The sequence below is a fragment of the Arachis hypogaea genome, chromosome 20 (assembly GCF_003086295.3).
Source record: "Arachis hypogaea cultivar Tifrunner chromosome 20, arahy.Tifrunner.gnm2.J5K5, whole genome shotgun sequence".
In the NCBI taxonomy this organism is placed as follows: domain Eukaryota; kingdom Viridiplantae; phylum Streptophyta; class Magnoliopsida; order Fabales; family Fabaceae; genus Arachis; species Arachis hypogaea.
The window spans coordinates 4409659-4553837 of NC_092055.1; the positions used below are offsets into that span (position 1 = coordinate 4409659).

At 34.0% G+C, this 144179-nt stretch overlaps 16 protein-coding genes across 21 annotated transcripts; 3 read left to right on the forward strand and 13 right to left on the reverse strand.

The window, feature by feature from the left end:
- Positions 1-21870: 21870 nt before the first annotated feature.
- LOC112784617 (uncharacterized) lies at positions 21871-22878 on the reverse strand. Its single transcript, XM_025827886.3, has 2 exons — positions 22636-22878; positions 21871-22533 (listed from the first exon to the last, which is right to left on the reverse strand). The coding sequence occupies exons 1-2, from the start codon at positions 22795-22797 to the stop codon at positions 22033-22035; spliced, it is 663 nt and encodes a 220-aa protein (XP_025683671.1). The 5' UTR covers positions 22798-22878; the 3' UTR covers positions 21871-22032.
- Positions 22879-24216: 1338 nt separating this feature from the next.
- LOC112783500 (small ribosomal subunit protein eS6) lies at positions 24217-26873 on the reverse strand. Its single transcript, XM_025826471.3, has 6 exons — positions 25984-26873; positions 25837-25901; positions 25613-25670; positions 25406-25514; positions 24870-25142; positions 24217-24632 (listed from the first exon to the last, which is right to left on the reverse strand). Exons 1-6 carry the CDS (start codon positions 25987-25989, stop codon positions 24391-24393), a joined length of 753 nt encoding a protein of 250 aa, XP_025682256.1. The 5' UTR covers positions 25990-26873; the 3' UTR covers positions 24217-24390.
- A 52-nt stretch (positions 26874-26925) lies between these two features.
- On the forward strand, positions 26926-28343 carry LOC112782788 (small ribosomal subunit protein uS5c). The gene is made up of 2 exons (XM_025825381.3): positions 26926-27745; positions 27821-28343. Exons 1-2 carry the CDS (start codon positions 27078-27080, stop codon positions 28068-28070), a joined length of 918 nt encoding a protein of 305 aa, XP_025681166.1. The 5' UTR covers positions 26926-27077; the 3' UTR covers positions 28071-28343.
- Positions 28344-28345: 2 nt separating this feature from the next.
- Positions 28346-33692, reverse strand: LOC112782787 (transcriptional corepressor LEUNIG_HOMOLOG). Of its 2 annotated transcripts, none has more exons than XM_025825379.3 (17): positions 33413-33692; positions 33217-33314; positions 32511-32626; positions 32193-32422; positions 32055-32103; positions 31898-31970; positions 31744-31793; positions 31401-31607; positions 31024-31080; positions 30858-30932; positions 30575-30722; positions 30215-30324; positions 29958-30107; positions 29682-29837; positions 29227-29346; positions 28925-29122; positions 28346-28761 (listed from the first exon to the last, which is right to left on the reverse strand). In XM_025825379.3, the coding sequence occupies exons 1-17, from the start codon at positions 33439-33441 to the stop codon at positions 28615-28617; spliced, it is 2013 nt and encodes a 670-aa protein (XP_025681164.1). In that variant the 5' UTR covers positions 33442-33692; the 3' UTR covers positions 28346-28614. The 2 variants fall into 2 exon arrangements, with proteins under 2 accessions (XP_025681164.1, XP_025681165.1); XM_025825380.3 differs by having other exon boundaries at positions 30858-30911; positions 33413-33667.
- A 2845-nt stretch (positions 33693-36537) lies between these two features.
- Positions 36538-37059, reverse strand: LOC112785307 (uncharacterized). Its single transcript, XM_025828767.1, has one exon. It carries the CDS (start codon positions 37057-37059, stop codon positions 36538-36540), a length of 522 nt encoding a protein of 173 aa, XP_025684552.1.
- A 2809-nt stretch (positions 37060-39868) lies between these two features.
- Positions 39869-45142, reverse strand: LOC112782258 (uncharacterized). Of its 2 annotated transcripts, XM_072229280.1 has the most exons (6): positions 44903-45124; positions 44779-44821; positions 42495-43603; positions 41473-42214; positions 41301-41388; positions 39869-41203 (listed from the first exon to the last, which is right to left on the reverse strand). In XM_072229280.1, the coding sequence occupies exon 6, from the start codon at positions 40725-40727 to the stop codon at positions 40065-40067; it is 663 nt and encodes a 220-aa protein (XP_072085381.1). In that variant the 5' UTR covers positions 40728-41203; positions 41301-41388; positions 41473-42214; positions 42495-43603; positions 44779-44821; positions 44903-45124; the 3' UTR covers positions 39869-40064. The 2 variants fall into 2 exon arrangements, with proteins under 2 accessions (XP_072085381.1, XP_025680387.1); XM_025824602.3 differs by lacking the exons at positions 39869-41203; positions 41301-41388; positions 41473-42214 and having other exon boundaries at positions 43174-43603; positions 44664-44821; positions 44903-45142.
- Positions 45143-45734: 592 nt separating this feature from the next.
- Positions 45735-50486, reverse strand: LOC112782257 (nonsense-mediated mRNA decay factor SMG7-like). Of its 2 annotated transcripts, none has more exons than XM_025824599.2 (6): positions 50229-50486; positions 49610-49721; positions 48921-49511; positions 48709-48831; positions 48383-48591; positions 45735-48120 (listed from the first exon to the last, which is right to left on the reverse strand). In XM_025824599.2, exons 2-6 carry the CDS (start codon positions 49667-49669, stop codon positions 46050-46052), a joined length of 3054 nt encoding a protein of 1017 aa, XP_025680384.1. In that variant the 5' UTR covers positions 49670-49721; positions 50229-50486; the 3' UTR covers positions 45735-46049. The 2 variants fall into 2 exon arrangements, with proteins under 2 accessions (XP_025680384.1, XP_025680385.1); XM_025824600.3 differs by having other exon boundaries at positions 49610-49729; positions 50229-50474.
- A 6682-nt stretch (positions 50487-57168) lies between these two features.
- LOC112785308 (protein RALF-like 19) lies at positions 57169-57501 on the forward strand. The gene has a single exon (XM_025828768.1). The coding sequence runs from the start codon at positions 57169-57171 to the stop codon at positions 57499-57501; it is 333 nt and encodes a 110-aa protein (XP_025684553.1).
- A 1466-nt stretch (positions 57502-58967) lies between these two features.
- On the reverse strand, positions 58968-61982 carry LOC112783132 (VQ motif-containing protein 4). Of its 3 annotated transcripts, none has more exons than XR_003193300.3 (3): positions 60820-61982; positions 59483-59556; positions 58968-59281 (listed from the first exon to the last, which is right to left on the reverse strand). XR_003193300.3 is itself a non-coding variant. In XM_025825914.3 (2 exons), exons 1-2 carry the CDS (start codon positions 61514-61516, stop codon positions 59265-59267), a joined length of 714 nt encoding a protein of 237 aa, XP_025681699.1. In that variant the 5' UTR covers positions 61517-61982; the 3' UTR covers positions 58968-59264. The 3 variants fall into 3 exon arrangements, 1 of the variants encoding a protein (XP_025681699.1); XR_011879113.1 differs by having other exon boundaries at positions 59483-59719; XM_025825914.3 differs by lacking the exon at positions 59483-59556.
- A 7239-nt stretch (positions 61983-69221) lies between these two features.
- LOC112783912 (uncharacterized) lies at positions 69222-71846 on the reverse strand. Its single transcript, XM_025826993.3, has 4 exons — positions 71271-71846; positions 71100-71172; positions 70729-70794; positions 69222-70217 (listed from the first exon to the last, which is right to left on the reverse strand). Exons 1-4 carry the CDS (start codon positions 71315-71317, stop codon positions 70071-70073), a joined length of 333 nt encoding a protein of 110 aa, XP_025682778.1. The 5' UTR covers positions 71318-71846; the 3' UTR covers positions 69222-70070.
- A 645-nt stretch (positions 71847-72491) lies between these two features.
- Positions 72492-75971, reverse strand: LOC112783911 (eukaryotic translation initiation factor 3 subunit D). Its single transcript, XM_025826992.2, has 2 exons — positions 73701-75971; positions 72492-72736 (listed from the first exon to the last, which is right to left on the reverse strand). The coding sequence occupies exon 1, from the start codon at positions 75405-75407 to the stop codon at positions 73704-73706; it is 1704 nt and encodes a 567-aa protein (XP_025682777.1). The 5' UTR covers positions 75408-75971; the 3' UTR covers positions 72492-72736; positions 73701-73703.
- A 1112-nt stretch (positions 75972-77083) lies between these two features.
- On the reverse strand, positions 77084-78613 carry LOC112786873 (transcription factor bHLH162). Its single transcript, XM_025830243.2, has 3 exons — positions 78381-78613; positions 77755-78126; positions 77084-77345 (listed from the first exon to the last, which is right to left on the reverse strand). The coding sequence occupies exons 1-3, from the start codon at positions 78513-78515 to the stop codon at positions 77259-77261; spliced, it is 594 nt and encodes a 197-aa protein (XP_025686028.1). The 5' UTR covers positions 78516-78613; the 3' UTR covers positions 77084-77258.
- Positions 78614-92807: 14194 nt separating this feature from the next.
- On the reverse strand, positions 92808-96245 carry LOC112782339 (serine/threonine/tyrosine-protein kinase HT1). Its single transcript, XM_025824694.3, has 4 exons — positions 95862-96245; positions 94655-95698; positions 93821-94276; positions 92808-93367 (listed from the first exon to the last, which is right to left on the reverse strand). Exons 2-4 carry the CDS (start codon positions 95318-95320, stop codon positions 93098-93100), a joined length of 1392 nt encoding a protein of 463 aa, XP_025680479.1. The 5' UTR covers positions 95321-95698; positions 95862-96245; the 3' UTR covers positions 92808-93097.
- Positions 96246-100309: 4064 nt separating this feature from the next.
- Positions 100310-103155, reverse strand: LOC112782340 (uncharacterized). The gene is made up of 3 exons (XM_025824695.3): positions 102792-103155; positions 102396-102627; positions 100310-100949 (listed from the first exon to the last, which is right to left on the reverse strand). Exons 1-3 carry the CDS (start codon positions 103086-103088, stop codon positions 100489-100491), a joined length of 990 nt encoding a protein of 329 aa, XP_025680480.1. The 5' UTR covers positions 103089-103155; the 3' UTR covers positions 100310-100488.
- A 25685-nt stretch (positions 103156-128840) lies between these two features.
- Positions 128841-131996, forward strand: LOC112782345 (3-ketoacyl-CoA synthase 15). The gene is made up of 3 exons (XM_025824699.3): positions 128841-129314; positions 130671-131255; positions 131345-131996. The coding sequence occupies exons 1-3, from the start codon at positions 128934-128936 to the stop codon at positions 131891-131893; spliced, it is 1515 nt and encodes a 504-aa protein (XP_025680484.1). The 5' UTR covers positions 128841-128933; the 3' UTR covers positions 131894-131996.
- A 1162-nt stretch (positions 131997-133158) lies between these two features.
- On the reverse strand, positions 133159-135793 carry LOC112784347 (L-type lectin-domain containing receptor kinase VII.1). The gene has a single exon (XM_025827514.3). The coding sequence runs from the start codon at positions 135421-135423 to the stop codon at positions 133351-133353; it is 2073 nt and encodes a 690-aa protein (XP_025683299.1). The 5' UTR covers positions 135424-135793; the 3' UTR covers positions 133159-133350.
- Between the last annotated feature and the right edge of the window lie 8386 nt (positions 135794-144179).

The window sequence follows — 144179 nt, forward strand, 5'->3', positions numbered from 1 at the left end:
ATATGTTAGAATATAAATATACATTGAAAATAAATTAAACTACACATGTATTTATACACAAATATATTAGTGACTAATTTTAGTGGCTGATTTTAGTATACAAATAGCATTTCTCATATATTTTTTAACGTTTATTTCTATTAGATAATACAATTATTTTTATAGTCATTAATAATGATATGTTGACATAGAATATTAATTAGCACTATAACTATTAAGTATTTATATGTATAAGTTGAACAAATCAGTTCTTAAAATAAAATATAAATAAAACAATCTTCAAAGAATAAAAAAAAATCTCAAAACAATTATTGACAAATTTTAAAATAGTCCCATCAAATTATTTGTATATAATTATTTTTAAATTAATAAATTTTAATTTTTAAAATTTTGATATATTTAATTCAAATTTTATTATTTATACAAAAGTTTTTTATGTTTTTTCAAAATAAATTATAAATTAATCTTAAAAAATATTTTTTTAAATTATTAAATAATTTAAAATAATTAAATTCATATTTATTTTTTACCATACAAGATATTAATTTATAGGTACTACATTTCATGATCATTCTTTAATGATGAAGAAGAGAAATGATATTTGAAAAGATGAAAAAACTTTCATTTAACAAAATTTTTCATACGAATAATTGCGAATATTTATGTAAATGCTTAAGAAAGTAACACTTTGAAATTTGCATGTAATATGAGTCAAGACATATTTAAAAGTCAAATTTACAAATTTTGGTCAACCACAATATCAATATGGATTATTTATAAAGTTGAAATGTGAAGCTTTTAATATATTACAACACTTGGAAAAAATATTTTTACAAATTCAAGTGTTTTATTTATGTTTCTTAAAAATTTTTAAAATTTACTAATTGTAATGTTACACAAATAAGTTTGCAGTTGAAATTGTTTGTGCTGCTACTATTAACAATTATGCTAAATAAATAAATTTTTTAATTTAAAAATATTTTTTAAGTTTATTTTAAAAATAAACTAAAATTATTCCAATGAATTATTTTAAAATTGTTTATAAACTGTTTTAAAATATTTTAAACCTTTTAAGAATTATTTTATACTTTATTTTAAGATTAATTTGTCCAACTCGAATATATAGACATTTATCAGCCATATATAGGAACTAATGTTTCACATCGCTATTATTGTTAATGACCTATTAGAGAGGGATTATATTTTCGAACGAAAATAAAAATGGTAGATTATTTTAATTAAATCTAGATGACTCATCAAGTGTCTAATTTAAAAAATATGAGAAATTAATTTTATTAATTACTCTATTCTTTTATAAAAAAATAGCAAAAAGTATTAATTTCACATCTCTAAATAAAAATAAAATAAAATAATTTAAAATAGAAGATTAAAATTTTAATTGAAAATTCATTTTACTACATGCATAGATTTCACCCCCGGGGCAACTAATCAAATAAATTTGACATGTACTAGAATCAATTTGGAAGCATTTGTTTTGAATAACTCGACATAGTTCGACCAAATTTTTTGAAGAGGAGTTTATATTTTTAAAAATATAATCTTTTTAGGTTATATTTAGTAAATTAAAAAGATCGTATATTTATATTTGTAATTTTTAAAAAATAAAAATATTTTTAAAAATATTTAGATTATGATTTGGTAAAATTTTTATTTTTTAAAAGTAATTTATTAAAATAGCTTTTTATTTAATAAAATTAAATTAAAAATGATTTTTAATAAATACAAATACTACAATTGTATTTAGTAAAATAGTTTAAAATTAAAAAGGACCTTAATATACATAAATATAAAAGTTAAATTTAGAAATTAATTAATATACGAGGTTATATTATGATTTTTATTTTTGATAAGTACAAACTAACTTTAAGAAATTCTACTTTAGATATTTTTAAAAGTATTTATGTCTTCTAAAAGCTACAAGTATAAATATATATTCTTTTCGATTTACTAAACACAAAATAAAGAGTTTATACTTTTAAAAAGTATATGCATATTTTTAAAAGATTTTACTATACTAAACTTTAAGGTAGAATTTTTTAAAGATAGCTTGTACTTATTAAAATTAAAAATTTTAATAGAATTTCGTATTTTAATTATATCCAAATTTAATTCTTACATTAATGTTTATTATAATATTTTTAAAATTTTAAAAGTTATTTTACTCAACATATTTATTGTTACTTGTGCTTATCAAAATTTATTTTTAATTGAATTTTCTAAACGTAAATGTTACAATTTTTTAAAATTATCTTTTAAAAATAATTTTTATAAATTTAAAAAAAAATAAAAATTTTACTAAACCAAATCTAAATTTACTAATGATAGCAATTTCTTTTGTGTTTTTTCCTTTTTATTTGCTGAATTTCCAGCAATGTGGTAACCTGTGAATTTGTAACTAGAAATGAGTCATGCAGCTCATCGCAGATTCTAAAAACAGTGAGGGCCTCATGCATTCTCTTCTCCTCTCAAATAAATTTGCGGTGTGATGTATAGAAACAAGAAAAGAGTGAAAATTTATACTATTTTTTGTGTACACTTTTTTAAATATATTTTATAATATAAAATATACATTTTATAAATTGCTTTTAATAGTTTTGATAATTCACTTAATTATTTTTCGTGTACACCAAAAAACAAAAAATCAAATTAGTTATTTGTATAAATATATATTAAAATACAAAAATACATGCTAAAAATAAATTAAATAATATATATATTTATATATTATAATGCTAGGAGTCAGCAGAATTTGTAATGTATAGCCATCAATTAGCTATTATCAATATTTTTAATGGTTTGAGATGACATCTAATGATATAGGATTACTCAATTTTTTTTAATGGTTAAATGCTGATTAAACTTCAATAAAAATGCTGGTCCTTAGATTTTTTTCTAAATAATAATTAATTTTGTGATTATTTTTTAAGGTACATGTAATATTTTTTGTAATTCGCACTTTCACATACCAAATATTTGCTTTAGGCTCAAATTTATGGATATGGAAGGCTTGGTGTGATATGCCCATATATGGCGTACAAAACAAAAATGTGGGACAGTTTTTTCTGAGTCAAAGGAAGAATAACTCGGATCATGCGAGTTCTTTGATCATGAAATTTTGCTTCACAAATCGCATGGTCCGATTTGCAGCCGATGAAATTTGAAATTTGAAACGTGGAATTCGGACATTCCTTTTTTCTTGTTCTGGGTAACTTTTTTTTACGTTTTGAGAGACACAACTCGTAGGGTCCGAGTTCTACTTCTTCTGATCCCACAACGAGGTGAAGCACCCCTCTTCTCCATACGCGAACAGCTTCCATATTCAAATTAAAAAGCGTTTGCTTACCCTCCAAAATCACCATCCCATCACCCCATTAAAGTCTAAAGCACCTGCCACCATTTCCTACATTTTAATTTCGTCATTTCAACACTAACCCACCTTTAATTTACCACTAAACACCAATATATTTAAGCTTACATGTACCTTGGTCATGATGCAATATATATTTACATTATGCGTTCGCAATAATCAAACTGATTCATTAATGTATATATATAGAGTATAATTGTATAATTTGTGTATTTCGGTAAGCTTCCTCCTTTATATAAAGCTCACCAGTCTAGTCTAGGCTGTCTAGTCATACATGCACGAACCGTTTATTTGAATTATGAATGTCTCGTTCAAAAAGAAATTAATTAAAAGGTAGAAAACAACTGAAACCAAACTCATACGCAAGAATATCAGAAGAGTGGGTTAGTTAGTTTTTGATGATCACATTCACATAGATAATTAGAGGGAACACGTCATGCACGTATATATGCGCCTTTCTCATGATATATATAACTGTGTTTGTTTACAAACACAAGAGATTAAGACAGGAATATAAAGATGTAAAATTGTGTTTAAAAAGAAATGTTATATTCAAAAATATTAAATTAATATATTTTATATCTATTTTAATAAAAAAGCATAGAGATAATAATAAAAGAATATAATTTTTTTAATTTTTATTAAATTTTTATAATTATATATATTTTTTAAATTTTTTAAATAAAAAAATAAGAATAAATTATATTTTTATGATTTATTATTTTAATTTATTACTAAATAAAATATAAAAATAATAATTTTTGTGTCTTTGTTTTTTGTATTTTATTTTATTCTATTTTTAAAATTGAGTACAACCTAGCTATGTGATTGACAATTGCAGTAGTAATGAGTACTCGAAATAACAAAAAATAATAACACACTAATGTTAGAAAGATAATGATTTTAAATTATTTTATTTAATGTTTATAATTATATACTTATAATATTTAAAATTATATATTTATTATATTTAATATGATATATTTATTTTTAAAATAATTAATAAATATAAAATAAGACAATTTTAAATTAATTTAGACTAATTAATTTTGATTATCTCTCCCACATTTCTTTAGTAATAATAAGTAACATACAACACTTGCATGCATGAGTTAACTCACAGTATTAATTAACTATGATGGAATCTACTTATTCATCAATTTCATTATTATTATTATTCATATATAGTAGTAGCGGAAGTAACTAGCCAGTGAATGATGAAATCTATTATGATATATATAAAAAGAGTCCAAAATAGTATTATAATATGTGAATGATACATAAAACTTTAAGTTTTATATAAAATTATCATGTCATTTTTATAATAATATAGAAATAATAAGTATCTATATTAGAACTATACTTATACTATTATAAAAAAATAACATTTATATAATTAATTTCACTTTAATTTCATAATTTTAGTCATCAAATTATCTAATTCTATAAAAAAATTTATAGCATAAAGAATGTTAATTAATATTAATGATCGAAATTTTAATATTGTATCTCCTATTTGTAGAATAAATTTATATGAAAATTTATTTATTTATTTATCAATTTATTTATAAGGTATAAAAATAAAAATCAAGTAATGATACAATGAATTTTTGATATATTAGGTAGTTTCTAATATTGCTATATAAATATTTTATTTAAATTATTATTTTAATTAGTTTTTCTATTCTCGTCACATCACTTTTTTTTATTTTTCTATGTAGTATTTAACGTTTTTAAATTTTTTTGCTCTTTTTTTTATATAAGTTATTTTATATTTTTAATAGTAATTAATATTATTTTTTAATAAATATAAAAATTAATAAAATATAAATAATTCTCTTTTTTTTTTTTACTTCTATTCATGTTTACTCTATCAATCGATCAAAATTCATTTCATACATCTTCTCTATATCTTCTTACATTATTTTATGTCTCTTATTCTTTTGCCTCTATTTTTATTAATATTTTATATAATTTTTAAAAATTTTATTTGATAGCCACCGTTTATTATTTTTAGTTTGCTAAATAATTATTTTTTATATACTAGGTGTGATAAACTCCTAAAACACTTAATACATTTATATATTAATATTATTATTAATATTTTTTTATATGAATAGTTATAGCTGATAATATTCATCTAACTAATTATAATTTTCTTTTAAAAAGACGTTTACTCTTGTAATTAGTAGATATATTACAAAAACTCAATAGCATAAATAGTTACTTTTAACTTACAAATATAAACAATTAATTTATATAAGCAATGCTAATTAAATATAATTTTTTTAAATAACTTAATAAAAATTGATTTAATATTAATTTTTAAAGCTTTTTTGTTAAATAATTTCATATATATATATATAATATTCATTTTACTTTCTCCCAACGGCACATATCTAATTCTAGTTTTATATTAAATCGCAACCAAAACAAAACATAACAGTGTTGCGTGCAAATAAAAACAAAATATAATACATGGGACTTAATGCAAGCTATAATAAGAGAGGTAGCATACTATATAATTTAGATCTTGAATGACCCACATGCAACCACATTATTCAACAACCATTCCATCATCATCTTTTTCTTTTTAACACATAATTTACTTGTTAGCTTTATGCGTTCAATTAGTCCAAAATAAGTTTAATTTATTCAATGATCCTGTTACTTATTATTTCAATTCCACTTTACTTTCTTAACAAATCAAAACATAGTGCTGCATAATTATTGCAATAACAAAAATCTTACTAACTAAGAAAGAAAAAACTTCATTCATCCCATAAAATTTATGACAATAAGAAAATGCTATGTAAATTAAAGCAGTTCTTCAACACCCTAGCTAACCCAAACCAGATCACAATATATATCTCTATGCACCTCTTTTTTTTCACCTTTCTTTCTAATCTATGAAACAATATCCAAGCAGTCCATAACATATATACTATAGGCACATGTTTTTCATATTACTTTATTGATATATTATTAATATAAGTGTACATCTTTTTTATTGGTATAAAAGATAAATCTTATCTTTTATTTGATTTTATTTTTCTTTTTCACCTATGGATCAAAAAGTTGAAGATGTACACTTAATAGCATTGTTTCAGCTAAAAACGGTTAAAACCGAAATTAAGCAAGAAACAAATGAAGCTGCAGGAGAAAGCATGATTGATCATGGAGACAGAGCTCAAAAAGATGATGGATCCGGGGGAGGAGGGGGAAACCTTGTGACAGTGCTAGGCCACTGATTCAGCATCAAAGCAGCAGCATCAGCAGAAGCAGAAGCAGAAGATGAAGCACCACTTGAATTGTTATTATTGTTGATGTGAGTGGTGGTGGTCATCAAAGTACTCCACATAGATCCATCAGGGTTCATGAGAGGAAGGGCCCTATTCTCATTCATCATGAATCCTTGTTGTTCATCTGCGCCGCCAATCATCATTTGATCAAAGAAATGATGGGAACCCACATTGTTAAAACCAGAACCACCAAGAGAAGAAGACAGAAACCCACCAACACCACCTTGGAAAAATGGAGTGACAGAAGAAACAGAAGAAGGAGCCGGAACCCCCACAACCGTAGCTTCTGAGGAATGATTAGTAGCAAGCTTTGCACGCTTGGGCTTGCGAGAACCGCCACCAACGGGAACGTTCCTCAAGGCTCCGCCATGTGTCCAGTACCTTTTGCAAGCTTTGCAGAAGTAGCGAGGCTGCGACAAGCTGTAGTTGTTGTAGTAACAGAATTTGGTGTTCATGGAATCACACCTTGGACACTTCACTGCAACTGCTACTTGTGCTGCTGCTGCTGCTTTTGCATCTCCCACTAACTGCTTTTGCTTCTCCTTCTTGTTCGTGTCTTCTCCTCCTTCTCCTTCTTGTTCCATGCTTTTTTCTGCTCTCCGATGATCCTTTAGTGTGTGTGGTTATGTCTTTATATATATGTGAAGGATCGGCTGGGTTCAGAGTAAAACCGCGGCAATTGTTACCATGTTTGCATGCACTTTAATTACCCAAAAATACGCAGAAAGAACCACCAACAAATCTTTGAATAAATCTCCTACTATGTGATACAATTAATTCACTATATTCTGAAATCTTAATAGATTGGTTTTTTCCGCTTAAAAGCTGGCTCCTAATTAATTTTGTTTTGAATAAACTGAAATGGAACAAGGGAGCAAAGATGGAAATAAAAAACTTGTGTGGGGTTCACTTGAAATTTGGTTGAATGAGGTCAACGTGGTCAACATGAGTATAGAGAAAGGACCACAATACAGGAGGCGGCGGGGCTGTAGATAGAGGTGGCAGTGCAATGAAAAATGGTGGCTATGTCAGAACCCAATAACCTCCTTATTTCTCTCTCTCATGCTTCTGCTAAGTTCTTCACACTTTCATTTTATTTATTTATTTATTTAAATTCAATGGGAGATAGATCAAAGTTCTAGGTTGTTATCTCATGGGTGAATTTTATAGTGTGAAAATAATTTTTTTTTACACATAAAAAAACTAACCTGACATAAGTTTAGGAGTGACATTTATCTCTTGCTATTATTTATGTGATAAGACAAATGCATAAAAGTTCATATTTTATCTTTTTTAATTAAATATTAATTCTAATAAAACTTTAATTACAGATATATTTTTATTGTATTGGATCAAAAAATTTGGGCCAAAGAAAAATAATAATTTTTGGATTGTAATGAATTAATATTAAAAAATATATTTTATTGTGTTTACTTTATTAATAAAATTAATTAGTTTTTATTAAATATTTAAGTACGCATAAATAATGTTAAATACTACAAATAATAAATATTAAAAAAATAAACATTTAAATTCAAATTTTTGTCTCTAAATTATTGTGTATAATACTAATTTTTTTTTACATTTTGTATAAGAAATTAACAAGTGTTATTTTTATTTTGTGAGAGTACCTTTAAAAAAAAATTTGTCAATATTAAATTTTTCTTACATTTTGTATAATAAATTATCAAGTGTTATTTTTATTTTGTAAGAGTACCTTTAAAAAAAATTGTCATTTGATTTATGAATTAATTAAAAAAATTATTTAGTCCATGAATTATTTATTTTTTAAAATTAATTTATAATATTTTGATTTATAAATATTTATAGTAAAAATGATAATTTATTTAAAATTATAAATATAACAACAAAGTTAAATTTAAAAAGATGAGAAAATATTCATATGCAAAACTGAAACGTAATTTTTCTCATCTTTTCAAATTTAACTTTGTTGTTATATTTGTAATTTTAAATAAATTATCATTCATACTATAAATCAAAATATTATAAATTAATTTAAAAAATAAATAATTCATGGATTAAAGAATTTTTTTTAACTAATTCATAAACACTTTTTAATTTTGATATTGAATTCATAACAATATTTTTCAATAACGTATGAAATTTGGTATATTTTTTTATATGGAGATCACAAATTTAACCTTCTAATTTGTGAAGTTTAAATTTTTTTTTTTTTTTTTTACACAAAATCGACCCTCCGATTTGTAAACTTACACAAATTTGATCTTCTCATTTGTGTGAGTTTTAATTTTTTTAAAATTTTAAAATACAAAACCGACCTTCCAATTTTGTGACACAAAACCGATTCTCGGATTTGTGAACTTACACAAATATGACCCTTTGATTGATGAACTTTAATTTTTTTTTAAATGCAAATAGGATTCTTTGATTTGTGATTACATCTATACTAAATTAAAACATACTACTTCTACATAAATAAAATGACAAAAAATTTTTAAAGTTACTCTCACAAAATAAAAATAACACTTATTATTTTCTTATACAAAATGTAAAAAAAGTTCAGTGTTATACATAATAATTTAGAGACTAAACTTTAAATTTGTATGTTTATTTTTTAAATATTTATTATTTATAGTATTTAACATTATTTATTGCATACTTAGAATATTTAATGAAAATTAATTAATTTTATTGATAAAGTAAACACAATAAAATATGTTCCTTTAATAACAATTTATTATAGCCCAAAAATTATTATTTTTCCTTGGCCCAATACAACAAAAATGTATATATAATTAATATTTTATTAGAATTAATATATTTAATTGAAAAAGATAAAATCTAAACTTTTATGTATTTGTCTATCAAATCTGAACAAAACAATAATAATAAAAGATAGGTGTCACTCTTAAATTCATGCCAAGTTGACTTTTTCATGTGTAGAAAAAATTTTATTTCTATACCATAAAATTCACCTATCTCATGATTAGGTATGTGTAACATATAATATTAGAATAATAAGTCATATTGTAACATTTTAACTACTCTACTAAATAGACAATAAAAAATTTAAACAATAAGAACAAAAAGTTAATTTTTTAGTCTATCGAAGATAAAAAAAACTCACCCAAATCAAGTAACAAAAAATCTTTTTATCTTACCTTTTTAAATTTTAACCATCTGCTGCTGCTGCCTCTCCTGAAAATTTTATCAGCGCCATTGTTTTTCAACCAACCTCCAGTGGTGTTGCTCTCTTCTCACCGGATATCATCGTCGGTCCTGACTTCTCAGCACCGTTGCTGCTTTCGTAACCAACCTTTGCATAGACGTTGCTTTCTCCCCATCCGAACATCATCATCGCCGCCGAGGTCGTGGGCGCCGTCGCTGCTTCGCCAACCATCCCCCACCAACAAGAACAACCATATATTTTGTATGTAAGATGAACATTCACATGCAAATAATCCTTCCGATAAATACATTGTAGAAAATTTGCGCATCCAACATCACCAGATATCATTGTCGGCCCCTGGCTATTTGGCGTCGTCGCTGCTTCCGTAACCAGCCCCCGCACAGGCGTCGCTCTTTCCCCAACCGAACATCATCATCGTCGCTAAGGTTGTGGGCGTCGTCGCTGCTTCGCCAACCATCCCCACACCAATAAGAACAACTATCCCTTTTGTACGTAAAATGAACATCCGCTTGATAAGATTGCTATCTGAAAGAGTAGAATTGTCACTGCTTAACGAGAATGGGGGATTAGAAATTCCACCATCCATAGAGGACTCCATCCATGAATATGTGAGGGGAAGGCACGGGTTGCTATTCAGGACTGCGTCTGCACAGGCTGCAGAAGAACAACGGCGCGCGGTCAGGCTGCGGCGGTATCGGCGTGGGGGTGCGGCTGCGTCGGCACGGGATGCAAGGGGACAGTGGTGAGCGGTGAGGCTATGACGATTAAAGGAAGGCTTTAAATAAAAGGAAGGCTCACAATTCACACATGTCTCTCTTGTCAATGTTATGCTTGATTAATAGGCACCGATTCTGTTTGTTGTGTTTGTTGTAGCTTGAGTGTGTCATATGGTCATTCTTGTTACGATCCTCATTGTACTCTGCGTGCGTTGCTCCTTTTGAGTGCAGCATGTTACTACCATTACTATCATTACCCTTACCTTTAAAGGGGACCTTGCCCTCAAGGTCAAAGGAAGGAAATTGCTGCTTCATCTGCTCATATAGTTTCCAAGTGGCTTCTTCTACTGCCAATGAGTGCCACTGAATTAAAACCTCCTCCTACCATCTGTTGTCTTTTTTGATCATGCGGTGACCTAACACTTACTGAGGCTCCAGTATCACAGAATTTCCATCCATGAGCAAAGGAGAAGAAAAAGTAGCCGCAACAGGATGTCCCACACACTTTTTGAGAATGAAAATGTGAAACACCAGATGAATTTGGGCGTGGGCCATAGATCTAACTTATAAGCCACCTTCCCCACACGTGCTAGCACCTTGAAAGGTCCTAAATACTTCATAGACAATTTCTGATTTACCTATAAAGCAAAGAATTGCTATCGATAGGGTTGCAATTAAACAAATATAAAATTTCCAATTTGAAACTCTAGATCCCTTCGTTTCAGATCCACTTTGGCTTTCATTCTATTTCGGAACTTTTCCAGGTTCAATTGAGCTCTGCCAGAACACTATCTCTTTGTTGCAGCTAATCCTGTAGGGTTTGAGGGTCACTAGAATAGGGAGTGTATCGGATAATAGCAGGGGGATCACGACCAAAAAGAGCCTTATAAGGGTACATGCCGATTGAGGAGTGCTAAGACATATTATAACTGAATGCAGCCCAAGGAAGCAGAGAAAGCCAGTCCTATGGGTTATGTTGGGTAAAGCACCGGAGATACAATTCCAAACAATGATTAAACACCTCAGATTTGCCATTAGTCTCTGGGTGGAAGGCTGTATTACGGGCCAGTGTGCTGCCTTGTCTAGTACAAAAATGCTCCCAAAATCTACCAATGAAGACTTTATCATGGTCAGGCACAATCCAGCTCGAAGGACCATGTAAACTCACAATCCGATTAATAAAAACATCAACCACTTTTGCAGTAGTGTAATTCGCCGGCAGAGGTATGAAATTTAAGAAATTTTGATAAATGGTCCATCATGACCATTATAACCGAATAACCTTGTACTTTAGGAAGCCTCGTGACAAAATTCATAGTGATATCTTGCCAAAATACAGAGGGAATTGGTAGCAGAACCAGTAACCCCGCTAGAGCCTGCGTCATGTACTTGGCATGTTGACACACTTGGCACCTAGCCATATACTCTTTAATAGCCGCATGCATATACCTCCAAAAAATTAAGTCGGGACTCTCACTAGAGTCTTCTGAAATCCTACATGACTGCCCAGTTTGAAATCATGGAATTCAGCTAAAATGGTTGGGATGAGGGATGAATCCCTTGGCACCACCAGTCTGCCATCCCAATACCACAGTCCATCCTGCTGCTGCAATCTGTCAAACTCCAATTCAACTGTCGAGAACTCAGAAGCCAGTGTAATTGATCGGAGAGAAGCCTTAAGTTGTAACACAAAAGAGGATTCCATGGTGGACAATATCATAAAGGCGCGAGACAACTCATCTGCCCCTTGATTGTCTTTGCCCTTTTTGTATTCAATGGTAAAGTCATACCCAAGAAACTTCGGAAGCCAAGCTTGCTGCTCTAGGGTTTGGATCACTTGGTCCTGCATTTCTTTCAAGCTTCGATGATTCGTTCGAATGACAAAACGATGACCCAGTAAATAATTCCAGAATTTTGAAACTGCTGTGAGTATCGTCTACATTTCTCTGGCATAAGTGGACTGTTTCTGCATAGTTAATGAAAGTTTCTTTGAGAAGTACGCAATCGAATGGTTATATTGACTCAAAATAGCTCAAAAACCGGATCCTGATGCATCTGTTTCTAGGACAAATGGTTTAGAGAAATTTGAGAAAAGGACAAATAGATCCCTGACCTTTTTTCCTGCGGACATTTTCGTCCCTGACCATTGAAAAATACTTTTAAGTTCCTGACCTTCACAAAACTTGGACGGATCAGTCCCTGACGGAGGCATTTGGACGGATCAGTCCCTGATGAAGGCATTTGGACGGAGGGACTGATCCGTCCAAATTTTGTAAAAGTCAGGGACTTAAAAGTATTTTTTTAATGGTCAGGGACGAAAATGTCCGCGCGACAAAAGGTTAGGGATCTATTTCTCCTTTTCTCGAGAAATTTGGTAAAGCCAAGATAGGAGCATACATCAGAGCATTCTTCAACTTATTAAAAGCCTCCTCTGCCGAATCAGACCAGCGAAAGCTTTCCTTCCATAGCAAGTCAGTGAAAGGAGATGCCATCATAACAAAATACTTGATAAATTTACGATAATAGCTTGTAAGGCCTAGAAAACCCCGTAGTTGGCGCACTAATATAGGAATAGGCCAATTCTTAATGGCCGAGACCTCGCATTATCCACCCGGACCCCTTTGTCGGAGACCATATGACCAATATAATCGATACTCCGCTGGCCGAAGGAGTACTTAGATAACTTTGCAACCAAATAATTATCTCTTAGAACCGATAGGACCCTGCATAAGTGTGTCAGATGTGAAGACCAGTCAGGACTATAAACCAAGATATTGTAAAAAAAATACCATCACAAATTTGCGCAACATTTCAGCAAACATTGAGTTCATAAGGGATTGAAATGTGGCCGGTGCATTTGTAGCCCAAATGGCATTATTATCCATTCCTATAGACCGTGGCGAGTCTTAAATGCAGCCTTGAAGCAATCTTCAGGGGCGACCCATATTTGATGATACCCTGCTCTTAGATCTAGTTTAGAGAAAAATCGAGCGCCAAACAATTCATCCAATAATTCGTCCACTATTGGCATAGGGAAAGAGTCTTTGATTGTGGCTGCATTCAACGCCCTATAGTCGGTGCAAAAACGCCAACATTCGTCCTTCTTTTTTACCAAACTCACCAGTTATGAGAAAGGACTAGTACTCAGGCGAATGATTCCTTCATTTAACATTTCTGTCACTAGTTTCTCTATTTCTGTCTTCTGCCTATGAGCATACCTATAGGGTCAAACCTTCACAGGTGTAGTACCAGAAATTAGAAGAATATGATGATCATGTGCTCACTTCGGTGGAAGACCTTTGGAAGGGTGAAAAACCTCAGGAAAACCATGTAGTAATTCTGCGAGATCAGGCACTAACTCAAGAGGGAAGGCTAATGCAGGAGAACCTTCCTCCATCGCAAGTTGTCTAACCTACAATGTAAACAAAGCAGCTATACCATCTACTGTTTGAAGCCGTTTAAATTGATGTAATGAAGTTGGCTCTGGAATTTGTTTTTGCTCCCCTTTCAAGATAACCAAGTGATCACCAGCCTAGAACATGATAAACTTCTCCCTATAATTGACCAAGTGAGTATCCAAAGTCTTTAACCAACTATCGCCAAGCACCAACTCCTCCGAGGCAATAGGCAAAAGATAGGCCAAAATGCACAGGCAGTGATCTTGGACAACAACCAGAACCTCTTTAATTTCACCCTCATAATGCAGTAAATCACCACTTCCCACCTCTACTGCAAATGGAGGGGCTTGGTGAAGCACAAGTTTCAGTGCTTTCACCAAACGAGGATAGATAAAATGTCCGAACTCCCTCCGTCCATCAAAATATGAATAGGGTGATTCTTAATAAAGCCCGTGAAGTGAATGGAACACCTTGAGGGGACCCTTGACAACGCATTATATGATAAATGTGGTGTCTCAGGGGCTTCTACCCCTGATTCTTGGTCATTATCAGGCACTGGAATAGGCTCACCACCATTATGTGACTCAACTAGAATGTCTTCTAATGTTTGAATTATAAAATATTGTTTGGAGGCACAATAGTGAGAAAATGAAAATTTCTCATCACAAGTGAAACATAACCCATTCACTCGACGAAATTGGATTTTTATAGGCGAAAGTTTTTGAAGCTGGGGATGCTTAGTAGGGGTGGGTAATAATAGGGTGGATGCAGGGACTGGCATTGGGAAGGTCGCCAATGGTTTAGGGGACTGCGTAGGTATCAGTGGCTGCTGAGCCAACGGAATGAAAGGTAGTTGTGGTGGTCGATTGCGAGGCAGCACCGGAAGAAAATTGTCCTCAAACAATTTCGCTAAAGCGACCGCCTGTAACAACGAAGGTGCGGAGCGAGATTTCACATCTTGGCGGAGCTCCGGGTGCAAACCACCCACAAAACAATCTAGGAGTAAGGCATCAACCATGCCATAAGTTCGAGCGGCCAAATTATTGAAAGCATCAAAGTAATTAGAAACAGAGTTAACCTGTTTGAGCTTTAGCAAATCCTCCCAAGGATTATCAAACTGTGAGGGACCGAATTGTAGCTGAATAGCTGTGGAAAGAGAAAACCAATATGTCATCTGACCCGTCTTCTCCAGGAGCTGGAACCACGCTAGTGTCTTACCCTCTAAGTTCACCGCCACCAAGTCAATGTTCTGGTGTTCAGGCATATCGTAAATCTTGAAAAAATAATCTGCCTCATAAATCCATTGCATAACATCATCACCAACGAAACTCAGGAAATCAACTTTCATTTGGTGCGGTGGAGCGAAGCCCGACCCCCAAGAGTCACATCAGCGGGCCGCTACTTTTATTAAAAACATTGGGCCAATTTAACCTGAATGTTAGCTAGCGTGCTATTGATAGTAGATAGTTGTTCATGGTGACTTGCTCAGTGAGCCTAGTAGTGGCCGATTGTATCATTTGCAACTACGTGTTGTCCGCCATGGCAGCTCAATGAGAGCACCAAAATGATAAGGTTGCTTACTCAAATTAAGCAAAAATCACTGGTATGTATGTGTAAGTATAGAAAAATCACAAATGGAATCAATGTAAGTACAATATTGAGCATAATTATCATAACCAAACTGGTGATCGAATTGGTCAGGTTACTGGGTCACTCAGTCATTGGTTCAATCGGTGGGTGATTAGTCGAGCCTGTTGACCTGGTATAATTAAATAATTATATAAAATTTAATTATTTTTCTATTATAAGTACCTTTATTTTGTTTTTATAAAAATAATTCTCATTTTTAAATTTTAATACTTTATTAATTAGTTTATATTTATTTTATTATTATATTATTATAGGTGAAAATAAACTCACATACAGTTGTTTTCATATGAAGTTGATATTTAAGAACCGTTAGATGATTTGACAAGTTTGATAAAATATCATCTAATGATTTTTAACTATCAACTTCATAAAAAGATAACTGCATGTGAGTCTTTATCTATTATTATATACTACAAGTATTTATTGAAAAAATAATATTAATAGATATCATATAATCATGAAAAGAAAAAATAAACTGTGATTAATAAAAAAATTTTTGTTTATATTTTTAATTTATATATATTTAATAAAATTTATAGTTAAATAAAATATAATTAATTTAAAAATGAGTGACTTTAAAATTAAAATAAATTGAATATATGTAAAATAAAAGATTGTTATATGTATTATAATTTATATATATATATATTAGTAAGAAGCATTGCAGTTTGGTGGTATGATTATTCTTGTTGTATTCTTAGAGGAAGGGGTTCAAACCTCATTTCAGACATTGAGCACGAGCATCCTTATTGTATTTTTGGAGGAAGTGAGACCAAACGGTTCGATCCGATCTAAAATTCACGGTTTTAATTTTGGATTAGACCGATATTGGATCCAGTTCATTAGTTTTTTAATCGAACCGGCCGATTCATTCCTATTTTAATAACTATGATATTGAGGCTGAGAGAATTGGGAAAAAGAGAATCACAAGAAAAGAATTCAGAGAGAAATTCAAAAAGGAAGGCTCACAATTCACACACATCTCTCTTGCTAATGTCACTCCCGCTTATTAGGTACCATTGCTATCACACGCAAGGTCATGAGGATACAGAGGCTGCTAAAGCCTACAACAAAAATGCCGATGAGCAATTTCTCGGTGATGTGAATGCTGGTTTAGAAAAGGCAGACCAGGAAATTGGTCCGTCCAGTGACAGAAGATTGAGGGCTCAGAATGTAGAGGAGGGATACACTGACAAAGACAACCATAAAGAGGAACAAGGGCATGCTGATGATGAATAGGACAGTAGTAGTGATGGTGGAAATTTGGATGAGCAAATGTTGGAGCACCAGACAGAGCTGCATACCACAGCACAAACCAATGCAAGATTTTCCTTCATTTCCTTCTAAAGCAGACAGTTCGCAGGTTCCAAACCTTGAAGATCTCCGCCTTAGGATAATCCTGACCCGCAGGGAAAGAGAGCCATGTCAGCTGGCTCATGGGTAAGGTCTGTCGTCGAGGGTATAACGTAAAGCCCTTACTTCACCAGATCTGGTAGTAGAGCCCTGTGATTCAATGCATAACGGAAAGCAACCTAGCTATATTAACTAACGAGATCCAGAGTTAGCAAAAGAATCAGGAGCAATGCTGGTCAACGAAGAAGAGGACATTATGGCTATACTGCAAGAACAGAATGAAGAAATTGCGCGAAAAAAAAAAGATTGGCAAAACAGAAGGCTAAAGCAAGACGAAGCAGACCCAAAAATCAAAACAAGGTGTGTAGTAATAATTTAAAATGATTATTAGCTCTTGGAATGTTAGGGGGTTAAGGGGTGATGGAAAGTTGAGAATGATTAAAGAACTTAAGAGGAGGCATAGGTTGAATATGTTAGGTTTGGTAGAGACTAAAAGACAGTTAGTGACAAAGTTCGATGTTATGCAAATATGGGGGAATGGTTGTGCGGGGTGGGAGTATGTGGGGTCTGATGGTACATCTGACGGGTTGTTGTTAATGTGGGATGATGGCTTCTTTAAAATGAGAAATTGCTATAAAGGTGAGCGATGGTTATGTGTTGAAGGGATCCTCTTGGAGAATTCTATCAACTGTGCTGTTTTCTTGATTTATGGTGCTCATACTAGAGATGAGAAACTTGTTGTGTGGGAGGAGTTGAGTTACATGGCTGGTTTGTGCCCAGGCGCCTGTTGTTTCTTGGGAGACTTCAACGAGATTGCACAGGTGGAAGAAAGGCGAGGCTCTGATAGTTTACCTTTGTCGGCGCAAGACTTTAAGAATTGGATAAATGACATGGGTTTGGTGGACTTTCCGATTACTGACCGTAAGTTTACATGGTTCAGAAGCCAGTCTTATAGCCGTATTGATAGAGCGTTGGTTAGCTTAGAATGGCTGGAGGCATTTCCAGAGACTCGGTTGAGGGGTGGTCCAAGGGGTTTGTCAGATCACTGCCCTATCATAGTGGAAGAAAAGAGGCTAAGAGACGGTCCGAGGCCGTTTCGAAGTCTAGATTCATGGTTTACACATGAAGGGTTTTTAAGAATGGTTAAGGAGGAATGGAGAGGGCTGGGAGAGATACAGTTCACTGATAAACTGAAGGCGTTGACGATTCCTCTGCGAAGATGGCATAGGGACAACTTTGGTGATATGGACAAGAAAATTATGAAGTTTGAGGAAGAGATTCAGAAGATTGATGACAAGGTCAATGACGGGAATTATGATGGGACAGTGGAAGCAAGACGGAAGGCGCTAGTTACCTGTTGTGAGAAATGGTATGTGAGGAAAGAGTTACATTGGAAGCAGATGTCGAGGTCGAGGCATGTGAGGGACATGGATAAAAACACGAGATATTTCCATAACTTGGCTTCTGTGAGAAGGAGAAATAATAAGATTGACGTGCTGGTTATTAATGGAAGATTGATAAAGAATCCAGCGAGGATAAAGATTGCCATCAGGGAGTTTTATAAGGGCTTATATCATCAAGAGATCAGGTCTCCTATGGTGGGCTTTAGAGATGGGCTGGTGAAAAGGATTAGTGAGGAGGATGCTCTTGCTTTAGAGAGGCCACCATCACCTGAGGAGGTTAAAGAGGCAGTGTGGGATTGTGATTCATCCAAGGCTCCAGGAATTGACGGTTATAACATGAACTTCATAAAGAAATGTTGGAATGATATTGGTTCGGAATTCACGGCTGCGGTACTGGGCTTTTTCCAATATTCAAGGTTGCCGCCTGAAGCTAATATCACTTGGGTGGCGCTGGCCCCTAAGTTTACTGATGCTAAGGAAATCAAAGATTTGCGTCCGATTAGCATGGTGGGGTGTGTATATAAGGTAATCTCGAAGGTGCTGGTTAGGAGAATGAGAGATGTTATGCCAGGATTAGTAGGCAAGACACATAGTGAGTTTGTAAGGGGTCGGAAGATTCATGATGGGGCTCTTATCGCATGTGAAACGGTTCAGTGGATCAAGCAGAGGAAGAAGAAAGTGGCAATAATAAAACTAGATTTCCAGAAAGCATACGACAGAGTCAAGTGGAGTTTTGTAGTCCTTGTACTGCAGAAGTTGGGTTTTAGTAGACGATGGAGGGGATGGGTTATGGAATGTGTCAGCACGTGCTCTATGTCAGTATTGATAAATGGTTCGCCGTCCAAGCTGTTTAAGATGGAAAGGGGCCTACGACAAGGGGACCCTTTGTCCCCATTTCTGTTTGTACTTGTTGTTGACGTCTTACATCGGATGATTGGAGAGGCTGTTAGGAATGGCCGCATATCGCCGTTGTTAGTGGGGAGAGATCATATTGAGTTGTCGCATCTCCAGTTTGCAGATGATACTGTTTTATTCTGCCCTCCCGAGGAAGAGACGATCAAGAATTACAGGAGGCTGCTTTAGTACTTTGAGTTGATGTCAGGTTTAAGTATTAATTTTGATAAATTGAGCTTGATCCTTATCAACTGTGATGAGCGGTGGGTACAACGTATGTGCCGTGTGTTGGGGTGTAAGAAAGCCACTTTTCCAGTCAAATATCGGGGCATCTCCCTAGGAGCAAACCCAAGGTTGGTTAAGACGTGGAAGCCAGTAATAGACAAAGTGGAGGAGAAGCTCAGCATCTGGAAGGCCAAGGTCCTCAATAAGGCTGGTAAGCTGGTGCTAATCAAATCTGTGCTGAATAGCCTCCTGATTTATTACTTGAGTTTGTATAGGATGCCAAAGGCTGTAGCAGAGAAACTGATTTTCTTGCAGAGGAGATTCCTATGGAGTAAGGAGGATGGGAGAAATGGTATGGCTTTGGTGAAGTGGGAGGTGGTTCAAGCTCCGGTAAAGATGGGAGGTTTGGGAGTTGGGGATGCTCTGATACGTAACACTGCTCTTCTGTTTAAATGGTGGTGGCGGTTCTCTAAAGAGGAGTGTCCTTTGTGAAAAAAGGTGGTATGTTCCTGTAACAACCTGAATCCAAATGAGCTCCTGTCCTCACAAGAATTACCTACTCGAGGGGATCCGTGGAAGGACATTTGTCAGATACAGTTCAAGAATCAAGAAATCAAGCAGAAGATGATTACTGGGATGTCCATGGAAGTGGGTGATGGGAGACGAACTCGGTTTTGGGAGGATGTCTGGATTCATGGAGGTTCTTTGAAAGATCGTTTTCCAAGGCTCTTCTCAGTTTCAAACCAAATAGGATCGGTGATAGGGGATTGTGGGTTTTGGGATAAGTTAGTGTGGATATGAAACTTCCAGTGGAGGAGAGATTTATTCCAATGGGAGTTAGATTTAGTGAACCAGCTTCACCACACTTTGAGACTGGTGAAAATTGAATTTGGGAGAGAGGATAGAGTTGTCTGGAAATATGATAAACAAGGAATTTTCTCTACTAACTCATTTGTGCAGGTGGAAATGATCCCGGAGAAAATATCAAGCTACAGCTTTACTAGGACTATCTGAAAAGGTCTTGTCCCACCTAGAGTGAAATTGTTTGTCTGGTTTGTTCTAATTGGCAAGGTCAACACGAAGGAGAGGCTCAGTCGGTTTGGGGTCATTCACCAAGAAGTTAATTTATGTGTTTTATGTAACAATGGTGTAGAATGTGGCCATCACTTGTTTCTTGGTTGTAGCTTCTCTTGGCAGGTGTGGTGTGCTTGGTTATCATACGTTGGTGTGCCATGGGCTTGTCCGGGTGCGATAAAGGAACACTTCCAAAGTTGGACTGAGATCTCAAATAGAAGAGAGAAATGCAAGAGATGGATGGTGTGTTTCTGTGCGATCATTTGGAATATATGGTTGGAACGAAACCGGAGGATTTTCCAAAACAAAAGAAAAGGAGTAGAGGAGATTATCAACATGTCCTTCCTGAATTACAAGGAGTGGTTAGGTGCAGACCCCTTCTATTGTTGATGGTAATGCTGGAGACGACAAAAAAGATATTTAAATTTGTTTTACCTGTTTGCTTTAGTTTGATTCCTATGCTGTTATCACCAATACTTCACTTGTTGTGTTGAGTTCCTCTTCAAAAAAAAAAATACTTATAAAAAATAAAAAATGTAAAAATCAAATTTTTATAAATAATTATCTAAATATTCTTATAAAATTTTGAATGAAATACATAAATAATTTGTCAAATATAAAAATCATTTATTACTTATAAACAGAATAATATTCTTTTTGAACATCTGTATTGTATTTTTAAATCATTTAAAGATGTTTTTATCGATAAAAAAATTAAAAATATTTGTCAAAATAATTTGGGAACGCCAAAATAGTCCATATGCAGTGACGGTTTTATTAGATAGACAATAATTTTTATAAATAATGTGAATAATAAATTCTAAAATTAACCTAATAAAATAAAAAAATACTCCATTCTAAATTATCTCCTAAATTTTAACGTTAGAATAACTATCTATACACCTAATAAATTAAACAATTAATTATTATTAATTATGCATAAATAAATTGAATAAAAAATCATCAAATTAAAAATAATCAACATAATTATGTTCTCAGAACATATCCATTCATTTGTCTCCCTATACTTTTCTTTTCTTTTTGGTGGTTTATCCTTCTCTTTCATTTGTGTTTCCTCAATTCAGTAGCATTTTTGTACTGCAACTATTCAAAGCTACTTTTGGGTTTTTCTTTTCATTCAATTTTTGGGTTTGTCAGTCCAGCCATCCTACTGGCCCATTGTTGGTTTAAATTAGTATATGGACTAGCTCTTCGGTTCTTGTTCAGTTGGTCCAATTTCAATTTACAACTTATGTCTCAAATTAAAGCAATTATTCAATTAAGCTCATGACAACTATACTAAGATAGTGATTTATTGTATATAGTGTCCGTATACATAAGACTATCTAAATTCTTATTCCAAGCGAAAGAGTTAAACAAACTTGATACATATATATCTTGCATGCTGTAAAAAACTAATATTAAACTTATTAATTAATCTAAATTAATTAACAATTCTAGGTGTCACTATACCCCTTATTCTTACGATCTTCTTTTCTCTTCAATTCTGCAATATCATCACCCAACACACCACGCGCTTCTTCATCGTCATCGTCGTCGTCGTCATAATTCTTTCCAACGACAGTATCCTTGATCTTCTTGGTGGTGTCTTTGGTAGCCTCCCAAGCACCTTGCACAGTCTCCTTAGCCTTCTCACCAACATTCCTAAGAGTCTCGCCGCTCCGCTCAGCTGCGTTCTTCGTCGTCTCCGCCATTCTTGCAGCTGCATCCTGGGCGTCCTCTGCGCCTTCTTTCGTCTTTTCCTTCGCCTCATGAGCATACTCTTTCGTTCTCTCCTTCATCTCTTGTGCTCCTTCTTTTGCTCTATCCACGCCTTCCTTCATCGTTTCTCTCGCTCTCTCTGCGCTCTCTTCTGCTTCGCGTCTTGCTTTCGTACCATCGTACGACCAATTATCACTTCTTGATCTCTCTCCAGGCCCTTCTGCTGCATTTCTCCACTGAAAATTAATCGAACAACACAAAAAAAAAAAAAAAACGTGAGTGGACCTGAAAAAAGAACTAGTTAAGTTGTGAATTGTGATGACGGAGTTTTCAGTTACGTCTGAGTAGTTATTGGAGGCAGAAGCAAAGACGATCCTGGAGGAGGGTCTGTGGGAGAATCTGAGGGAGAGTGACGATGATTTGGTGTAGCAGCGGAAGAGGGTGGTTCTTGTTATGAACATTGCTGCCATGGCGTTTCTGGTTATGAATATTGATGCCATGTATGATTTGTTATGTTTACGTGATCATTTGGAAACAGACATTTTGAGGACTATAAAACTTGACTAGTTTGCACCGTTTTCAGAAAGGCCGATAGGGTGGCAAAGAAATAGACTGCCACGTGTTCTACGTGTTGACACGTGTGCCTCCGAATTCGCCACGTCCTTCATTCGTTGCTGACACTCTTTTGCTACTCACATCTAGATCAAGTGATTAATTCAATCAAATTTGGTTATACCTTGAAATTGAGTTCCCAAAACATCATAATAAATTTTCTTTTCGAATTGTCTGATTGCATTCATGTTAAATATACTTACATAACCGTGTCATAGTTTTGATTGAACAACAGCATGCACAAAATCCATAGGAATCGATTTTGGTTTCGCGAATTGTACAACTTCAAACGGTATTTGCATATCTATCTTTTAAGAAGTTTTGGTCATAGTCAGAGTGCAAAACTAAGGCTCACACTTAAAGTTCTTTATAAATAAATTATTTTATATTTAGATTTAGTTATAAAAATATTTATTTTAAAAAAAAATTGTAGTATTTGAATAAATAACTCAAGAATTTGTTATAACTAATTATAAAAATAATAGCAAGTTATATAAAAATAAAATAACATGTGAAAAAAATAAAATTAAAACTATAATTTCATATCATACACAATGTTAAATATAAATTTAATAATAAAAATAGTGGTAAAATGATAAAAAAATAATTGAAAGAAATATATAAAGTAAGTGATTCAGATGTAACATTATTTTAAAATGGTGTTGGAAGGTCAATACTTTCAACTAATGAATCATTGCGTGAAAATGGTGGTGGATGGCTAATACTTCCAGCAGCGTGAAAACCATAGTGAAAGGTCAATACTTCTGTACTTCTAACAGATAAAAACTTACGTAAAAATGATAGTGAAAGACCAATATTTTCAGTAAAAAAAAAATATTTTCACAGAACCAAAAATAAAATATATTTTTTTTTGTTTTAAAATCAATTTTTTTTAGAAAAATGATAAAATGACTTATCAAGAAGAAGAAGTCATATAATTCCACTTCTCACTTCTTTAAAAAGCTGTGAAAAAACTTTTTCGAAAATTAAAAAACTTTTTTTTCATACTTCAAAAGTAAAAAAAAAAAAAAAAAAAACAACTTCTACTGATTCCCAATTCCCAAACGGGCTCTTAAGTAAAGCTAACCAAGTTATTTGCCTTGCTTAATGAATCCACATCTAAGTAGGGATGGATTCCGTAGATAAATGAACAGACATGTGTAATTTGTTCTTAAACAAAATTGTGCACTCATAACTCAATTAGTGATTCCCACGTGTATTAGTGAGGAAGTCCGGTTAATGCTTATCACAGCATGCACACAAGATCCGCGACAAAAGCAGGCACTAGTAGCCCTTTAATACTAAACTTAGGTAAGAACTTAAAATTCTATTAAGCTTTCAAACACAACATAAATAGTTGAGGTAAAAAAAAGGAAACGATACATTTGAACTACAAAATCCAATAACAGAGGTATCATGAAAATAACACTGTAAAAAACTATGACCAAGATCAAGCTTCACCATAGTCGTATAAAAGCGATCTATGCAGAGGAAGCTTGTTTAACAGCAGCACTGGAGAGCTTTGATCTCCTCTTAGCCAAACTCTCACTACGGCGTTCCCTTTGCTCCTTCAACCTTGAGGCAAGGAGTTTCTGGTACTCTGCTGCCTCTGATTTTGCTTTGGCAATTCTCTTCTTCTTATCAGAAATTCTTGCCCTCTTCCTTTGAAGTGTCAGGGGAGTCACCAACCTTTGTATCTTTGGAGCTTTACTCACCTTTTTCCCTGCAGCAAAATCAAAAAAGAAAATATTACCAAGATGAGAAACAATAAATAATAATAAAACCAGAAATTATGTCAAAGAGATATATCGATTCCAAATCATAATACATATGCAAATCAAGGATATTCTCCCATCAGGCCCTTCTTTCTTTCACCTCCTTTAATATGAGGAGCAGCCTCTTCGTAGTGGCATAACCAAGCTAACTAGAATATTCACACTACATAAGCAAGAAACCATACCATTTTTGGTTGTGAATGTCCTCCTGTATGTGTTGACATACTTCCTTACATCATCTTCCTTGGAAAGGTTGAACAGCTTGCGGATTTTGGAGGCTCTCTTTGGACCCCTCATCCTTGGCTTTTCAATGTCTGTCAGGCCTGGTAAATCATTGTCACCCTTCTTCACAATTACCAAGTTCAGAACAGAGAGGTCTGGGCTGACAATGCACCCACGAACAGACTTCCTCCTACGCTCGCCATTGCGCCTTCCATATCCACGGAAACAAGGAGTTCCTGCTCAAGCAAGACAATATAACTCAAGAAAGCAATATATGGCATTGCAATAACCATAAGACAATGGAAATTGGAAAACAAATACGAAAGTCCTACTACTTAAATGGATTCATTAAAACATATCGAATGTAGAATTAAAACACAGAACACAAGACTTGAACGAATGCTCTATGCATTGTGCAGCCTATACTAATTTTCATTATAATCTTAATCTCAAAGCAAAATTAAGGAAGACATGTAACAGTGAAGTCGATAACTATTACCTCTATGGAGCAAGAGGCGAACACGACCAGGGGTCAACACTCCCTGCTTCATTGGAAATCCCTGTTTATCACAACCTCCAGTAATCTTGAAAACATAGCCTTTAAATTCCTGTTGGTATAACAGCATTGAAGGTGATTAATTCAATGTCAAAATTGCTTAACAAAAATTTCAGCATACGTTGAACGTTTGCAACTAAAAGAGCATACCTCACCCAAAGCATCACCAAGAACCTCTTGTGAGATTCTCTTGTCCCAAAATGCTCGCCTGTAAATGCAAAGTAAAATGTCAGAACTCAATAGCCAAAAAAATAAAAATCCACATTCAAATTACTTAATACACCGTGCATTTTGTTTTTTTGCTTTAATTAAATATTCCTATGAACTAAAGAATGGAAGCGAAAACCGAAGAATAAAAGTAGTGAAGAGATTACAGCTTCTGATCATCATCGATCTCGAGCTTCTTTTGGCATCCAGTGGTGGGATTTGCAATGTTGAACTGAAAAAGAGTTGCAATATTTAGTCACAAAGCAAGAAATTATACAACCACGGAAATAAGAATGAGAAATTCTGAGAAAAACCTTCATATTGGATCTCTGTTACTACTGTGTCTGTGCCTGTGTTTGCACTTCGAAACGGCTGAGCTCAAAACAGAGGAGAAAAATTAGGGTTATCAAATCTGGCGGAGGGTAATTTTCTATTCATAATAATGGGCCAACCACCCTGCCTAGGCCTATTTAGCGAAATGATCTCAAGTCCAAAGTCCAACAAACCCATTTATTCTTTTCCATTCCAAAAATTCAAAAACCATTTTTCATTCTCATAAATAAATAAATAGCACCATTTTTATTTTTTGACTAAGGTGACAATTAAATCGTTTAAGATTTTGATTTTATATTAATTAGTTTTTGAAAAAAAGTATTAATTTGGTTTTTTTACTATAACAAACTATTAATACGTTATATCTTTTAATCAATTTATCATCCAAAACTTAACTTAGTGTTTATATGTATCTATTTATAAATAATTATCACGTAAATAACAATTTTGGAACGGAATTTTATCTATTTTAATAAAATTCATATAAACAAAAAATAATTGATAAATATTATATAAAAAATTAAAAGATAATAAATATTTTATTATCTAAAAATATATTATTTTTATGTTCATGTAATAACAATAGAACACACACTATTATAAATAATAAAATATATAAATAATTCTATTTTATTTTGCAATATCTATTAATAAAATAACATATATATCCACTATTTATCTTTTTTTTAAAAAATTAATTAATCTGATATCAAAATCTTTAAAAATCTAATTGTCTTCGGTCTTATTTCTTTGTGAAAAAGTTTATAACACATTTTAGTATAAGATAAAGGTTGAACTAGTGCTATTTTTTTTTCTTTTAACTTGCTTTTGTGTTTGTAATATTTATTCAAAATCTATTAACTCAACAAATTTTATTAAGTATTATGAAGTTTATTTATTGAGAGTAAAAAGTAGATATAGTAGGTGAGTAAAAATAAAACTAAGAAAAAAAGAAAAAGAAAAAAAAAGAGTTGAGGTGAATCCAGCCAAGTAGCGCTGGCTTTTTCTGGATAAGCCCTTTCACAACACTATCATCACTGATCCAACCCAATCTTCTTCTTCTTCTTCTTCTGCAATGGCTTCTATCACTTCTTCCCTCTCCTCTCTCTCCCTCCACTCTCACACATCTTCTACTGCTGCTTCTTCACGTTTCTCTCTCCTGCCCGCTTCCAAACTCACCTTCAATTTCGCCGCCGCACGCCCCCGCACACTAACCCTCGCCGCCGCAAAATCCAAGCCCTCCGATGACATCGACACCTCGTTCTTCGACAACGTGAACCCAGAAGAGGAGGTCCCCTTCAACCCCCCAGAGGCCCCGGAAGGGTTCGTGGCCCCACCTTCGTTCGACGAAGGGCCAATGGAAACGGAAGACGAAATAGCCGCCGCATACGAAGAATTGTACGGACCGGCGTACAGTGGCGTGAGCGTTCTGGGAAACGACATATACGTGATGGACTCGAAGATGAAGAAGGATACTGGGTTCGGGTCGAAGGCGAAGAAGGAGAAGGTGAAGGATGGGTTCGAGGAGAGGGTGGTGCAGGTGAGGAGGGTGACGAAGGTGGTTAAGGGAGGAAAGCAGCTGAGGTTCAGGGCGGTGGTGGTGGTCGGAGACAAGAAGGGGAATGTGGGTGTGGGTGTTGGAAAGGCCAAAGAGGTCATTGCTGCTGTTCAGAAGTCTGCTGTTAATGCAAGGAGGAATATCATCACTGTTCCTTTGACTAAGTACTTGACTTTTCCACACAGGTAATCAAATCATGCTTCTAACTAAGCTTTCCACTTCTCACATTATATTAAAAGAATGTTGCCATTGTTCTTCAGAGCTGATGGAGATTATGGAGCAGCCAAGGTGATGCTGAGGCCTGCATCACCGGGTACCGGAGTGATTGCTGGTGGGGCGGTGAGGATTGTTCTTGAGATGGCCGGAGTTGAGAATGCTCTGGGAAAGCAACTCGGCAGCAACAATGCACTCAACAATGCCAGGGCAACTGTTGCTGCTGTTCAGAAAATGAAGCAGTTCCGTGAGGTTGCCCAAGAGCGTGGCATTCCAATGGAACAACTCTGGCAATGAGGCAATAAGGCAATTCATCTTTGTCATATAGATTAGAACTCGCCCATCTCTTTCTCAGAATGTCCAAAAGGGTGCTCCATTTTTTTTGTGTAGAAAATGAAAAATTTCTTCAAAGAGCTGCTTCCTCAACTTGTTTTGAAATTTAAGTTATTTTTTAAACCTCCATGTTTATTTGATTCCTGGTTAGCTTTCAATGTTTGTTTTAATTCGGAAATTCAAACATATAAATTGAAGCGCATATGATGCTAAAGGATCAAGGCTCTTCAGGAAAAACGTTTCTGAAATGTGTGCATTTTATTTGGTTATGATTTTAACTTTTTAAGTCTATGATAGATGCAACTGTACAACAATGTGCGCAATGGTTTATTGTATCTTTGCCTATGTAAACTATCTACCAATTCCTGTCATATAATGTCGTATAGTACCCGTTTGCCTGTAAAACAACATAATCTGAAAAAAAAAAAAATGAATTTCCAGAAAAGATATATTGTCAGAAAAAGGCCCTAAAAATTTAAACTACGGCAAGGAACTATGCACCAAGTCCTTATTTCCAGAGTTTCACGCAATGATCATGGCTAGCTGAGGCAATCATTTCATCTTGGGGTGAATGTGCTAGTCCAGCAATTAGTCCCTTGTGTGCAGGAACTGTCAATGTTTTACTGCTCTCTGTTGTACACCACAATTCCAGGGACTGCAGTACATGCAAACAGAAATTGTATGTTAGAAGCTGTCGATTTGAATAACGGCGGAAGCAAGGCCAGATTTTTGGGAGCTAAAGCTTAAATCAATAACTTCATTATGCATACCCAGAAGAAGCACTAGCTAAAATATTAATGTCATAATGGAGTTTTTACCTCATAGCCACCAATTACTAAGAGATTATGATATCCTGGATGAAATACACACGATTGGAACTTGTTCCCAGTGGAATTCAATTCACTTATACATTTTCCATCTGCAACAGACCAGACACGTGCACAATCTTCACTGACGGAGGCAACATAGTTTCCACTCATGTCCCAACAAATGGAAAGAACATCTTTGACATGACCCTAGAAAGAAATGAAATTCAGTCATGTGCAAAATCCAAATTCCTACCAATAAGGTGAAAGCTAGAGTCGTGATAAAATAGGCATCACTCAACGATGAAGGTTACCTTTAGGTGGTACAGAAATCTATTGCTCTCAAAATCAACTATCTTGATATTATTTCCGGACACAGCAGCCAGAAACTTCCCAGTACGAGGCTGGAACCTGACTTGTTTATTAGCGCCTCCCTGTAGTACATTTATTATTATTTTCCTTATAATTGCTTCTTCTTTTCACAGTAAGTATCAGAAACATAATGTTCATGTCAATTCTGGGCAAAACAATATTACAATATTCTAATGGTGTATTCAGTCCAGTCTGATATTTTTATACCATAAACACATGAACTTAGTAAGTTGGAGCTATGAAAACAATATCATTTACTAACAAATTTATACACTGCGCAATTTGGCATTGCTCAACTTCAAAAACAAAATCCAACTCCATTTAGCACTGATCAGAACAATTGAACCTAATGACAAATATTATCGTCACACAAAAGAAAAGGGTCTGGAAACCTAACCTTAGTAGTATGCAAGCAGGTACGCTGATTGATATCCCACAGACGAATTATGTCATTGCTATCACATGAACAAAGAATGGCAGGCTTCCTTGGATGGAAGTCCAATGACATTACTTGGTCGGCATGACCGTCGAGTTGGAATAATGACTTGTCGGGCTACATCATGAAAACGATAACTTAAATAATCTGAGTGTCTGACATTAAACTATATCAATGTTGGGAAAATAAAATGAAGATATAACTACAAAACAGAGAAAGTAGTGATTAACAACTCACTCTGGCTGCATCCCAAAGTTTTATAGATCGGTCAAAGGAAGATGTTGCAAATATAGTAGAACTTGGCCTAAACCGAACATCTGTAATGAGATGTGAATGTCCTTCTGTAGTAGTAACACAATTAAGGGTTTCCATGTTCCAAATGAAAACCTGTCATAATCATAAACTACAATAAGTTCTGAATCGAGGAAAACACCCAGATGACTCAGAATGCATAAAGTAAATTATTAATATTTGGAAACTGATCACAAATCAACCTTCTTCTCATGTCCAGCACTTGCCAAAACCTTTCCATCCCATGAAAAATGGGTGGATAAAACCTTGTTTTTGCTTGAGTGAAGGCAACTGACTTCTTCAAATGAAAAACCTACCAAATGGTAAAATATCCTTGTGTCAGAAACTAGAATGAGAGTTTAATAATTGCTAGAATTACCTTTTAACCTTATGGAATTCATTATATTTTAATTCTGTCTAATTTTCATTACCAAGGTTGCTGTTCATTTAGTATCAATCACTACTAAGATTGTTATGGACATGGACATGGACAAAGGTCAGCACTGAATTATGATCGATGTGTAGATTACATTAAGGCATAATTTTCTTGTGGGATATATTACCTTTATTTTCATTTTTACCATGTGCAGCTGAAATACGAGTCAGATTGCTGAAAGGCACAACTCTATGATCAGCATGTTCATTTTCGAATGACAGGAAAGACTCCACACTTTCATCCATAGGCTTTCCATCTTCTGCATCTACACAATCCTATTTTGTGTTTCACAGATCAATGAAAAAAATTATGGAAACCAGATTGAAAAGTAGCATTAAACAAATTGAATAAATAACATTGCATTGAGTTTAAACATAGCCATTGTAAGAAGGAATAAAAAGACAACCTACCATGGCACTTTCTCCAGTCCTCAAGGGTATCGTTGCCTTTCTCTTTTTGCTCTTCTGATGAGGAACGGGTACAACCTTATTTCAGAAACATAAGCGCCAATTCTTTTTTCTTCTAACAATAATTTGAATTTCAACATTTGGAATTCGAAAATATCAAATGCCATACCTCAACATTCTGAGACTGCATCTGTGGTTGCTGATCCCTAATCATTGGGTCCATTGTCTGTGTCAACATGAAAACAATTTGTTAAGAAGAAATATGCAACAACTGGAGAAACAGAATTTCTTGTCTAACAGAAATCCTTTCATGCAATCATACTTCACTAAGGAATATCTTCTTGTCTTCTTCCTGTGTTTTTGTTTGTCAAATAATCATGTTGACTTCCCCTTGAATTTAACTCCCATTAACCCAAAAAGCTCATGACTAGGCTCCCCTTGCATGATACTTCGTTTTTTCACAAGACCTACCTCTACTATCTCAGAATGAAACAAAGAAAATAAATGTCTTAACCACATCAACAGAAGGAACATGCATTCACCAACCTGCTTATCCTTTATGCTTAATTCAGCCTCGGAAACCTTTGTGTGATGATTGTTGCACTCAACAGAGTTTCCAGGAACTGGGAAACTCTGACTTTTAGGACTACCTGCACGTACATCAGCAGGAATTGCTTCCGGATTTTGCATTGTCTGCGCTTGAAATTGCTGTTGATAGTTTGGTGCTCGCAAAAATGAGGTTAATACTTGGTTCTGTAAATCCAGGAGATCTTGCTCAGTGTGAGAACATCAATAAGATATCAAATGTGACAATATCAATAGGATAAAAAAGAATTGAGATTGAAATTTTTTGGTTCAAGTGACTCAACAATCATACTCCAACACCTACATTTACTGGCCAACCGTTAATTGGCATTCGATTGAAAGATTCACCAGTATCTGCAAAGAAAACTAACCATTAAAATCTCCAAACAGACATGAGCCAACAAGCTTAAGGGTAAAAAATTTTGATGTTGAGCTATGAAAATAGGTTAAAGACAAACTTGGTTTATGTTGCAATGTCCTTTGGGCTACATCTAGAGGGTCCCTAGATACGTCCCTTCCGATGCAAATATCCTGAAAATATTAAATTGAGATCCAATCATGCCATGGACCAAGTTTGCAGTTCTAATTAGTATATTTTGGTGAACTGCACTATACCTTAAAAGCTTCCCTCTGAGCATTATTCCCTACATCTTGCAGCGAATTACTGACAAAAATAAAGAAGGAATAACATGATTATGAAAGCAAAAATCACAAGACGACACATTAAAATTTATCAACCACAGCTGTCATTACTTTGAATTGGTCACAGCCAGCTTCAAATTGTTTGCTCTGGCGGCATCTACAGTCATATATCCAGGATGCTCTTTTGCATTCAGAGTAGATTGTAGTACACATGCAGCTGGTTGTGCCATCATCCTGTTATATCTGGCGTTGACTTGACGTTGGTCAGGTCTCTGCTCACTCATGGATGATCGAGGGATTGGAGGGACACTAATTCCGGCATTACATGTAGTTCCTGGGACCTGAAAACTCAAAAATGTATGACTAGGATGCACCATCTGACAAACAATACTAAGAAATATATTTGGTAAATTGGTATTGAGTGACCACCTTCCCAGAAGATTCTGCCCCAGTCGCCTGATCCTTCGCTAGTCTAGCCCTAGACATATATATCTCATAGAAAACAGACCACCATTCGAGCAAGAACCCATCATGAGAATCAAGTGCTGAACAATTAGTCAATGTGAAGCAAGATTTAGTAGATTGACTAAGCTGAGCGCATCAATGCTAAGTTCATCAATTTTCAATATGAATCAAGTGCTGAACAATTAGTCAATGTGAAGCAAGATTTAGTAGATTGACTAAGCTGAGTGCATCAATGCTAAGTTCATCAATTTTCAATAAGTATATACCGATACCATTAACTAAGCAATGAAATTGAACCTCTAATACAAACTGTTACCTAGATCATTTTTCATTAGCAATAATGTAGGCTCAATTGGAATTAATTTTGTAATAGGAGTACATAAAGAATCAATAAACTGTAACCACCTAATAAACTTTATTGTTAATGAAAAATGATCTAGGTAACAAAACCCTATTTAGTGGAAAACTTTTTTCAATGCATTGCAACTGCAAGTAATATGAGTTTTTCAACACAAACGAAAAAAAAAAAAAAACTCTGCAAGGTTTTAATTAAATTGCGAAATCCAGCAATTAACTTTATATTGTGAAGCCACATTCTTTGAAAACCATAGGTTTGTGTAATGTGTATGACGGTAGAAAAGAAAACGACGTCGGAGGAACAGATACATACTAACAGCAGTGTCAGTCAGATTGCATTCCTTCCTGAAAATCTCAGCGGTTTTGTGCATTCCTCTTTTCACCATATAATCATGCACATACAGTCGAAATCTACCCACACACAAAAAAAGAGACTCAGAAAATAAAAATTGAGCATCGAAAAAACCGACATATAAAATAAAAATAATCAAGAAAAAAGTTAGACGAACATGTGCTCAGCGTCCCAATTAAAATCCATGACGGTTTGATGATGATCGTCAATTGCGTAAAGAAATTAAGCTAAGTCAAGAGTAGTGAATTCCTAAATTTCTGGTTAGAGAAAAGAGAAGAGAAGAAAAAGACTATATGTAAAGATTTATATATAGGGTGGATGAGATGAAGAATATTTACGGAAAAAAAAAAAAGAAAGAAGAAAATTAAAGGGAGGAAAGAGAAGAGAAGAGAAGGGAAGAGAAGAATGAAGTAAGAAGCGGCAAGTGACAGTGCCATGCAAAAAAAGAGGGGAACAAGAGAATGCAGGGTTTAGCGTGGGACCAACCCCTTTTGCGGGACCCTCTCTCCTTATATATATAGTGGGACCCACTCTCGTATGGGCCTACACTCAAATCACAAGAATAACACTTTGGGATTTGATCTTCTAGACTTCCAGTAGTCCTCATTCGACTTTAGTCATCACACTACTTTTATTTTTATATTCTTCTCATCTTATTCAACCAATATCAGTGATAACTGTTGGTGATGAATTATAGTTCAAATGACATAGTCTTCTCATACTTAATTAAGAGGTTGTGGATTTGAGTCTTTTATTTTTGGTGAAAAAAAAAAGAAAAATTAATGATAATTGTTTTTTTTATAATCTTATTTTTAAAAAATAATTTTAAAAATTTGTTAATATTGATTAAAAAAATAATTTTTTAATTAAAAAACTCTTTTTAAATTACTTTTTCTTTCGATTGATATTTATTTATGTATTTATCAGCTAATTATTTGTTAAAAGAGAATGGATTCGGCTATACTTGTAAACGCAGTACTTAGTTGGATTAAAACGAACAAACAAACAAAAAAGTTGTTCCTGAAATAAATCTACGCAATTTAAAAATGTGACATCATGTGGCTGAGGCGGTGTGTGAGGGACAAATCTAAACCACACCTCAGGATCCGTTCCCAGGAATAGCTGAGGTCAGAATGTGTTAGTGGAGATGTCCAAACAAAATATGTGGCATCATATATATAAATTATTAAAATGGTACTTCAAAATTTATATTGCTCACAAAAATTTAAAATATAATTATTGTATTTCCTCTGTATTGCAGTTTGAATCAATTGTTTGTGTTGTTAGATTGTATTTAGTATGCTTTTTTTTAAGGTAAATTACTTTAATAAACCAAACTCAATCTAAAATTATTCAAATTTAGTAAAACGGAATAAACTACCTAAATGTCTTGAGTGACATTTCTATATAAATTGAATTGATTAAATTTGATTATAGAAAATGGTACTAAATCGAATCTATTAAATTTGAATTGCATGCATACGAAAATCATGTATAAATTGAAGTAATATAATATAAGCACTAAATCGAAACAATGAAATTCGATTTGTATTTGCATGAGTTCGATTTAGGCACGTGAAGCAGCAGTCTATAGTAATTCGAATTTAATGGTTTCGATTAAATGATTTTTTTAAATCAGAAACCCATTGATTCGATTTACAAGCAACACTTCCCCCAAGTAGTTCGAATCTAATGGATTCAATTTATGCTCAATGTTACTATACATACAAATCGAATTTTATTAATTTGAACTACAAATCATACAAACCCCACACCCAATCCCACCACCCAGATCCAAAAGTTTTGGAAAGTCGCCAAGAAAAAAATCGAAGCTGGACACATGGAAGACGACCCGAATCGTCTATATCAACTAGATGGAGTCGCGCATATTGATGGAGCCATCCACCTCAAAGTTAGTGAAAAAAATTTCCTTTTTAAGCATAGATTAATCATTCTAGTAATATTAACATAAAGCGTGTGGTAGTTGGTTAGATTCTTTAATTAGGGATTAGTTAAAAAAAATTAATATAAGTGTATGTTAGAAGTAGTAAGCTATTAGGTGGTTAGATTTTGATAAGTTGAAATGGTACTTAAGAAGGTTGTTTTGGAATGTAAAATATGTTAGATTTTTGAAATTCTTAGTCTTATGTGCAATGAGACTTCGTTTATGTGTAGCAATAGCTATAAATTTGTTTAGTTCTTCGAAAAAAGTATTATAAATATTTTTTGTGATTGTGATTTTTTGAGTTAGATAATTATGATTAGAAATGTTAGGATATGTTAGATTTTTTTAATTTTTTAATCATTTTTGTATTCATTGTGTAAACATGTGGGAATAACTACTTTGTATTTTTTTGTTTTTTTTTTTTTTCTTTGTATGGAATTTGTTAATGAGTTATTCAAGGTTTTGTGTTTGATTCAAGTACTGAAGTTTGGGCGATATTGTAAACAAGTTTTTAAAGTTAGAGCATGCCATGTTTACCGTTTTCAGATTTTCATGCATTGAAAATTGTATTGTGATAGTTGTGATAAGGATTTTTCTATCTTTGGAGCTGCATTAATAACAGCATGAGACGGCAAGTCGGTATGCCGTTGGATGATAGGATCGTTCTATACTTGCAGATGGCAGGTTTATGCCATCTTGCGAGACTGGACGAGACATGGTTTCGACTGGACGAGCCATTGGTCAGCGCATTTATGGAGAGATGGCGGCCTGAAATGCATACTTTTCACATGCCGTTCGGAGAGTGCACGATCACACTCCAAGATGTGGCATACCAGTTAGGGCTCCCGATCGATGGTCAGTATGTTAGTGGATACCTTACGGACTTTGCCCGACATATTGAGGGGGGCCAGCCAGCGTGTGTATGGTTTGAAGAGTTGTTGGGTGTTTTGCCTCCTGCGAACTGCATCGACAAGTTTACGGTGAAGTGCACATGGTTTTAGGAGACATTTAGCGAGGTGCTGTAGAGGGCAAACGATGAGACGGTTAGGAGGTATGCCCGTGCATATATCATGATGCTCATGCCCGGTTCCTAATTGTGCCTCGGCCTCTCTGCCTTTCCGGACGAATAGCTCGGCCAATCTCCCGTAAGTGGCCTTCACCAATGCACAGACTGGAAGGTTCCTCACACCCTTCAGTATTGAGTTCACACACTAAGATATATTCGTAGTCATGTGCCCAAATCTCCAACCTTCGTCCTGATGCTGAGTCCAATGTGCATAGTCAATTCGATTAGCCTAGTCGCACATAGCAAGATCTTCGGAACGAAGAATGTCAAACTAGTAGTAAAACTCAACATCGGTCCTGGCATAAGCAGCATTCACTAACCACCTCCGTGCATATCTGCCCTTGAAACTCAACGCAAAATTTGCCGCCACGTGTCGGATGTAAAAAGCCTTATATGCAGTAAGCGGAAGCCAGCCACCGTCAGGAGCTTCCAATGCATCCTTGATCCCAGTGTGCATGTCTGATATGACAAGTATACCCGGCTGAGGGGTCACATGTTGTCGCATGTGAGATAGAAAGAATAACCATGACTCTGCATTTTCCCCCTCCACAAGTGCAAATACAATAGGAATAATGTTCGAGTTGCCATCCTGTGCAATCGCGACCAACAGTGTACTGCCATATTTCCCATACTGGTGAGTACCGTACACACTGACCAATGGCTTGCAATGTCGAAACGCCTCAACACACGGTGGAAATATCCAAAAAAACCAATGGAAATAAGTTGCAGAGTCATCCACCTGCCCACCAACCCGCACAGGACTCGTCTTTAACACCGTAATACTACATGGCATCGTGATCTGAACACCCAATACCCATCGTGGTCAGTCATTGTATGACTGCTCCCAATCTCCATAAATCTAGGTCACGGCTTTCTGTTTAGCCATCCAAACCCTCCTGTAAGTCGATCTGAACCCGAAGTGTGCCTCCGTGGCATTCTGCAGTACCTTGAATCATGGGCAGTATGAAGGCCGATATGATATGATAATCAAGCTTCCTGTGATCACTAGATATCGATGTGGCTAGACAAGTGTGAGGAATATTGTATCGTTTTACCTCCCAAATACCTCTGCGCTGACGGAGGCTAACTCGAATGAGCCATGTGCACCCGCTGCCGAACTCTTTGCACTTGCCATAGTACTTGCGATGATCAGATTCTAATACCTTGTACTCAATTCCACGGCAAATGCTATAAGTTTTCACGCTTAACACGACTTCTTCTTTATCTTAGAACTGTTGACCAACTTGAAATTCAGATACAACTCCTGTATTTTGTGTCTCTCTAGCCCCGAAGTCAACAGGTATTCCTGGATCCCCCTGAGAAGCCATGGCATCCAAGTCCAAAGCTGAGAAGTATGGGGGTACTGATTAGTACCCGAACTAGATGCTCCCCCACCCACAACTGGATTCAGCCGTGGTGTGTCATCATCACTATCGTTCGCTATTATGGCGGGCTCCACATCACCGTCATCATGCAGTGCATCCTCTACCCCATCAGGTACTCCAACATCTCCGAAGACCGGGACCACTGCAGAAGAACCTGGCGTCGCAAATGCTACCTCCCCCGACGGTCCAGTCTCACTAACTCCGGCATCACCACTGCGGTTCAGATTAAATGCAAAGGAAGGAGAAGCAACTACAACTGCCTCGGGTGCAACGATCGGCGCAACCGACGAGGCACCAATAGGCATGGAATTAGAGCAGGCTAGATGTCTTAAGGATTGAGGATTCCAATTCGAACCTCCAGAACTAGATATGACATCCACAAGCTTCGCCAACAGTTCTAGAGTCCTCACCTCGGAAAACTGGCGACGACAATGGTGCAGAACTTACAAATCCTCATCACTACTAATAACAAATGAATCATACTTAACATCATCGTGTAACACGGATATCGGGATCCTATAGAACAACTTCTCCACCCGTTTAACGCCGAGCAGACCTAGCTTCTGGAGCATAGTATTCTTAAACTCAGTAAAACTCGTCGAAGGTTTGAGAAAAACACTCAGTGGGTCCTTATTAGTAAACTTAATATCTGATCGCGTTTTTTTCTTAATTGACCCTCTATTGTACACAAGAGCTACAAAATTCTCATCACTAACCATTGTGAATCTCACTTTGGTGAAAAATTCACATTGAGCTCGTATTTATAAACGTCAGAAGTGTGTAAATCGAATTAAATGCATTTGATTTATACAAATGGTGCCATGAATACTAAATCGACCTTAATGGCTTCGATTTAGGTAAAAAACTACGTATAAGAATAAATCGAATCCATTTGTATCGATTTAGCATGGATCTTAAATCGATTTTACTAGGTTCGATTTATACGTGACGTTCAAATGCATGCAATTCGAATCCATTCACTTCGATTTAGTATATATTTGGCTAAATCAAATCTATTAAATTCGATATATATAAAGATGAAAGTTGGGATATTCAAATAGTCATTTGAATTTTGGAGGATCCGCGTAATATTAAAATGCTTTTGGTTTAATACAATAACTTGCCTTTTTTTAATTATATATATATATATACTAAAATCAATTATTAAAATTAATTATTAGTATAAAATATATATTAAAATATATAATATATATTTATTTTATACATAAATATATTAGTAGTTAATTTTTATATATACATAATATTTTTGTATTTAGTTTGATTTAAAAGAAAAGAAAGAGAAAAATAAAATAAAAAATTTAGAGAAATTCATACCGAAACTATTTAGGAAGAGATACACATATTGCATGAAGGGCGATGAGCGTAGTGCTTGTTTGGCACTATTAAATAGATAAAAAAGATTTTTTTTAATGAAAAAATATATTTTTTTTATTTATTAATATATTTGACAAATTTTAATAATAAAAGTAAAAATATTAAAAAAATTTTTAAAAAGTTACAATTTACATCTTTTTTTAAAAGAATTTTTTTAATTAAAAAAATATTTTTCACATAATAAATAAACAAAAAATTATTTTTATCTTATTTTATTCAAATATAATTAATAGATAAAAAGATCTTTTTATATAAGATATCTAAATATAAAATCACTTTTACTTTTGTAAAAGATCTTTTAAAAAAATATAATTTAAAAAAGATCTTTTTTGAGAATGACGCCCAAACAAACTCATAATTTTATGTTTGGATGTCATTTTTAGAAAAGATTTTTTATAAAAATAAAAGTGATTTTATATTTGAATATCTCATATAAAAATATCTTTTTTTATCAATTATATTTTAATAAAATAAGATAAAAGTATTTTTTTGTTTATTTATGGGCAATTTACACATATAAAATGATTGAAGAAAACCTTTACGCAAATACAACATTGGCAATTTTCAGACGCAAATGCAACAAACGCAACTGTATATAATCCGCTACACCCTGTAGCGGAACTCAATTGCACGTAATCTGCTACAGGCTATCGCGGATTACGTTGAGAGCTGCGTTACTCATAAACCGCTACACCCTGTAACAGATTATGAGTATAGTGGTGTTTATATGTTAGGGTTTAAAACCTATGATGCAAAATGCACGAATTGATACAAAATATAATCGTCATTCACAGTAAGTCGTACAAAAATAATACAGGTATAACTACATAAATAATACAGATATAACTGTCACAAGTCGTTAACCCTAACAAAAAATAAATAAGTCATAATTCATACAAAGATAACTGTCGAAAATAAGAGAATCGGACGCTACTGCTGGTCACCGTCAACATCATGGTCGCCTCTGAATGGACCAAATAGGTGCGAGCCTGTGCCACATCGAGTCGGATGCTTAACCCTAGTCGCTCGCCGATCTCCCGGTGGAGCCTCCTGTGCCCCAACTCCAAATGCAGATGGTGGTGTCCCCCCCCATGCCGAACCAAGTGTCGTACAGGCTGCCTGCGGGCTCATTCAAGTCGACTAGGAGCTGGGTCTCAGGAACCTGGGACGGCACATCCGCTGGCTGTGGCCTATACTCCGTAGGGTCTAAAGGGCCGCCTGGAATCGAGCTCTGGTACTGATGAGCGTCGTCACCCCGTATGATCTCAACAAAATCCGCATAGAACTGGGGTCCACCCAACTGATCGTCCAAATCTATAGTGAAAGAAGTGGTAGCAAGATCGGCTAACAGTTGTGTGCTAGACCCATGTAGTACCTGAGAGCTAGATACGTGGGTAAAAGGTGTACCACCCATACTAGCCTCCGCGGGGCCACCAACATGAGTGTCTGTAGGGTGCCGACGGGACGATCCTGCCTCGTCATCATGGTGGACGGGAGGTGCTCCTCCACCACGAGCAGCCCGTCGTCTAGCAGAAGATCGACGAAGGCGATGATCTGCCTGGCCTCCGTCATCACCACCAACCTGCTCCTCCTGCATCATGTCGTCTAGCCAGCGCCACTCGCGATCAGTGGCACGTGTACCGATACGTCGTCTCCTCTCCACACGTCTGTTATCCGACATATTAGACGCTGGAACTCTAGTCGGCGCCTGCGATGACCCTTTAAGTATAGCATCGTTCGGAACCTGGGTCGGTCTGGGGTCGGCGAAAGCAATCCCTGGTGACAGAATCCTATGTGCAACACGGTGCCACCAATCCAGGTACTCAGCAGATGGACCAGGATCAGGAACTCTCTGGACACTCAACACAGAACGAACTCGCTCGTCCCAATGCTGATGCCATGTCCTATAGTAAGTGGGGAACCATCTATCTCCACCCCTGCCGTCCTTACTATGAAGATACTCTATGTTGAGCGCTGGCTCAGGCAAATGCTGTACGCCCCCTAGCTGTGGGAAGACCCTGTCTACCTGATGCCACTCAATCACTGCAAAGTATATCAGGATGGTGACAGCCCGCCATAACCGGCTGTGCTCCTCAGTCAGTATCTCCGGTGGATGACTGCCAGTACGTCCAGCGAACCATAAGGTTCCCACACAATCTGATAGACAGGAGGCAAGGTCAGCATTGTACCAATGTATACATATAAGTGTGAAAAAAATAATTAAAAGAACGACAAACAAAAACAAAATACTTACATCTCGATGAGTCAGTCAATCCAATGCCAGACGATACTGTATAATCCGCCGTTCCTTTCCATCAGAAGTGGGCAAATATGTGGCCCATCTAAGTTGCAGGAATAGCACGTAAGTATGTAATTTCATATATAGAACGTAATGAACTTGAAAGAAAGAATGAATTAAACTATACCTGGATGCCAATAAAAAAGAGAAAGCATTAAAACCCGGCGGCTTCAGCGTGGGGAACCGCCAAAAGATCCATGACTGTAGCAACTGTAGGGGTCCAGCCAAGTTGGTGACGTTTCTGTTCGCCACCCTGCACATGCATCGGTACAGCCACGCCAATGCAGCGGCGCCCCAGCTATAGCTGCCCATGTCGTCAAGTCTCGCCACAAAAGGCAACCAATGAAGGTGGACCCGATTAGACTCTTGTCCATGAACAGCTGTGTCGGCAGAAGCATCGTAATATACGCGCGTGCATATATGCGCACGGTCTCCTCCGAAGCATCCGCTGGTAACACCCTGAACCGCTCATGAAACCATGTGAAGTGGACTGTGTATAACTTTCTCTTATCCGGTGGCAGAAGCTCACCAAATAAGTCCTCGAACCACTCCCATGCCGGTATGGCCCCCTCGATGTGCATGTGGAAGTCTGTCATGCACCCGGAAATAGCCTAGCCATCCACGGGCAGCTCGAGCTGGTATGCCACGTCTTGGAGCGTGATAGTACACTCTCCGAATGGCATATGGAAAGTGTGGGTCTCAGGCCGCCACCTCTCGATAAATGCGCTGACCAGAGGTTCATCCAACCAGAACCAATGCGCGTTCAGCCTAGCCAGGTGGTACAACACAGCCTTCTCTAAGTAAGGTATGATCCTATCATGTAACGGCATATTCTGTTGCCTACGGACGCTATACACACATCGGGTTGGCTGCATTTTCAGAAATAAAGAACACCGACTTAATTTCTAACAATAACATCACCAAACTATAGCTTATGTTTCTTGTCTTAAGCTACTTGAGTTTTGAAATTACTAATTTACCTCTCTACCTTGATTATTAAATGTTAAATGTCAAAGTTTAAATTTCAAATTTTCATTTTCAAACCAAAACCTAAACTAAGTCTCTATCTATCTAATTAATGAATTACTTCCTTAATATTGAATAAAATATACATTTATTAAGATAGTGTTTGGAAATACAGACACTTACCTCTTCATCGATGGTTCCGGCTACATGAGCAACGCCGTCGAGCCGGTACAACCACCGTTCATCCTCAATTTGCATCTGAAAATTGCCAATGTTGTATTTGCGTAAAGGTTTTCTTCAATCATTTTATGTGTAAATTGTCATTTATTTATTATGTGAAAAACATCTTATTTTTAATAAAAAAAGATATAAATTATAATTTTTCAAAAAAAAATATATTTTTAAATTTTTTTAGTACTTTTACTTTTACTATTAGAAATTTGTTAAATACACTAAAAAATAAAAAAATAATTTTTATTAATTTAATGGCGCCTAAACAAACACTAAAAATAATAGTTGAAATTGAACCCACTAATGATTGCCACATATGTTTGCCTGCTTCTATCATTATTAAATTTCGCTTAACAGTCTCCTATTTCTTAAAGAAATTGAGGTTATTTCTAATGAACTGAAGAAACTAAGAGGCAATTTTCCACGGCTTATATCTTAAATCATCCTCTAAATCCTTAGGTACCAGACTACTTTCAATTCTCTTTACAGCATTAACTGATTTAAAAACCCAGGCACGTGTATAACATAGCATCAAAATCTTCTTGAACCATAAAAGCCAAAATTCTTCTATGGCGTCAGCATGAACAAAATGTCTATTCATAAAACTGAACATGTAAGTAGCCAGCATCAATAACACACACAAAAATATTATTATATAAATAAATTAATTAATTAATTTACACAACAAGGCTACAACATTATATAGGCTATGAGCTATGAAGTTCTTGTTGCACTTCCCTTGCTGTTCATGTTTTTGTTGCATTAAACCAAAGAATGAGAAACATAAGGATTAGGAAGCCAAGAGTCATTAACACAAGCTACATCTTCAGCCTCTATATTCCGGGCAAAATCTTTTGTAAGATTTAGGGTGCTGTCCATTGAATTCATCCAAAACTATTCTATCAAGCATTTCCATGATGAAAGAAGAATCCACAGAACCTTCCCAACTTCTGTAAATTAGTTATTGGTTCTTTCTAGTTGTCTCTGAATGATCATTTTGCACTAACCCCATCTCGCGCATTTGATGTTCAACTGTCACTAGGCCAGTTTGTGCAAGAAACCTACAGCGAAAATGCAGTTCACATGCAAGACACACGATTATCTTTACGACCTAATGCACTTACATAAGAACATCAGTCTCATAGATAGTATGTTAACGCAAGATTCGAAACTTCAAATAAATGGCATGGCAGACTACAATATACTATTTCTATTAATGTGAGCTCCAGGCTCCAGCCATGATGGCATCATCAGTTCGTGATAGTTATGCCTACAATTGTTAGCCAGTATCCAAATTCTGTGGTCTTTGGCATAGTGCGACACGTAAATGACGAACAAGATCAGAGCATGCAATTGAACATTAGTATGCAAGTTTGTCATTATTTTTTTGTTAAGATGTTGCAACCATAGACATGAACCAAAATAAGATTAATAGTCATGTACATATGCATAACTATGTTAACTTCAGTACAATTTGCTGGAGAAATGTTAGCTATAAGGTAAAGAAATCAATATAGGTCCCCAATTGAGTTTATCAGTTGAGCTTTGTGATTTAAGTTCATGTAAACTCATGTAAGCTCCACGAGTTTAGGTTGCAAATAGGTATTGAAAAACAAAAAATTCAGGTACATACTTTATATCCAGTCCAAACTGTTAAAAACAAATGGAAATCTTTCTGTGCTATATTAATTCAGCAGCCAGCAGACCAGAGTTTTTGGACAAATATATATGACCATAATGTTTGAATTTTGAACTGCATCTAAAATAGGCACAAATGATGGATCTTTTCAAGCCCCAGGTGAAACTACCAGAAACAAGATTAACAAATTTGAGAGTTCACCTAAACTGGTGGGAGTTAGGATAAACTCAAATAATAAACCTTAACTCAGTAAAATTGATTTGGGCACATAAACTCGTAAGCTCTCATAGTAAACTCCAGTTTGATAACTATGGCCACAAAATTATTCAGGTATGCAAAAGGAGAAGTAAGTAACCTAACATGAGGCATTTAAAAACAAAGAAGCATAATTTTCAATATGAAATGGATAGCAGATACATCAAAAGCAAAATCTAATAATGAACAAGTTAGGGGGTTTTAAGATGAGGAATTAGAAAGAGTACCAGCTAAGGAGCAAGAAGAGGGTAACACAAATAAGAACAAGGAAAGTAACATGAAGCAGCAAGGGTGAATCACTGGAAGAGAATGCTAATCCCAACATAACAGCAAGACACATACCCATCATCAAAAAAGTCAACTTTAAGGTAATCCAAGTAGGACCCTGAAATGGGAAAAAAGGAAAAATAAAAAACACAGAACAGATTCAAAATGAAGAAAGAGGTGAATCAGAGTGTGTACGGACATTCACACCAGGAGCTAAAGCTCCGAGCAGAACTGCTTGGGTTGATGATACACCTCCGCTAGTTTCAGTGGTTGATTCCATCTTCCAACAAAAGCGCATAAACGCTCCAAAATTTGCATTCACAATTGAAGAATGACAAGGAGAAGAAGAAAGAGGGGACTTGGACTTCGGCGCTGTTGAATTGGACCAGCCTTGCCCCGTTAAAAGCCCTCTTTTGGAAAAAAAAATAAATTGCACCAAAATCAGTTACTATTTTGTTTATATGCCGTATAAATGTATAAATATACGTGTAATTTAGTTTATTTTTAATGTGTATTTTATATTTTAGTATAAATTTTTTATTATAAACTAATTTTAGTAATTAATTTTGGTGCATATTTAATATGGTTAAAAAAATATCCCAAACCAATTCTAGTCTAAGACTTTAATTGACAATAAATTTTAATAATTAAATTAGTTCTTTATTTTTTATTTTGTTAGATAAATCAATTCCAACATTAAATTTTATTTATATTCACCAAGTTCTCAAATTCGATTCTTGAGGGAGGATTTTGTGTTTGTTTGGGTGTTATTATTTTGATAAAAAAAAATTTTAATGACAAAATTTTTTTTTATTTTTTAGTGTGTTTGACAAATTTCTAATAATAAAAATAAAAACACTAAAAAAAAATTTTGAAAAGCTATAATTTACATTTTTTTAAAAAAATCTTTTTCTCTTAAAAAAAAGATGTTTTTCATATAATAAATAAACAAAAAAGTACTTTTATATTGTTATATCTAAACATAATTGATAAATAAAAAGATCTTTTTACATGAAATACCAAGCATAAAATTACTCGAAAAAAGATATTTTCTTAAAAACTCACCCAAACAACCTCCTTCTCCGCATGATGCAGCTTGAATTCTTACATAACACACTTTACATGCATGTTCTACAATAGTGTGCAGCTATGAACATATATGATTATGAATCACTCTGGATTTCCAACATCATAAAATGCTTTGAATGATATTTCATCCACTTTCACCGGGATTCCTCACTGAGGGAAATGACCGAAACATCTATATCTATATACAATCTAATGTGCTCAACTAAAGTGTAAGATACAAGTTGTGAAAAACGGTGAAACATATGTTTTTGTTTTGCTCAGATGAAAGAGTTCTGATTTCCCATGAAAGTAGGTCCTCCGAGGTTAGGATCTCTCTGGAGTCTCAACTCCTTCTCCTTCAGGTACTCTAGCAGAGACACAGGCTCATTTCTCATGTCTGTCACAGCACCACAACCATAAGGGCTTGGCCTTTGAAAATTGTTGAAGAGACTTGCCTTCTGTTCACTTGCACCATAAGCAGAAGTGAGAAAACCTGGCTGCAACGGTGGTGGCCCCGGCGGTTCCATGTTTGTGTACTGGTTAGAAGGCAAAGGAATAGGATTACCCCATCTATCAAACTGATTAAACCTGTAATTCTCATGATAGAGCAAGTTTCCATGATTTCCAGGACCAGCAGTATTCATATGAGTAGGCTGCACATAATTGTTGGCCTTCTCAGGCTTGTAACTCTCTCGGTACCAACGAAGCCATTCGGAGGAAGTCATTCTTCCGGGTGGCGTGTATCCATTGGTAAAAGCTGGAAATCTAGGATCATATCCTGGTGGTCCATAAGCAGAACTCCAATCTTGATAGGCACTGGGTGGTGGTGGTGGTGATTGGTTGCTTGGATATACTTGAGAACCAGATTGTAGATTGGTGAACCAAGCAGCATTATCAGGCAACAATGGAGCAGAAGGCATTGGATTTGGAACAGAATATGTGGCAGAAGAGGGATGGAAATTTGAAGATTCATTGGCCAAAATGGTAACAGGGTTCTCTGTTTTGTTATTGATGGAAAGACTAGCCAAGGATGAAGTGGCTATTTCATCAATGGGTTGCAACCTGTGTTGTGCAAGACAATTTGTTCCATTATTTCTGTTGATGCTGAAGCTTCCTCTATCGAGGACCCAAGCGCTGAGCGAAGGAGGGCCGGCTGATATTGGAGCTTCAGAAGAAGTATATGTATTTGATTCCTTTGTTGAAGGTTCTTGCTGCTTGAATGATTTGTCACTCCTGAAGTTTGAAAGGGTAGCATGGAATTCCCATGGATCATTTTGAGCTGGGTTTTGTGCCATAAGCAGAGAAGTAGCACGGCGCAAACAATCATCAGAGGAGGTGTTTTGTTCATCCTTGTCTTTTGGTGATGTCTGCTCATCAGTTGAGATAGAAGGGTATGATGGTGCTGAGTTGTACCTTGTGAGAGGCCTAAAGAGAATAACCTCCTCTTCTTCCACTGCAGAGGATTTTCCATTGCTACCAGAGCTACTTAAACTATCCTTTGCTATAAGTTTGCCTTGTTCAGCCGCGGCGTCTTTGTTGATTTGCTGATTAAGATGTTTTGCACTTGTACCATTGCTGCCGGTCTCCACCTTTTCTGTTCCTTTCTTGCTGTGAACTTCATCTGAACTAGCCACATAAAACTTGTTTCCTGCTTCATCACATGTTATCCACTTCTGCAAATTATTTGATCTTCTTGCAATCTTCATTCCTGCTACTCTGATGCGCTCAGTGCGCAATTCAATTCCACTTTCAAAATTGTCAATGTGTTCCCAGTTACCACTGAAATCTAATGAGAAATGTGAAGGGGAAACAGGTACAAAGCCCCTTAACTCATAATCCTCCCATAGAGGGGTATTATCAAGAAGCTTCTTGGTTTTCTTTCTATTCACATTTAGTTGATTCAGAAGTTGGACAAACACATGAAAAAAATATGAAATAGCTCTTTTACTTGTCTGATCCGTAGCACATGCTTCAGCCGAATCAAGCGTGCTTGAACACCACTCCACAAAAACAAGAACAGATGGCAACAAGGGGCAGTGATTTAAAGAACTAGCCTTTAAGCATCTTTCAGTAAAACGTCCCATGAAGCTGAATGCAGCGGCTAAAGCCAGCTGCATCAAATGCTTATCATCTTTGTCTTCTGATTCATTCTTTTCAAGCTTATCAAGTAGATTCTTCAGGGAAAAGATGAGCATAGAAACTACTTGCAAGGCACGGAACGGACCTCTTCTGGCTAAATCCATTTGACGATACGACTCCAACATGTTCTTCAGTTCAATATCTTCTAGCTCCATCAGTTTATCCAACTCAACAACAGTAGATGCTAATGCAATAGGGAACTCCTCCAAACTGATTCAGGAGACAAGAAAAGTTGGATTAGAAGGCATGTAGAAGAATATGGAAATAAGTACAAAGCATTATTGAAGAATTGCTTCTGTCTAACAATTCAGCATGGCATGTCCAATTCTTGCATAATATGTAATTCAATGTCCATTTATTGAAGAATTGCTTCTGTCTAACACATGCACAGACATTAAAACATACATAGCACCTAAACAGAACAAAATGCCTAGAAAATTCTAGAGCAAAATAAACTGATTCCAAGACATACCTTGATGTTATGAAGAGGAAACTTATGGTCCTGACCATAAGAGACCATAACTTTGTATCTGCAAAGTGATTACTTTCGCCTTCAAATTTACTGTAATTCGGGCTATCGCCTTTGTATTGTTCTTTCGTCTCTTCACTGATTCTCCCTAATGGTCTTAAAAATTCAAAGCAGACTTCACTTGATGTATATTGCAGATGTGATGACCTGTTCTGCAAGATCATAAGTGACACTTGAGAACATGGCAACATAAGAAGCTTAGAAGCAGCATGGAGCATATGGATAGGGAAAAAGAAAATGTATATTCAAGATACTGAGTATCATATTACCTTTTCAAATAGCAAGATAAGATTGTTCCAAGCATCAGGAAATGGTTCTTTAACAGCTAAACTTCTTATACTATGATACATGGCAAGAAATTCATCACCAATATATGTTGCCAGTACAGCCAACTGCAAATGAACAAGGTTACTGTCTTAGGAACAAATTTGAGTAAAAAATGTTTTTCTTTGTGCATTAAATTCTTAAAACATATCTTTACCTGATTTTGGGGGTTACCACTATCTGGCCAAATCCTTGTTGCTACCAAATAGTGAGTGGCAGCAACTGACCAGTTATGATTTTGACTATCAGGGTTTTCACATTGTTGTTTATACCTTGAGAGGTCACCCATACAAACCAAGCAACGATGACATAAATATTGACATTTCAGCATGACATCTGGTTCAACAGAAGTAGAGGTCCAACCCTTCTTGTAAAACAAAGCCTCTTCTGGCACTGCATAGTGTTTTCTGAGTTTCACAATCAGAGTTTGGTAAAACTCAATAGCTTCTGACAGAAATGACTTAAATGACTGCAAATGATTCTCTGCAGCAGCATCTGGTGATGTGCCTGATTTTTTTCCGGCAGCATTACCGGAACCTTTCTTTTGTATTTTGCGAAATTCATCAATGTGTTTATAGTGGAGCTTCCACAAACAGTATTCAAGATCTTGAAGTTCTGACTGTGTGTGATTGTTCAAGAGTATTCTCTCATAACTAGACCGGACCTTGCGGTACAAGTCTTGAGCCTCGGCATTTAATAGGCCTTTAGAATGAATCAATGTCCATAGCTGCTTTTCAGAATTCCCCATCTGAACATGCCACAAAGTTGAAAGCTAAGTAAATGAAGTAAATAGTTTCCTTAAAAATAAAGCCTAACAACAAGGAATGGTAGTTTTAGAAAATCCACCTCAAGGAGAACCTTTTCTTCTTTATGATCTACAGGTTGAAGATGTAAATTAGGTGTCATGCTTGAAACTGAAGAGCTTCTTTCAAAGGTAATGCATCAGTTAGGCACAATCCTGATCAACTCCAATGATAACATTTCAATTTTCAATGGCCAAAATGCAAAAGAGAGAAAAATAAGACAATTAATTAAGCTCATGATACCAGTACCCTAACATTTCAGGGAAAACAGTGTCAACACAAGCAAAATCTGAGATCTAACCAAACAATTGAACAATCAGTTGACCATGGTGGATAAGCAAAAGATGAATTCATTCAAGGCAGGATGCAAGCAAGCACACAAGTTATGTTTGTGAAAATAAAATAAAACAGAATAAAAAATAGTCTTAGAATAATATCATACCAGGTTTACACTCAAAATAGAATAAGCAAAGTTTGGAAGCTAGTTGCAAGTTTCATTACTAGACTTATATCAGAGCTTAATTTCTTAAATTTCCACCATCACCAACACCAGGAAGTAAAACACAACACAAAAAGGAAAGATATTTGATTACCCTTTAAGGTCAAGAGTCAAGACAGAGAAGCATACTCAAAATAATTCAGCAGAGGAAAAAGAAAGTTACCTAATAATGAAGAAGATATGAAGCTTGAGTGCAGAATTCAAAGTGCAGTTAGAGATAGAGATACCAGTGTGTTGAAAGAGAAGAAGAGAAGAAACAAGAAGAATCAGTGTGTGTTTCAGTTGTGAAACAGACAAAGGAAAAGGTGGGATTATGAATTATGATGAGATGACACTCAAAATGAAATTCAAGACAAAACTACTTACAACTGTTAAGTGTTAACCCCCTTCTTTTTTTCTTTTGGCTTTTCTTATTGAATGTCTTTCTTTCTTTACCTTGTCACCATTTAATAATATTCCATCAAAAACAAGTTATTATAATTAGGAAAAGTATATGGAGCCAATTCTAAATCAAGCAAAAATGAAATAACTTAATTAATTATAATATAGTAATTAATTTTATTTATTTATAATTTAAAATATTGGTTATTAAATGTTTCACCATATTCAAATTAGGAGGAAATACATTCAGTATCACGTGAATCATGGAAACTGATTAATTAGTTTCCGTCTCTTCACTCTCATTCTCTCTTCAAATGCCTAAAACATGATAAATAAAAAAATAGATTCAGAACCATCCAATTTACAAAGAAAAAAAAAACATCATAATACCTAGTATAAACACCATCCACATAGAAGTTTCCGATTCATCTAAAGACATTTGGCTGGTTTTTAGGTTCTTAGCATTATTGTTATAATTATAATAAATATAAGTGCCTTATCATCATCCATTTCTCTGCCTAATAAATATATTCAGCAAGATCACTTGTAAATCAAGACAACGACTATCTCCGTGCCACTTCCTTCAACTTATCCTCTGATTTCTTATGTACCATCATCTAGTACTCTCTTAACAAATACCATTACTAATAATATACCGTATTATATTATTAAAAATATTGTAATATGGGCAAAAACTAAGATATTTTTAGCTTAGAAAGTGGTGGTTACTCGTTAGAAATATTATAGTGGGTCAATTAATTATCTAAAATTGATAGTTAGTTCCATAACTATATCTTATAAGTGTCAAATTTAACTAAAACATGCCACATCATAGATGCATTTACTTCCATATCCTTTTTCTTTCTTCTTCTTTATGGGACCCCAAAGAAGATTCCCTTAGCTTGACCCCAAAAAATACACAGTGAGTATGTAGAATTATTGCACCTATTAATTAATTTTCTAATTATAGCGGCTTTTTTCATATCCTTGAAAATATTTGGTTTAACTTTCGTAATTTATATATTTACAGAGATAGATATATTGATCTACAATTTATTACATTAAACAAGAGTCTAGGCCTTTTGTTATTATAATATAATTTGATAGCATCTAGTTTATTGCCACATTGACACAAATATATATTACATATGACCATACATGTGTGCATGGTGGAGTGGCTGCTGAAAATGAAAGTGTTGGTTGGGATGTCATGTTATGTTCTCATCCAATTTCCAAATAATGCTTCAATTTTGAAAATCTGAAAAATGTCTTTTTCTCATTAGCTGAGTCATTGCTCACAAATCATTTTCAATTATTTTACTACTATATTATATGTTAATTAATGACCACATTTGCATGATTTTTCACGGTATTGAATGTTTATTAGCGCTCATGCCAAAGGAGTATTTGCTAATGAAAAATTAAATATCTAATCCTACCATCATAGTATTATAAAAAAAGATAAAAAAGGAGCATGTACATTCATTCTATTTATTAATATATATAATTATATGTTAAAAATTATTTTTAATATGAAAATAAATAGAGATTGTATTTTGGTTGAATATTGATATTTGAAGTGTATCACAGTATTGTGGAAATCATTCAACACGCTCCCCACATGTTGCAACACGTCCTCATGTGTTGACTAATATGTTGTCACGTGTCCAGCACGTTCTCCACGTGTTGGCCAGGATGCTATGTTCAATACGCCTTCCACGTGTTGCAACACGTTTTGACTTCTCTTCTACAAAATTTACCCGTCTGTAATTACACCAAATAATTCCATTTAAAAAAAAAATACCAATATTTTTTCATATAAAAAAAAATCAGCCGTTATATGTTTTTGTGAGATTCTTTTCCTTTACAATAATATCACAAAAGTGCTATTTATTTATTTATTTATTTTCCATCGTTTTTAGAATAAACACTTTTGGTGAAGTTAAAGCTTGCACGCTGTGTATAGGAGCAAGCTTTTTCAAAGTAATACGGAAAGCAAACCATAAATTAAACAACGATTATGAGTATTAGTTAGTACTTAGTACATGAATTATGGAAATTAAGGGGGTCCCACAAGACAACCATCATCATCATGGGATAATAATTAGATTATCTCACCAATTTTGTATTATTTAGAGATAAAGATAATATCCCAAATTTGAAGTCACATGAGTTCCGTTAAGATGAATAGAGAGTAGAGACACGAGAGATTATAAATTAATTTGAGTCATATATAATAAGACACCATATAAATCATATCCATTTTCATGCCAAAATTCATTTTTTCATTATTCATGTAACATGCTAATGTGGGACCCACTTGTCTCATCTCCATCCTACAGTTACTGTTGATTATGGAGCCAATGATTTCTTCTCAAGAAGCACGACAAAATGCAGAAAATTTGCGAATGAAATTGCTTATGACATGGATAAATTTTGTTTTATTCAATGTAAGTATAAATGCAATTTCCACATTAAACTTATACAAACAGTTACCTCATAATCAAACATATCCATGGTGATAACAGAGGATAACTGAAAGGTTGAGTTTGAAATTTTGTTGCATAAAAAAATTAGATAAAAAATAAACTAATTTAGGAGTGTGATTATTATTGGTATATATGTAAAAGAGAAAGTTTAGGGCCAGTATTTTTATTGAAATTTGATTAGCATTTAATCATAAAAAAAATAATTAATTTTATACTAATAGATATTATCTCACATTATTAAAAATATTGATGATAGTTAACCGATAACTAAACATTACAAATTCTGCTAACTCCTTAACACTTTTCTATATAAAAAATTCCTGAAAAACAAAACTTTTAAATGTGATTGTAGTTGTGATTTAATTTTGCGTGGATATATTGTTATACAAATGTTTAATTATGGATGTAACACCTGGATAAATTTGATGATATCTCATTTGGAGTCTACCCATTTAATAATTGCACTGAAAATGATGGATATAATAATAATAATAATAATAATAATAATAATAATAATAATAATAATAATAATAATAATAATAATAATAATAATGAGGAGGAGGAGGAAGCACTTAAATTTTAGAAGGTTAGCCTTAATCAGAAGCATGATGATGTGATCTAAAATAACCTAAGCCATCACTTTGTTGACATTGTATATTTAATATGATTAAACTTGACTATTAGCTGAAATTAAATTCCACAAAGATGTACAAATGGTGTCTATAATTTGGTGTCTAATTTATTTGTTGTAGTAACTTTTAAATATTTAATAATTATTTATTTTTATACCTTTAAAATTAAATATTAATTTTTTTTTTTTGGTGACTAAACAAGGAAAGAAACAAAGCAAAAACTATTCTAAATCCGAGCGGATGATTCGTTGGAGATCAACACTAGGCTCAGACCAAATAACATGATTAGAGTTACTCTTGGCACCATATTTAGCCATCCAATCCGCAGCTCTATTTGCTTCTCGGGACACCCATTCAACGTGAACAAGCCAAGGACGAGATAAAAGCTCCTGAATCTTGTGAACCAAATCTGTTACTTCAGATGGATACCCACTTGTAAGCTCATGCATGATGGGCAGAATGTCAAGGCAATCTGTTTCACATATAATATCCCTCAAACCGCAATCCCAAGCTAAAACCAACCCCCTCCAAGCAGCAAAAAAAAAAAAAAAAAATATTAATTTTTAATTCTTTTTGATAAGTTAGACAAATACTTTTAGACACCAAAACAATCACCTAACAATAATGATATATGTTTTCCACACGCACTACAACATGCAGTCGCCAAAGTTGACATTTTGAGTCCCAAGTTGATGAAACTGGAGACTCAACTAATTCTTCGTTAGCCGTATCGGAGCGTTAAATAAACAAAAATGTATAATAATAAAAGAATTAGTTAAAAATAATTAAAATTTATCTCATTTAATATTTATTAATTATAATTTTTTTGGGGGGTCTTCTTAGCATTAAATATTTACGAGCGGCTTTGGTTTCGTTATTGGTCATCTCAGTGGAAGAAAGAAATGCTAATATGCTAAGCTAAGCTTAGATGCCTATAATGAAATATATACTTTTGACCTTTGCATCCTTCACATTTAGTAAGGTTTAATTTTCCTCTACTGTTGGGGAATCCTAGGTTTCATTATAGCTAACTAAAGCAACATAAGAGAACAGGAAAAAGGGGAAACAGATAAAGAGTTGAATAAAAGCGTTGTTATTTCAGAACTTCAAGAGGCAAATTTGCCCAAAAAATATGCTGCAAAGATTTCCTTAACCCCTTTATAAATACATCAATTCGGGTTATTTCTGAGATTTTAGTTTTATTTACTATTACTATAAGAATATTTATTATTGAATACGATGACTGATCCTTCACTTGCTTATAAATACTTTGACGGATCCAACAATTGACATAATCTATAGAACTTAATTCATTTTCTTGATAGAATAGTTTTTTAATAACTTTACTGCCTTTATTATCTTGAAAACTTTGAAATCACGTCATTATATCGGGGTGCGAACACTAAATACCATTAATATGTCTGAATAAGTATGTACAAATAACAAGTCTCTGAAAAATATGGTTTTTTTTTTTGGTGCCGTAAAAAACTATGGTCGTTTGATTACAGATAGAAAAAGTTTAGGAGACAGCAATTTTGTTAAATTCTGGTCAGCATGTAATCAGCAAAGAAAAGTAAGACATTGGATGAAATCTCACACCATTAAAACCATCATTGATGGCTATTTGATGGCTACAAATCACAAAAGTTACTGGCCCCTTAGCATTCTTCATATAGATATATATTTTAGAAAAAATTTCTACGTACAAGTGTTTTGCGTTTACAAGCTTTACAAGTCTGAAGATAACGAAACCCACTAAACGCGCTGCTTATGTTACGTGCCTCTTTAACAGGCTTTTAAATCTATTTAAATCAATTAACGCGCAAATATATAACTTCTATTTTTCAAAAGATTTCGTTTTTTTTTTAAAGTTTCTTGCCAAATTTGTTGGATCTCCTTCGTTCGTTCTCTTTTTGCTTTATTTTTTTTTCGATTTTCATGATTTCTGAAATCAAGCTTTGAAATCATTTTGAAGATAATAGAACTTCAGAAATACACCGATTACAGAAATATACCCAAACAATTACAGAAATATACCCAAACGGTTACAGAAAGGATTACAGAAATACACCCAAATGGTTACAGAAATACACCAAAAACAGGAGGAGATAGTATATTTCTTCTTGAAATCTTTTACTGTTTTGCTGGTTAAGGATGAGGCACATGGCAGAGACAATCTAGAAAAAAACCTAGAAGAACAGTAAAACAGTACCTTGAATAATGTTTTTTCGTTTTTCTAGTGATTTTTTATGAAAATTTGTATATTTTCTTCTTGATTTCTTCTACTCTTCGCGAGGAGTTGGAACGTTTCTGCAGAATCGTAGTTTGTTTCGAATGTCGCTTGAATCTTGACGGTTTGCGTTTTGATTGAGGAAGAAGAGGAAGAGTGAACATGTTGTGGAAGGGTGATTAAGGTGCGTGCGTTGGACGCTTGATTCTAAAAGAGTGGTGCACGTATTTTTTCTTGGATTTTAAGCAACTTGTATAGCTTGTAAGCCAAAAAGACTTGTATGTGTAGCAGGTCTTTATATTTTATTTTTCTAATTAAACAACATATACCGGATAAATTACATAGATAAATAAATTGAAAATCAGTATTATATAGATGTTTTAAATTGAATTGTGAGTTACATACCTATTTTGTTTGTAACTCTATATAAATCGAATTAATTAAATTTGATTTACACTAAATATATATATATATTGTGATTCGATTTACTATTTATACAGATTTAATTTATATGTATTTAATGTAAATCAAATTTAATTGATTCCATTTATATAGAGTTATCAATAAAACAGCTATATAACACAATTCAGTTTAAGATATGTATATAATATTAATTTTTAATCTATTTATTCATATAATTTACCCACGTAAGCCTCTGTCTTCCGTGGGTAATTTTTTCCGGCACACTGTGTAAGATTTTAATTTGGACAAGGACACAAGGCCACGAGAATATATAGCAGCCATGCTGGAAAATCAATAGGCCCATGGAAGAAAGCCCAATTGACCACAACCACATGGACTCCGTAAGAAGTAAGAACATTGAAAAGATATTAAAAGTTAGTGAGGACCTATATTGGTGCAATCAAATTAGAATCAGAAATAAAAAAAAAAATTAGAATGAGAAGTATAACTTAAAAGAGTAATTAGAAACAAAAATTGATATATTAAGAGTTTCGCACAAATATAGCAGCTCGGGAGCTTTGGAGGCAATACCAAATTTAGTAACAGTTGCAAAATCCGTTAAGATTGTTAGAAGAAACAAAGCAACCTTCAATTTTGATCAAATTCATGCATGCCACTCATTTTATCTCAAAAACCTTTACACAAAAATGATTACATCAGCTAATTTAGCAAATACACCACACAAATTCTATTTCTAAACTCTCCTTTCTTTTCTATCCAAAACATAAACCAATTCTCATCCCTCATTTTTTCACCTATATCCACCCTTTCTCCAACCCAACCAAGTTGGGCAAGAATAATAATAATATTAAAAAAAGAAGCATTTTAAAAGGCTTTTTTTCCTAATTTTTTTTCTTGTTGCATTCCAACCCAGAACCAAACGAAAAACCTTGCCCCATTTGAATCAAAATGGAGTCAAAGGCATTGCTTGTTATCTTCGTCCTGGCCACCTTAGCATTCGCCATGGTGGCCGAGGCAACGAAAATCCACGAATTCTCAAGGCTTACTTCCCCTGGGGACTATGATCTGCTCGTTGATGACAACGAGTTCTTGATGAACTCGGAGACAACTCGTCGGACACTGGCACAGGCACGGTACATAAGCTATTCTGCTCTTAGGGCTAACCAAATCCCATGCGGTCAACGTGGACGTTCTTACTATGATTGCAATAAGAGACAAAGGGCCAACCCCTACCGTCGCGGTTGCAGTCGCATCACAAAATGCCAAAGAACCATGGATTGATTCAATTCAAAACTATACAAATTTGGATGATCCTTTGCATAACGTTACAATATTAATTACTAGATTTTCTCCCATGCATTCAGACACAATTTACATATATATGGTGATCCTGTTTTATTTCTCTGTGTTAATGTAACATGTATGTGCCTCTTTCTCTTCTTTTTTTTATTGTATTTTGTTATTATCATTATTATCAAATGCAAAGGAAATATATATATAAATAAAATATTTATTAAGTGATTTAAGTGTTACATGAACCTTCACGTGCAACTAACTATTCTTTCTTTAATTTCTTCCCCAATATGTATAGACATACATTTTCCCTCGCTCTTTTTCTATTAAGCGAACCATGTTTGTGTGTCTTTCATGCATTAAAGTAGAAAGTTTGGTAATACCAAACAGGAATATTTAGAATGTTATTGGTGTGCATAATCAGGTTTATGCTAGTGTTAATCATATCCAAAGCATGGGTGACAATTTTGCTCCTCGTGCGGTGTTGAAAGTTCCACTATTAGTCTATTACGTTAATATATATATATATATATATATATATATATATATATATATATATATATATATATTTGTTTAATAGACCATCCAACTGGTTAACCTTCAACTAATAATGCTACTTTTAATTGCGTTATTCAACGTCATGTTAGCCATAATACCAAGTTTAATTTATTGATAGTGGAGGAGCTTAGAGATTGACATAAACCAAATTACAAAACCACACGTACGCTTGATTTTGTGATTTTGGTTGAATCAAGGTGATTTGCTAAATATGTTTTTCACCCCCTAATATGTTTTTTTTTTCTACGGTATCTTCTAAACGGTAAAAACTCAGGTGAAGTTGATACTTGAGAACCGTTCAGGTATCAACTTCACGTGATGTCGACTGCACCTGAGTTTCCACCCTTCTAAAGACTAATCTGTCGCTAGCCAATGAGTTACTGCATGCACAAAATAAAATTCGAACTCTCGACACTTGTTTAAGTAAACTAGTAAAATAATCAATGGATCAATCCAACTTGGTTGACTCGTTCTTTTTTTTTTTGTTCTAAATAATGAATAACTAAAATTTATTGGAACCCAACTAATCTAAGCTTAAAGCCCCGGAAATTATGTGCTCTATACGTACAATTTTAACGTTTTGTCGAGTATTACTTAAAAAAGTAAAAGTATCTCCTAACCCCCTTTTTCCACTTGAAATGATTAATTGACTTGATTGATATATAAAAATGAGAAAGTGAATTAATCTAAATTATGTGAATAAAATAAATAAATATAAGGCTAAGTTTGTGGAAGCGGTGTGGGTTCTACCAAGTTGAAGGTAGCGAAGACATGGTCAAAGATGTCATGGTTGAAGTTTCCTCATCACAAAGACTTGAATGGATAGGACATCAAATCAAAAGATGCCACATGTGAAATGTTTTATAATTTTCAGAAAACATGAAAGCGAAGGAAAATAATAGAAGGTGACATTGATAAATGAAAATGGGTCAGCAAAGGCAACAGGGGATTTTCATAGCAGTGCACATGTCAAGTTTCAAATTACCAATAAATGCACCACCAACCATGAGTTGCAAAGTCCACAAAAATAATGTAACACCACACAAACAAACAAAGGAACAAACAATCATCCAACACACAAAACAAAACCCATTCCTTCCTTTGCTTTCTTCCCTCCCCATCTTTTCTTTACCTTTCATCATCACAAGTCCCACTTCCCCCTCTTCCCTTCATTTTCTCATGTCCCCCATTCACTACAGTTTTGGTCTCCCTTCAGTCAAAAAGAAAAAAAAAATATCCTATCAAATACTTTTTTAAAAATACAGGAAAAAAAATATTAAAGATGTTAATGCATTCAATAGAATAAAGGCTTAAAAAAATTTTACTTGTTTATTTAAAAAAAAAAAACTATTTTTTGAATGTACTAGTTAGCAAATCCCTTTTATAATTGAATTGAAGAAAGAAGGACTACCTTTGCATGATTGCTTTTTACGGCTGTTCAAAGCTTTATATTCAAGACCCTGACTCAAAAGAAACCAAGGGTCCCTACCATAAGGAGGAAAAGAACAAAACAAAACAGAAATAAGAAAAGAAAAAGAAAAAAATACTTATACTTTAATGGATATGGATTGTGATTTTCTTGTTCACACCATGAATGGCTCTCATCTAAACATCAACAAGCTTAGTCTGACTTCTCCTTATCACATTACTGCAGCAATTTTTTTTCAAAGTACATGTGCAGAGCAGATGAACTATCACATTACATAATCTAAAGTTTTCATTAACAAGAATTGGCCTACCACCTAACAAGTTAAGAATCAAACTTAATAGTTAACAGCAATTACTCAACAAGGGTGGACTCTCTTTTTATCCCACCATAAATCCATTTTGCAGACAAGCTTAGATCAATGCATGTGGTTGTTTGGGACAAAAAGCACAAAGTAGTTTTTTTTTTTTTAAAATAAAAATGGATGGTTAATGCTTAGAATTAATACACGAGGTCATAAACACATGGATCATCAATGGCATCCTTCCCTGACACAGAAAGCCAACAAAAAGGGTCAAGATTCCTTGCCCATTCTTCTACTCTTTGTTTGACAGCTAGCCCCAAAGCTGCTTTTGCAATTTGATCCTCAAACCCCAACACTCTTTCCTTCTTTTATTTATTTTATTTTATTTTGAGGGGGTTCCTTTCACATGCCAGGTTTCTTCTCAGTTCCTAACACCTTATTACTGTAATGTAATATTATAGTGCCACACCAACCAATCAACCATGAATGCCCTCAGCCCCAAGCAACTCAATTGGGATCACATAATTCAATTTCGGCATTCAATGCTGCCTTTCTGACACTACATCATTTTGACGATAAAATCATCTGAATAATTTAAAAAAAAAATTCAATTCCCGTTTCATCCAAATACCCCCACATAATTGACCAAATCTAAGCCGTCAAAAGTAGTAAAATTCAGATTCACATTCTCAAATTACTTGAAGCTTTTCTAATCTATAAGCTCAAACTACTAGAGAAAAACACAGAGAACCGAAGTAGTAATAAAATTAAATTCCCAAAAAAAAAAAAAAAAAAAGAGGAAACACAACACGATTCTACATACAATTGAAGCAAGATTCTTCCATTCTCTCTCCATAAACCCGTTACAAATTCATCGCTATTTCTCCTCGTCATCATTATCATGAATGCCAATATTACATATAAGAATCTTCCACAAAATCCAAATTGAAATTAAATTAACAAAAGAAGAAGAATATAACTCAAGATGCAGCAGCAGAAGCAGAAGCAGAAGAAGAACCTGAAGGAGAAGCTCTAGGAGAAGTTGTGGGGAAGAGAGGGAGCAAGCGAGGTTCAGAATCCCGAGGAGTGGAAGCAGGCGAAGGGTGCAGGAAGAACCCTTTCTCCTTTATGGCTTTGTCTTCAGCCTCCGAATCCAAACCGGGGGAGCTGCTGAACCCGGTTTGTTGTTGAGAGGGACCGGATCGGTCGAACGGGTCGGGTATCAGTGGGGTCACGGGGCTCAGAACAAGAGCGGGAAAATCGAGGATGCTAGGTGAAAGGATCTCGGGTTTTCGGGGCGAGAAACCCGACCCGATTGGTGAGAAAACGGGCATCAAAGGGTTGATGTTGAGGTTCTTTAGGGAGTTCCTTCGCTCGTAGAGCTTGAAGCCTGACTGCTGCTGTTGCTTCTTGTTAGCGTTGGGCTTTATGGGCGGGATGCTGTGGTTGTGGTGGTGCGGGCTTGCGGGCTTCGAAGCCTGCTTGGCTGTCTCTGATGAGCCCGTCAGCATTTGGACCACCTGCTTGAAGGAAGACGTGTCTGCCTGAACGAATGTTGTCGGGTACGGGTTTGCGGGTTCGGATCTCGTGATGGGCTTTTGAGCCTGAGGTGACAGTAGTAGCCCATTGCTGCTGCAGCTGCTGCTGCTTGCGGCGGTTGTAAATGGTGCTTTGTGGTTGATGTCTTGGTACCTTGGGGACATGGTGGACTCCATTGGTGACTCTCTCTCTCTCTCTTTCTCTCTTTCTCTCACACACACTGATTTCTAGAGAGAGAAAATAATAACAACGGAAGAGAGAGAGAGAGAGAGGGAAGTGGAGGGGACTTTAGTAAGAGATGGAGGTGAGACTTTGGTTACTTTGGTTTTCTATTTGCTGAGGGACCTTAAAGTCTTTTCCCACTCTTCTTCATTCTGCATATGCCATATTCTAATCCATCCCTACGCGCACTCTAAGCTGTGTAACCCACTCAACCATAGTAGCTAGAATCTCGATTTAACTCTTAAAATCTTCCGATATTACGATTTTAAATGAGTTTATCGATTTTACGAAATTTGTACTAAGTCTGACGATTTTACGATTTAAATTTTGTTAAAATTTTACGTTTTACGTTTTTTATTTATTTTTTCAATTTCACGTAAAATCTCGATTTTCTCTACCTTGCACTCAACTATACATAGTTACATACATAATTACATATTACTCCCTCCTCCTTTACATTTTACTATATTAATAATTTGACGTATTTTAGTAAAAATTATTAGATTTTTTGTTTGATAGAGAGAATAATATTATATTATATTTATTCATTAATACAATTGACATACCAAATTCTTTCTAAAAAAAAACAGGCGTCTACTTATACAATTCTAGCAAAGGCAATAATTTTTCAGTGTTGGATTAAACTAATAAGAATCTAACATTAGTCTCCTTCAGCTTCAGGCTTCAGCCAGTTAACCTACGCGCATGTTGGCAGGTGATACCAATATATATCAATTGAGGTACTCAACTCTAATTTATGCATGGCAATATTAGTTTAAATTATATATTAAATTTTGTCAAAACGACAATTAATTATGAATATAAAGTGTGTATATATGTAATGGAAATAGACACACTTAGGGAAATATATTTAGGGGCCTGCTACACATACAAGTAAAAAGGCCGTACAAGTTTTACAAGTTATCAGCCCAAACTTCATTAACACGCGCATTAACTCATTTTGAATGGAGCGTAACTACACGCGCCCCACTCAAACGGTTTCTCTTCGTCTTCTTCTTCTTCTTCTTCTTCTTCTTCTCTTCTTCTTCTTCGTCTTCTTCTTCTTCCTCTTCCTCTTCCTCTTCCTCTTCCTCTTCCTCTTCCTCTTCTTCTTCTTCTTCGTTTTTTTTCCTATTTTCATGGTTTCTGAAATTCTTCTTATTCTTCTTGCTGCACGTTCTTCTTCCTCTTACTCTTCTTCTTCTCCTTTTCTTTCGTTTCTGCACGTTCTTCTTCCTCGTTTTCCTCTTCTTCTTCTTCATTTACGTCTTTTCTCTCTGTTTTCTCATTTTTTTTTTCGATTTTTCATGGTAAAATCGTTTTTGAAGAAGAAGAAGCAGCATAAGATGAGGAGGAGAAAGAGAAAGAGTTCTGAATTATGCATAAGATGTACTTCAACGAATTTTGGGTGTATTTTCTTAAATTCTTTGGGTGTATTTTCAGTAACCCTTTGGGTGTATTTGAGTGATATCTGACTGATATCTATGGGTGTATCTGACTCATATCTATGGGTGTATCTTACTGATATCTATGGGTGTATTTTTCATTTCAGAAAAAATGGCAAGCATTACAGAAATACACCCAAACGATTACATAAAATACACCCAAGAGATTACAGAAATACACCCAAACGATTACATAAAATACACCCAAGAGATTACAGAAATACACCCAAACGGTTATAGGAATTCACCCAAACGATTATAGAAATACACCCAAAAGATTACAGAAAATACACCCAAAGGATTTAAAGAAATACACCCAAAATCATGCATAATTCAGAACTCTTTCTCTTTCTCATCCTCATCTTCTGCTACTTCTTCTTCTTCAAAAACAATTTCAAAGCTTGATGTCAAAAAATAATAGAAATCGAGAATAACGAAGAAAGAAAACAGAGAGAAAAGCACGTAAATGAAGAAGGAGAAAGAGAAGGCAAGAAACAAAAGAAAAGAAGAAGAAGAAGAGGAAGAGGAAGAAGAACGTGCAGCAAGAAGAAGAAGAAGGTGTAATGAAAACGTGCCGTAACAGTATGTGGAGGAACTAACGTCAACGACGAAGAACAAACCATTGAGAAAGGAGGAGAAAAGAACGATCGAAAAAGAAGGAGAAGAAGAAGGGATGTAGCGCGTCGTACGTGGAGCAGCGCGTAATTTGATTTTATTGTTTAATGAACTTGTAAAGCATACAAGCCCTAATGACTTGTATGCAGAGCTTTTCCCATATATTTATATTAAAATCCAACTCTGGATTTGGATTTGTTTGATTTCCTTTTTTTTTGTAATGTCTATTTGAGCGATTTAATGAGGTATGAAGTTTAATGTCTATTTTTTTTAGACTTTATATTCCGATGTCTATAAAACAAAAATTTGAGGGATTTAATAAGATATGAGGTTTTCATGATACATTATTATTTGATTTATTAGTCAATATAACAATAATGTTAAAAAAAATAATAATTTAAAGTTATTTTATTTAATTTAATATTTATAATTTTATGTATATAATATTAAAAATTATATATTTATTATATTTAATATTATATATTTATTTTAGAAATAATTAATGAATATAACATAAGATAAAGTTAGACTGATTTAGATTAATTTTTTATTATTTATCAAATATTTTTGTTAATATAATTAAGCCTTATTAAGATTCTAGCTTTGACTGCAATTTATTATTAATAATTTTTCCATAAATATTAAATTATTTCCAGAACAAATTCTTGCCAACGATATTTTCATGACAGCTATATATACTAACGTTAAGGTGTGGAAAATGAATATCTGTAAAATAAAAATATGTAATTTTTTATGCAAATATGGAATAAGATAAAATTAAAACTTATTATCAACTTTTTTTTTATGCTGTCATTGTCATATTATTAAAAATATTTGAATTCACTGAAGACTGAACTGCAACACAAAAGGACACAAACATGGTCATATTTAATTATTTATGAACATCTTTTGTTTTTTTGTTTTTGGTACATGTATCTTTGCTTTTCAACCGCATTAGATTATCTTTGACCGTCAAAACTGAGATCAATTACGACATTTACTAATTCTTCTTAGCGTTAGATTATATCATTGACCATCAAATTAAAACCATTTATTTCTTCCTTCAACGAAATATTTAATTAAAATTTTGACTACATTAATTATCAGAATAAAAAATGAATCAATATAGATTGAGTTTTACTCGTTGAGATTATCAATATGAAAAAGAATAAAGAACTTAAGTTTTTAATTTATGTATTACTTACAAATTTTTTTAAAATATTTTTCTACCAAACATTGTTGGATATTGATTTAGATTACCTTTACTAAAAAATTTTAATAAATATATTTTAGATACATTGAAATTTTAATTATTTAAATTTTCTACAAAAATTATATTAAGTGCCTTAATTAAAATCCTTAAAATATTAACAGTATATTAATTATTGAAAATTCTAACTCAGCTTCTTACTTATTTTTCTAATATTTAAAAATAAAAAATCAAATATATTATTTTTAAAAATATAAAAAATATTTAAAATTAAAAAATAATTAAAAATATTAAGATTTTTAATATAAAAAATATTATGTATATACTAAAATTATTTATTAAAATAATCACTATATATATATATATATATAATTTAATTTATTTTAAATATATATTTTATATTTTAATATATATTTTATATAAATATTTATTTTTAGTGTACATCTAATCATGATTATTTTGATATTTTTCATGGTGAAAACTCAAGTACAGTCGACTTCACGTGAAGTTGATAACTGAGAGTCGCTAGATAATTTGACTAATTTAACTAAATTTTCATGTAATGACTCTCAGCTATTAACTTCACGTAAAGTCGACTACACCTGAGTTTTTACCATTTTTCATACTACTTTTTATGTAGAATAACCTTTAGAAAGTAGCAAAGGCATATAAATGATTGAAGAAGAAGGAGCACGCGCCTAAAGCGCGGTGTGGAGGGAAAGAAGAGAAGGGTGAGAAGTCTGAAATGGTAAGGTTCAATTGGTGAAATTTGGAATTTTAGAGAAACACGTGAGTGGGGATATGGCAATGGCAATACAAAGATGTGGGGTTGATGCAGTCATACACAGAAAGCGTCAAAATGTTTTTAATATTTGCCATTGACTCTCTCACACCCTCACTAACCTCTACTAACCTTATCTCTACCTACACTCATTTTTCTTTCTAATTTAATTCTTTTCTAAATATTCTCTTAAGTATTAGTAAATAAATTTAGACATATGAATTACTTTTAAGATTTTGAAACATTAGATGGTTTGAGTTACAGAGGAAAAAAAGGACTTGTAAAGTAATTCTTTGAGGATTTAATTTTATTTTGTATTTTGTATAGCACTTACTTGATTATTTATAAGTCTTTAGAAGAAGAAATATAGACGTTAACTTTTTATTTTTGGAAATTTTAAAATTTAAGATTAAAAAAATTAGTTGAGATTGCCTAAAGACTTTTTAGTTGAACTTAGAAATAGTTCATACTATAATATCCAAACCTTACTTTTTTTTTAACCTTAAAGAAAAAAAAAAGAGTATTTATAAACATCATACTTTTATATATAGAAATAACTAACAGCCTAACACATACATATTTGATTAATGCTAACAACTCCTGTGTTACATTTTTGGTGTATCCTATTCCTATGAACAAACCTCATCAATAATTTTAGAACAAACCACTACATTACTCTTATAGCTACTACCAATCTATGTCCCACAGGGTCATGCAAAAAAAATTTACGTATAGGTGGTGTTTCTATCTACTATAAATTTATTTGGTACATGCCAGTTACAGATTCTTAGGGATTTAATCTTACTAAATATTGTAAACCCTGTGATATCTAGTTTTGTTTGGTAGACATCAAAGTAGTGGTTAATTGGGATAAAAATTTATTATGTTTCTAAATTAAGATTCATAAAGAATATGCATGTTGTACAAATGTTTTAGACTTTTAGTTTATCCTTCCATGTTAAGACTCTTCTAGTGGAGGTAGTTATAATTTGTCTTTACATGTTAAAACGTTAATAACTCCTATTAACAATCTCATCATACACCATTACATGTATTAATGGGTCAAATTGCATGAGTAGCACAAGACAATTTTATTTAAAAAGAGTAAAGTATTGTTTTTGCCTTCAAGGTTTGGGGTAAATCCTATTTATGTCCCTAACGTTTATATCGTCCTATTTGTATTCCTAACGTTTATAAAAGTGATTTAATGTTATTCTGCGTCAATTACACATCATTGGCACTTTAGTTTAAATTTTAAAAATCTCTTCTTGAAGTTATAATACAAATGTCTGGTATAGAATCGATGATCCACTCCGAAAATTGAAACTAATTCCTACAATATTTACATAATTCACTTTTCTAGGGACATAATTGAATCTAAACACAAATAGTGGGTATAATATTAAAATCGAACACATTCAAGTGAGACCTAATTGAGAATGAATACATTCAAGTGAGAATAATTGAAAAATATAATCTGATTTGTTAGTATAATTGATAGTAAGATAACATTGAATCACTTTTATAAACGTTAAGGATACAAATAGGACAATTTAAACGTTAGGGACACAAATAGGACTTACCCCAAACGTTGGAAATAAAAACTATACTTTACTCTATTTAAAAATAATAATAAGATATGAGTCCTTTAAAAGATGTTATTTTTGATAAATTTGGAGTTGTTTAATTAGGTAGTATTTATTTTCAAATACTAGAATTGAAATTAAGGAACTAAAATTTAATATTGTATTTAGTAGTCAGAAATTAGAACTAAAATTTCAATCCCTTTAATATTTTTAAAAAGTGAAAACAAAAAAACTGCAATTTCTAAAAATTGAAAATTTAATATTTTAAACCAAACATGATAATTATACATAACTCTTAATCTAGTATATTTTACATAAAACATAATACAGACGGTTAATCTCAGTTTCTTTTTTAAATGCAATTTTAAGGCAGGAATGAATAGTTTTTTTTAATCTTTTTCCGTGCAATAATGTATATCAATGATTAAAAAAATGATTTGACTATAGGAAAGGATTACGTGTAACTGAAGTTGAAAAAACTGATTAATAATAAGGACATTAGAGAAAAGAGAGAACAATCTTATGAAACACATACTCTTGCTTTTTCACAAGTCAGAGCCTATTGATGCCCACTTTGAAGTTTATACTTAAGGAAGTAATTCCCAATTCCAGGATCCTAAGCTACCAAACAAGAGCAGGAGAAAAAGCAAAAGTGATTGCAGAATCCAATTCCATTCCCATTTTAATTTATACAAGCCAGGGGATAAAACAATACCGAAAATGCTGTAAAAATAGTAGGATATTGGAAAAAGAAGGGACCACAATAAAATCTATAAGTGCAACAAGCATACCAGAGTATATTAATTGAAGTGCTGTAATTTCTTTTTTTTTTTTTTTTAATAAAAAAAAGAGTCCATTTATGTATAGGATAGTGCCAGATGCATGCAGCCACTCAACACGTTTGAAACAATTTTGATTCCAAATTTCCATTGAATTGACAAGCTTGCACCATGAAAACGAAAAGCTCTTTCATTTTTGCACAAGGTCGGTTCATATTACTACTACTGTTATAAACTGCTATTTCCACTTTAAGCAATATGAAGTCATGTATAAAATCTAGGTGTACTTGATTTTTTAAAATCATCTCTGACTTTGTGGTGTATTATAAGTGACACATCTTTTAAAAATATGATTTTTAGAAAATTTATGAGTGAAAGATATTTTTCATTTGGTGAGTTAATTTTTGGGAATAAATTAAAAATTAATTTAATTGTTAATATGACATTAAAATCTATATGATTTAATCTAGTTGAACCACTCACATATGTAAAAAATGTGTAATATAAATTTTATAGTAGTTGGCCAAATATTGTTAGCAATAAATTTCATAGCTTAAGTCCTTTGGGCTCATCATCCAGCATGGTGATTTGCTACCTTTCTTACATTATTTATTGTTTTGGGGGACAGGGGAAGAAATATTTGAATGCTTTGTACTGATATAGAATTTCACGCATTATTATTTGCCTACGCTATATCTCATATATATTGATTATTACATGCTCTAACTCAACTCCAAGCCTTTACTTTGCATCTTGAGATGATAAGTCTTGCATCTCTAGAGGCATTGAAATTCTATTAGTAAAGAGTGTGGAAATTTGATTTGATCAACATAACACAGACTGGTATTGACAGAATTCTATTTGCCTGTGCCACGTGCTTAATCTCCTTTACATCCTATGATGTAAAATGATGTAATATCTTTTAGAAAACATTTCAAGTGTACCGGAGAGTACCGGTGCACCAGTTGTTTTAACCGTTGATTTCAATTAATATATATTATATATATTTTTTATAATTCAGATCAACGGTTAAAACAACTGGAGCACCAGTACTCCTGGTGCACTTGAAATGTTTCCTATCTTTTATAGTTTTATTAACATACAAGGACATCTTTACCCTCACACAAATTGAAATAAATAATCTATTTAATTAACAAACTCGAAACTGAGTGCAATTTCAACATCATCAAACTAAGAGTAGTATCATAGCTTCATCGATCCATAGCTAAAAAGGCAAAGATCATTTTGTCCTGCACATTGCAGTGAAAATTTTTTCATAACTTTTGCACTACCAAGAAAATGCATTCATTTACAAAGAGTAAGCTATAAAAAAAAAAAAACAAAACAAAACAAAGGATATAGAGTAAAGAAAGATCTATTTCATTTCCCCTAAAACTAATTTGTTCCAAATTTATGAGTGAATGAATGAATCTAAACTATGTCCTCACTGTTTGTCATGGGCTTCTATAAGATCTCCTGTACAAAATAATAGTGCAGAAGATAAAAGAATTGAGCTAAAGATGGATTAGAATTAGAAGTAGAAAGAAAGAAGTCTGATGAAACTGACCAACCCGACCCAGAACCAAGCTACCAAGACCACCCAATACCAGAAGCAACAGAAGGACCAGGCCCAACTAGTAGGAGGATGAGAAATGCCCCATTTTGGGTGAGGGACTACTATATGGGAAAATAGAGTGAGAGTAGAGTAGAGAACAGTCAGAACACTGAGTGAGGGGACCGTTCAGTTAGTTAGAGTACTGGAAAATATATTGTAAGGGGAGTGAGAGAATGGGGTTAGAAGAATTAGTTGATGCTCAAGGAGTCACATTCCGAGACTCGAAAGGGAAAATAGGGTGCTGTTATTGCATTTTGTTGCTGCATTTTTCTTCAATGCAATCCATATTCATCTTCCATTTATGTTCACTTAATTGTTGCTTGTAATTCAAGTGTGAGGCTAACAAAGTTACTAGTGCAGGAGATTTTATTATGAAATTCTCCAGACCAGTGAAATATGTATTGAAGTAAGAGAATGAATAAATCCAATTCTCTCCACAATTCTACCAATTTCTCTCACTCATTCTGTTATTTTCTCTTATCTCCTCCTATAAGTGTATCGAAAAGGAGTGATTTCCCTTTGTTGCCCTCGAGTTTCTATACTGCTGGGGTGTGTAACAGCTTCGTTATTGTTAGTTTCTGTTAAAGCTCCAATATTACCAGCAGCATTGGAATTGGCATCACTCTGCACACAAGTATACATAAATAAATAAACATATTTGAAGCTAAATATATAATACATATGGAATGCACCTCCAATGACACAGGAGGGGAAATTCTAGATTACAACTACTATAATCTGTATGTTAATTCATGCTCATTCATTTTATGCGCCACAAATAAAACAGAAAAATGTATCTTTTAGTAAGATTATCCACATTGAAGAATGTACAATTACTAATTAAATCTTTTGGACAAACTCAGTAATCGAAAAAAAAAATTAGAATAAAGCTGTGTCCATCCAAACAAAACAACTATGCAGGATTTATTTCTTGATATTAAAAGATTTAGATAGATATGACACCAATCATCCTACCAGAATTAGAGCATACTACAAGTGTTTTATGTACTTAAAGATAATCTATCAAAATGGTTTTTATGGAAGCGGTGAGAATCAAAGTTAGGTCCTTATGGGATTCAAATGATCAAACCCTAAACCTAAACTGTAAACGAGATGAGATGAGTGATCAAGATACCTTTTTAGTTAGACCATGAGCTGACATAACTTCATAGAGCTTGTGCATAAGCATTTCTTCTTCGACCTATTAATTAGAACTCCATAACTTAGTGATGAATTAATACAAACATGTCACAGAAAAATAAATCATTATTCGGAAATTCATTGATACATGCCACCAGAAATCAGTATCACAGTCCCAATATAAACCAGAAAGTACTTTCTCTCTTACAAACATCACATTTGTTATTTGTTATTGAAAAATGCATCAAACTAGGACTATCTAAATGAAGAATGTAATTTCTATTTCAAAGAGAATAGCTAAAATAGTAAAAAAACACAAATTAAATTAGATACAGGAAAATTCAAGGGTAGTGCCAAGCAAAGAACCTGAAGTTTTTGCGATTCATGGAGCATTGATCTGTAGGCTTCCATAAGGATCTCATTCTGCTTATCCATATGCCTATTTTAACATAAAAATCAGAATCAAACTAGGTTCCCAAAAAAACAAAATAAATTGAAGAAAAAAAAGAAGCACGGCGCAGGTTGAAGGGAAAGTACTTCAATAACTCTGAGGAGTAAGTTGGATCAAATCTTCCAGGTTCCATGGTAAAAGAAAGAAATTGAGGTTTCGAACTGGAATAATTTCTGTGGAAAAAGAAGCAATCAAATTGAAACGAAAGATAGGTATGAATCCGCTGGAATGGCTAAATTCCAAATTCAATTCGAGCAATCACTCTCTTTACTGCTTGCAGCATGTGTTTAGAGAAGGAAACTAGGGTGTTTTTCTTTTTTTGGTCATGGACCCGGGCCAATACAGAAGCTCCAAGTCCCCAACCCGACCCGGAAATAAAAAACCTGCGTTTCCCTCATCAATGGATGCAGTAGCCATCTTCCTCTTATCACCCGATCGTCTTCATCCTCGCCGTGACAGCTCCCGCACCTTCCAGCTTCTCATCATGCAGCGAAGACCTCTCCTCCCATTCCCCGGTTTCGTTTTCAACCCAAACTTACGAGTCCGGTTAACACCAAAACCTGGGACATCATCTTTTGGGTTGCCATCCATGTACTGTGTTTTTTTTTGGCCCAAAAATTTAAACATATCCCCAAAGAGAGTGAAATTCCACAGAATGGCCCAATAAAGAAATTTAGCTGATTCCTAATTGAACTTGAGATTTTATTTAACAATGAGTTAACCCCTATTCACAATTCTTAATTGCCAAATTTTCTACGTGATACCCTAATTGATCGAAGACTCTACGTGGTTCTGATTGGCATTTGTTAGATAATTATTGATTAATAACAAATACAATAGTGGTTTGGATCATCAATCATCGATGATTGAGTGGTTCAAATTGCAATTTGACATATAAATTACAATTGAGTTGCCTAATTGTCTTCGCCGGCACTTTGAGTTGGATTGGGATTTGCTTAGGTAATGAATGGTTACTAACACATGAAGATGATGCTTTAGATCATCAATCACCAATGATTATGTTGTCGAAGTCGAACCCCAAATTTTTAATAATGAAATCACCGTTTAATTTGTTTCGTGTGGCATTTTGTTCTATTACCACCTAAATTTGATGCATTTCACAAATCCTACAAAGTGTATTTCTGGAATTAACATGTAAATTCAAGTCATTTCACCAAAGTTGTGAAAATAATTGGAGACCACCGAATAATTCCAAAAGGAGTTGTTATAGTTTACCTGAACATCTAAGCTTTTGTCTAGTAAAGAAAGGAGGGGGTGAAAAACAAAGCCGAAGTACACGAGCAAGGTACAACCATATAAATGTCAAAACATAACATATAAATATAAATAATAAACATCTCATGCTCTATGAATTTTGGTTCCATAGACCGTATCCGTAACAGCAAAAACTTGCCCCCCCACCGGGCACTGGTAAAGGACATAGAGGGAAAAATAAACTCTAAACGGGCACTTGGAAAGGTGAAAAAGAAAATAGAAAACAATTGAAAGCGCAGAACCACACCAGTGCTCCTAGTTGAAGAGCCGCTAACCTCTGAAAAGTGAAAACACAATCAAATATTACTATTAGCATAAATTAGGTTCTGATCATGACTTGTGTACATCAAACAAGAGAAAACACGATTAAATATTACTATTAGCTTAAATTAAGTTTTAATCCAATTAAACGGCATTTATGTCCAAACACCAGATAGAACAAAAAAGTGACCAATGCCCAAACAATGAATATACTACAAGAGTTAAATTCCCAATACAAAGTTTAATTTCAAGGCATTATCGGCATAAAAATCTAGTTGTCCTCAATCAAGTGCTTTCACGTAAATGAAGATGATATTTGACATATCAGGATTAAATAACCTCATATAAAACTCAAACCCATGTAAATCAGAAACCATTCGTCCCAAGTGCAACACAGGTTTTACAAATCAACGGTGTCCACTTGAATATTTTATTTATTGGGTGCAGCCCTTCTCCGTACCATGTGTTAACGCATGATGCTTAGGCACCGGGCTGCCCTTTTTATGGGAAAAGGTTGGTAAACCACAAACAAAGCAAAGGCATTGAAGTGGTGCACCACAGGCGTTGAAAAGCTTAATTTTATCTTAGCTACGCAAGTATTGATAGAGAAGCCTGAAAGTATAGGATATGCATAAATAGGTTTTCCCTCACCACCTAGAAATTCCAACAAGCATGTGGCAGAGAAGAATGCAGCAAACACCAAAATCCTAAAGAAGCCTAAAAGACATCTACCACAGATTATAAGAATGTTCACATAAATTACTCCCATAAAGTCATAATCTCACATACTTAAAATAGGCATCACCAGCTTTTTCCAAATCATCAATCTATTTGTTCATTCACTCAAACTAAGCAACTATAAGGGGCCAATCCTCGCAATAGAGTCACAAAGCATTGAAAAACGCAAACAATTTCCCAAATGAAAAAAACATGAACAGCACGAAACAAATTAGAGCATGAACCTGAGTTCATTCAATTACCTTCTAAGCTTGATCATCTATCTCCTTAGCCTCGGCCTCGTTTGCAGTAACATTTGTATCTACACCATCAGCACCCTCTGCTGGAGGTTGAACTTGTTCCTCCTCAGGAAGTGGCTCCTCCACATAGTCGTTTTCAAATGCATCGGGTGGGACCTCATAGATCCTAACCTGCGGCTTAGACGGGTCCTTCACAAGAACATACTTACCCTCATTGAGCTTCATGCACAAGTCTACAATAGACTTAACAATTCCCCACATATTAGACGTGTTCAAATTGATTTGCGCCGCAAAGTCCCTAGGCTTGTACCCAACCACAGCCAAAATCACATGATTGAAATGGTCACGGGGATGGATTCTAGACACATATCCCAGCTTCATCATATCGGCGCCGGCCAACAGCGCCTGCGCAGTCCATTTAGCCAACTTATTAGCATTGTTCTTGAGCTCAGTGGCCAACACAGCTCCCCTTTGAGTCTCCAACTTCTGCCTCCAATCGACACCGGAATACTTGGGATCAAACTCATTCAAAGCATTCAAAGTAAGGAAAGACTTGTTCTTATTCAGCTCAAGAACACTATGCACCTCACATCTCGCCACGAGATACATATCATTATCGAGCTTCCACCTCCTATACCTATAGGCCACAGATGCAACTTCCTCGCCCTCGTTAGCAAAAGGATTAGGTTCATCGAAACTCACCTTGTTTCCGTCCCTAACAAGAACCTGTTGAGAGAAATTCTGGTTAATATAAGCAGCTTCAACACTCAACGAATGTGCAGAGTTGATATCATCCTTAGCCTCGGGAAGAGGCTCTTGGGAAGTTTCATGAACAGAGAGCAAATCAAGCTGGGAGCCATCACGCTTATCAAAGAACAACTTGTTCCCAACGCGCTGCACAACGATGTCCCATGAATAAACCGACCTAGGGGCGCACATGAGTGTGGAGAGGATAGTGTCAGTTGCAAAAACAGTCGCCTTGTCCTCGTTGGCGAGCCTGCGAATAACGGGATCATCAGTGGTGGTGACTTTGAAGAAGTTGCGATTCTTGAATCGCTCCAGGCGGCGCTCGTTCTTCGGTGTGATGCGGTCGTAGGTGCGGTCGTAGTACTCAAGAGCACCGCATAGGAGGAGATCTTCGGGGTCAGGGACGGAGAACGAGAGCTTTGAGAAGGTGGAGAAGGGGATCTGGTCGTGCATGTTCCATTCCGGTTGGATATCGACGGACGATTTGAACACGGCGGCTTCGCGGCGGTTGGCGTTGGCGTTTGAGCGGTTGAGGTGGTAGAGGCGATCGCGGCGGGCACGTTCCTTCTCGGCCTCGCGCTTTCGGGCCTCGACTTCCTCGTCGCGGCGCTGGGGGAGCTGGCGCTGCTGCTGGAAGCGCCACTTTGGGCCGAATTTGGGCCTTGGAGGGGGCTTACCGTCAACGAGGCGGAAGGAGGAGTCGTCATCAGCGGAGGCAGGGAAGGAATCGTCGTTGGAGAAGTCGAATACGGAATCGGCGGGGTTCTTAGGGCGGGACGGGTTGTTGAAGTTGCGGGTCCAGTCGGCAATCCGGCCAAGCTTGTCAGAGCGAGAGAAGGGAGCGAATGGTACGTTCAGTGGCAGGTTGCTGTTGGTAGTGGCGGCGGCTGCAGCGGCGGATTCCGGAGGGCCCCAGCCGTCCGGGTTGAATGGAACGGGGCCAACTTCGAAAGCTCCAACCATTGGTGGAATCAAGGATTCAATCTACGGAGAAGAGTGGTTCTTCAGTGTGTTGCTATGGCAGCAGAATCTGACTCCCAAAACCCTAGATTAGGATTCAGGGTTGCCTTTTTTGTTATATGCTTTTGGGCCTGGGCTCTCTCTGCTTCTAATGGACGAAAACAGTAACATAATATTATAAGAAACTTCGACCCAAACAAAAACAATTAATTTCCTGACCAAAAAAAAAAAACAATTAATTTGAGATGAACTTTTTTGGGGGTACTGATTTTAGATAAGATATATTATACTAAAATAATTTAAAAGATTTGTTCTAATTTAATTTTGGCGGATCATATCATATTTAATGTGGTTTAATTTTGATTTGAATAATATTATGTGTTTTCTTTTTTTTTTTACCAAAGATAAGAGACTCGAACCCGCAACCTCTTAATTGAGTATGGGGAGACTATGTCATTTGAGCTATTACTCATTGGCATATTATATTTATATGTTTTCTTATATTTTTAATAATTAACCTATTTCACTCGGTTACTTCTCACATTTACCTATAAATAAATAAAATAAATATATTTTTTATTTTTTTAGATATTTCTATTTTTATATTTCGTTTTTTATCTTAATTTAAACTGAAGATTAAAAAAAAATACTCATAAATTTCGTTTTACACTGGTTACTTATCTCGTGTATAAATAAGATATGTTAAAAAATATCTTTTAAATAATCTCTTATTCAAATTTTAAATTTTAAAATTGATACAATTAATAACAAATATGTCATGTTTGATTTTTGTGTAGATATTTTTTTTATTTGTCCATGTTATTTTTTATTTTTAGGGTTTACCAAAGATAAATTCTAAATCTTTTAGACATATATAGAACTCTGATATGATATGAAATACTAATTTCAAAAATTTAAACTGATAAGAGAAGACAACATTAATAAATATATTTCTAACACAACAATCACTAATAGTGAATTAAATTATTTCCATTTTATTAAATATATATATAAAAAATATGGAATTCGTTAAAATAAAAAATATATCAAATATTACATTATATTACATAATCAATAATTCTGTAGTTGATAAAATTAAAAATATCAACTAATTAAGTATATTCTCTCTTTTTATAAAAATGATTGATTACATAGTATTAGATAAAAAAATTATTGGTAACTATTATTTTTATAACAAACCATATCATAGCTAATCTTTGGGTTCTTTTGTATGTCCACTACTTAGCATGGAGGTTATCTTGCATGCATTCGGACAAATGCAGTGATTATCAGTCAATAACATATATCATTTTGCTGATACTTATTAGTTACCAAATCTATATCTTAGAATATCATCATTTAATTATTCTAAGGAGTATAGAAATATTTGTCCAAATTTTATATATATATATTGATTTTCAAGAAATAATCGCAAGTAAAGTTTTTGAAGTAATAATATAGCAGCAAAAAGTCAAATATTAACAACCTCTGCAGTACATCTTCCAGCTTCCCAATACAATCAAAGAACACCTTTATAATTGACTGGGAAATAACCATTACTAATTTAGAGAACAAAAGAAAAACATTGAAAAACACAGCCATTCATGAATCTTGTCCATAATTGAATCACGTAGGAAGCAAGAAAGCATGCCCTAATAACTATATATTAAGACTATTAGTATATAAAACACCAAGCTTTATATATTTATGTAGGCAATTAATTGACCAATCTCATCACATACATATATGTGGCTTAAATTAATAACGGGTCATCTTTTCGTTTTATCCAACAAAAACATATACCAAAATCAGAACATTCAAAACTCGCTAACTAGCTAGATTGCCATGAAATTACTAAAAGGGACAATAAGTAGAATCATTCACAAACTTCTTCAGTCTCTCTGATATCCTCGCAGCAGCTCCATTGCCATACTCCCCTACCTGCTCATCACAATAGAGACTAATCTTTTAGAAATTATTCCAAGTCACACATTTTTCAACTATACTACTTATAAGGAAAAAAATCGCCAAATCAATTACAAATATAAAATATTATGTTAAAATATAAAATATCCACTAAAAATTTACAAAAAAATACAGATATAAATTTAAAAATTGATTTTTTTAAGTATATATAGTATTTAAAAAGGTGGAAACTCAGGTGTAGCCTACTTCACGTGAAGTTGATACCTGAGAGTCGTTAAATAATTTGACCGATTTGACTAAATTTTCATCTAACGACTCTCAGGTATCAACTTCACGTGAAGTCAATTTCACCTAAATTTTTACCATTTAAAAAATGTTAAAAGACCATCAGAATTTATTGTTTTGGGGCATCAATTAGAATTACCTGACAGTGCATTGTATGGAAAACAGCATGTTGAACAACCTTGTAACTGGCGCTAACAACATCTGCACCTTCTTCATGAAGAACACGAATGGCCTCAATGAACATGAAATAATGAGAATCCAAGGCAGTTATGAGAACAACCATTAAGGTGAATCCCATTTGTTGGATCTCAATTTGTGGAGATCTAATCCCAATAACATTATTATTATTGCCACTACCACCGTTTCCTAATATGCCTCTATTATTTGGTATTTGATGAATTGTTCCTAATAATGTGTTCTTCTTTTCCTTCATTTTCTCCAGCTTCACCTGTAACTTCTTTATGTAGTTTGTGGCTTCCTCTAGCTGATCCGGCAGCGAAGAAATTCTCTCCTGCCAAAAATATTTATTATAGGAAGAGTTTTAAGTATATCGAAAACACTGGTGTTCCAATTATTTCAACCGTTCATTTTAATTAATATATATTATATATATTTTTTATAATTTATATCAACGGTTAAAACAACTAAAACATCGGTGTTTTCGGTACACTTGAAATTTTTTCATTATATATATATAGTTAACTCAATGATGAAAGCATATATAAATATAAATATAAATATATATATATATATATATATACATACCCTTGAGGTTTGAGGAGGGAGAAGAGAATTGAGGTTGGAGTAGAGTGCCTTCATTTGGTTTCTTCTTTCTCTCTCAATGAACTTTCTCTCAGTTCTGGTGGAGCAAGTAGAATCAGGGTGGTGCTTGTTCTCCATCAATCAATGTGTTGTGGCACCTCTAACTCTCTAAGTCCCTCACTACACTTCACAAACAGACAATAATCATTTCAACTTCAAATTGAAATTCAAAAGGGAAATGCTAGCTACCTTACTTATATAATCACTTTACAAGATTAACATACAGTAAAAATGTTAAATGTCTTATGAGTTAAATTAATCTTTTGTGAAGTAATGTCGTATGGCGTAAATTATTTTGTCGTTTAACTAGTGAGTCCGTATTTTTTACTCAAAATAGTCTATTTTTATTCATTTTAAATTTTAAATTTTAATTGGACTTTTATAATAACAAATGTTGACTTCTTAGACGTTATTTTCTTGCATACTTGTTGGTTACTTTGTAACACACATGCATTTAATTGATAAAAGAGACAAACTTAAGCACTTCATTTATATTCGCCAATTTTTTTAGTCAGTAGTACAATATTTTTAGGGCAAAAAACAATTAAGTCAATGGAAGAACAATATTACATGAATCAGTCAATCTAAAAATAGCTTCATGAATCAGTCAAACCAGATTTCTATGTAATTCGAAACAGCTGAATTCGAATTACATTTGCACATAATTCAAATCAAAATAACTCGAATTATAATCGAACACAAGCCCACACTAATTCGAATCTACATGATTCGAATTATAAAAAAGCATAATTCGAACTAGGTTGCTTCGAATTATACTTGTGCACCATTTTTCAAGTAGTTCGAATCTAGTTGATTCGAATTACTCACAATTTGCTTCAAATAGTAATTTGAATGGGGTTGATTCGAATTACAATGGATTCGGCTATATAAGGAGTTCGAACCCACCTCATTCGAATCACTTTTCCATTCTCATACCCCACCAAATCCCAAAAAAAAAACGGCCCAGATTCGCTCCGACAAAGACTCGATCAGAATATTCCGCCGATGGGGGACGATCCGGAAAGGCTATATCGTTTAGACGGAGTTGCTCATATAGTCGGGGTCATCAACGACGAGGTTAGTAGATAGAAAAATTTGTGATAGTGGTTTATCTGAATTAGTGGTGTCGAATGCGGTTTTGTCGGCGGTTTATGTTAGTGGTATTGCAAGCGGTTTATTTTAGAGGTTTTGCATGCGGTTTTGTTAGTGGTTTCTGTGAGTGATTTTTGTTAGTGGTATTGCATGCGGTTGATTTTAGTGGTTTTGTATGTGGTTTTGTTGATGGTTTATGTTAGCGGTTTATGTTGGTGGTGTTGGAAGTGGTTTTGCATGTGGTTTTCGTAAGTGGATTTGCATGTGGTTTATGTTAGTGGTTTACGTTAGCGGTTTATACATGCGGTTTTGCTAGTGGTTTATTATAGTGCCTTTGTATGTGCTTTTTGTTAGTGGTTTTCATAAGTGGTTTATGTTGTTAGTTGTTTTTGTTAGTGGTTTTGTCGGTGGTTCTAATTATGCGGTCCATGTAATGCGCTGCGCCAGCGATGCATCTCGAGCATGCGGCGGTAGCAGGGAATGCGACTCGATGAGAGGTACGTTCCGTATTTACAGATGGCCGGATTATACCATCTTGCGAGACTGAACGATAGATGGTTCTGATTAGATGAGCACCTTGTCAGTGCCTTCATCGAGCGGTGGCGTCCGGAAACGTACACCTTCCACATGCCGTTCGGAGAGTGCACGATCACACTTCAGGACATGGCGTACCAGTTGGGGTTGCCAGTGGACGGGCGCTATATCAGTGGTTGCCTAACATATTTCCAGATATACATCCAGGGTGGCCGTCCAGCTTGGGTGTAGTTCCAGGAGTTGCTTGGAGTGATTTCTCCTGCGAACCAGGTTCAGAAGTTCGCAGTAAACTGCACCTGGTTCCAGGAGACTTTTGGAGAGTGCCTCGCGGGAGCCGATAAGGAGACTGTGCGGCGCTTTACTCGTGCCTATATCATGATGTTGTTGGGCACTCAGCTGTTTGCCAACAAGTCCGACAACCGTATTCACATCAGATGGCTACCCTATGTGGTTAGGCTTCAGGAGATGGGTGGCTACAGCTGGGGGTCGGCAGCACTAGCATGGTTGTACCGGTGCATGTGCCAAGTGGCCAACAGACATGTGGTGAAGTTAGCTGGACCGTTACAGCTACTCCAGTCTTGGATCTTTTGGCGCTTTCCTGGATTTAGGCCTGCTGGGTATGACGAGTTCAGCTGGCCATTGGCCACGAGGTACCATTCTCAGACTTTTCTGTTTCAAGTTACTTTAATTAGTTCCATGCTCGCTTATAATATTATACTATTTTGTCACACTTTTAAGACGCTGTAACACCTATGTGAGATACAGGTGGTCAGGTCTCAACCCGTCTGGCAGCGAGAAGGGACCTAGAGTGCAGATGTGGAGGCTGGGAATAGACATGTTACAGGCCAGGGATGTGAGTATACTAACCGCAACTCGTTTAGTTAATTATTAAAGCTTTATGACTTCGGATCATGATTTGGTCTGACAATGTTAAAATCCTTGTGCAGTTCATCTGGATGCCCTATAGCTACCCCGACGTCCTACAGGTTGTGCATCCGGAGGTGTTGGAGCCTCGTCATACCGCGTTATGGTGGTCTATGACATCACTGATATATTTTGCTGTGATCGAGTGGCATCAGGTAGATAGGGTATTACCGCAGTTCGACGGAGTCCAGCACCGTCCCCATTCCGCCCTGAACATCGACTTTCTGATGTCGAAGGACGGGAGAGGAGGTGATCGTTGGTTCCCGTACAGCTTGTAGTTTTGGCATCTTCATTAGGAAAGCCGTGCGGACCACGTTCTCCAGTTCGATGTTGTCGCAGACCCTGGACCCTCACATGACTTCTTGGACTGGTGGAGTCAGCATGGAAAGAGGTTCTTGTCACCAGAGATGTACCTGGGGGATCCGAGAGCCGTTCCTATTCCTGTGGAGGCGACGCAGAGGGGTGCTGGGCGAGTTCCTGATATGGATCGTGTTGACGACGTGCCGGATAGGCGTCGAGTTGAGAGAAGAGCTCGTGTGGGGACACGACGGAGCCAGCGTGAGTGGAGGTGGCTGGACCAGGCTATGGACGAGGATGACGCGGACGGTCGACATGGAGGTAGACGACGAGGGCGTGGAGGCAGATGGAGAGCGCGTGTGGGGGATCACGATCACGGTGATCATGGTGACGACGACGACGACGATCAGCACGGACCTGTCGGGGGAGACGCTGGAGGGCATGCTGGAGTTGGGGGTGTTAGTCCCATCATGGCGGGCATGGTGGAGAGTGGTACGGCTCCGGTATGGGTGATGTGGCTGACCAGGGGGATGGTGGACTTGGTTCAGGGCCCCTAGGCGATTACTTCGTTGGTGTGCCCGTCCATGATCAGACACTTCAGGAGAGTACGACATGGGTTATCCCGGGGACGATGTTTTCAGACTTCTTGGCCGGTGATGGTCTTGATGCGGACTTCCGCGACAGTGAATTCCGAGTTATCCCTGTCGTACAAAGTCACCGTGAAGCACATCGCCGTCTTCAAATTGGCCTCAATACACTTCACCAGGTGTTGACTGAATTGTTGTCTGGTACCCAGGTGGGCCTCAGCCTCTCTCCTCTTGCAGACAAATAGTTCGGCCAACCTTCCGTAAGTTGCCTTCACCAGCAAGCACACAGGGAGGTTCCTGACCCCCTTCAGGATTGAATTAAAACACTCAGAGATATTTGTCGTCATGTGCCCGAATCTCCGACCCTCATCACGATGCTGTGTCCACAATGAATACTCAATTCAGTTCGCCCACTCACACATGGCAGGGTCTTCAGACTGTAGAATATCAAACCAGTAATCGAACTCTACCTCGGTCTTAGCATACGCTGCATTCACAAGAAGCCTCCTTGCGTCTTTACCCTTGAAGGTTAGGGCAAAATTTGCTGCTACATGTCGAATACAGAATGCACGGTATGCAGCTGGAGGTAGCCATCCTCCATCGGGAGCCTCAAGTGCGGCCTTGATGCCGTTATGCCTGTCCGATATAACCAGCAGACCCGGCTGAGGTGTCACGTGCTGACGCAGGTGGGAGAGAAAGAAAGACCAGGACTCGGCATTCTCACACTCGACTAGTGCGAATGCAACTGGTAGAATGTTGGAGTTCACATCCTGTGCAATCACGATGAGCAACGTTCCCCCATACTTGCCATACAGATGGGTGCCGTCAATACTAACCAACGGCTTGCAATGATGGAATGCCTCGATACATGGTGGAAACGTCCAGAACAGTCGGTGAAAATAAGCTTGAGACTCGTCCAGCTGTCTCCCAACTCGAACAGGGCTCGTCCTAAGGACTGCAACAGTACCAGGCATCGTCAACTGAACTCCTAACACCCACCTAGGAAGCGCGTTATACGACTCATCCCAATCACCATAGATGTGGGCAACGGCCTTCTACTTCGCCAGTCAGACCCTCCTGTACGTCGGCCTAAACCCAAAGTGTGCGGCCGTGGCATTTAAGAGAACCTTGATGCATACGGATGCATCAGCCCTAACCATTGGCATCATGAATGCCAAAATCACATGATAATCCAAACTCCTGTGGTCGCTGGAGATGGAGGTCGCTAGACACGTATGTGGTCCGTTGTACCGTTGACCTCCCAAATGCCCTTGCGCTGCCGGAGACTTAGCCGAATCAACCATGTGCATCCATTTCCAAACTCAGAACACTTCCCAACATACCGTTGATAATCAGACTCCACCACCTTGTACTGTACCCCCCGTTGGATGCTGTAAGTCTTCACACTTAACACGGCCTCATCTTTGTCCTGAAACTGCTGACCAACTTGAAACTCTATCAGACCTGCAGACCCTTCTGCATCTCTAGCGCCAAATCCAGCAGGCTCCCCAGGAACCCCCTCCTGCCTCATGGCATCCAAGTCTAAAGATGAAAAATGTGGAGGATACTGCTGTGTGCCAGAGCTAGAACTACCTCCCGCCCCAGCAGGCTCACTCGGTCCGATATCGTCGCCATTGTCATCAGCAATGATATCCGGCTCCACATCATCGTCCTCTGGATCATCCAACAATGCATCTCCAAGACCAGCCGGTGCAGCACACTGTAAAGAGGTCGGCACATAATCCCCTATTCCAACCTCGCCACCTCCACTTCCGTTGAGATCCACTGCGAACGAAGGGGAGGCGACAGGTTGGACCGGAGGTTCATACACAGGGACGGAGGAAGATGCACCCGCAGGTCTGGAGCTAGACCCAGCTACCGTGGCTACAGTGGGGGTATGCCGGTTCGAACCCCCCGAGCTGGATACCACGTCAACCAACTTCGCCAACAATTCTGGTGTCTTCACTTCGGAAAACTGCCGGCGACAACGAAACAAGACCTGCAAGTCCTCATCACTACCGATCGTGAAATAATCATACTTCACGATTTCTTGGAGCACCGAAATTGGAATGCGAAAGAAAAATTTCTTAACCCGTTTCACGCCTTCCAGACCAAGTTTCTGCAGTACAGCATTAACAAGGTCATCATAGCTCGTCGAAGGCCTCATGAAAATACTCAGAGGATCCTTATCAGTGAACTTCACACTGGATCTTGTTTTCTTCTTAATCGATCCTCTGTGGTGAACCAAGACTACAAAACTCTCCTCACTAGCCATTTTCCCCCTCTAATGAGATCTATTTACGTTCACACCATATATATACACCACTGGGCCTTTATAATTCGAACCAGCCTAATTCGAACTACACATTGTGTAATTCAAATTAGCCTGTTTCGAATTACGTAGGAGGGCATGTTTGGGAGTAATTTGAATGAGTCTGATTCGAATTATTGTGTGTGTGTAATTCGAATCAGGTAGATTCGAATTAGTGTGAGTTTCATCCAGGGTATAATTCGAACCAAGTTATTTCGAATTATGTAAGAATGGGGTCGAATTTACTTGATTCGAACTACATAGAAGCATGCATTAGTTGATTCATGAAGCATATTTTGATTTGGCTGATTTCTATAATATTTTCATCCCCTTAGCTTAATTGAGTGTTTTGTCCATATTTTTAATCTAATAGTCTAATACTATATTTTTTCATTAATCTTTTTAAATATCATTAATTAACTGCTAATTAAAACAAAATAAATTATATTGGTTATGTAACCTCGCTCATTAATACAACACATATAATTTGAGATAATTTTAACTATATATTAATCTATAAATAATAATAATTTTTTGTTTTTTACAGTATTTTTAATTAAGAGTTTGTTACTAATCAATAAGTTATTATAAATATAAAGTAAGAATCGAATTTTCGCATTTACTTAAATAAATTAGTGAGTTAACTACAATACCATCCAGAATGAACAAACTTAAATTAGTCAGATAATTAACTCATTCATCAGTTTAAATATGTGTTGGGATTCGAATTTCATCTTGTATATACATCAATTTATTAATCAATAATAAATTTTTAAATAAAATTTAAATTCATAATAAATTAATCTTTATTCTATTCTATTGAATTAGAAGCCAAAATACTGCGAAAATCCAAAAAAACTTACCAACCGAAGTTTATTCTGAAAATAGTAATAGTAATATTTGTGTTTCTTCTTTTACAAAAGCAGTATAGTGCAGCATTTTCGGAAGGATGCTGGTAACCAAAGGTCCAAAGTTAATTCGGTGATTGAGATTCAAACCCCACAGGGGGCTCCACCTTCCATCTTCTGTGGTCCTAACTCCTAACTAGCAGGTTTATACACCGCAATATCATCTTCATATCCACAATATATGTTGAAAACTGTACCTCAATATTTTCAAACGTGTCTACTTATTTAGTGGGTCCAAATGTTACAAAAAGGGTTTATACCTAATATGGTAAAAACTCAGATGAGGTCGATTTCACGTAAAGTTGATACTTGAGAGCCGTTAGATGAAAATTTAGTCAAATCAGTCAAATCATTTAACGGTTCTCCGGTATCAACTTCACGTGAAGTCGACTGCACTTGAGTTTTCATTTTATAATATAACTAGTGTATGTTCCCGTACCTTGTACGGGATAATACATAAAATTATATTAAAAATTTTATTAAAAAATTAAATAATATATATAATAAATATTATTATAAATATTTTATAAAGTTATAATTAAAATCAAACTCTTAAAATTTTTAATATTAAAATATTAAAAATAATTAGTATTTATCTTAATCAATTTGAGTTTATTAAGTGATCATCTCACTCGTCCGCTTAAACAACTATTAGGAGTTAGAATCTCGCCTTGTGTATATAGCAATCCATTGGCTAGCGATAAACCCTTAATAAAAGGAGTATCAATACGTGGTTAGACTTGGCAGGAATTTTCGAATACGCAGGTACCCGACCCGTCTGTACTCGGATGAAAAGGGTAATAACTTGACTCGAGTCGGGACAGATTTTGCTTAAGACAGGTATCGTCGGGTTTAGGGTGTACCCGCCCCGAATATATACATATAAACACTTTTTAGTAATTAGGATTTGTCTCACATCACATGATTCATAACTTCAATCTATACTCTATAGCCATGCAAGATAAACTCAATCATCCTCACCTAAAATCTTCTTCTTCTCGACTTCTTCACAAAAAAACTGCATAGCTCATGTCATGTTGTTGCTGAGTCCATCGCCGCTTACCTATTCACAACTCCCATCTTCCTTCAAAGCCAGAGATGAACCCACGTTTAATATAGAGGGGGCATTAGGCCCCACAAATTTTTTTGAAAAAAATTAATACTTATATACATATATACTACTTATTATATTATATTTGTCTCAAAATAAAATATAAATAGTTCTTTTGTATTTTATGTTAAAAAATATTTTGTTAAACTTAACACATAATAATAATTATATTGTTAAATTTGATTTAGTATGAAAAATAAACAAATACACTCAAAAATTAGTGATAATTAATTATATTATATTAGTTAATTAATTAATAATTAAATTAAAACTTAGTTTTCTAATTAAATACAACTTAAATTATTAGTGATTTTTTAAAAATTGTTTAAGATAAAAAAATATATTATCTATGTATTAATATACTGTAATTATTTTGGTTAAAAAATTTATTTATACTATAAAAATTATAATAAGTAGATTTGACAATTATAATATACTGTAATTATTTTGGTTAAAAATTAGTTATACTATGTGTATGAAATTATATTTTTATTATTTTAAATATTATAATAATGATTGTGTGTATATTTCTAGTTCTTATCAATATGTATTAGATAGTTCTAATTTTAAATTTTGAATATATCTAAACCAATTTAGATTGATCAAGTGATCAACTTAGTCGTCCGCTTAAATAAGTATTGAGGGTTCGAATTCTGTCTCGTATGTATAGCAACTCGTTGCCGGCCAATTATAAATTCTTAAATGGAATTCAAATTCATGACGGATTAGTCCTTAACTTGTTGAATATCGTGGGAAGCAAAAAAAATATCTATACCTAAATTTTATTATATTTTTGTCCCCATTACTAAATTTTTCTGGGTCCGTCACTGTTCACAGCTTATGTCATCATCGCTGCTCATCCCGTTACCGTCGTTGTTAAGTCCGTCACCACCATTCTCATGCCGAGTTTCTTTTCTCTAGGTAAATTTTTCTCTCTCTCTCTCTCTCATTGTGAATCTGTTAAGTTCTTCTATTCAAACATTGATATTTAAATTATAAAAAAATTGATTTTCATATTTTATAAAATATCATACTGGCGGTAATTGTAAATATGACGCTACTTAAAATTAAATAAAGTAACATAGATAAAACAAATAAAAAAAATAAAAAATTACTTAATCTTGTATAAAATTTACCTATAAAATTCTGTACCAAAAAATGAATTTAATTTTAGTATACTAATAATATAAAATATTTTATATAATCATTCAATTCAATTAGATTTATCTATTTAGGTCATTATTAAAAATAAATTTAAGATACTAACATACAATTATTTTAAATTAAGCAACAATTATCAATACTATATAAAGGACACACTATTCTACTAAGAATGATTGCCATAAAGAATAATTTTCCAATTTTCTATACTAATATTAGAAAGTTTATATAATACTATATAATAATACTATCATTATTAATACTATATGATATCAAAACAAAAAAAAATCACCGTGCTAATATAATATTATTAATATTATATAAATCATCTTTGTATTTATTTTTCTGTACGTATATAATATTTAATTAACATATTAAGACATATATAATATTTTGTTAATACATATATAATATAAAGTGATTTACAAATTATTATTAATTCGTATATAATGTATAATTAAATTTAATGAATTCAATTAGAATAAACAATAAATTATTTATTTTATTTTAGACTTTATAAATGAATAAATTAATTAACTAATATAACAAATTATAATTAATGTAGTAAAATTAATTAAGTAATATATATTATAATAAATTATATTAATATTTAAATATCTAATCAAATCAATTAGCTGATATAATTAAGTCATGGTAATAAATTGTATTGAATGAGTTAAAATAATTAAATCGGGAAACACTCTCCAGAGCATGCCACGTCAGCTCCATCATTAAGTGCAGACATCCGATTTTTATATAATAGAATAGATAAAATGTTAATAGATTATTTTTTTTTTATTTATTCAAAAAATAAGACAGTTTTTTATAATTTAAAAATCTCTATTTGATATTTAATTATGTAAATACAACAATAATAACAAAGTCTTATCCTATTAAATAGAATTGACTACATGGATCAAACAATGTCATTAAACTCTATCATATATTATGTCTACATGTATTTTTAATTATGTAAATAATTAATTTAAATAATTTTTAATATATTAATAGATCATCGTTTAAATAAATTGTTTAGACTAATTATTTAAATATTTAAAAATCAATCAGATAATTATTTAAATAATTAAAAATCGAATAGAGGTTTTCAAATTATAAAAAATCATTTTATCTTTTGAACATATGACTAGAAGACTGAAAAAATATATTTATTTCAATATTTATTATTTTTATTTTATTATTTTAGAAAGTAACGGAAGGAATTAACATAAACATAACATTATAACCCGTCGGTGGTAGTTATTTTCGTCTGAACAAAAAGAAATAATGGTAATCAATTATTTTAAATTCAAAATAAAAAGTTAAACTTTAAAAAAATGTGTTTAAAATATACGCACAAAGCAATAAAATTAAGATAGAATTATAATTAATAATTAATAATAGATGATAACTTGTTACTTGTCACATAATTTTTCTTGATCTTATTTAGAAAATGTATAACAAAAAATTCACACTTTATATCTCTTATTATGATCTAAAAATAATGATTGAATAATAAGAGGGGCCTAAATAAAGCGATACATCCCTTTTTCTTTTTCTTTATCAAATTCAAACACAAAAACCTATTGTTTAGTGAAAACATATTTAATTTCCTAATTAATTTTGTCATTTTAATTTGAGAGTCAATGATATCATATAGTGTATCGAACGTAATAACATTTTTATTTTATTAAAAAAAAATGGTTTTTTATAGTATCTTTTAATTTGACAGCCCAATGATTAATCCGTCACAGATCTAAACTTCATTTAAAGGTTTATTGCTGTCTCGCTGATCAATGAGTTGCTACATATATAAGGCACAATTTAAACCTCTAACTTACTTAAGCATAATAGTAAATTAATTACTAGATTAACCCAATTTAATTTAATTTTATAAGAATTTATGTATAGATAAATCCAATCAAATTTATGTTTGAAATTGTCTATATATGTAACTGAAACATGTAAATTTTAAACAAAAAATATATGCAGTGATTTGTATTAGTCGGCGTCTTAACGATAAATTTTTAAATAAAATTTAGATTTATAATAAATTAATTTTTTATTTTTTTAATATATACATGCCCTAAAAAAAAGTTAAAAAAAATATATTAAAAATTTAAATCATTCTAATAAATTTTCTAAGAATAATTATTAGCCCAGTAAGAAATCTCTAACATATCTCGCACAATATAACTGTTAAAAAGTTTCTTCCATCACTGTATTTTCTCTAAAACTAAAACTTTCTATGAAATTTGTTTGGTGTTAACCGTTAACAGATGAAAAATCTTTGGAAATGTACACTAAAATCAGTCACTAAAGTCAGTTATTAGTATAAAATATATGCTAAATATAAATACATATTTAAAATAAAATATTTATATATAAATACATTAGTGACTATTTTAATGACTAATTTTAATGTACAGATAGTTTCTAAAATCTCCTTCCACTTAGACACCCAAAAAAATCTCCTCAAAGAGAAAAGGACAAACTAAACGTGATGTCATGTAGCTGACTTCAGCATTATAGGTCATTCGGGTAGTTAGTGATTTAGTCTCACTTCCCCAATCAAATTACCAATATGACATGTGAAACCCTAAAACATGTAAAACAATAAGCATAGTTTGAGAAAACCCTAAGTATATTTTATTTTTAGTATTTTTGGTTTTTACAATTTTGCAAAAACAGTGAAGATAATGATTTTTTCTTTAAAAAATGTTGGAAAAAAAGTACATAATAATACAGTAGTACCTTTACACATTAAATACATAATGATTGAACTCTTTTTTTTTTGTACTTATCTTAAGAATCACTATCCGAGTAGTTCATTGGTTAGCATATTATTATTAAGAAAGAAAAAAGAAGGAAAAGAAAAGAAACTCGTTGTCAATACATTAGCCACACAAGTGTTACAAGTAGAAGCACATAATGTTATAAAATATCATGGTTCACCAACATTCCCGTCAAAGATTCATCGAGTACACCATAATCTAGAATAATTCAATCCACAAGCAAACCAACTAAAAGGTGCTTTAACATAATTATTGACTTGCTCCTTTAATTTGATAAATGATATCTTTCTCATAATCATTATTTTTGCTCATGAACTTAAACTCAAATTGCTTATAATTCATGACTGATATTTCTACACAATACGTTTAATTAAGCTACTAAATAGTAGTTGTGATTAAAGCAATTCTTTCACTAACAATAAATTTTTAAATAGAATTTAAATTTGCAACTAATTTGTGACACAAAAATATTTCACGGAATCCTATGAAGTACGGACATTTCGTTGAGTTGTCGTGTCCGCGTGTCGGACACATTTCGGATACGACACTCACCGACATTTGTTCGACACGCGTGTCTGTTGTGTCCAACCATATCTTAATAAAAAATAAAAAAAATTTTCTCCGGAAATATCTGGACACACCTAAATACCATCACGTGTCAGCGTGTCCTGTCTTATTCTTAACATATATTTTTAAAATAAATTTAGATATAGTATATATTATTATTTATTAAAACAAAAAATATTTTAAATACTTGATATAATTAAAATAATACATTAAAAATAATTAAAGATTTTAATTTATATTTTAATATCAATAAAATATCAAAATATCATTACAATTTATTTAAAAAATACTTTATATTTTATATGTATGCGTGTCCCCATATCATGTAAGATTTTAAAATTCGCGTGTCGGCGTGTTTCGTGTCGTGTCGTGTTCCGTGTCTATGCATCATAGACAGAATCTAAAAAATGGTATTCATGTCGGATGAAGATTCCTTTTCTCTCGTGGCTGAAAAGTATCACCATTGTTAAAGGAAGAAGAAAGAGAAAAGGAGAATCCGAGAACCCAGTAGTAACCCCATCATCCTTCCCCTGCCTTAGTGCCTTTAATCAAAGCTGCAGGAAATGGGGTAGTGCCATTCGTTTCATGGGCATATATGTAAGATTTGATTTGATATCATTTTTATCACTTGTCTTTTTCTTTCTTCATAAGTATGTATTTATATGCTATACATACCAAATTAAAGAGTTGCACTACTCACATACATATCACTATATGAATGAATCTTATCTAAAATCTCGTCCAAGGGCATAAAGCCAAAACTTCATCCACCCCTTTGTCAGTGGGACCCCACTCGCTCACTCTTTTCACAATAATATCTATCTTCCCAAATCCGGAAATCCCACATCAAAAACAAAATTTTTGTATAAATTTTGTGAATCCATCTTCTTCTACCAGCTAAGATCATTCATAGCCAGCTATAAAGGAAAGTAGGAGACAAGGTCTCACAAAAGCATATTCATCATGTGTTATACACGTCGTGTAGGGTTACTTGGGCCATTTTTCTTCTTCTAGGTGGTTACAATTTACATACTTAACTTATAATCACAGCTATTTACTGTCACAAATAAAAAATAAAAACTATTGGACATATTTCCTCCCTAACAAATTGTTTATCAATGACTACTCATATTAAATTATCTTCATGTGAAGATGATAATTAAGAACTATTCAATAATTTGAAATATTTAATTAAATTATTATCTAATTATTTTCAATTATTATCTCTATATGAAGACAATTTCACAAGAATAATTACCTTATTTGTCAATTACCTTATTTGTCACTTGAAATAAGTCTGCAATGTTTGTAATTCAACATATTTAAATGTAAATTGTGTCTAAATGTATTGATTTATGAACGGAGTCAATTTTCATAACAACATATATAGTGGTTCTTATGAAGTTTAGACCATAGTGACTACAATAGTGGGTGGTGGCTTATTTTGTTGTTAAATTCAGCGATTAATATCTTAAGTTTCAAATTTTACAAGTCAAACAAAACTCAACAGTTAGGTTGTTGTCTCAACATAAATGAGACCATGTACTTTCGTGTCTATGTTTTAATAGACATGTATACCAAAAACAAACTATGTTTTAATAGACATGTATACCAAAAACAAACGCTGCCTTATTGATCAATCAAACTTAAAATTGACTATTACGTGACACCTCCCAGTTTACAAAATTGTTTTGATTAAAACAAAGTTGGCAGTCTTCAATTCACTCATCCAGTTACAAGGCTTCCTAATTTGGCAACTTGGGTTAAAACAATGTGGTTTAGGTCCACCGTCACTAGAGGCAAGGGTAGCACCAAAGGAGGGACCAACTAGCAAGGTTAAGATGGTGAAGATGGTGAAGCTGGCAAAAGCGTGGTGGCCGGAGGTGGGGAGTCGTAATGGGTGGGGATGGGAGGAAAGGGGGTCTGCTAGTAAACAAAGTGTAACCTTGAAATTGATACATAGATATTATATGCCTTATGCCTGTGTCATATTGACCAAGTCCATCACAATCTTCTCGAGATTGTAATGCATCATGCAAAGGGACCAAAAGACACATAGTTTTCCAGAAATCTGCTTAAGAACTAATAAATCAAATCCATTTACCCTCATATTATTTATATTTATACGAATTATAAGTGCATATGCAGCTGACACAAGTTGATAAAAAATTTGTGTGGATGCAATGCACGGCACACACACACACAACCAAAAGAAGAAGAAGAAGAAGAAGCTTTCAACTATGTGCTTGGCCTAAAAATCAATTCCCTGTCACATGAATGTCACAACTAAAACCAGAGAACGTCAAAAACAAACCTTCCAGTTTTTAATACAATGGACCTGGTGGAGTACTACCAAATCCAGGACACTGCAATGATTCATGTGAATTTGGGTTTAGGCACATGGCCATTTGGATACGCAGGACTAAGCTTTTGAATCCAATGCCGAAGACCTTTCTTATGATCATGGGAAAGAGGGTTTTGTACCAGAGTCAGGGTCCCGTCTTGGGCAAGCGAGGATTCGAATTGCTCTAATACCTTAACAATCTGCCAGAAATCCGGCCTCTTATCGGGTTGCGAGGACCAACATTGCTCAATTAAAGCTCGCATAGCAGGTTGGCAGTCAGAAGGAATAACTGGCCTTGAGTTCTGAAAAGATAAATAAATAATAACACGTCACAGAATTACTAGAGACAAGAACTAATAAGCTGCCAAAAAGAAACAAAACTGTTTACCAGAAAACCACAATTACCCCCACATTGGTTGATCCTATGAATTAAATATGCTCCATTTGACTAACCTATCATCTTAAATGGGATATCATTCAAGAAGACATCAGAACTTGTAACCATTTAAGATATGTATATCAATGTTTTAGCTTTATAAATCAACCTGCATAAATTCAATTTAATTTTCTCTTGTGACTGTTCGCCACACATGCCAAGATACATTAATGGTAGCTGCTTTTAGATTTTTCTAAAAATTTGAAAACTAATGTATCTGAACACAGTATTAAAGAACACGATATCACATCATGAAAACCTTGCCCACATGATATTCTTATGAATCAAAGCCTGTACAATTTAATTACAGAGGACATACCTTATTTACTACAGCAAAAGCAGCCTGGATTGGAGTCATTTCCTCATATGGTATTGTTCCAGTCAACATTTCCCATAACATAAGCCCAAAACTGTAGACATCAACCTTTCTCCCATAGGATTTACGTTTGATCATCTCAGGCGCCATCCATCGGTAGGTGCCCGGGTCATCAGCCAATAAATCACAGACTACCTCCTCACAAGCAATTCCAAAATCCGCAATTTTGAGGTGGGAGTCTTCGTCAATGAGAACATTCTCTGGTTTAAGGTCTCGATGAATGACACCTTGAGAGTGTATATATTCCATCCCGCGAGCAATATCTAGAGCAAAAGTTATTAGCTTTTGTAGAGACATAGGTTTGTGCTGCAACTTATGCAAGTATGCCCTCAAAGAACCTTCTGATAGATACTCTGTGATGATACAGTAAACCGGTGGCTTTCTGCATGCTGCTACTAACTGGAATCAGATTAAAATATTTGAGAAAACATATATAAATATTAACAGCATCATTATTACACTACATTATGTCAAATCCATGAGAAGACCATCCATGAGGTGGTCAAACGAGATCTACATGTAAACGGTCTCTCTGTAGACATGATACATGACAGAGTTCAATGGCGTCGTTTGATTCATGTAGCCGACCCCACCTAGTGGGACAAGGCTTCGTTGTTGTTTGTATGTCAACATGATATTAACTTGCAAATCAGACCAAAAAATTAGCTATACCAATCTTATTCAACTAAGGCATGAGAGACAGTGTTTGTAATAGGCATATACTCTTCACAACAGCATACATAGCCATATACCAAAAAAGGGAAAATATCATTTTACCTTTATAACATTCGGATGGTGAAGATGAGATAAAAGGGTGGCTTCTCTAGCGAACTGATTCTCTAACCGAGAAGCCAAGGTTCCATTTTCATCATCATCAGGTACTCTAATAATTTTAACTGCAACAGACTCTTCCTTATATACACCATGATAAAGCCGACTATGAGCGCCATGAGCAAACTTAAGGCCAAGAAACAACTTAGAGAGGTCAACATTCCATCGTTCATCTGTTTCGGTAACCTTTCCTCCTCCACTGTTGTCTAAACACTTGGTCCAGGCTAAATCCTTTTGGTGGTTTGAGTTATTATCTGGTTTCACTAGCCCATTTGGACTATTGGAACGCGATTTCAACCTCAAAACCTTACTTTCCCCAAGCTCCTTGCTCCGCAACTTATCCATGTTTCCCTCATTGCTGGGCTTCCCCCTAGGACCTGGTGTTGAGAACCTCTTTTGATCATGCCGTGCTTCCCTAAAGGTATCAGAAAGCGAAGTTTCGGGCAAGGGTGAAGAAGATCTCTGCGGGTAAGAAGGTCTTGATTTCAGACCTGAATTGTGCTCTGTCTCAATGCTGAGAGGAATAGAAGCAAGTGTCGAAGGATTCAAGCGGTGGCACACAGTATGAGAGAATTTTGTCCTCCTTAACCAAGAATTGTGATCTTCACCCATTTTATTCCCAAGTTTCCCCCCTTCAAAACCTAATTAAAGGTCTCGTAACAAAATTTCAAACTTCTCTAGGCCGCAGCTTGAAAATTGCATTAAAAAACTAGCTCAAAAACCTATATTTCTTTCTTCAGATCCTTCAACAACAACTAGTGCAAAAATCTAAGCAAAAACATCTGATTCTTATCTAGAAAATGACCAACTGATTCAAAACCCCGAAAAAAAAAAACGGAAGGATTGGTTCAAATTAAGAGCTGCAGAGTTACAAAGGTAATTAAGAGGAACACTAATGAGCAATGAATCAAACAGTTGGTGACCTTACAGAAACTCTACAGCCAAACACCCCTTATAGGATCAAAGTCAGATCCCACCTTCCGTAAAAGCCTGGCATAAAGAAGAAAGAAACAAAACAAAACAAAACAAAACAAAACAAAACAAGTATATTATCTAACAGAAAAGGAAAAGAAGAAACAATGCATAATAAACAAAGTGAAGAGAAAAAAGAAAATGACTTTATTCATGAGGAAGAGGTGCATTAAGGTGTTACCTCAAAGGGGATTATAAGGCTTTTAGGAAGATGGAAAGATCAAATCGCCATGGAAGAAAGGGTGTTCCTGGGTGGCTTAATACACATGACGAGGAAGTAGTAATTATAATGCGATGTTGTTGTTGGGAATGAGAATAAGGGTGCAGCAGCGAATCCCATGTTTTGGTGAACGAAAGAGAATCCTTGTTTTGCTCCTCCTCTTCCTTCTATCAGACCGTAGATTACGATTGAAATTGAATTGAATTGAATTGAATGAGATGAGAGATGGCAATGCATGATGCATGATGATGATGTGTCAGTGTGTGGAATAACACTCATCATGGACGTGCTGGTGGAATGTGGGGTCCACCCTTGTGGAACCCACGTGTCAATATCACAGAGAATGTAGTACGGTTGGACTTTCTCATAGTGCGATATATATATGCTTTTTTAGGTGAACACGCATTATTGATGGAATATAATAATCACGAGACCCGAATCTATATTCTAGGGTTTACGCCTCTTGATGGATCTAATAAATTAATCCAGTCCAATACCAAAACAAACTTTACCACTCTGTACGGTTTGCACGGATTCAACTCTATTCTCGTTAATTTTGTTTTCCTTGTTCCGCGAACTAGTAAGTAGTAATCGGCAATTGTGATTAGTTTACTAGTCTAGGTTTTTTAATTCTAATTCCTTAATTGGATCTGGGATTAATCAAATTTGCAATATTTGGGCCTCAATATTTGGACTGGTTATTTGGGCCGTTCATTTGAAATTGGAGTTTAAAATAGTTATGGGTATTATTCAACTATGGACTGAAATAGAAAGGCCGAGAGATCAATCATCAAAGATGGTCCTTAAATGAAACTAGAATCTAATTTAGGTGGCTGCTTATTCGGTGATATATCATATATGGCAAGCAACGTATCTCAAATACGGGTGGCAATAGGTAGAGTAGGGTAGGGTTTGGATCCAACTCTAATTCTACTCGCGGGTTGAGAATATCCCAATTCTAATCCTATCCGTTCTTAACCTGCAGGTACCCGACCCTACCCGCGGGTTACAAAAAATATATAATATTATTATATAACTTAATGATAATTTAAAATAGAACTGATTTTTATGTAAAAAAAAATATTAAATTATCAATTAATATTTTCCTATAATGCATGGACACTGACACGGACACGGGACACGACACGACACGGGACACGTCGACACGCGAATTTTAAAATCTTACATGACACGGGGACACGCATACATATAAAATATAAAGTATTTTTTAGATAAACTGTAATGATATTTTAATATTTTATTGATATTAAAATATAAATTAATTTTTTAAATTATTTTTAATGTCTTATTTTAAGTATATCAAATATTTAAAATATTTTTTGTTTTAATAAATAATAATATATACTATATCTAAATTTATTTTAAGAATATATATTAAGAATAAGACCGGAGACGCTGACACGTGATGGTATTTAGGTGTGTCCAAGTGTGTCCGGAGAAGAATTTTTTATTTTTTATTGAGACACAGTTTGGACACAGCAGACACGCGTGTCGGACAAGTGTCGGTGAGTGTCGTGTCCGACACACAGACACGGCAACTCAGCAAAGTGTCCGTGCTTCATAGATATTTTCCTTTTAATAGTTAAGGATCTTTTATATTTAGTGAGAGGTCTTTGGTTCAACATCCACTTAAAATATATTTTTATATAAATATATAACATAAATATATATAGAGTGCGGGTTAGTCGGATAGGGTTGAGGCTCAACCCGCACCCTACCCGACCCGCACGAGAATCCTACCCGTACCCTATCCTACCCGCTGTGGATCGAATTGGCAACCCTACCCGATCAGATGGGTCGGATTGGATAGCCGCAGATTAGGGGTGCACAGACCCGGCCCGGCCCGAAGGCCCGGCCCGGTCCCGAATACTTTAGGGACTAATTTGGTGTGATTTCATCGGGTCTAGGGTCGGGTACGGGTCTCAAAAATAGACCCGGTCATTGTTTCGGGTCGGGTCCGGGCCATAGCTCGGGTCACCCGAAGTCGGCCCGGTGGCCCGGTCATCATACACAATTAATATTTTGTGTTATTAGTGATAGATCATGACTATTCTTATGTGGAATTTAAGTATTGTAAACCTTAATATTTTGTGTTATTAGTCATTATAAGACTATAAATTAATGTTTTATGTTTAGAATGCATAAGACTTTAGACTAATACATAAGATTGTGTTATTTGTATTGATTTAAATATTAGTATTGATTGTGGTTATGCTTTAGTATTGATTGTGGTTATGCTTTAATTTTGAAGAAGGGTTGGTTCTTGTTATATTTTTCTAAGTGAATTTTACCATGTTAACTAATAGTTGGAGTCTTGGAAATTTAAATTTTTTTACATGCTAGCTTACAAGAAGGTATCAACGTAATGTAATGTTAACGGCCCGGTTTTTACCCGGTTTTCACCCGGTATAATTGTGGCCCGAAAGTGTATTGGTTTCATCGGGTCTAGGGTCGGGTTTGGGTCTAATAAATAGACCCGGTGTATATTTCGGGCCGGGTCTGAGTCACATCAAACCCGGCTTCATCCGGCCCATGTGCACCCCTACCGCAGATAAATACATATTGCCACCCCTAATCTCAAAGCGACTTTCCATTTTAATATAGTCATATAGGGTCAAGGGAAGAAGAACCTAAAGAGAGATTCTTCCTTGGGTCTAGCCGTCTAGGTACAATAGTTTGTTAAGTATAAGGTGGTATTAAACCTACTAATCCAAAGATGACTACTTCTGCCATATTACTTTCATTGTTGGTAACAAAACTTTTAAGAACGATCCTTGGCAATACAAAATAATGTTCGTGATGAAATAAATACAAATTAATAACATTTTCGTTGAGAGAAAGTATAAAAAACCAACTTTACTGTAAGTTCATTTGAATAACTTTTTAAAAATTAGGATTTTAAAGATCAAACCATTGACATCGTGCTCCGATTGCCGCGAGTCTGGTTTATCGGAGTCCAATGAAATCCGCACGTCGCAGTAAAGAGAATTGAAAGCGGGAAGAATGGCAACGCCGTCTAAAAAATTTTTTTTATTTAACTTGGGATGTTTTTTTCAGAAAAAATTATTATAAAAATTTGTTAGAAAGATTTAATTATTAAAAAGAATCTTTAACATTAAAATTATTTAAAAAGACTAATTTTATATTATTTAAAAAAGGACTAAATTTTTTTGTGAAGAAATAAATATATCTTTAGATTATTTTTTATTTATTTCTTTTTTTGTAAACATATTTTTTTTAATTATCTATTATATTCAAATTTTTATTCTTCGTCTATAATTTATAGAGACATTTGTTACTGCCAATCACAAAACATAACATTTGGGAGTATACTAATATCTTACTATTATCATATATAGAGTAGTCAATAATGAATATCAAATAAATTATTCAAAACTTGTGGAATTTGTCTCGAGAGATCTCTTTCTTCAATTATTCAAAGCTTAACCCTTGAATCAAATGCAATAATCGGTGTTGATCTAATACCTTTGTGATAGACACCCGACTCAAAGGTAAGTTGATTTTTCAATGCTGCATTTGGTATACCCTTGCACAAACATTACTATTGAGTAATATGTTTCTTTCAAATTTGTTTTTAGATTTTAATGTTTTTTAGATTCCTCGAAAGCAAGGATATACCAAATACAGCATTAGAAAATCAACTTACTTGCCAGGAGTTGTCTATCACAAAGGTATACAAATATTTCACGCCAGAGACCAATTAGATCAACACCGATTATTGTATTTGATTCAAGGGCTAAGCCTTGAATAATTGAAGAAAGAGATCTCTCGAGACGAATTCCACAAGTTTTGAATAATTTATTTGATATTCATTGTTGACTACTCTATATATGATAATAATAATAAGACATTAGTATACTCCCTACTACTTCCAGGTCTTACGTTTTGTGATTGACAGTAACAAATGTCTCTATGAATTATAGATGAAGAATAAGGATTTGAGTATGATAGATAATTAGAAAAAAAAATAAAAAAAATAAATAAAAAAATAATCTAAGAATATATTTGTCTCTTCACAAAAAAGGTTTGGTCTTTTTTTTTAAATATTATAAAATTAGTCCTTTTAAGTAATTTTAATATTAAAGGTCCTTTTTAATAATTAAATCTTCTTAACCGTCCTTTATTTTAATTTGGTCTAGTCACCAAAAAAAAAATTTGGTCTTCACGTTGATAAAGCCGTTACAAGTTTAAAATTTTATTTTTAACAATTAAATTTTTTTTTAAAAAATGATTACAAATTTAAAATTCTATTTTTAAAAATTAAAAATTTTATTTTTTAATAATTTAAAAAATTTGTTCAAATTGGCTTATACCTAATTGGTTTGGTTAACTAAGGGGATTGGTTAGTTAATTAAGTGACAATAACATTTCAGCGCAACCGTAATTAGAACTGGGCATATATATTATTTTCTACATAAAACATGCATGTGCATGGGACATTTCACATTTGTGAAGCACTCGGAAAGGGTTAACGAATAAGAAAAAGAAAAAAAGGGGGGTAAAAATGCAAACTCTTCATTCTCCCTCTTAATAATAAGATACAATGTTACAAAACCTCAACCGCTGTACAATGCATAGTGGATAGCTTGTCCAACAAATCAACCGTTAACATGGAAGCTCTTGGCTTTGGCTTTGGAATAATCCTGTGAGATTGTTGAGAATATCCCATTGATGATGATGATGATAATAAAGGGGTTGTTGAAGTGTTCCTTTCACATGGACCTAACCACTTAGCTTGCATGTACCTATGCTTTCTCCATGGCCCCATGTGCATTTTCTTTTCTTTCATGCACCTTTTTGCAGCCATGCATAAGATCTTGATCAAGTTCGTTAGTCTCTCCACCTTCCCCACAAACACTTCCGGGAGCCGCCGCACCAGCCGGTTATAGTCCTCGCTTCCCCTCGCCATCTCGAACTCCGCCCGGAAGTTTAGTTCTATCATCACTCTTATTACCTCCCCTTTCTTTGAGCTTGTAGTGTCTATCACATCCAAAAACTTGTGTTCACCTGCACACAGTTATTTTAATATTAAGATTTAGATAAATAATTTAAAAGTGTAGTGTATTTTTATTTAATTAGTGATTATTCATATTGTTTAAAGAGACTTGCTACACATATAAGTCTTTTTGGCATACAAGTTTATATAAGTTAATTCTAACTTAATAAAATTCACTTTTATAATGTAAGAAATAAGAAGAAAAATTTTAAATTATACAAAATTTATCAATACACATACATAAAAAATTTTTAAACAATATAATATAAATGACTTGTATAAACTTGTATGTGTAAATAACTTGTATGTGAAGAATAATTCTTGTTTAAAATGATCATTGTTTACCTAGCACTTCCCATAATTTAATTAAAAGTGATAAATATTTTTTATGAAGGGGTTAGTGACAATAACCAATATCTAATTCAAATGACAAGACGTTCTTATCCATATCAATTTTCTAAGTAACTTTTTTATCCCTAACTCACTTTTGAATTGTGCACCTACCATTCAATATTCTTATGATTTACACTTTAATACTCCCACTAGCTAGGTGTAATCTTATAAAAATAACCCTACAGATAAAGTGTAGAGTTAATTAATAATCTAGTGAGGATTTTGAAAAGGGTAATTAATTTAACACTTTTTCAGGTGAAAACAAAATAAATGGAATAAAATAATTTAATATATGGTGAATATTCATCAATATTTTTATCTAAATATAATAATTAAAAGTAACTAAATAATTTAACATAATACTTATCAATATTTTAATTAGTATTTTCATATCAGTTCCTTAATATATAATTTCTCGGTTTCTCTTTAATAATATCCGTCTTAGATAAAAATAAAAATATTAAAAAAAAAAACTGATTTATATATTTGTGTTGTCGCTGTATTTTTAGTTTTAAAATACTTGGCAAAGAAACAAAGTAATATCAATTATCTGTATTTGTGACTGTAATGTTTGCATATGTCTTTGTATCAATGATGTATTTGATGCATTATTCTTGAAATTAATCTATTCAACTAGTTAGTACATGCATCACAAAACGAAAATAATCAAAGGAAAAAAACAAGACAAAAGGAAGAATATTTGCCTATTTGGTTTCAATCTAATCTTAGACCCACCTTAAAGATTTTTTTTATTAAGAGAGGCGAACAAGTCAAAGAAAATATAATAAGAAAACAACTCCACTAAAAAACTAATTAGAGGTTTAATCAACTAAAACCAACTAGTAATTAAATTAATTTATTAAAAAAATATAAAAAAATTAAAAATTAAAAAAATATCTAATCCTAATTCCTAATAATAACAAACACCCAAATTTATTGTTTAGATTATTTTAGAAATTAAATTAAAAGGAAGTTAACTTATCTTGACTTATGACCTACTTGGTTTCCATAGTTTTCCATAAGGAAAAAAGAATGAGCAAGTTGGAAGACAAAATTGTACAAACCTGAAGGAATGTCTGGTGAGCTTCTCCATTTGGTTTTACAGATGGCACTATCAAAACCTGCTTTCTGAAGCCGCCTTGAAACTTCCCTCATCAAGCAGCTCCGGCACGAGGTGGCCGCCGCCATCTCTCTCCCGCAGCCGCAGACGCTCTCTTCGCTTTGTATTTCTTGAAGCGCTTCTTTGGTTGCATGCCTAATCCTTGACTCCAAAGAACTTGTTCTGCATACATTTGCCTACAACAAAAAATTTTACCTCGTTTACTAGCTGTTGTAAATCGCGAATTTCCAAAAACGTAAACTGATAGAAAGAAACAACATGAATAATTATATCTCTAACCACCACGATAGATAATGAGAACACCACTTTTTCAGATAGAGTAATTTAATTGGTTAATTACCTGCAAAATCTGGTGTTGGTTGTCCCAAAAAGTTCTATTATCCTCAAGGTTACAAGTATCATCATCGTTATCTTGATCATCATCATGATGTTGATCCAACTCGATTTCATTAGAGTCATCACTACTGCAAGCACTATAGATGTTTGCATCATCAAGAAACTCGAATTCAACGTCACCAACAACACAACTTGTCTCATGTTGAGGTTGTTCAACCACGTAGCTGAACTCGAGGGTTTTTACCCTGCGGCGACTCGACAGGAACCTCGTTACTCTACCACCCATGGTTGTTCCACCCATGTTGACTCACTTCCTCACTCACTCTCTCTTTCTTCTCTCTTTAAGCTTGGTTTGGATGATGTTGTAATTTCCAAATGCATTTTATACCGAAATTGTGGCTTAATTGGGCCCACCACAGGCCCAACTATTGGGCACTAATCGCCGCGCACATGTGGGTAAATTCTGGATGCCTACGTGGCGTTATGTAAGTGGTTGGTTCAGATCTGACCAGTCGTGTGACTCGAGTGGAAGTTGGGCCAGACAGCGAGGATCCACGTAGGTGAGGTCCAATAATTTCTCTTCAACCCAACCAGATGGATATACTCGAATATTCATCATCATTTTTTTTCGGGTATTTTATAGGATAACAATTATAATTAGGGTTGGGAATGGGGATGATAGGGTAAGGTTTGGACCATATCCTAACTTTATTCGCGGATTGAAAATTTTATTAAAACTCTATCCTATCTTACTTGCGGTTGAGAATCTCTTAATCCTAACTCTACCCGCACCCTAAAATTTTAAATCATACCCTATTCTATCCTACCCGCAGAAATATCAAATTTTTTCAAAGTAAATATAAAATTCAATCATTTCAAATTTTATACATATTAATAACATAAAAAATAAAAAACTAATGCTCTAAATTACTAAATTAACTAATTAGTTTTAGTGGTTGTTCACGTATTGTAAGTCATTACATAAGGGAGGTTGTAGGTTTAATTCTCACTTCCTTCATTATATATCTAATTTTTATAAAATATGTGTTATATATGAGGTGCGTGTAGGATAGAATATGGTACACCCTAAATCCGTACCCTACCCTACCCGTAACGGGTCAGATAGCCTACCCTACTCGAATGAATTGGACCGAATTAGATACCCGCGGACAGAATATCAATTGCCAGCCCTAATTATAATCGTATTATATAGTACCTAGTAACCAAAAAATAAAAAACGAAATAATTATCAAGCGAGATTTGAAGAAAAATATCTACTATATATATTCGTATAATCAATGTCAAGTATTAGATTCTGTATTCGTATAAGCATGATTCTAATACTCGAATATATTTTTTTAATAAACACATCTGAATTTAGGGCATTAAAATTATGTATTCTACCATCAAACCCCAACCATCCGAATATGCTCGAATATCTTAATTTCTTAACAAATTAAAGTTAATGATCAAACAATATATACAGAAATAATGTTAAGAAATGTTGATGTCCTGAAAAGCAAATACATAATAACCCGGGGTGAGAAATTTAAATAATAATTATATGAACTTTTGTTGATTGGAAATTAGAATGAGTGAGTCGAAGCAATGATGAGATGCAACGTTGCAAGATCAAGGGCGTTGAGTAATGAAGCTTATCCGATTAGGGAGGTAGGTGGGGCCAGTGTGTCCCCTACCAAAATTGGATTTTGGAAGAAAGTGAATTGAAGTGAATTACGCGGCTTATTGTGGGTGGTTTTGTTTCCATAGAATCCCCCACCCATTGGAATTCATCTTCATCATTGTGAACTTCAGGGCCCAAATTTAGGGGCTTCTTTGTAATTTACACCCTTTCAATAATTTTGGTGTCCCCGGCCGCGTCATAAAAGAGCATAATTGGATGAATATGCCTTCTCAAGAATAAGCATTTTAAATTTATTTTTTTAATTCTAAGCTCATGTTGTTGGCTGATGTTTTTACGTGACAGGTAAAAATATTTACAATTCTATTAACCAATGTGATAAAATTGTGAGGGAGAATATTAGCTAATGAGTAATAGTTCACATACTTAATTAAGAGGTTGCGGGTTCGAGTCTCTTATTTTTAATAAAAAAAAAAAAAAAAAGAAAGGAGGTGGCAACTGGCAAGGTCCCACTATCTCCCATCACCAACAAATTAAATAATTAACGAATGTCTATAACTACAAACTGAATATGAATAGAAACAATGAGAAAATATGTGCATTCATTAGCACATGTTCATGCAGCTCATCAACATTAATAAGTTTGGAAACCATAAAGGAATGGAATTTAGCATAAAAACTTGTACTCCCCCACTAAGGGAAAAAAAAAAGACATTTTCCCACAAAAGAAAAATACCCAAAAAGGGAAATGAGACCAAATGGGGCTACCAAATTAATGAAAAAAAAAGAAAAGAAAAGAAGAAGAAGGAGGAGGATAACAAGTAGAAAGAATATTTTTTCATGAACAGTATAATTCTAAATAATTACCTTCATTATATTATTAAATTTGAACTTGTTGCTCTGTCTTTCTCATTTTACTTGTTGTTATTTATACTTTATTTTTACTGTCAATTTTTTAAATTCATCACTAATTATAAATTTCACAATTTTCAAAAATATAGTATCTAAATGAAACCTTACTGGTAAGATCAGTATCCTTTGTTTAATTTATTTTACCATTTTGTCCTTTTTCTATTTGATATAAATTTAAAATGATTTTATTAATTAGAACTAAATCTAGAGGTGCATGCATTTATGTTTTGTGAAGAAGGAAATGGGCACAAATGGAAGTGTCATCTTCATTGAATGATGCTGAAAGTGAACAGCTGAATGCTGACGCGGCAAATTTTGATGAAGAGAACGTGCCTGATAGGGTCGGGGCCTGGACATGAAGAGTGGTGGTTGTGGAGAGACATCACAGTTAGGTCTAATTCATATCATGATTTATGACATGATTCATGCCATTCGAAAATACATTTTAATTTTGATGCAAAATCGTTTTACACGTATATTCTGATAAAACTATGAAAAAATTAAAAAAAATAAAAAATGTATTTTATATTTTTTTTATTAATTATTGGTTAATTGAATTGAATTTTATTATAAATTATGAAAGTAAAATTAAATATATATAGAATATTGACCTATGAAAGATAAAAACAAATAAAGATAAGATAAAAATAAAGATATGATAAGATAAGATAAGATAAAAAGATAATATAAAGATAAGATAAGATAAGATAAAAAGATAATATAAAAATAAGATAATAAGAACTAAAATTGTAACTGAATTTATGTATTTTATTGGACTGAATTTGTGCGTCACGAAACTTTTTTGTTGTTGTCATGAGTTAAGGTGAAAAAATAGTTTAATATATTTTATTATATAATGTCACATTAATAAAAATAATTATATTTTATATTAACTGCATGAATTATCATCTAAGAGAACGTTTATAATTATACAACTATGTAAAATATTTTACACTTTTAGTACATTAATTTTTTTTATATATTAACAAATAAAAGAAAAAAAAAAGGAAGAAAAAAGGGGCCGGAAAAAGTTAAGAGTAAACTTAAGTGAAAGAAAGTTAGCTTTTAATTATTTCATAATAAAAAAAGATCTCATTATTTTATTTAAACGTAAGCAAAGTAAGAGAGGCTTTATATAAGATTACATCTCCATCTAAAATTTTCCCCACAAATTGTTAGCTAAAAAAAGAGTAGCAGTGTAGGCGAGCTAGCTTAATCCATTCTTTTAGTGTTTTATTGGAATTGGGACTAAGATTAGGTTTGAAGAATTGAAGTCTAAATTAAATTTAAAAATGGTGCGTGTGTATACTTTAGCCAAATATTATTGGCTATACATTGCTATCTTTTTTTAGTTTCCACTTTCCATAGGCTTCTAACTAGCCTTTAATTTAGGACATGTTAAATTGAATTTAGTTCTCCAAATAAAAAATTAATAAAGTGATAAAACTCTTATCATATATAATTTTTATTATTTTATTTTAAAAATAATTAATCTCTTACTTTATTATTTTACTCTTTTTATTTTATTTTAAAGATCTTGATCTTATTTAATTAGCACAATGTCGATGAACTTGAAATGTCTTTTAAAAGTTGGTGATGGTGTTAAAATAGGATCTTCACTTATTTCAGAAGTTAAGGCATTAGTCCATTGATTTGAAAATTTTATTTTCAATTCAATCATTACAAAATTTATTTCAAAATGTCATGCATATAAGTAATTTATTTTTATAGTATGTCTGATCATTTAATTTTGGTGACTAATTCACTTAATAAATTTTAAAATATTTCAGATGCTTTTTTGTTATTAACAACTTTTATAGTTACTTTTATAAAGACGTGAATCTTTTAAACATGGAATTAGTAGTTAGTATATTAAATTTATTTAGAGGCTTTTTTCTTGTTTTTTATGGTAGTTTTTAGTTCGATAAGTCAAAATTAATGTGTTATAGATTTAACTTCTATTTAAAGATTTGTCGCTAATCAATACCGCATGCACAAAATAAAATTTAAAATTGTAACGGTTACTTAAAAAAATTAGTGAGATAATATAGAGTTTCTAATAGAACTATCTATCTATCTATCTATCTTTTGGCATATTATACAGAATTATGCAAGTCAATTGGTCAGTGGTGGAGCTTAGTTCAGATAAAGGGAGGCTATGGCCCCCAAATTTTTTATAAAAAATTTAGTAATACTTTTTCAAAAGATAGAAAATAGTTCAATTGACTTAAATATTTTATTATGATTTAAAATATCTAATAAGTTCAATAAACAACACTCTCTCTATCTTTAAGTTCAAATATAAAAAATTAGATATTTTTTATTTATTTAATTTAATTTTTTATATGATAAAAAATAATAGAACATTCAATAAGTATTAATATTATTGTATTTGTATAAATTGATAAAAAAATTCAATAAATATTATAAATTTTAATATTTGTCCTTCTAACTTCTTTACATATTTTACAGGATATCTATTCAAATTTTTATATAAAATAATAATGAAAAATCAAAGAATTGATACATTTTTTAAGAGGAATGCTAATATTTAAGAAGGAGAACATATAACTTTTATAATATCAACACATGTAGATAGTTCTTCTACTTTAATGAATCACGAAAAAAGTGAGATATAACCTTCAAAAGTTCAAAAAGTTACATCTGATGACTTTAACCTTAAGTTTTTGGAACGAGATCTTGAGAAACGGCTTTAAATTTGGCAATATCACCCAAACCAGAGAGATGAGATTAGACGAACTTATCTTAAACGGGGTCCATATAAAAAATATTTTGACAATTATTTTCTATCTGACCCCCAAAATTTTGTTTCAAGTTCCACCACTGCAATTGGTTAAGTGAATTCCTAAATTGCATAAGGATTTTAAAATAATAATTACAAGATTTGAGTTTCTAATTCATTGTAAAGTTGGACCCATCCGGTCATAGTTTACATTCATTTTGATTATTCAATTTAAATAACATGCAGATATTTTTCCTATGTAAACTAACATGGCAGGTGTGGTACAGTTGGTTGAGGTCTTTTGGGGAAGTGTAGCTTATTTCTGAAACTATAAGAGAACTGTTTGAGCGGTAAACCGGTAAATATAAACGAAAATAAGATCAGAAAAAATAGTTGTTGGAGTTCTTTACAGTTATTTGGAACATTTGGGTAGAACGCAATGTTAGAATCTTCAATAATCAAGAAACAGGTGTGGAGTTCGTAATAAGAAAGACAATTCTGAATTACAACGAATGGACCGATAGTGATTTGGTGGTTGATGGCATTGCCAAAAGTTACAAAGATTTTATGGTTTATGTTTTATGTATTTCTATAAAGTACTTGTTGTTTATTCTGTTGTTCCATATTAGTGTGTCGAGCTTATTTTGATTAAAAAAAAAAACATGCAGATATTCCATTACTTCTAATTTATGCATAAAAAACACATTTTAATCCAAAGAGAAAAGAATTTAATTTCCTGTTGTGAACAATGGCTAGTTTTGGGACCGAATACATTCATGATTTTCCATCAATCAATAATCATCCATTGGTGTTTTTTTCTCTCTCCCCCTTCCAATTGCATGTGTTAAAATAAAGAGAGAGTAAAGTCCACAAATTAACTAAAGAACAAAAGAAGAAAACGTATAAAAATTGATTGACGAAGACTTACCAATTGTTTGCAACTGTAGTAGCAGTATGAGATTGGACACGTTGGTCACCCTATTTGTTTTCTCTAATCCAAATCACCAAATGCGACAACAATAATAATAACAACGACCAAAAAAGAGGGGAATATATATATACGGGGACCAAAGTTAGAAGTTGTTATTAACTACTGCTTTTTTATTCTTTTTCTTCTTCTTCTTTTTCTTTACGGTCTAAATAAGTTGTACGATAAATTTTACATTGTTTATAATTTAGTATTTAATTTTTTTAATTTATTTTTTATAATAAATTTTAAATATTTAATAATTATTTTTAGATAAGTTAAACAAAAATTGTTAGACACTAGTAATTATTACCAAATTGTATATCCATCAGTATACGGTATTCCGGCATCGCCATGAGTAGGTCTTGGAAAGTTGAGATAAACTTGTAATGTCTTATTAACAACCATATCTTATATTTAGAATAAAAAATATACATTAAAATATATAAAATTATACATATAAATAAAAAAATATATATTATAACTAATTTTTGCTCTGTTTAAGGTTTTATATATATATATATATATATATATATATATATATATATTATAACTAATTTTTATTCTTTTTAAGGTTTTTTATAAGTACTTATTTTAATGGATAAATTTTGTCAATAAACTAAGTGCCACTCAATATTATGTAGATATCTCAAACTATAAAATATAACGTTAAAGTCTTAAAGTACATTTTTATATAAATTGAATTGAGTCGGTCTGATTAAATGAAACATGTAGTAAATTAAATCCATTAAATTTGAATTTGGTAAAAAAAGTTGTTAAATGAAAATCGAATCAAATTGATTCGAATTACGTTCATGGATAAAATGGAGATAAATCGAATGTAATGAATTCGATTTAAGAATATATGTAAATCGAATTAAGAAGATTCGATTTAGCCAACGGATAAAACGCCCAAGGTAATTTGAAAGTATTGGATTCGATTTGATAGTTTTGTAAATCGATGCCCATTGTTTTGATTTACATGTATCCAATGTCTTCCATAATTTGAATCTAATGGATTCGATTTGCATGCATCTTAGCTATATATAAATCGAATTCATTTCATTCGAACTAAGAAACCCACGTACCCCACACCCAACCCCACCATGCAGATACGAAAAATCTCTAAAAGCAATCCAAAAATAACAGAATCTGCACACATGGAAGATGATCCGAATAATCTGTATCGACTAGATGGAGTCGCGCATATTACTGGTGCCGTCCACCTCGAGGTTAGTGATTTTTTTTTTTTGAAAATAAATTAGTCATTGTAGTTGGTTAGAAATGTTAGTTTGGGATTATTCAAAAAAAAAAAAAAAAAAAAACCAAAAAGCTGATATTTGAATTTAGTTCATGTTAGAATTAGTGAGTTATTAATGATAGAGTAAGGTTAACTATAGATTTATGAATAGGGTTAATTATAGATTTTTTGAGTGTGTTAATAAAAAAACAATTTTATTTTTTTACTTGTGAGGCACTTACGCAGTTGTTATGTACCCGTGGAGGACTGTATGCCGTGTTAATATTTTTTTTTCCTTAAAGAATTGGATCATGAAGTATGAAGTTATTAGTGTTTTTATCTATGAAAATTTAGTAGGGCATTATTGTAAACATGTTTTTAAAGCTAGCATATGCAATGTCTTTGGTAGTTAGAGGTTTTTATGCTTTGAATAGTTTTTGTGACGATTTTGAGAAGGAATTTTCCATCGTTATGCAGCCCCATCGATGCTTCAGCAGCATGAGACGGCAACACGATATAATGTTGGATGATAGGATCGTTCCGTACTTGCAGATGGCCAGTCTGTACCATCTTACAAGACTGAACGAGAGTTGGTTCCTAGAGATGGATGTGGCTAGACACGTGTGAAGACCATTGTACCGTTTTACCTCCCAGATGCCTTTGCGCTGGCAGAGGCTAACTCGGATGAGCCATGTGCACCCGCTGCCGAACTCCTTGCACTTGTCATAGTACTTGCGATGATCCGATTCCAATACTTTGTACTCAACCCCACGGCGAATGCTATAGGTCTTCACGCTAAGCACGACTTCCACTTTATCCTGAAATTGCTGACCGACCTGAAATTTAGATACACATTCTGCATTTTGTGTGTCTCTTGCCCCAAAGCCAACAGATACACTGGGCTTCCCTTGAGGTGCCATGATATCCAAGTCCAGAGCAGAGAAGTGCGGGGGGTACTGATTAGTACCTGAACTAAATGCTCCCCCCGCCCACAGCTGGAGTCGTCTGCAGTATCTCATCGTCGCTATCATCAGGTATCGTGGCGGGCTCCACATCATCATCATCATCATCATCATCATCATCATCATCATGCAATGTATGCTCAACCCCATCGGGTACTCCAACCTCTCTGAAAACCGGGACCATCGTAGGAGAACCAGGCGTTGCGAAAGCAACCTCCCCCAACAGACCAGTCTCACCAACTACTGCATCACAACAGCGGTTCAGATTAACTGCAAAGGACGGTGAAACTACTAAATCTGGCTCAGGTGCAATTACCGGCACAACTAATGAGGAACCAACAGACATGGAACTAGAACATGATGGATGTCCTGTGGAGTGGGGATTCATATTCGAACCTCCAAAACTAGATACCACATCCACAAGCTTCGCCAACAGCTCCGGAGTCCTCACCTTAAGAGACTGACGGCACAATGGAACAACACCTGGAAATCTTCGTCACTGCTAATAACGAATGAATTATACTTAATATCATCGCGTAACACAAAAATCAGGATTCTATAGAACAACTTCTCCACTCATTTCACGCCTTGCAGTCCTAGTCTCTGGAGTATAGTATTCTTAAACTCAGCAAAACTAGTCGAAGATTTGAGAAAAACACTCAGCGGGTCCTTGTCAGTAAACTTAATTCCTGATCGCATTTTTTTTTAATGGACCCTCTATAGTGCACAAGAGCTAAAAAACTCTCATCATTAGCCATTGTAAATCTCACTCTTCAACAAAATTTCGAGTTGAGCTTGTTTTTATATACCTCAATGCTCCGTAAATCGAATTAAATGTCTTCGAATTATTCGTATGGTACCAAACACAGTAAATCGAAGCTATTAATTTCGATTTACCATAACGTACCTGCATGGATAAATCGAATCTTACGTTCATTTACAAATCGAATCCATATATTTTGATTTACGTTTATCTACGAATCGAATTCATTTGATTCGATTTTCATTCAACAACTTTTTTCACCAAATTCGAATCCAATGGATTCGATTTACTACGTATTTCATTAAATCGAACTGACTCAATTCGATTTATATAAAAATGTACTTTGGGACTTTGACGTTGCATTTTCTGATTTGAAATATTCGAGTAATATTGAATGGCATTTGGTTTATTGAAGTGATTTGTCCTATTTTAATAGGAGGAATACTAAGGAGACAAAAAAAAAAAAAAAACTGTCAGAATTTGTCTTATTTAGCATTCATTAATTATCGCAACAATTAATGAATACTAAATAAGACAAGTTATGATTATTTTTGGCTAATTTTCTTTTGTTACCAAACATTTTACTTTTAATAGTAATTAATATGTCATACGGACTTATTGCGTGACAATGTAACTTGGAAGTCAAATGTAAAAGCGTGAGTATGCTGAATTATTGGAGTAAATTAAAGGTGAATGAATAGTGAAAAAGTGGGAGTAGAGGTGCATGATTATCCCATGTATTATTGCAATTAAGATCAGAGGCATCAACATCAACATCAACATCATCAACACCTCCATGGATTTTTACTATGTTTTCATGGTGTTATTGTGAGAGGGGTGCAATTAGATGCAACAAATTTTTAATCTATATGAACCAATGAAACAATAAATTAAAATGATTGTTACCAGATCTAGCAAGTGAATTAGGTATATGTCCTTAATTAGGTAATGCAATTAAGGCTATACGCACGGTTGCTTCATGAATCAAATTAAAGAGACTATTTTGGGAAGTTTGGTAATATATATAGCCTCCTAATTTACGAGATACCTAGCCTTACTTTTTTTGCAAAATGGTTCCAATGTTACTGAGATAATAAAAAAAAAAAGGGCACAAATCCTAATCATTCATCATTAACATATTGTATGTTGAGGAAAATTAGGTAATATAATTAAAAACGTTGTCCCTTTATCTAATAGATATTTCATATATGTAATCATATATCTCTGCCAATTCCTTATCACTCATATATATGAGCATTCATCAACTAATATTCGGGGAATATTATAATTATCATGATATTATTTTTTTAAAAGTTTAAGTGGATAAAAAAAATATAAATATTTATATTTTAAATATTTTTTAAAATAATTTTTTTAAATTTATTTAATTTTTGTATAGATATTTTTTATTTGTTTTATATTATTTTTTTATTTTTAAAATTTACAAAAATTAAATTCTAAATCATTCGAATATAAAATTCTGATATCATATCATAAAATTATTTTATAATAGTGAACAGCTGTAAACTTTGTATGGCTATATGTGTATACATGGAAGATCCAAATCCAAAGATTTATACGTCAATTTTGTATATTATATAGACGTGGAACATGTGTTTCTGCATGTGCCTATCTATTTTATCCCATCACATATATATATCAAGCTCAATTGAATATGTATATATATGACGAATACATGTTATATATATACAGCTAACTTTGGCACTCTTTAAAAATTAGAAAGTAAATTATTTATTTATAATTAAGTAATTATCCTATATATATATATATATATATATATATATATATATATATATATATATATATATATATATTATTAACAAAATTTTCAGCGAGGTACATAGCGCACCAAAATCAAAATGATTCATAAAGTAACCTTTAAAAAGATATTTATCGACCACTAATTAATTAATCAAATAAATTCTGATAGCTAGTATAATGGAGGATTTATATCCATATATTTTGTAAGATATATTCTACTCATTTCACATTAGTGTGTCAGATCAATCTTTTTTTTTTTTTTCACATTATAAATGATATATATATGTACCACATTGAAGCTGTTCAATTATTTTCAGCATCGTCGATGATTTAAATTTTGACCCATATAACAACAAGAGCTAACAGAGTAATGGTAGGGACCAGTAATTTTTGTGATTAATAGCCATCAAATAGTTATTAATGATGATCTAATGGTGTGAAATTGGTATGAGATTTCATCTCCTGGCTCACCTTTCTCTGCTGATTATATACTGGTCAAAATTCAATAAAATTGCTGACTCCTAAACTTTTCCTAACAACAATATGGCAACGTGTTAAGATCGTTACTAATTAAGGTGGATTTTTTTTTCTACAACAATATGATAATTAGTTTTCATTGAAAAGATGTTTGTATTGATCATTATCATCTAATAAATAGGTTATTAATGTTAAGAAATTATTTTAATTTCTTAATTTGTTTGTGAACAATACATATATTAATTATAATCATAAATTATGCTATTTTAAATTAAATGACTTATATAATGGTGATCTCAATTATTGTTATAAATGCTAAATTGAATAAGTCATTATTATTTATGATTTAAAATTAAACGAGAATAAAACCAGATACTATCTTTTATTCCTTAGATAATTATCTTTTGGATTTTAGATATTTTATCTTTTGGACTTTAGATACTATTTTATTTGGGTTTTGGGTTTAATGGGTGCCATGTTCAAATATAAATAGGCTTTCAGGATTTCGATCTCCAATACACCAAAGTCGCATTTGTTACTCTTTCCCTATGAAAAGAGTTATAATTCAGCCGCTAGGAATACAGAAGGCTTTGGTTGAGGAAGATCAAAAGAACCACAAGATCTAAATCCTTCCATTAGTTTTTTATTTTTATGAGTAAAAGTACGCTTTCGCATTATGATATATTTTTGGTGATTCCGAGTTATTGAAATTAATTTATTATAACAATTAATATACAATAGAGGCATATATAAAATTAAGAAAATTAATTCAATCCAAGAAATTAGTTTGCGCGAAGCATCCCTTTGAGATAAATTAACGTGAAAATTATATCATCACAAGCAATAAAAATATACTTGATTATCCATTAATTTAGATTAATATAGTGTTATCCATGGCAATGAGTAGTGGTTTGTTGAACGTTAACATCAATCACCATAATGCCACCCTACATGCATCATTGTACTTTATCCAATTTGTTAAACACAAAAGGATGAGTCACCCTCCTAATCGTTGCATTCATTTAAACAACAAAAGTTTATAATTAGGAGATGATACTCCTAGATCTTCATTTTCTCAAACCTCAGTTTTTTTTTTTTTGAAATAAATAGTGTTCAACACAACAAGGTAGAGCAGCAGAACATAAATAACAGGTTACTCAACGTACAGACCACCATCGATCAACATAATAAGTAAAGTACCCTCTAGTCATTTTCGACATGGCCATCAACAACCAGGAGGTTCACCACCAAGCCACTCGTCGGAGAGCATAAAGGATCTGTTTATTATTTCCATCACCCCTGAGCTTTTATTATTGAAGACTCTACCATTCCTTTCTATCCAAATTGCCCAGATAACAGCAAAAAACCCAATCAACCACCGCCTCCGCTCATTCTTTCTTTGTGAAGCATTCGACCAGCTCTCAAAATGTTGCTTTATTGTACCCGACATAGCCCATATCCTTCCAAGAGCGAATAGCCATGCACACTACACCTGCCAAGTGATCTCACAGCCAATAAAAAGATGAAAAGCAGATTCAACAGACTTACAACATAAAACACACATATTATCATGCTGGTCAATGACTCCTAATTTGCATAGTCTCTCCTTAGTATTCACCCTCTCAACCAAAACAAACCATGAAAATAACTCAACCCTTGGCGGAGCAAAACCCCTCCAAATAGCGCTAGTGAAGCTATAGCTCGTAATTTTCTCCGGGAGTGCTGCTTCCTGCATTACCTGCACAAAGGAATTAGTAGTAAAAATACCAGTTTTATCATATTTCCACACCACCCTGTCCTCCCTCTCAGTTGTTATTCTAACTGACTGCAAGACCTCATGGAGTTGGTGTAAAAGCTCCAGCTCCCACTGAAATAATTCTCTCTTCCACTGAAAACTCCAGATCCATTCTAACCCATCCCAAAACCCGCACTCCCCTATAACAGATCCTGTGAGGTTTGAGACCGAGAAAAGTCTTGGGAACATCTCTTTCAACCTTCCACCAGGCAGCCAGACATCCTCCCAGAACTTGATTGTTCTGCCATTCCCTACATCCATAGATAATCCTCTGATCATCTTTTTTCTGATCTGTGGCTCCCTGATCTGGAGCTGACAGATATCTCTCCAAAGACCCCCTCTTGTAGGAATAGGCTGACCACACAGCATCACAGAGGGATTCATGCTATTACAAGAGCAAACTACTCTCTTCCATAAGGGGCAATCCTCTTTCGAAAACCTCCACCACCACTTGAACAGAAGGGCTGTATTCCTAACCACTGCATCTCCCACTCCTAACCCACCCGCCTTTCTAGGAGCCATCACTATCTCCCATCTCACTAGTGGCATCCCTAACTTCCCATCCTTCTTACTTCACAAGAATCGTCTTTGCAATGAGATCAACTTTTCTGCTACTGTCTTCGGCATCTTGTACAGGCTGAGATAGTATATAGGCAGGCTATTGAGGACGGACTTAATGAGAACTAGCTTGCCCACTTTATTGAGAGTCTTCGCCTTCCACAAGCTCAACTTTTCTTCCACCTTATCAATTACTGGTTTCCAAGTCTTAACTAACCTTGGGTTCGCTCCCAGAGAGATTCCAAGGTATCGGACTGGTAACGAGGCTTCCTTACATCCCAAAAGCTGACACATCTGTCTCATCCAACACTCTTCACAATTAACTGGAATGAAACTGGGCTTCTCAAAATTAATACTCAACCCGGACATCAGTTCAAAGCAGCACAGTAAGCGCTTGTAATTTCTGATAGTCTCTTCCTCTGGAGGACAGAACAGTATTGTATCATCCGCAAACTGCAAGTGTGACAGCTCAATATGATCTCGTCCTACCAAAAGCGGAGCAATGCACCCATTTGTTACCGCCTCTCCGATCATCCGATGAAGGACATCAACAACTAGCACAAACAGAAAGGGCGACAACAGATCTCCTTGTCGTAGACCCCTTTCCATTTTGAATGGCTTTGAAGGGATCCATTTATTAGTACCGACATAGACGCCGAGCATACACATTCCTTAATCCAACCCCGCCACTTCTGGCCAAATCCCATCTTCTGCAGAACTATATCCAAAAAACTCCATTTGACCCTATCATATGCCTTTTAAAAGTCCAGTTTAATTATCGCTGAGCTCCTTCTTCTTGCCTTAATCCACTGCACAGTTTCACAGGCTATCAAAGCCCCATCATGAATTTTCCTGCCTTGCACAAACGCACTCTGAGTCTCACCTGCTAAGCCTGGCATCACGTTTCGCATTCTCCGAACTAGCACCTTAGAGATAACCTTATACACACAACTCACCATACTAATTGGCCGGAGATCTTTGATTTCTGTAGCTCCAACAAACTTTGGTGCCAAAGCCACCCAAGTGATATTCGAATCCGTAGGGAGCCTAGCCGACCGAAAGAACCCCATGACTGCTTCAATGAACTCCTTTCCAATTTTATCCCAGCACTTCTTTATAAAATTCATGTTATACCCGTCACACCCTGGTGCCTTTGTTGACTCACAATCCCACACAACATTCTTTATTTCTTCAGCACTTGGCATCAACTCCAGCCCTGCTGCTTCTTCCTCAGATATCTGCCTTACCAGCCCATCCCGAAATCCTATATTAGGTGAGGTCTCCTGATGGTACAAATCCTTATAAAAATCTCTTATAGCAACTTTAATTCGGGGTTGATTCCTAACTAATCTTCCATGAATTCTCAAGGCATCAATCCGATTTTTCCTCCTCCTTGTCGAGGCTATATTGTGGAAGTACCTAGTGTTTCTGTCCATCTCCTCAGCATGTTTAGATCCAGACATCTGCTTTCAATGGATCTCCTTCCTGATATACCATTAGTAAAATTTATTATTTTTGACTAACAATTAGTTAATAATATTAAAAGTGTATGTGAGCTAAAAGTATATTATTGAATTTTCAGATTAAAAAAATTAGACTGATGGTTAAAAATACGGGTTAAAAACAATTAACTCTACTGGTCATAGAGATATTCTAGAAATTTTATTATTATTATTATTATTATTATTATTATTATTATTATTATTAAAATTAGTAAAATTTATTATTTTTTATCAACAGTTAATTAATAATTTAAAAAATATAAATTAAAAATATATTATTAGATTGCTAAAATAAAAAAGTTGGGCTGATGACTAAAAATATGGTAAACTCTACTATTTATAGAGTTTATCTATTATTATTATTATTATTATTATTATTATTATTATTATTATTACATCCCTAACAATTTTTCTGCATTAAAATAAAAAATATATGTTAAATTTATTAATTAAAAAATGTATATAAAAAATTAAAAAATACAAAACGTTTTCTAATAATAATTAACGGCACAAACTGCCATATAATAATTCAATCAATAATTAACGTGCAATAATTCCAAATGATAACAATAATAATATTATATGTGAGCAACTCAAGAAAAACGTAGAGTACTAGATATGTTGTTTCATGTGATAATAATATGAAGATTCAAATAACTTTCCAGTCAGCTGTTTACAACATTATTAGCTAGCAATCTAGCATGTAATCTTGGAAATAGATCGATAAGCTTCTGTGATCTACCCTAATTTTTCTCTCGGGAAAGGATAATAATATAAAGAAATGATCAATAATGCTTTATAAAGATATCAGCGATTCGGAGGTTGTTGCTTTATCATCAGAGCTTAGCTTGCATAAATGGCACACGTCCCTATCAATACTTGATCATATATATGCAAAAGAATTTAGAAGTGCACTCTTCATTCTTCCTTCTTTATTCTGACATTCTTTCTTTATGGCGTAAAAGTTACATATTATCTGAAAAAGAAAGGTTCGTATCACACATGTATAGCTAATTCGTTAAAGGTTACTTAATTCGGTGCACACGATTTTATTTTGGAGAGAAATTAAAACAGAATCAGTTTTAATCGGTTCGGATTTATGATTTTTTATTGAGTGGATCTGATCCGAATCAAATAAATTTGAATTAGATCGATTCGGATAATTAAGTATCCGATTGAAAATAAAATTTAAATAAACTTAAAAAAAAAATTCAAAAAATTAATCTAAATACTATAAATATAAAATATTAATATTAAAAAAAAGTAATATATCATGGATTTAAATTTAAATAATTATTATAAATTAAAAAACTTCAAGATTATGAAATAAATTTGTATATATATTATCAGATTTTATTTATTTAATTAATATTAAACTAATCAGGTAATCGAATGGTCTGCGGCTAATAAGTTATAATTCAAATGGTATAGTCTCCACATACTCATTTAAAAGGTCACGGGTTTGAGTCTCCCTATCTTTGGTTAAAAAAAATCGAGGGGTCTGCGATCTCAGAACCAATACATAAACCAATTAAAGTCGGGTTTGATCAAGTATAATCCGATTGTACCTGATTACCTATTAGGTCCAAAACCAATATAATTGGATCGAATTGATTTTGGACAGGTAATCGATAAGAGTGGCAAACGGGACGAAATCTGCCGGTCCGACCTGCGTAACCCACCAAAAAAGGCGAGATGAATTGAAAATTTGAAATCGGCAAACTTAAAAAGTCTGTCTAACCCGCACCGTCTAATATGTGGGTTTTAGCAGGGTGGGGACGGGCTTTCCCGGCAGGCCAGCCATTTTTTTTTTGTCAGAGCCGTTTTTTACAAATTTTTATAATGTTATTGATTTATAAAATGATGAAGATGATAATTGAAGATGTTCTAAGTTATATTTTGGATTATATTTTATGTTTGATTGATTATAAACTTAAAGATGTTTAATTATATGTTTTGAACAATATTTGTTTGTTTTGGACAATATTGGTTATATTATTTTGTTTCAAAAAATTTGGTTTATGATTATGTTTATTATATATTTATAATTATAAAGACTTTAATGTTTGTGAATTTAAAAATTATAATTTTGTATATCTTTAGAAATTATAAATTTACTTAAATAGTTGTGAAATTATATATATTATTTAATATTTAATCATTTATAAAAAAAAAGAGATTTGATTCATGTAGCCGACCCCACTTAGTGGGACAAGGCTTTGTTGTTGTTTTGTTTTGTTGTTGATGGACCACCCGCCATTAGACAAGATAGGAGAAGAATTTAGGACCGTCTCATTAGGTAAGATAGAACAGTCCAACCCACCAGATGATGAACTTTTGGCGGGATGAGACAGACTTCTCCATTTACCGCTCTTAGTAATCGAATTAGCGGTGCCTATAGACACTCCTAGTGTTATATATATTACCCCTCTAAACAGCTAGGCCTTGCTTTTTTTAATTTTATTTTTTTTACCTTTTTTCTTTTACTTGTTTCATTGCATTTATTTCTACTTAACATAGTTAGGCCTTGTCTATACATCAACAAAATGCTCAAGCATTATTGCTTCAACATTTACCTAACATTTTTTTTTGTTTTTTTCCTTAGGAACGGGATTCTTAACTTGTCGCTATCTGTTTGTGAAAATGATCCAATTAAAGGAATCCACATAAATAAAATGGAAGAAGAAAGCCAAAACTAAAATAATTGATATTCTTGGGCGTCGAGAGAATATAAATCATTTTTGTTTTTTCTAGTTGACTATTCGTTGAGGCCAACCGTATGCGAGGCGGCTATGTCCGTGGAGGGCACGTGAACCATGGCAACCACCCATACAGGAGCAGGACCAGCTATCCAAGAAAGCAAAGAAGGTGCGAAAAGGTAGAGAAGACGAGTTCTTGGGAGACACTTCTCTAGTTCCAAGGGACGAGGAATGGATGCATGACGAGAGGGAGAAACCCGAAGAGGGAGAACAACTAAGGAGGTCCTTTAGCGCGACAGTTAGAGGGGGTAAAACTCTCATAGCACTAGTAGAGAAAAGTAATCCAGAACAAGGTAAGGGAGAAGCTGGAGTTAAGGAGAAAAAGGGCACTGAAGAACCAGAGATAAGACTAGAGAAGCTTGGGGGAATACATAACTTTGTGCTCAATGACGCAGCATTGGAACACCTCCGGAAACCATGGTGGGAAGCACTAATAGTGAGGTTGCTCGGCCGAAAAATCTCATTGCTAGCCCTCACAAGAAGTCTGGAAGCAATGTGGAGCAAACAGGGGAGCATTGAAGTGGTGGACATTGGTAACGACTTCTTCATTGTGAGATTTTACTCACAAGAAGATTTGGATTTTACGCTCACTGGGGGCCATGGAAGATTATGGACCATTACCTGATTCTATGTTTTTGGAAGCCAGACTTTAAGCCTAATGAGGCCATAATAGATAAAATTGCAGCTTGGGTTCGCTTACCAGGGTTGGCGATCAAATACTATGAAGAAAACATGCTAAAAAGAATTCGAAATGTCATTGGAAGAACTCTAAGGGTGGATACACATACTGCAGAAAAGTGCAAAAGAAAGTTTGCCTGCCTATGTATAGAGCTGAACATCACAGAACCTCTTGTTTCACAGTATTCTATCAATGGCCATCGATACTTTGTAAAATACGAGGGCATATATAACATATGTTTCAACTATGGACTGGTGGGTCATGATCGTTCAAACTATTATAAACTCCATGGCTTACAACAGCCAAACCCAGGAATACCTTCAGAGAACCAAGGAGAAAAAGCAGGAGAGAAGACAAATAGACAGGAAGGGGAGGCTGCAGGTAAGGACAATCTTGGTATTAACGCCAATGACAAGGCAAAGGAGTAATTGGAGAAAAAGAGGAGGCGTATGGCCCTTGGATTGTGGTTGCGAAGACAGTGCGAGGAAAAAGAACTGCAAGGACAGACAAAGGTACATGTAGTGGAGCGAATGGAGATAGTGGAAAAGAGGAGCAACCTATCTTGAGGGGTACGAGATACGATATACTCATGAATGAGGGAGAGGATTCTCATGAAGATTCCAACCAGCATGCAGGAAAAGACAAAATAGAAGGGAACCACAATGATCAACGCAACAATACAAAAGGAAAGGAAGTAGTGCAGATCCAGCCCACAAAGGTGGCCTCTAATTCAAGTCCAAAACATGAAGGCCAAAACCAGAAACCCAATAACCAGAAAAACAATGATAAGCCTTTAACTCAAACCAACAGCAACCCAAAGCAATCTAACATAGAGCAAAAAATGACCCAAACCAAAACACAAACACAATACATGCCTCTACCCAAGGCCAAGACTATAGAAAACCACCTAGCCTTCTTAATCAAACCATCAACCATAGACAACAAAATCAAGAATCCATGTGCACTAACCTGGCATCATCCCCTGATCCTACCATAAAAGATACGTTCGTCTCGGAGACAGCACCCATGGATGAAGAGATGGAAAGTCAGGCTGAACCAAAGCCTCCCGATCCACACTCTATGGACATAGAGATCATGATGGAAGCAGCAATTCAATATAAAGAAAGAAGAGCCCAAGAATAGGGAGCTATAATGGATGGCATGGAGATCCAAAATCCAGAAATGGTGATGCAACAGCAAGACAGTGACATGGAGCTTGTCAAAGAAGAAGTCATCACCTCTCCTTGTGACGAGGTACGCTTGAATTGATTTTGCTTTTCACTTCTCCTTCTTGATGATTATATTGATTTGGAACTGTAGAGGGGCGGCCAGTGCCTCCTTTGGTCATACCCTAAAAGAAATTATTAGAATAAACAAACCAGATATGGTTGTCTTTCTGGAAACAAGGTGTAGCGGGGATCAAGCACTAAGGGCTATTAGGAGTTTTGGGTTTAGCAATTTCCATATTGAGGAAGCCAGAGACTTTAGTAGAGGAATTTGAATCCTTTGGAAAGACACATGTCTGAATGTAAATATAGTGAGTTCCCAAACTCAATTTTTTCATATAGAAATAAAAGAAGAGCAGAGACAGCAATGGTTCTTTGCGGCTATATATGCCAGCCCTCATGAGAATACCAGGCGTAACTTATGGGGTACTTTGAGGAGTCTTGTGGATAACATTAGAGGTGAATGGTTGTTAGCGGGTGATTTTAACGAAATAGCATGTCCAAGTGAGAAAAAGAGAGGAGGAAGAGTTGATTCTGGTAACTGCAGAAGATTTAGTGAATGGATAGATAATTGCTCCTTAATAGATCTGGGTTACATTGGCACCAGATTTACATGGAGGGGGCCAAAATGGGAGGGGCTTGATCGTATCTTCAAAAGACTAGACCGTGCGCTCTCGGATGTTAATTGGAGAACCAGATTCCCGGAAGCAAGGATTGATGTACCAACTAGAACCAAGTCGGATTATCACCCGTTGCTCATAGATATGGAACCCCAACACAATGTGGAGAGATTAAAGCCAGCTCTTAAAGACAGGATAGCTCCCCACCAATCCAGCTTCATACCAGGACGGAGAATTCAAGATAATATCATAATAGCCAAAGAAGTGTCTCATTTGATGAAGAAGAAAAGAGGGAAAAAAGGAATAATGACGATCAAATTCGATTTTGAGAAAGCTTATGATCGCCTTAACTGGAACTTCCTCAAGGGTTGCTTGACGAAATTCGGATTGCCTGGTAACTTCACTAAACTGATAATGGAATATGTATCTTCTGTCAATTATAATGTCTTGTGGAATGGGAGAAAAACGCAAGATTTCTGTCCACAACGTGGCTTAAGACAGGGTGATCTTATCTCGCCCTATCTATTTGTAATTGCCATGGATAAGTTGTCTCAGTTAATAGAGGAGCAGGTGGAGAACTCTGTTTGGAAGCCTGTCACTATCAGTAATAGGGGACCTGCCATTTCTCATTTGCTCTTTGCGGATGACCTCTTAGTTTACGTAGAAGGAAGTGTGCAACAGATAGAAATGATTCAAAATATTATGAATGAGTTCTGCCAAGTTTTAGGACTGAAATTTAGTGCAGCGAAGACAGCAATGATTTTCTCTAAGAATGTCAAGCAAGAGATGAAGAGAAAAGTCTTGAGTATATGGCAATACCAGGAAAGCAAATACTTGAGTAGATATCTTGGAGCCCTCATTAACAATAGCAGAAAGAGCAAGGAGAAATTCAAAAATATTCTAGAAAGGACCCAATCAAAGCTCAAGGGATGGAAAGCGCAATGTTTATCTTTAGCGGGAAGAATAACGCTTGCTAAATCCGTCCTTAGTCTGCTGGCATATTTTGAAATACAACATGATAGAATCAACAAAATATATGCCAAGAATTGAGGAAGCCTAAAGAAGATTTGTTTGGGGAAGCAGTGATAGCCACAGAAAAATGCACCATGTGAATTGGGAAACTTTGTGTAAGCCAAAACAACAGGGAGGCTTGGATTTCAGAAACTTAAGTTCGATGAATGATGCGTTCTTGTTGAAATTAATTTGGAGGCTGTTAACCGAACCTGAAGCTTCATGGTCGAAAATCTTTCTCAATAAATATGGGAAGAAAATCAATGGAAGATTGGTTTTGACAAATAGCAGAAACGATTCACCCCTTTGAAAAGAGGTATCCAGATTGTGGACTGTAATGAGAGACCAAATTGAATGGATGATTGAAGATGGGAGAGATGTCAAATTTTGGCTGGACAATTGGGTCAAGAGTGAAGGAAGACTCATTGATGTGGCTAGCAACACCATACCTGAAGACCTAGTTGAAGCCTCTGTGAGAGACTTTATTGATGAAAGAGGTGAATGGAATATTCAGGTATTGCAACAATTTCTACCCACAACAACTATAGAAAAAATTCGATCAATGCCCACACCAAAAGAGAACATTGACAGAGACAACATAGCTTGAAAACACACTGCTAATGAAGAATTATTTGTTGCATCTGCTTATAAAATTAGAGTGAGATTATATGGAGCTGGAAAAACAAAATGGAAGATACTGTGGAAATGGAATGAGCCGGAGAGAATAAAGATTCATATGTGGAAGATAATGCATGGAAGGCTTTTTACAGCACAAAAAAAAGCTAAGCTCCCGGGCACAAACCCAAACTGCCACCACTGTGCAAACTCAGAGAAGACGATATTCACTTGCTTAGAGATTGTCCAAAGACAGCAAGTATTTAGAACCAACTCCTTAACCCTGTGTGATATCCCCAAATTTTTCAACCTCCAGCTGAATCAATGGATTGATCTAAACTTGGAAAATGAGCTTGAAAAATTTTTTCAATATTCTTGGCTCGATAATTTCTTGAAAACTTGCTGGTGGAATTGGCAATGGAGAAATAAGAAAGTTCACAGCCCACCCTTCACAAAATCCCCTATGGCGAACAAAATAATCCTTAATCTGGTTCGAACCAATAGAGAAGCGTTCATAAAACAACGACTAGTTCAGCACAAGTCTGTAAAAAATCAAAATAATGCAAATTAGAAACCTCCACCTCAAGGATGGGTAAAGCTCAATTCGGATGGCTCGGTGCAAAAAAATGAAAAACCTGTGGGGGTGTGGAGGACTTCTAAGAACTCATCATGGGGAGTGGATTGGTGGATTCGTCGCTAATATTGGAAGTTGCCAAGCAACCCAAGCGGAGCTATGGGGTATTTATCATGGTCTTCAAATTGCGTGGGATATGAGTATGCGAAGAATAAAGGTAGAGACAGATTCCCTAGAAGCGTATGAATGTATTAGCAAAGCCTCCTAATAAAGCTGCAGAAGTTTCAATACCCTAGTGAATAAAATTGCTAATCTAAAGGGAAGACCTTGGGAATTGAATTTTTATCATATAAATAGAGAAGTCATCACCTGTTCAGATTGGATGGTAAAGAATGGAGTTAAATATACAACTGGAGTACATTTTATAGATAATCCTCCTCCTGACTTCAAATTGTTATTAGAAGAAGATTGTAAGAGAGCTGACCTTGTAAGTTTGGGTTTAAACTTGTAATTTTTTTTGTTTTTCTTTGGGTCTAGGCCCCGATGGAATACCAAAAAAAAATTGATATTATTTATTTAATTATTTAAAAAAATATTGTCAAACTACACAAAACTCTTCCCAACATGCTCCCTCCAAGAACATATTCTCTCAAAATCAAAATATTTTGAGAAAAAACTCTAAACAGTTCTGCTAATTACTTAAAAAAAAAATTTTTAATAAAAAATATTTTTTTGATTTTTTATCTTCATAAAATCGATTAATTTTTATGTCTAATATTTTCGCTGTGAATTAATAGAACATACTTACGTAATATGTTAAATTGTTAATTTATCCGTTAAGTACGAACTAGAATTGATAGATTTTTTTGTTGAAAACTTCATTGTCTATGAAAATAATTATCAGAAAACGTTTAGATTTTTTTTTTATATATACATTGACTAAATTTACTGTGTAAGAACAGAGAAATATTAATAATTTTTAAATTTATTCTTACTTATAAAAATTAAACAGAAGGTATATATTTTTTAATTTTTTTATTATTATTTAAAAAAAATTTATTATTAGAATTATGTTAAGTTTTATGTGCAATCAATTTAAATTAAGTATCATAATTCACATTTTATTATTATTAAAAGAAGTACATATTTTATTTTATAATAGATAATAAAAAATTTACTTATCACAATATTTTATCTAAAATAGATACAACAAATAAGAATGTTTATATCAAATAACCATGTAGATATAACATAAAAAATTCAAATTTTAATATTTTGGAATAACTAATAACAAATAGATAAGACTGATAATAACAATTAGCGATGTCATTCTTATTAATATGTATCTTTTTTATTTAATTTCTATAAGTAAAACCAATTTAAAAATTATTAATATTTTTCAATTTTTACACAACAAATTTAGCCAATGTATATGAAAAGGTAACAATAATAGAAAGGAAAATATTCTAAACTGTTTCTAACAATTATTCTGAAAGACAACGAAGTCTCCAATAAAAAATCTGATAATCCTAATTACCACTTAATGAACAAATTGACTGATTAATGTGTCATGTAAGTAAGCATGCTCTGTTAACTCAAGAGAAATCATTAATGGAGAGGCTAACAAATTTCACGAAGTAAAAAATTAAAGACTAAAAAAAAAATTTATTGAAACCTCATTGTCCTTGGAAAAAATTATCATGGCCGCAATAAGTATTCACTCAAATATTGTTTTTTGGTCTAAATTAATAGAAAGTTGCAATGGGTTACTACAGAGCTCACTCATAAGTCCAAAGGGCAGGCCTAGACTTTATTGGGCTAATTTTTCTTAACATGATTTGCTGCCAAAAAGCTTCAAAAAACTATCCAAAAACCTTCACGAAAATACAAAAGAAGGATTGATAATATACCACCTAGTGGGAAGAAAAAAACCCAAGCGTTCAGAAGGAACAGTTAGTTGATAAAAAATAAGAGTTTTAAAAATATATATAAGAGAATGATATGAAAGACGATAGCTAAACATCAAATAAAAAAATACATAATAAAAATAGATAATAGGCCAGATAATAATAAATCATAGATTATAATTTTGGTTAAATCTTATTTGATTATTTATTTAAGTTACTCAAACTTCTTTTCCTAAAAATACTAGTTTAACTTATCATATTTAGACATATACATATAAAATTTAGTGAGTTTCATAAATAATAAATATATTTTAAACAAAATTAACAAGAGTCATTTTTTTATTACGAGTATACCCCCAAGATAAAATTATTCAAATTAGTACAAGCATGCATGCATAATGTAGTACAGAGCAATAATGAATTAATGATTTGTTTTATAATAAACTTATAATACAATATTTTAATTGAATAATGGAATTTTAATTATTAAACATAGTATGTTAATTAATAGAGAGACCACTTCGATAAAAATACTAAAAATGTCTTTTTTTTAAACGTTTATATGTGTCATGATATTATTGGACATTTTTATTAAACTGATTAATAATTTATTTTTTAATAAACCAAAACAAAATTGATTTATTATAGCAACAATAATAAACCCAATTATCCGCATTATAATTATTAAACCCGATTTGATCCGATCGATTTACACAATTTAAATCGGATCATGTTTAAATTTTGTGATAAAAAGATAAATATATCCTGATTTTTGTTTAAAAAAAAACAAAATAAAATCATAATCCAATGGTTTATGTAAATTGGTCGGTTCGACCGGATCTAATAACAATTGAGTTTATTGTTATTGTTATAAAAAATCGATTTTATTCTAATTTATTAAAAAATTCAAAAATAACCAGTTCATTAATACATCTAATAATAATGCGACACATAAGTGTTTTTATAAAAAGACGTTTTATGCATCTTTATAAGAGCATCCTCCAATTAATAATTACTCTTACCATAATTGCATACAAATTCAATGGTGCTGCAAATCTGCTTGTCTTACGCATTCATGCACTTAATAATTACTCTTACCATAATTGCATACAAATTCAATGGTGCTGCAAATCTGCTTGTCTTACGCATTCATGCACAATTGATGTATGTCCCTATTCTATTTGCATGCTCCTTAAAATCCTTATCATAACTTATTATACCATCTACCATCTATGTTTCTCCATAATCCAACCCTATAAATATGTATATCAAATCAACTTTTTTTCCGTCCAATATTTTTCACATGTTGCTTATGTATTTCTTATTTATTAATTATTCTTCACTCTCAAGTCTCAACAATACTCATTATCATTAACTTGTTGCATTAAAACTATAATAACTTGAATTTCCCCATGTCAAAAGAAAATGAGGAGTTTTCGACAGAGATTGTGCAGAATGGTGAATCTCTGTCATTCTCAGTGAGAGTGAGGCCTAGAATGCCAGATTTTCTTAGTTCAGTGAACCTAAAATATGTGAAATTGGGTTATGGATACCTCATTACTCATCGTCTCTACTTGTTAATGATGCTGGCACCACCACTCCTTGCTGCTTTAGTTGCTCATCTTGGAAACTTCTTCACTTGGCAAGATCTCTCTCATCACAACCATGGCCTCACTGAGGCTCTATTCATCTCACCACTCTTCTTCTTCCTCCTCTATCTATATATTGACTTCACTCCTCGCTCTACCTATTTGCTTGATTTCGCATGTTTTCGCCCTCCAAATCAATACAAGGTACTCCATCAAAACGCAATCTGAACTCGCCTTTAGATTTTCAATAAAACTTTTTTGGGAACCCCTAGATATAAAGACGGTTAAAATCTCTTTTTTTTAAGATGTTTTTAAAAAATTAAAATTCAATATATATAATTGATTAAACTATCTTATTTTTATTAAAATTAGATCAGATAAATTAATTTGGTCAAAAAATCGATAAATTATACCTTAAACTAATCTAAATTAATATTTTTTTATAAAAAATAATTACAATATTTCTATTATAAAAAATTACTAAAATATTCTTTTATATATATATATATATATATATTAAAAATCCTAAATTCTAACTCCTTTTTTTTTTCTTTGTGTAGTTATAGGGTTAGAATTTAAGATTTTTAAAATTACAAAAAATATATAATAAAAATATTTTATTTATTTTCTATAATAAAATTATTGTAGTAATTTTTTTAAAAAGAATATTAATTTGAATCAGTTTCAAAATTTGGTTTACTAATTTTTTAACCAAATCAATTTATCTTTTAATTTTAATAAAAATAATATAATTTAATCAATTATATATATTAAATTTTATCTATTTTTTTTATGTACTTTGACTTGAAACGTATGAAACACTGACAGGTGACACGGAAACAAATATGACCCCATTCGAGATAGACAAATATACTAATTTTATTTTTTTTTAAGATAGAGACACAATAAATATATATATATATATATATATATATATATATATATATATATATTAATATAAAGTATTTTTTAGATAAATTATAATAATTTTTTAATATTTTATAGATATTAAAATATAAATTAATATTAAAATAAATAAAAGAATAACATAAGTGTATATTTGTTTTTTTATAAAAAAATATTTAATCTTTGTTTTTAAATGTTATAAAAATTAATTTTTTTAATAATTTTAATAATTTAATTTTTTTTAATAATTAAATCGTTTTAATAATTTTTTAGAATAATTTTTTTTATTATTAAATGTCTTTATTTTTTTTTAATTGTATAAAGTATTTTAAATAATTTTTTATTCTAATAAATAATAATATATATTATTTCAAAATTCGTTTTAAGAATATAAATTAATAATAAGATTAGACATGCGTGACACCAGGTGATATTTAAATGTATTCGATTTTTTTTTATTTTTATTAAAACACAATTGAATATAAAAACTAAGCATGTACATGGAATAAATGTCTGTGTTCAAAATATATCAAATATACTAACAAGGCAATTCAACAAAGTGTCCCTGTTTCATAGCTTGTAACAAGTAACAAACTTGAAGCTAGTAACATATCATTATTGATGGTTTTTTTTTGGTTTTGACATTGTTTGCAGGTGTCCAAGGCAGAGTTCATTGAATTAGCTAGAAAATCTGGGAATTTCAATGATACTACCATTGAGTTTAAAGAACGAGTTCTTAAGAAATCCGGGATAGGCGACGAGACCTACATGCCAAAGGGAGTTTTCCGGCCAGGTTATAGAACCTCGTTGAAGGATGGGCGAGAAGAGGCGTCCATGGTGATGTTTGGAGCAGTTAAGGAAGTCCTTGGTGCCACAAAAGTAAGACCAAATGATATCAAAATCCTTGTAGTAAACTGTGGAATACTAAATACCACCCCATCTCTCTCATCAATGATCATAAACCATTTCAAGCTTAGACATGATATACACAGCTTTAACCTCGGCGGCATGGGTTGCGCCGCCGGTGTCACGGCCATTGATCTAGCTAGAGACCTTCTTGATGCATATCCAAGCAGTTATGCCCTTGTAGTTAGCACTGAAGTTGTGAGCTCTTCATGGTACACTGGCAATGACATTGACATGCTTATTCCCAATTGCTTCTTTAGAATGGGGGCTGCAGCCGTCATGCTATCCAATTTTCGTCTTCATAGATGGCGCGCCAAGTATGAACTCAAACAGGTAAATATTTTACACGGTCGTGCAATCAGATTTCGCTGTATTACTTTTGGAACATCTTAAATAATGATACTATGGACATTGTTATGTAGTTGGTGAGAACTCACAAGGGAATGGACAATAGAAGCCACAAAAGTATACACCAAAGGGAAGATAGTGAAGGAAGGAAGGGCATTTCGGTAAGCAAAGATGTAACTGAAATTGGAGGGCATGCATTGAAGGCTAACATAACCACATTAGGCCCTCTGGTGTTACCGGTTTCAGAGCAGCTTCATTTCTTCACTAACTTGCTCTTCAAGAAAAGGAAAACAAAGCCGTACATTCCGGATTACAAGCTGGCATTCGAGCACATGTGCATCCTGGCCACAAGCAAGAAAGTTCTGGACGAGATTCAGAAGAATTTGGAGCTGACTGAGGAGTACATGGAAGCGTCAAGGAAGACGTTGGAGCGATTCGGCAACACTTCTAGCAGCAGCATTTGGTATGAACTGGCATACCTTGAGTTTAATTCAAGGGTGAAAAGGGGTGATCGTGTTTGCCAGATTGCATTTGGGTCTGGATTCAAGTGTAATAGTGTTGTTTGGAAGGCTCTAAGGAATGTTAAAACACCAAAATGTTCTCCTTGGTTTAAGGATGAATGACTGAGGAATCATCCCACAAATACATGCAATGATTTAATAGAGACTTGATTTGGAGTTTTAGTTTGTTGGTAAAATAAGATCATCCAAATGATTTTAATAGGTTAAACATGCTATCACTGTAAGAATTATGAGATGAGATAGAAAATATTTGATACCAATTTTCAGACTAAACTTTAGAATGCACCTAGTTTTATTTGATGTAGCAATACATCAAGTTTAATCCACCATTAGATTGCCAATTGCATCTTACATTAAGAGGAACTTGATATTTTAGGCTGCGTTTGTTTATAGAGATAGGACACTAAGACAGGGACACAGAGATACAAAATCGTGTTTAGCAGAAGAGACATGGACAGAGACAATGTGTCCAGAGACACTGAATTGAATTAGTATATTTTGTGTCCATCCTGACAAAAAGGACACGAAGACACTAACAAGAGACACAACTTATTTTTTATTTTATCTTTCATTATTCTTGTTAATTTTTCATATCAAATTTTTTGAATGAAAAAAACAAGAATAAATTGAATTTTCATAGTTTGTTCTAATTTATCACCAAATAGAATACAAGAACACAAAATTTTGTGTCTCTGTCTATCAGTGTCTTATCCTGTCCTGTTCTCAGTGTCTTATCCTGTCTTGTTCTCAGAAACAAACGCAGCCTTAGGGACAAATTTATGAATGAATAGTACATGGTTTTGACCACCCTAGGATACCCCAAAACTTGAGGCAGAGGAAGGATGAAAAGAACATGAAAAGGCATAAAGCACATGGTTCCCAAACACAAGCTCTTAGATTAGATCTAACACACAAGAATAACTAACAATTAATAATTGTAATAGTGGGTAGTGTCAATCACTTAATCTTATATTGCTCCAATATAAATAAATAACCAATGTAAACTAAAGTTATACTTAGAATGAAATTAGAAACAGTTTTCTGGTACAGGAGCATTCACCATTGAGGGTGGTAGAATTTGGTCATTCAACACAAAACTTAAAAGTATGCTGCACTAATGCGCTATGGATGGAAAGACAGAAATTATGGAATGTGGCCTTTTGATATTTAAACCATTTGGTTATGTAATGTGTATCTTTCTTTTCTTTAGCTTATTAGGTGCAGAATAAGCAAAAAATTTCACCTAACAGCAATCTTAAGACAGCATAAAAATAAATAAAACATTGTGCTTATTTTGCTTCTTTACGTTAACCAAAGAAAAGCTAAACATTCCTCATCATGTAATATGAAAAAAATTGACAGCCGGATTTCTTCTATGAAAGTGTCCTCAATAATATAATCAAGGAGTTTAAAAAGAATTACTAGATCACAATCATATGTTCATCAATTCATTTATGCTCTGATACATTATTTACATCAATCATATAATGTGATAAAATGGATCAAAAAATTCATCACCTAAACACATCATCTCCATAGTTGCATTGATGGGAAAAGATTCATCTACCCTCAACTACAGATTTAGACCAAGTAAGAGACATTGAAGAAGTATTAGACTGGCGAATATCTTCAAATGTTGGGTGTGTTGAATAGCTAAAATAATTAGAATACTCAGAAAAAATATCCCCAGATTTCAACTTTAGAAGCAAACAAGTATCCGCATTCTCATTCTCTGATTCTTCTCCTCCCTCATTGTTCTTCCCTTCTAAAATACTCACAACTTGTCTCATGTTTGGTCTTGATTTTGGTTCAGGGTATGCACACAACAATCCCAACTGAAGAACCTTCTCAACTTGTTGCAGATTGAAGTCTCCTTTAGCTCTTAACCTCTCATCAAGTGCATTCATTAGTTCCCCTTTAACCATTAGTCCCCACACAAACTCCACAAGAGGTGGCTTACCTTCTTCCATAGGCCTCCTTCCACACATGACCTCTAAAATCAAGATTCCAAACATGTACACATCCGTGCGAGTCGAGGCTTGTCCGGTCTTGATCACTTCTGGAGCCATGTAACCAACTGTTCCAACCAACTTTGTTGTGCTAGCAACTTGGCCATGGCTATGCATTCTTGCTAATCCAAAGTCTCCAAGCTTTCCATTCATATCTTTATCAAGTAACACATTGCAGGCTTTGATGTCCCTATGCAGAACTTGTTCTTCCCAACCTTCATGCAAATACAACACAGCAAAGGCCACATCTTTGATGATTCTTATTCTCTCTTCACAGTTCAGCATCATGCTCTCATCACAAAACACTCTCTTATCCAAACTCCCATTATCCATGTATTCATAAACTAACAAGAAATTTCCCATGTCTTTCTTGCACCATCCTCTCAGAGCAACCAAGTTTCTCTGCTTCAATCTTCCAAGGCTTGAAATTTCTGCTAGGAACTCTCTCACGCCGTCGTTCTCTTGTGATATTCGCTTCACGGCCACCTCTGCGCCGCCTCTTAGAACACCCTTGTAGACCTTACCATTGCCACCAACTCCAATCACATTTTCTTCACAGAATCCCTTTGTTGCTGCCTCAATTTCTTCATATGTCATTCTGTGTGGCCAATACTCTAACTCCCAATCTTCCATTTCCATTCTCTTCCTTTCAAGCCTTCTCTTTCTCCGAATAAAAAACATTGCAAGCAAAACAAAGACACAAACAACAAAGAAGATACCTACTGTGAACCCTGCAACAAACCCCTTTGACTTGAAAATTGAATCCTTTGGAAGAACAAAAGAGGGTAAACCAGTAGTAATTAGTTCTTCACTTAATGAAAAATTAGTGTTGCTAAAACTCCAAGCAAGAATCTTGTGACTCTCAACTAATTGCCCTGTGGAACTGGTAAATCCAACAAACATCTCATCTACAAAAACTTGAGACAAGTTAAGAGAAACATTCAACAAAGGTTTCATAGGCCTTTTCATACCAACCTTTGCCATGGTAACATTGAGCAAAGAATCCTCATATTCAATCCAAACTTGGTAGTTCTCACCATTGTTGAGCTTCAATTCCTTGAAAGAATCATGATCTTCATCTGGCCAATACCCTGCATCATGAGATGCAACAGAGGTGAGAGAGTTTATGTCAACTCCAACATGGTTGGCGCTTATGTCATCAAACTCCTGGTTCTTGAACACATCAAACTCAACACCAAACACATGGTTGCTTGAATTTCCATTGTTGGTGAAGTTGAAGAGCCCCAGATTCTGAGAAGCAGTGCTTGTACCATGGAATATGCCAGTGACTGGTGTGAAGATGAAGACAAATCCATGGCCAGGAAGAGTGTCCTTAAAAGGTGCCATGGAGAATATAAAGGAAGTGGAAAAAGGGTAGACATAGGAAGAAGAATTTGACTTCTTGGTTTGGATCTTCTTATGGTAAAGTGCACGACCAACTGAGAAAGTTTGGTGATGTGTGAGGGTTAGGATTCTTGAGTCAATGGTTGCATTCCCATACAACAACACATCAGAGGAGTTGAAGCCATTGAAGACAAAATCAGTGGCAGATATTGAGCTCAAAAGAACAACAACTGATGCAAGAAATGGTGGAAGAAGCTGCGAGTTCATGTGCTTCATCATCTTGGTTCAGAACAAGAGAAGAAGATTGAAGAAAATCATGTGTAAGAATAGAAAGGAGCCTTTTGGATTGGATAGTATTTGAAGTTTCCTCAGTCAAATAATGAATAGTGTTGAGTTATAACTTGTAACCATGGATTTATTATAACGGAAAGAAAATTATTTAAAAAGAGTCATAATTTATCTTATTTAGTATTCATTAATTTAGTATTTTTTTTTTATCACATAGAAGACTCGAACTCGTAACTTTTTAATTGAGTATAGAGAGACTATGTCATTTGAACTATTACTCATTAGCATTTTAATTTAATATTCATTAATTACTACAATAATTAATTAATATTAAATAAAATAAATTTTTACTGTCTTTTTTTTTTACTACCTAACATTACTTTTTGTATAATAACATTTTCTGAGTTGACAATTGAGAAAGGAGAATTAAATGCTAAACAAGATTTGTGTGAATGAGTATCCCATACTAGAAGCAAATTTTAATTTGCCAGTTGAATTTAACCTCGTTGACTTTTGCAATAATAATAATTATTATTATTATTTATTTTTTTTAATATATTTTTCATTGATATATCAAATAACACGCATATTATAATGTTTCTTTTTCTTTTGATTTTCATTAAACTATTAATAAACCGTTGATATAAATCAACGAGGAAATTGGCTTAAAATTAAAAAAGATTCAACGATAGATAATATAAATTAAAATTAAATAATGTTCCTCCCAATGGCGGTAACGCTATTTTAATAAACATAACCGTGAGGTGACAGCTAAGAATTTATGAGTGGGGTACATCGGGGTAGGTGGCTTAGCTAAGTGTACGTCAATAGCTTAACTCACTCGTTTTTTTATTTTTTAATTTTAATAGTTTTTTTTTTGTCGTGATTTTTAATGGTTAAATGGCGGCTCATTTTATTGGATATGAGAAATATGTGTGTTGTGTATTATTGTGAAAAATATGGGTGCTAAATATGGATGTGAGAATAGCTTTTTCTAAAATAGGGGTGAAGAAATAGAACCATTTGATATTTTTGTAAAAAAAATTAAGCTTATTAATCAGACAGTTTGATTAGTGTGGAAGAGGAAATTTACATTTTGGTGAAGGTAATCGGACTTAGGAGTAAACACAGATCGGTTTGGTTTGGGTTTATGGTAAAATTAGAACCGAACCGATCAAAATATAATTGGTTTGGTTTGATTTGGATTTACATTTTTTTGTACATGTATCCGAATCAAACAAAACCGATTAAGAACGGATTGGTTCGGTTCGGATAATTGGTTACCCAATGACTTTGAAATTCATAAAAGAAAAACCAAATTTTTATCTTAAAAATTTAATAAGTACAATAAACATGTAACATCAATAGAAATAATCCAAACATGTTAAACACCAAATACATTAAAAACTAAATTTATTAAAATTCAAACATATCAATAATGAATAATCATTGTCTAATAGAAAAGCCATATATATATATGATTGGGTTCGCGAGTTGGTTCGGGTTTCGCACCCCCAAAATCGATACCCGAACCAATTACTAACAAAAGTCATCGGTTTGGTTCGGGTTAGACTCGATTATCCGTTGGTTTCAGAACCAATTTAATTGGTTCGGGTTCGGGTTCGGATGGGTAATCGGGTACCCGCTACCCGTGCTCACCCTCCGATTTGTGTTTAAAAAATTAAAAAAATTTGATGTACACAAATCGGAGTCCGATTTGTGTACATCAAATTTTTTTAATTTTTTAAACACAAATTGGACCTTCCGATTTGCGTACTAAAAAATCGGACGGTCCGATTTTTACTCCTGACACCACACTTGCGTAAAGCACCTATACACTCTAAATCTGCGTTCTACACCATTTTTCCTCCCACATCTAAATTAAAAAGTGTTAAATGGCTTAGTATATATTATAAGGATTTTTTAATATAAATTAAATAATTCTATTATTTACCGATTTAAATAATTTCCAGCGTTTTTACAAAATTGCGTCGTATCTCATATTTTGTTTATAGTGTAAATAAATTGATTTTACGCGACTATATACGAAATATGGTTGAAAACGAGACGACCCTGTGATTGTGCACATGCGTTGTGTAACGTGCTATTTCGTTTACAGTGTAAACGAAAAACGCATAACTCTAATTCGTTAAATACGCTTAGCGACGCCTACAAAAGGAGTTTCGTTCACATGTTCGGAAGAAGACAAAAACCTTTGATTTTCCAACACTTTTCTCCCACTTTATTCTTATCAGACTTTAATGTTATGGCGGGCGCTCAGTAGCCCGATGCGAATATTAACAAGCTGAATGCGATGTGGCATGTTGGTAAACAGAAAACTTTTAGGTTGATGTTGTTATTTTAATGTTTAGGTTTATAGTATATGAAACAAGTTGTCATGTTAGTCCTATGCTAAGTTGATTGTAGAAGTAATGTGCAATAGATACTAATTCTAGCAATATATATCTGTAAGTAGTTTGAATGACCCGATAGAATGTTAGAGGAATTTTGAGTTATGAATTTGGTTGGTCTATACTATTTTATTATATGATTTTATGTAAAATAGCAGATGAATTAGATGAAAAATGTATGTTATTATTTGTTTACGTAATTTTGTCTATGTACTGTAAATTACATAAACGTTAGTTGATTTAATTACGAAATTTTTATCTAGATATTTTATATTAAACTTAAAAATATTTTACAAATGTAATTGATTTCACTAAAATTTAAAGTAATTGTATAAATACATTTAATTATGTAATGTAACATTTAATAAAAGTAATTATTTTTTTATCAGTGACATAAATAATTTAAAATAATATATTATTAAATAATTATATAAAATATTTTACACTTTTTATATATTAAAATTTAACTCACATAAAAATATTTTAATAATAATATACGACATTGATGCGTATTATGTAAAAAATTTATTCATATATGTGAATTAGGTATAATTTTTTTTTTATGGCTTTATAGGATGATAGCTAACTTTGGAGTATCAATTTTTTTTTTTGGTTTACCAGTTGGGACGTCTACTTCTGCCCCCGAAGAGTTAGTCACAGAGTCTCACCACTGGACGCCATTTTTTCCTATTTGATGAAGGCTGGATTTGGCGACGCAGTGCTATTGAGGGACTTTGTCTTCGACAACTCGATTATCATAGCGTTTGTCGAGCGGTGGCGTCTAGAGACTCACACCTTTCATATGCCTTGGGGTGAGTGCACGATCACACTCCAGGACGTCGCCTACCACCTCGGGTTGCGCGCAGACGGTAATCCTGTTGGTGGTTGCTTTCGTGACTTCCAGACCTGGTACCATACCGGGGCTTGGGGGTTGGTCGAGCGTCTACTGGGATCCAGGCCACCTGCAGTAGTCCAGCAGGGAGCTCAGAGGACAGAGGCGTTCTCGCTAAAGCGGACATGGCTGCGAGATCGGCTCCGACAGATGCCACCGGATGCCTCCAATCCAAACACCTTGCGACAGTATGCGAGGTGCTATATCATGCTGATGATCGGGGGCTACCTACTGACTGATAAGTAGAACAACACTATGCATCTCCGATGGCTCCTGCTTCTAGATGATTTCGAGAGGTGTTGTTCCTTATCATGGGGTTCTGCAGTGCTAGCATGGACGTACCATTCCCTTTGGAGTGACTGGAAATGGCCGCAGTCGCACGTGTCAGTAGTCAACCAAACCCGAAAAGATCCTTGTGACCAACCCTCAAAAGGCTCTAACTCCTCCACGAGAAACACAGACGCCCGTCTGTCACAGTGGATGACGCGCATCTTTGAAATTTCATCCCTGTTCTTTTTAATACTGACAGGAGCCACTGTGTAAACTGATACCATTGTCATCTAGGAGCCAGCCATCCACTATCGTCCCTTTGCAGTGCAGCCTTTATTACTTGAGATCTGTCTGAAATAATCAACAGACCCTCCTGTGGCGTGACATGTCTCAGATTGGTCAAAAAGAAAGACCTTGACTATGTCGTCTCGGATTCCACAATTGCAAAGGCAACGGGCAGTATGTTGCCATTCCCGTCCTTTGCTACTCCCATAAGCAAAACTCCACCGTATTTTTCATGTAGGTGCGTGCCATCGGCGGATATGAATGGCTTGCAGTGCTTGAAGGCTTCTACACATGCCGAGAAGGCCTATAAGACCTTGTCAAACATACTGCATTCACGCAGCAGGAAATGACCATCATAGTATGGAACAACACTGATATCACATACTGTTTTGGGACAACAATTCTTTAGTGCCTGCAGTAACCTCGGCACCTTGTTATATGACTCCTCCCAATCGCCGTATATCTGAGTTTTCTGCTTCGCCATCCACACCTTTCTGTACAATGGTTTGAAGTGATAGCTTTGTCTAACTGCTCCCTGTAGGGTGGCTATCCTCACGGACGGGTTGGATTGTATCAACGGGAGGATGACAAGGCATATGAGAGTACTGTCCAACTGTCGGTGGTCCTGACACATCGTGGGAGCAAGACACGTGTGCACACCTCCCACCCTACGAACCTCCCTAAAGAAATAAAACTAGATTGTTTTACATGTACATCTACCATAAAAGTAACGGCGAAGAATATAGATGACATTTACACTTACCAATATCCAAGATTCTGTCAGAGAGTAACGCGGAGACTCCAAGGGTAGCCAGCTTCGTGTTGTCGGCAACGCACATGGTACTTTAATCGGTCAGACTCCAGCACTCGGTACTATGCACTTCGACGGATGCTATAATTCTTCACCCCCTGCAGCACTACATCTCTGTTTTTGAATCTGTGGCCCACCCTGAGTTCCAGACCCCCATCTAACTTGTAATCGTCTTCACCCGTGTTGGAAATGGGATTTTTCTCTTACATCGCATCCATGTCCAACGTATGATAATGACTTGGCACCGACGACAATGCCAGAATTGGGTGCGGGGCCAGCAAAAGATACCGGCATGATGGCTGCACCAGAGTCTCGGGCACAAGCTCCTCCTCATCATCTTGTGTCAAATCGCTGTCGTTGCTATCCGCTACATAGTCCTCGTCAGATTCCTCACCGTCAACGTCCATGTCATCCAACGGACTAACAACATGGATAGGCAGCGATGTGAGAGGCACATCATCCTGCACAAAGTTCGACTGCCCAGATCCATTGCCACCAACATCACCAACCTCTGCGGAGAGCTCCATCACTTGTTTGGCCATGATTCTACCATGAATGTCAAACATCAGCCGCACATGCTTGTCGCCATGCAGCCAAAACAAATGAAATTGGAAAACTCCATTTCCCAGCGGGGCTAGCAGCCTATACCCTACCCGTCCAATCTCTTTTTTCCCACTATGATTGACGTTTCTCAATATCAGACTCTTCAACTCCGACAACGAGGTAACTCGCTGTGTACGCAACAGAACGGGATTCTCACACTCAAACACGACCCCGCTATCACCATTTCTTATAAGGCAATTGGGATGTATACAATCAAATATCTGCTACTAGTAGACATTATAGCTAGTTTGGGAAAGAATAATGTTTAGGAGAAGTAGTGAACTTGTTGTGAAGAATACAATGGGTTGCACATCCTTTTATAGCCGCTAAGAATTTGTCCTTTGCTATTTCGTTCACACAGTAAACGAATTATCTCTTCGAGTATTTCGTTTACAGTATAAACGAAATACGTGTAAAGTTAATTCGTTTACTCTGTAAATGAATTGTGAGATGCGACGCAATTTGGTAAAAACGCTGGAAATTATTCAAATCGGTAAATAATAGAATTATTTAATTTATATATAAAAAAAAGAATTATTCTCCACATACAAGCGTTTTTTCCTATACAAGTCTTTATAAGTCATTTATATTCACGCACTTCATGCCGTTACTGCACATTCTCGTTCGAGGTGTGGTTCAATTCAGAAGAAAAAATGTAGCATTAAAGGAAATATTTTTCTGTATTTGCAGCAAATTTGGGTGTAATACGGAGATATTTGGGTGTAACACAAAAATATTTGGGTGTATTTTTATTCTGATAAGTTCTGCATAATTCAAAACTCTTCTTCTTCCTCCTTTTCATTTTCTACTGCTTCTTCTTTTTTTTTTATTTAATCATCATCACCATCTTCTTCTTCTTTTTTCTTATTCATCTTTTTCTTTTTATTTTACCTTCTCAAGTTTCTTCTTGTTTTATTCTCTTAACAAGAATAAAAACAAAAAGATCAAACAAAGAAGAAGAAGAAGAAATACATAATGTTGCAAAATTACTTGAAAGAGGATGAATTTACATTCATTTAACTAAAACAAAGAAAGAAAGAAGAAAAAAAATGCAGCATTAGATGAAACATTTTTCTGTATTTGCAGCAAATTTGGGTGTAACAAGAAGATATTTGGGCGTATTTTTATTCTGATAAGTTCTGCATAATTCAAAACTCTTCCTCTTCCTCCTCTTCATCTTCTACTGCTTCTTCTTCCTCAACTTCTTATTTCGTTTTCTTATAATTCTTCATGGGAGAAAAAATCAAATAAAGAAAAAAATATATATAATGTTGCAAAATCAATAGAAAGAGGAGGAGGAAAAAAATGTAGCAACAATAACAACAATAAAAAGAACCACGATGAGGATGAAAACCGAAGAAGAAGAAGAAAGAATGCGAAAAAAATGAGGAGGAATGCAAAAAAGAAGGAGAAAAAGAAGAAGGAGAAGGAGGAGGAAGAAAAACGTGGAATACAAACGTTGAAGAAGAACCGTTTCTGATTTTGTGATATTCAAAGTTGAGGAAGCGCATGTTTACACGCTCTTTAAATTGAGAGTTGTTTTTGTTGGATTTGAGCTGATTTATCTAGATTTGTATGCCAAAAAGACTTGTATGTATAGCAAGTCTAAAAAAAATCCTATATTTATAATGGTTAAATTTACAAATAATTAATATAATCTAATCTTAATGAGATAACCAATATCAGGTTCACATAAACATTTTTTTTTATCAAAAATATGAAGACTCGAACCCACAACTTCTTAAATGAGTATGGGAAATTTATACCATTTGAGCTATTACTCATTGGCAGGTTCACATCAATATTTACTCCCTAAAATAAAAAAGAGTTTTATTGACTTTAAAAAAATGACTAATTCTAGTATTCTACATTCACCGGATACACTTTAAAATAAATTTTAACAATTAACAAAAATATTAACACCATTTCACCTATAAAAATAATAAGAGAGTATTGACTTCTTTTTAGCAAATTTAAAAATAAATCGTATACCAAATAAAAGATTTTGTTAACAAAATGCTTGTTAAGAAATAATTAATATTCTTGTATTCTTAACAAATGCACTTAGCTAAAACATAAATAAAATCTAAAATCTTTAAATTGAATAATTTTTTCTTTGCTATACCCTATTGAAGAATGGGCCTAGAATTATAATGGGAACTGCACAAGGTTTTGACTAGAAGAAAACGGAGACAAAGAAAACACGGAATCCATAGTCCATACAATGATACAATTCAATGCAAACTTTCACTCTCCAAGCTCCATGACTCCTCCTTGTACGGAAGGATTACGACACGTTTTGTGGATTTTTTAAATTTTTATGCATTGACAGTATAAAATAATTTTATAGGTATATTTAATTATATAATATAAAAATAATTATTTTTTATATTAATTATATAAATAATTATTTAAAAAATAGATGTGATTATCTAATAATATAAAAAAATTTACACTATTATATTAAAATTAAATTCTTATATATAACAAGTACTAAAATAAGAAAAAAAAGTTAAAATATTATTTTTTAATTAAATTTATTATTTGTGATATCCTTAAAAAGTACTCTTTTTATCAATAATTCTTTGTGCCTTTTTAACAAATAATCTCAGGATATTTGTAAAAGAAAATACTCCCTCTATTTCAAATTATTTGTTTCATTTGATTTTATTTTTTTACAAATTAAGTATTGTTTTATAATTTTAATAAATTACTAATTAATTTTTACTTATTATATACTCTACTATTAAATGTAAAGAAAAAATTAGAATAACTATTAAAAATATTACTAAAAATAATTTAGAAAATTTAATTGTTGTCTCAAATATTGTATATGCATAAAAAACACAAATAATTTAAGGAATAATAAATAAACCGCCACATTGTTTTCACAGTTTACTATAAATGTCTGACTTTTTTCCATATGTCTGCGCCGTAATAGAAATTGTTTGTCGATGGTTGATTTCTTTTGCCCAGATCATGATTCATGAATGAATTGTCAATAACTAAATATAGCTGATGCTTTTCCCACCTCAGTTTATGAATATGATTTACAAGTTGCAATTAGAGCGGTCAAATTAAATCCTAATTTTATAAGGGATGGTGTTAAGTCTTGTTCGTTACCTGAAGATCTCGGGTACTCGATGGGTCGGAAGATGGTGGAAGGATGAGAGGATGAGACCCTAGAGTGACCTGGCGTGGGTTTCTGGACTTGAACTGAAGACTGGCGAAATCGGAGGTAGAGCGGGCGAGGAGGTGGCCACCTGTAAGGACACTCCGATAATCAAGTCAGTGTCTGTACAAGATAATAGCCAAATTAGGTAAAGTGATGTGTACCTTGGGGGGAGAGCTGACCTCTCCCCTTATATACTGTGCTGGGCGGGCCCATAAATGACCTAGCCCACTGGACAGGACACTTGTGAGCTGTCCCTGTCCACGTGGGGGGAGTAGGTCGTTCTGGAGTTCGGGTCGAGGC

Coding starts and splice junctions, on each gene's coding strand:
- LOC112782787 (XM_025825379.3), bottom strand. CDS start 33,441: ATGGATTTTAATTGGGACGCTGAGCACAT. Junction 30,723..30,857: donor GGACTGGAGAAAGTGCCATG/GTAGGTTGTCTT, acceptor AACACAAAATAG/GATTGTGTAGATGCAGAAGA. Junction 29,838..29,957: donor AACTTTGGGATGCAGCCAGA/GTGAGTTGTTAA, acceptor TTCATGATGTAG/CCCGACAAGTCATTATTCCA.
- LOC112782339 (XM_025824694.3), bottom strand. CDS start 95,320: ATGGGTGAAGATCACAATTCTTGGTTAAGGAGGACAAAATTCTCTCAT. Junction 94,277..94,654: donor ACCATCCGAATGTTATAAAG/GTAAAATGATAT, acceptor ATCTGATTCCAG/TTAGTAGCAGCATGCAGAAA. Junction 93,368..93,820: donor CTTTTGCTGTAGTAAATAAG/GTATGTCCTCTG, acceptor TTATCTTTTCAG/AACTCAAGGCCAGTTATTCC.
- LOC112782258 (XM_072229280.1), bottom strand. CDS start 40,727: ATGTCGGATAACAGACGTGTGGAGAGGAGACGACGTATCGGTACACGT.
- LOC112782340 (XM_025824695.3), bottom strand. CDS start 103,088: ATGGGTGGAACAACCATGGGTGGTAGAGTAACGAGGTTCCTGTCGAGT. Junction 102,628..102,791: donor ACCAACACCAGATTTTGCAG/GTAATTAACCAA, acceptor TTTTTGTTGTAG/GCAAATGTATGCAGAACAAG. Junction 100,950..102,395: donor CTCACCAGACATTCCTTCAG/GTTTGTACAATT, acceptor AACTGTGTGCAG/GTGAACACAAGTTTTTGGAT.
- LOC112783500 (XM_025826471.3), bottom strand. Junction 25,671..25,836: donor ATCGATGATGATCAGAAGCT/GTAATCTCTTCA, acceptor TTGCATTTACAG/GCGAGCATTTTGGGACAAGA. Junction 25,143..25,405: donor TCGCCTCTTGCTCCATAGAG/GTAATAGTTATC, acceptor TTGCTTGAGCAG/GAACTCCTTGTTTCCGTGGA.
- LOC112784347 (XM_025827514.3), bottom strand. CDS start 135,423: ATGATGAAGCACATGAACTCGCAGCTTCTTCCACCATTTCTTGCATCA.
- LOC112783912 (XM_025826993.3), bottom strand. CDS start 71,317: ATGGAACCTGGAAGATTTGATCCAACTTACTCCTCAGAGTTATTGAA. Junction 71,173..71,270: donor TACTCCTCAGAGTTATTGAA/GTACTTTCCCTT, acceptor ATGTTAAAATAG/GCATATGGATAAGCAGAATG. Junction 70,218..70,728: donor CTCATGGTCTAACTAAAAAG/GTATCTTGATCA, acceptor ACTTGTGTGCAG/AGTGATGCCAATTCCAATGC.
- LOC112786873 (XM_025830243.2), bottom strand. CDS start 78,515: ATGGAGAACAAGCACCACCCTGATTCTACTTGCTCCACCAGAACTGAG. Junction 78,127..78,380: donor TCCCTCCTCAAACCTCAAGG/GTATGTATATAT, acceptor TATTTTTGGCAG/GAGAGAATTTCTTCGCTGCC. Junction 77,346..77,754: donor TCCATACAATGCACTGTCAG/GTAATTCTAATT, acceptor TGTGATGAGCAG/GTAGGGGAGTATGGCAATGG.
- LOC112782257 (XM_025824599.2), bottom strand. CDS start 49,669: ATGACACCTAATTTACATCTTCAACCTGTAGATCATAAAGAAGAAAAG. Junction 49,512..49,609: donor AAGAAAAGGTTCTCCTTGAG/GTGGATTTTCTA, acceptor TGGCATGTTCAG/ATGGGGAATTCTGAAAAGCA. Junction 48,121..48,382: donor TTCCTCTTCATAACATCAAG/GTATGTCTTGGA, acceptor CTCCTGAATCAG/TTTGGAGGAGTTCCCTATTG.
- LOC112785308 (XM_025828768.1), top strand. CDS start 57,169: ATGGAGTCAAAGGCATTGCTTGTTATCTTCGTCCTGGCCACCTTAGCA.
- LOC112783911 (XM_025826992.2), bottom strand. CDS start 75,407: ATGGTTGGAGCTTTCGAAGTTGGCCCCGTTCCATTCAACCCGGACGGC.
- LOC112783132 (XM_025825914.3), bottom strand. CDS start 61,516: ATGGAGTCCACCATGTCCCCAAGGTACCAAGACATCAACCACAAAGCA.
- LOC112785307 (XM_025828767.1), bottom strand. CDS start 37,059: ATGCCATGTAGTATTACGGTGTTAAAGACGAGTCCTGTGCGGGTTGGT.
- LOC112784617 (XM_025827886.3), bottom strand. CDS start 22,797: ATGGCATCAATATTCATAACCAGAAACGCCATGGCAGCAATGTTCATA. Junction 22,534..22,635: donor CCTCCAATAACTACTCAGAC/GTAACTGAAAAC, acceptor ATTAATTTTCAG/TGGAGAAATGCAGCAGAAGG.
- LOC112782345 (XM_025824699.3), top strand. CDS start 128,934: ATGTCAAAAGAAAATGAGGAGTTTTCGACAGAGATTGTGCAGAATGGT. Junction 129,315..130,670: donor GCCCTCCAAATCAATACAAG/GTACTCCATCAA, acceptor CATTGTTTGCAG/GTGTCCAAGGCAGAGTTCAT. Junction 131,256..131,344: donor CCAAGTATGAACTCAAACAG/GTAAATATTTTA, acceptor ATTGTTATGTAG/TTGGTGAGAACTCACAAGGG.
- LOC112782788 (XM_025825381.3), top strand. CDS start 27,078: ATGGCTTCTATCACTTCTTCCCTCTCCTCTCTCTCCCTCCACTCTCAC. Junction 27,746..27,820: donor TACTTGACTTTTCCACACAG/GTAATCAAATCA, acceptor ATTGTTCTTCAG/AGCTGATGGAGATTATGGAG.